At 46.8% G+C, this 119,985-nt stretch overlaps 2 protein-coding genes and 1 long non-coding RNA gene across 7 annotated transcripts; 2 read left to right on the plus strand and 1 right to left on the minus strand.

Moving 5' to 3' along the window:
* Window positions 1–5,503: 5,503 nt before the first annotated feature.
* Window positions 5,504–45,767, plus strand: GARS1 (glycyl-tRNA synthetase 1). Of its 2 annotated transcripts, none has more exons than XM_071094994.1 (17): window positions 5,504–5,774; window positions 9,431–9,532; window positions 10,574–10,676; window positions 11,705–11,846; window positions 13,380–13,468; window positions 13,843–13,919; window positions 20,269–20,414; window positions 23,087–23,236; window positions 26,584–26,746; window positions 28,131–28,295; window positions 32,545–32,657; window positions 33,479–33,619; window positions 37,732–37,817; window positions 40,326–40,435; window positions 43,258–43,351; window positions 44,057–44,247; window positions 45,548–45,767. In XM_071094994.1, the coding sequence occupies exons 1-17, from the start codon at window positions 5,556–5,558 to the stop codon at window positions 45,671–45,673; spliced, it is 2,217 nt and encodes a 738-aa protein (XP_070951095.1). In that variant the 5' UTR covers window positions 5,504–5,555; the 3' UTR covers window positions 45,674–45,767. The 2 variants fall into 2 exon arrangements, with proteins under 2 accessions (XP_070951095.1, XP_070951096.1); XM_071094995.1 differs by lacking the exon at window positions 5,504–5,774 and adding an exon at window positions 6,552–6,572.
* A 12,064-nt stretch (window positions 45,768–57,831) lies between these two features.
* Window positions 57,832–106,910, minus strand: LOC105475813 (corticotropin releasing hormone receptor 2). Of its 4 annotated transcripts, none has more exons than XM_024790913.2 (13): window positions 106,690–106,910; window positions 96,049–96,127; window positions 88,711–88,836; window positions 73,301–73,386; window positions 71,610–71,716; window positions 71,150–71,267; window positions 68,775–68,928; window positions 68,240–68,300; window positions 66,635–66,707; window positions 61,788–61,873; window positions 61,438–61,573; window positions 60,914–60,955; window positions 57,839–59,505 (listed from the first exon to the last, which is right to left on the minus strand). In XM_024790913.2, the coding sequence occupies exons 1-13, from the start codon at window positions 106,771–106,773 to the stop codon at window positions 59,365–59,367; spliced, it is 1,293 nt and encodes a 430-aa protein (XP_024646681.1). In that variant the 5' UTR covers window positions 106,774–106,910; the 3' UTR covers window positions 57,839–59,364. The 4 variants fall into 4 exon arrangements, with proteins under 4 accessions (XP_011729631.2, XP_011729630.2, XP_024646681.1 ...); XM_024790912.2 differs by having other exon boundaries at window positions 71,610–71,719; window positions 106,690–106,909; XM_011731329.2 differs by lacking the exons at window positions 96,049–96,127; window positions 106,690–106,910 and adding an exon at window positions 88,976–89,254 and having other exon boundaries at window positions 57,832–59,505.
* On the plus strand, window positions 95,759–100,915 carry LOC139362838 (uncharacterized). The gene is made up of 3 exons (XR_011622278.1): window positions 95,759–96,055; window positions 99,631–99,685; window positions 100,036–100,915. It is a non-coding gene; the product is annotated as an uncharacterized lncRNA (long non-coding RNA).
* Window positions 106,911–119,985: the final 13,075 nt, after the last annotated feature.

Consider the following 119,985-nt stretch of genomic DNA (forward strand, 5'->3'; position numbering starts at 1 on the left):
TCTTACAAAGACTGAAATTTCAGAAAATAGAAGAGAAAGAAACTCTTATTTTATAAAGCCAGGCCAAGACCTGACAAAGATACAAGAAAAGAAAATGATAAGCTGATATTTTTCATGAACATACAGGCAAAAATCTTTATCAAGATGTTAGTAAATAAAATCCAGCAGAATATAAGAAAGACAAAATCAAGTTGAATTTGTTAACATTACACTAAATAGAGAAACATTGAACACTTTTCCCTCTGAGATCAGGAACAAGGCAAGATGTTCATTCACTGCTTCTATTCAATACTGTGCAAGATGACCCAGGCTATGCAACCATGCAAGTAAAAGAAAAAGGCATAAATATTGGAAAGAAAGAAGTAAAACTGATTCTATTTACAAAAGATATGCATATTAATATAGAAAATCCTAAGGAATCTACAACCCTTGCCCCTACAAAACAAATAATAGCACTAATAAGTGAAAGTTTCAACATCACTATACAAAATCAATTTTATTTCTCTACATTAACAGCAAACCAATGTAAAATAAAATAACATTTACAAGACTCAAAGAATAAAATACTTAGGAATACATTTATTTGCCAAAACGCATTCAGTCCTTTAAACTATGAATTCTCCCCGAATTAACCTACAGGTTCACAATACCAGCAGGTATTTTTAAAAAGTTGGCAAGTCAATTCTAAAATTTGTATAGAAATAGAAAGAACCTGGAATAGAAAAACAATTTTGAAAAAGAAGAAAGGATAGACAATATACATTATTTGACTTCAAGAATTATCCTCAAGCAACAGTCATCAAGGAAGTGTGATACTAGCATAAAAATTATTGATAGATAAATGGATCATTAGAACACAATAGAGACCCCAGATATAGACCCACCTTATATGGTCAACTTATTTTTGACAAAGGCACTACAGCTGATCAATGGCAATAATTTTTTGTAAGCCCTTCTTTTTTCCAACAAATGGTGCTGTAGCAACTGGATATCTATATGGGAAGTGTCAGGCCTCTGAGCCCAAGCTAAGCCATCCTATCCCCAGTGACCTGCACGTATACATCCAGATGGCCTGAAGCAACTGAAGATCCACAAAAGTGAAAATAGCCTTAACTGATGACATTCCATCATTGTGATTTGCTTCTGCCCCACCCTAACTAATCAATGTACTTTGTAATCTCCCCCACCCTTAAGAAGATTCTTTATAATCTCCCCCACATTTAAGAAGGTTCTTTGTCATTCTCCCCACTCTTGAGAATGTACTTTGTGAGATCCGCCCCCAGCCCCAAAACATTGCTCTTAACTCCACCACCTATCCCAAAACCTATAAGAACTAATGATAATCCCACCACCCTTTGCTGACTCTCTTTTCGGACTCAGCCCGCCCACACCCAGGTGAAATAAACAGCCATGTTGCTCACACAAAGGCTGTTTGGTGGTCTCTTCACACGGACACGTGAAATGGGAAGAATGAGCTTTGACCCTTACCTAAAACTATACACAAAAATTAATTCAAGATGCATCATAGACCTAAACACAAAACAATTAACATTTTGGACAAAAATATGGGTGAATATCTGAGTGTAGGCAAAGATTTTTTAGAACCCAGAAAAAAAAAAAAAAATTGATAAATTAGACTTTATCAAAATTAAAAATTTCTGCTTATCGAAATCATCATTAACAAATAGGCACGCCACAGACTGGAAGAAAATATTCATGAAACATGTACCTAGCAAAAGACTGTATCCAGCATATCTAAAATTCCTATAATTCAATATTAAAGAGCAAAGACAAAAAATGTGGATGTTTCACAAAAGAAGAGGTACAAATGACCACTAAGCACATGAAAACACAACCAACTCTATTAATCACCAGGAAAATGCATAAAAGTCACAAAGAGATACAGCTGTTAGAATAGCTAAAATCTGGAAGGCCAGCAACATCAAATGTTAACAAGGATGTGGAGCAACTAGAACTCTTACATATAGCTCATAAGAACATAACATAATACAACCACATTGGAAAAACTTGTGACAATCTAATAAAATTAAATATGCATCTATCGTTTGACTCAGCAATTCTGCACCTAGATATTTACCCAAGATAAATTAAAACATATATCTACAAAAAAAGATGTATGAGAATGTTCACAGTAGCATTATTCTTAATGGTCTAGAATATGAAACAACCCAAATGTCTATCAACTAGTGAATAAATTAATAAATTATAGTATACTCACACAATGGGATACTACAGAGCAAAAAAGGGCAAATTTCTGATATGTGAAACAATATGGATTAATCTCTCACACATTATGGCCAATTAAAGACATCAGACACAGAGTACATATTACATGATTTCTGTTTGGGTGAGGGAGAAAGGACAAGATGGAGGAAGGTGAACAAGAAGGCATAATCCATGTTGCTTCCGGGTTCTTCCTCACCAACTTTCCCGTGCGCGCAAAAATGCAGCCCGCCCCGGGAAGATGCAGATCAACCGAGCATGCGCCAGGTGATGTCAATCTGAAGAGATCGAAACTTACCCGGCCACGCCTACGGAGATGCCCCTATCACACCCTTACCCCGCCCACTGCCCTCCCCCTTCCAGTACCAATGCATAAAAGTCTGCCACTGGCAGGAGCCAGTGTGACTTCTTTGGCCCCCGTAGTCGTGGACCAGGGAACCTCACCCAAGAGCGCCAGCCCCTTCCCTGGCCCCCCCAAACCTGAGGACCAGAGAACCTCGCCCGGGAGTGTGCGCATATTTGCAATAAAAGACTGCCGCTTTCTTATGTACTTTGGCCTCATGTTTAATTATTTAGTTCTCCTAAATTAAATTAAATTTAACAAAACAATTTCATTTATACAACAGTCTAGATCTAAGAGGAAAATAAAATAGTGATTGCCTGGTTGTGGAGGGTGGGACGACCAGGATGACATGCAAGGGAATTTGTGGGGTCAGGGAAAAATGTTCTTTATCTTGCTTGGTGTTGGGGTTACAAGAGGGTATTGCTTTGTGGAAACCCGTTGAACTATACATTTTTGTTCATTTTAATGTATGCAAAATGTATTTCCCTCAAAGAAAGAAAAATATATGATCATACATACACAATACTAGGGCCTCTTGCAGGGCACTTAAAGAGCCCAACCAAGAAAGGGGCTAAACTCACTTGAAGCTTCATTAGCTATGTAGAAAATCTGCCTCTGCCCCCAGCTCACATTCTGGCCCAACATTCACTCAGTTGTGTGACCATGGACAAGTTGTTTGATACCTCAGTCCCTTGAATCCCACATGTGAAAACTGGGAATAATTATAGAACCTATCTCACTAAATTGGTGAATAAATTCCATGAGATAAATTAGAATGAAATGGTACATAGTGAGTCCTCAACAAATGTAAACTATTATCATTATTGTGCAGACACAGTTTTCAAAGGAAAACTGTTTGGGAAATTCTGCCAAGGGCCATGAAGGACCTACTGAAGTGTCTTGAGAAGAGAAGGGACACAGTCAGATTTGCCTTTCACAAATAATGACTGGGCCGAGCGCAGTGGCTCACACCTATAATCCCAGCACTTTGGGAGGCCGAGGCGGGTGGATCACGAGGTCAGGAGTTCGAGACCAGCCTGACCAAAATGGTGAAACCCTGTCTCTACTAGAAATTAAAAAATTAGCTTGGCGTGGTAGCACGTGCCTGTAATCCCAGCTACTCAGGAGGCTGAGGCAGGAGAATCGCTTGAACCCGGGAGGCAGAGGTTGAAATGAGCCAAGATCATGCCACTGCACTCCACCCTGGGTGAAAGAGTGATAGTCTGTCTGAAAAGAAGAAAGAAAGAAAGAGAGAGAGAGAGAGAGAGAGATAAAGAAAAGAAAGAAAGAAAGAAAAAGAAAGAAAGAAAGAAAGAAAGAAAGAAAGAAAGAAAGAAAGAAAGAAAGAAAGAAAGAAAGACGGACGGAGGGAGGGAGGGAGGGAGGGAAGGAAGGAAGGAAAGAAAGAAAGAAAGACTGAAACAGCAGTGGGGAGGATGAATTGGTGGGGGAGGAGGGAAGAACAGATTTGGAGTCCTTTCAGGACTGTTCTAACATGAAAATGGATGAGACATTATTGATCTAAGGAATTCTTTAGAAATAAAATACAGTTTTATTCAAAGGATATAGAATTTCAACATTTTAATAAAAATCTAAATAAAAATAAAAGTAATACTTAAAATGATTTTCACATTTAAAAATATTAAAATAAATTCAAAATTACCTAGTAAAATAAAAGCCAAATGAATTATAATTGATATCAAATCTTGAAATAAAAGTGTTTAAAAATATAACTGTTCAATATTGCAGAAGGTTCTTAAGCAACCCACCCTGCTCATGTTGAATTGGAAGAACTTCTCCAGAACTGCACACTGGAATGGGAAGAGAACTAACATGGACTTTTGTACTATTAGGAAAGGAGACTTCATTATAGTGAGCCCGTCTACTCCTGCACACTCCTGGGTGGGATTGTGGGTGACAGGAGATGTGTGTGCTCCGCTTCAGTGGATACTGCCGAAGAGCTCCCAAGTGGCTGGCTGCACCAGTTGACACTCCCCTGAGCAGTGTAGGAGAGTCTCAGAGGGTCACTTGGCATTTTCCATCATTTTCATTTTAGCCATTTTTGCAGGTGTGCGCAATGCTCTTTTTATAACCAACACATTATTTTTCTCTTCTTTTTCTGGAGAGGGAACCCAGCTTTTCTAGGCCCTCCACCCTTTGGGCAGGAGGAACCGGGTGTGGGGCAGGCGGAAGCCATCTCTGGGTGCTTGGTCTGCTGGGGCCTAACCACAGGAGGCAGATAGATTGACGCTATGCCAAGCAGAAGGACTTATCAGGCACCTTTTGCCTTTCCTCATCTCTGCTGGTTCAAATCCTGCTCGCCCCGCAAGGGCAGATTGGAATTTACCTTCTCCAGAAAGCCTGGGGTGACCCTTTCCCCTCACTCCTCCGCCTTTCGCCAGCGTTTGTCTTGACATTGGCGGACCAGGAATGTATGACACTGGGAAAATCATTAACCTCTCTGGGCCTATTTCCTCATCTGGGGAACATCTGCACTTGAGCAACATAAGTCTAAGGTCCCTATCTGATTTGATGTTTTGCGACCCTTCTAAGGCGCAGAGCGCGAAAGAACAGAAACAGAAGTGTGCGTTCAAGTAGGTGCGCCGGGGTGTCACTCGTGTAAAAACCTATGCTTTGAAGGTTCTCGTGTGCCTCGGCCTGCAGGTCTCGCTCAGAGCTGTGTCTTTGAACATCCACCCCACGATGCTGGGGTGGCTTGACGCACTTCTGTGCAAATCTGTTCACTCGCAGCCCTACCCCTCGCCCGAGCCGGAGAAAACCCTAGGATGTGTCCTTCCGGGTTTTGTGTCGAATCTGCGGCGGCGACCCGGCGCCGCGTCGTGGGGTGGGGAATGTGCGGCAGCACGCGCGCCGCGGCGTTTACGCGGCGATTTCATCATGCTCCGGGCCTGGCCGCGCGCGCCGCTTCCGTCGCCACCCTCTCTAGACCGCCCAGGGCCGCCGGCTCATGCCCTCTCCGCGTCCAGCGCTGCTTAGAGGTGCTCGCGCCGCTCTACTGCTGCTGCTGCCGCCCCGGCTCTTAGCCCGGCCCTCGCTCCCGCCCCGCCGACCCCTCAGCGCGCCCTCCTGCGCCCCGATCTCCTTCCCCGCCGCCTCCCGGAGCAGCATGGACGGCGCGGGGGCTGAGGAGGTGCTGGCACCTCTCAGGCTAGCAGTGCGCCAGCAGGTACCGGTGTTTTGCGCCCTCTGCTAAGCCTTCGGCTCTTCTTCCAGGGCCCTCTTCTGGCTATCCTTCCCTCCTCCCCGAGGAACTGTCCTCCTCTTCGGTTACCCCTTTCTTTCCATTCATCCTCTGGCGTCTTCTTCGCCTCCCCCACTTTGGTCCCAAGTCCCCCGTTCGTCAGCCACCTCATCTCCTGCGGACCTCCGTCCTCCTCTCTGTTTGGATGACTCCCTGGAACCCCTCCGACTTCCTGCGTCCCTCTCCTCAGGCTCTGTTCTCCCTTCCCCATTCTGTCACAGCCCGCGTCTCCTCTGTTTCCAGTGGGGCTGGGATCTGTGACCCTTTGGTTCTCCTCGCCTCCTAACTGAATAACCTTCAGTTTTCCAGGCTCTGCTGTACTCTTTGTGCACCTTGGGTGGAAAGCTTCCTAATACTTTCCGTGGTCAATGATGAGCCGAAAAACTGCCGGTTCTTTCATCTTACGGCCAGGCCCTTTAATCTTCAGGACGCTTTGAATAGTGTTTCCTCCTTAACATCTTCCTTCATTCAGTGCTTAGTTTAGCCGAATGATTGGCTGAGAAAACAGAGTTGAAACGTGGATGTGGGGAGGTGTCGAACTTCTTCTATTAATGCTGTGAACTCATCATCCTTTGCTCGTGTCATCTTTTCTGGCTTCTGAACAGGCCATTTGGAACCAGTGAGCTCTCAGATCGTAAACCTGGGAAACTAAATGTTGCGGAGTTACTTGGTGAAGTCAGCCATCCTTAGTATGGAATATTTTGAAATTTGATTTTCCCGAAGGTGAGGGAAGGTTTCATGGGCTGGAGGGCTTGGTGATTTAATGTAGACCTCCTTTACCTAGGGCACTGCCATAGAGATTAGAATTTAGAGATGGCGAGGAAAAGATTATTTCAGATGATTCCCATATCCAATTAGGGAGAGCCAGAAGCTTGCAGTAGGACCCCGGAGATCGATGACCTAGTAGTAAACACCAAACGGGTTTCTCCTGCATGGGCGCCTGATGCAATAATTTGCCTTAGCTACAGAGGGTGGAACCCTCTCTCGGAAATAATTCATTGGGGCATAGCTGCCGCAAATTCAGCCACTTTGCCATCTGTCCTCTTCACTGGTTTGAGCCTGACTGATTTTAATAAATAGCCTTTCATTTTGAAATATCACCACGGGCTTAACTTTTTTCTTCATGATTGGTGTCAGAACACAGATTGTATATTCTCTGTCTCCCTCCACCCACCTTCCACTCCACAAATAAAATTAGGTGTGGTTCCTTTGTCTTTTCTTAACTTGCCTTTTTTTTTTTTTTTTAAATATCCTTCCCTTTAGAAGGGCGCATACAACTAATTTGGGGGAAAAAAAACCACACCCAAACCCCTCCCTCTGCCACGTTAGCCTGGAACTGCAGTGAAAATCATCCATTGGTAGTTAAGACTGGATCAAGTTAACTAAAGTAAACTTTGATCGCGGCAGCTTTCCGATGCTGTTACTGCCTTGTGTACTGTTTATATTGTCTTGATTATTAATTGTTTTGTACTTTAAGATATTTTCCGAATATGTGAGTTAGTTGATTTAAGTTAGTTTGGATATTTTTTCTAATTTTCCAGGAACATACATATATCAGTTAGTTAATTGTGTGAATTATTGAGTCCGATGTCAGCTGAAAGATAATTTAAAGAGGATCTAATTTTACCCATTTTTTGTTTATGGGGAAGTGAGACACACTGTCACCCCTATCCATTTTGGATAATTCCATTGTGAAGTGCAATTGAAAACCTTTCCGGAGTGGGATTTTTACTTAACGACTGGTCTTGTTAGTAGCACATTTCATAGAAATTTGTTAATCTGGAAAATGAATGAGTGAGTTTGGTCACTTTAAGAAAACAGTGGTTACTATTTGTGGCCAATAATAACCTTTGGGGAAATTTTAGAATCTGAGAAAACGCGTATCTTTTGCTGTGAGCTTGGCAGCTTCACAGTCCTTAAAGATATTTGTGATGAGATGAGTGGTGATATTAACAAACGTGGATTTTTTTTTTTTTGGATAGTAGTTGGATAATCTGCATAACTCAGTGAACCAATATTTTTCCAGGTGACCAGTGCATGATATGAAATCAGGTATTGGTGAAAGAGCCATTCAAAGCTTAAGATACATTAATAGATTTATTCTAACAGTACAAAAAATTCATTGCTATAGTTTCTGAGTTAGAAATAACCTTGAAGAAAGTAACACTTGTCAGAGTTTTGAGGTAGTATCAAAGAATATCCACAATTATGCGAAACGGCTTTTAAAATTATTTTTCCTTTTCCACCTGTGTATGTCTTTCTTCATATACTTTAACCAGAACGTCATATTGCAAAAGAAGCAGACTTTCCACATTGGTCTTCTAGGTTATTTCACAGATTACGGTTACCAAAATAATAAGTGCTAAACTCGAAATTTAAAAACCCACAAGGAAACGAGCCACCTTGAGTGACACTCAGGGGAAATGATAATAGAATTAGATTCTCCAAAAGTATTAGAATAATCACATACTTTTAAAATGCTTAAGATAATTTTTTAAAATAGAAGGAGGACTCAAAAACATGAGCAAAGAACAAGAGACTACCAAAAACAATCATGCAGTGTGAAAATGAACCACATATTGTATGGAAATGGATCACTGAAATTAAAAACTCTGTTGGGTGCCCAAGGGCTCTATCAATTTAACAACTTTAATTACTCAGCTGAAAGTTTTTCATCCTATATAGGTAATATTTTGTTTGTTTTCTCAGATGATCTAGTTCACCATATTACTATAAATATGGAATTAGTATAGGTTGTTGGAAGTTAATAAAATAATTCAGAAATATTAGCAAGGAAAAAATTCCAACTATAAAGAGAAAGGCAAAGGAAGATGAGCCAGCAGTGACTGAGAAGAATGATCAGAGAAGTGGGAGGAAAACTGAATAATATTTTTTTGTTTTTTGTAAGCGAGAGGAGAGAGATTTAAGAGGGTGGTCAATTTATTGGTTCTTCTGTGTTCTCAGTACAGATCTTGCTCTTTCTTACTTTTTAATCAATGCTTTTCTCCCCTCCTTTTTCTCCCCTCTATACCCAAAGGAAAAAATTCACCCTGTGAGCAGTTATTTGTTAACTTGCCTGTATGTTCTTCTAGATTATAAATGAAGAGGGCAGAGACCTTCATTCATAATGACCACTCGCATAATAAACATTTGAATTGCATAATTCTTTTTTTTTTTTTTTTCATTTTGAGACGGAGTCTCACTTTGTCGCCCAGGCTGGAGTGCAGTGAAGTACGTGATCTTAGCTCACTGCAACCTGTGCCTTCCGGGTTCAAGTGATTCTCCTGCCTCAGCCTCCCGAGTGGCTGGGATTACAGGCGCCCACCACCACGGCTGGCTGATTTGTGTATGTTTAGTAGTGATGGGGTATCACCATGTTGGCCAGAATGATCTGAAACTCCTGACCTCAGGTGGTGAAGAGGGCCTTCCAAAGTGCTGGCATTACAGGCGTGAGCCACCACACTTGACCTGAATTGTATCATTCTTACATAGACTTTTTAAAAGGCATGCTTAAAAACACATTTCTAACATTTCTTGACTTCTGAAACCAATCCTGAATATAAATTCTTTTTTTTGGCTAGGGAGATCTTGTGCGAAAACTCAAAGAAGATAAAGCACCCCAAGTAGATGTAGACAAAGCAGTGGCTGAGCTCAAAGCCCGCAAGAGGGTTCTGGAAGCAAAGGTGAGTCCTGGGATGCTAAAATAGGAACGTAAGTAGGTATAGGATTGTTCATCTTTAATTTCTTTGGATGGGAGAGACCTAGAAAAGTTTCTGAACAAGTATCATTTGGTTTATCTGTTTATCCATAATGCCTTCTTCTCCTTTCCCTCTACCTGGTAGACTCCTCATCCTTTCAAAATGCAACTCAAAATGTCAACTTTTTAATAACGCCTTCCTGACCCTGCAAATTCTGGACTCAATACGCTGCATGAATTTCCATGGAAAGGACTGTGCTCTTCTTTACGACTTCTCTTATGTCTGGAAATAATGATTTTTGTTTGTTTGTTTTAAGGAAAAAGTCTGTTTATTTGATACCTGCTCCCAGACCTTTCAAACAATAGATCTCCCATCACCAAACTTAAGTTGTTTGGGGTTTTAAATTAATCATTTTGTTGTAGCAATCCACTAACAATTCAAATATTGCTTATATTGCTTATCAGTATCTACATCGAAGTAAACTTAGTCTTTTTTTTTTTTTGAGACGGAGTCTCACTCTGTTGCCCAGGCTGGAGTGCAATGGTGCGATCTCAGCTCACTGCAACCTCTGCCTCCCAGGTTCAAGTGGTTCTCCTGCCTCAGCCTCCCAAATAGCTGGGATTACAGGTGCCCGCCACCACACCCAGCTAATTTTTGTATTTTAGTAGAGACAGTGTTTTGCCATGTTGGCCAGGCTGGACTTGAACTCCTGACATCAGGTGATCCACCACTTCAGCCTCCCAAAGTACTGGAATTACAGGCATGAGCCACCGCACCTGGCCAAGCTTAGTCTTGTAATCTTGGAAATGATCATATATTTTCCTAAATGATGAAGTAAAGGTATCTTTTATATTACTCAAAGGGAAAAAAAGACCTGTGGCTTCTATTGTTTTTAACCTGTCAAAATCTTGTCTGTTTGATAAATTTTATATTTAATTCTGGTGAGGAATAAACTAAATTCAGATACATAAGTTCAGATTCCCACCCACCCCTCCAATCACTCACTTTTTATTTAATGTCTAACAGGAGCTGGCATTACAGCCCAAAGATGATATTGTAGACCGAGCAAAAATGGAAGATACCCTGAAGAGGAGGTTTTTCTATGATCAAGCTTTTGCTATTTATGGAGGTAAGGGATTAACGACAAAAAGAACTGTTGTGTTGTTAGTGGCTCTAATATTATACTTAAATCGAGAACATGGCTTGCCTGTTGGTGTCTGCTTGTATCAGGCCACAAAGCAGGGGATAGATGTTTTGCTTTTGTTTGCTTGGAGTCACCATTTGGTGTAATACCTGTTATTTTTCCCCACTGTATTTATTCTTGGAGAGCACTATTTTCCATTAGGATGTAGGGAATTGTTGGAGGCCCATGTATGCATTTGATGTGTCTGTGTACTCATGTACTCTTTTTAAAATGCAGTGTGACTGAGGAGCGACAGAGGGCCATTATAGTACTGGCTAACTATACTGTGACCCTTCACACAGGGGCGGTGATAAAACAGTCCTTAGTTTATTCTTTATGGTCATCTGCCAGGAGAAAGCATTCGTCCCAGGGATGTAGATCAATCACTCTGAATGCCGTATGAAGGTATATAGGCAAATGCAATTCACTGATGAAATGTAAAACTGTATTTTTCATAGTCAGTAGATTATTACAACAACGTTAGACATATAGTACTTTGCCACTGAAAGTTGACTTGAGTTTGGCTAAGCAGATCTGTAAATGTTTACCCTTTTGAGGTTAAATAGTGCCTCAAATACCCAGGAATAAAGTAGAGAATTGGATGCTAAAATTATAGCTCATTGTTATCAGATGTTGTGAGAAATTATTTTCTAATTTTTATGGCAGAAAACTATAATCTGTTTTTTCATTCTGTTTCTTGTATAAGGGGAACTTTTGTTGTAGATTTTGGGCTAGTCCTGCTTGAAATTAGGGAATAAATAGGAAATTAGTAAATGGTGTAAGAGCTTTTTTATTTTACTTCCATCAGCTAGCTGAAAGTAAGGCTCTTCAGTATTGAGGGATTTGCATTGTTGACTTGAATACACTTTTAGGGAGTATGTGAAGTCTTGTAGGTATCAGTTTCTCATGTCTCCTTGCCTTCATTTGTTCAGAGTAACAAAGTAAAGTACATGTTTTCGTCTCATATTCTATAGGTGTTAGTGGTCTGTATGACTTTGGGCCAGTTGGCTGTGCTTTGAAGAACAATATTATTCAGACCTGGAGGCAGCACTTTATCCAAGAGGAACAGATCCTGGAGATCGATTGCACCATGCTCACCCCTGAGCCAGTTTTAAAGTGAGATCCTACTTTGGAGTGGGGGGAATCCTACTTTAAATAAAACAACTTATTAAATTATTTAATATGCTTATCTAAATAACTTCCTGATTATAAAGAACTACTCATGTTCATGTAGAAAATCTGGAAAATATGGAAAAGCAAACATATACCTTCTGCTCACAGATAGCCATGTTAAGATGATTGTGTTTGTCCTTCCAATCTGTTTTTTCTGTATGTCCCTATGTATTTCAGTGTTAGCAGTACACTGCTTATTTTCATGTAATATAGATTAATACATACTCATGTCATTAACTATTCATCTAAAGCATTTTTAATGACAGCATAGTATTGTTTTATGGAAGTACCATAATATGTTAGTTTGTGCCATATTGAAAGCATTAAGGTGTTTCTCATTTTTGACTGCACTGAATATCTTGATAGATGGATTTTTGGGTGTATCCTTGATTATTTCCTTAATACAAGTTTTTAGAAGTTCTGAGCAAAGGTATATTTGTAGAGATTTTCAGTTAAATACTATTTGTATTGAAATTTCAATGCAGAAACTTAGATTATTCCTACCAACATTATTGAAAGTAGGGCAGAATTTTTTTTTTTTTTTGAGACGGAGTCTCGCTCTGTCGCCCAGGCTGGAGTGCAGTGGCTTGATCTCGGCTCACTGCAAGCTCCACCTGCCGGGTTCACGCCATTCTCCTGCCTCAGCCTCCCAAGTAGTTGGGACTACAGGCATCCGCCACCACGTCTGGCCAATTTTTTTTGTATTTTTATTAGAGACGGGGTTTTACTGTGTTAGCCGGGGTGGTCTTGATCTCCTGACCTAGTGATCCGCCCGCCTTGGCCTCCCAAAGTAGGGCAGAATTTCAGAATGTGAAACTCAAAGAGGAATTCTTGTCATTTTGTAACTCGTCATTATTCATTTAAGGTTGCCTGGTGGAGAGCTGATTTTTACTATTGGCATTCGTTAGGTTCTCTTAATAATTTCAGCCAGTTAAGATGAGGAATTCTGGCTGATGGCTCTATAAGATCAAGACTACCTATCCTTTTAGCTACTTGTTCCACCAATAGGAACTTTGTAGAGATAATACCAATGTCAGTACAGGTTTCAGTGGCAGGAACCACTTTCTTAAGGTTCAATGTCTATACTGAACTGCCATGAATTTTTAACTAGTCAAATTCCCAATGATTTTGACCTTTGTTTAGATCACTAATAATAATGGCATAGGCATGGGTTAATTGATCCTGAAGAATAGTACAGACTTTATGACAACTTGTAGAAAAGAATTGTCTTTTTATTGTGTAGTTAATGTGTTTTTTCTTATGGGAAGGAAGAATGTGGGAGAGGGTGAAAAATAGATTTGAGGAAGAATTTTCTCTGGCATGCATTACCATCTGTCATGGATACATCATTACTATAGATGTGGGAGCTTCCATCTTTGAGATACACAGATATAAACACTGATGGGGAATTATAAGGTAATATCTAGGTGTAATTTGTATGAGAATGACGAATTGAGTTGGCGTTTGTTAATTTAGGACCTCTGGCCATGTAGACAAATTTGCTGACTTCATGGTGAAAGATGTAAAAAATGGAGAATGTTTTCGGGCTGACCATCTATTAAAAGGTGAGGTTCTTCATCTCCTTCAGGTAGGATTGATCAAAATAAAAGGTTTAAACTTTCTCTCAGATGTTCTCCATTAAATGTTTTATTGAGGCATAACATTCAAAGAGTAAAGTGCACAGATCTTAAGTATATAAATCAAGTCCCTTATTTTTTAAAAAAGTTTTGTGTAGATTAATTAGTTACATACAGATGATTTTTCTAATTAGCAAATGAATCAAGACAATACCATGACTACTGCTGTAAAATCAACCATGGGATTCATGTAAATTAAGAACTTTATCCATGGATTTACTTTTTAATTGTCCAGCATTGAAACTGAAAAGTGCATTGTCCTTTTTCCCGTTGATTATCATATGTCAACACTGTTCTTACAGCTCATTTACAGAAATTGATGTCTGATAAGAAGTGTTCTGTCGAAAAGAAATCAGAGATGGAAAGTGTTTTGGCCCAGGTGAGTACTCTAGAGATGTTATCAGAGTAACCTAGGTGGTCGCTGTCCTTCTTCCAGTGTTTAATGATTGTTGCATTTCCCATTATGCTGACCCTGGCCACACTGTAAAGAAGCAGAGGTTAATTCTGTCCTTTATAGCATCTCTTTTTTTGCAGTTTTATTTTCTTCTCTCTTTTGTGACTAACCCTTTATTTCAGCCAAAACTAACAAGTTAGTGTAAATAGGCATTAAATTTGTCTGTCCTTGGAAACTGCTTTTCTGGATTTAATAGCTAAAACCACAGGAGTGACTGATGATGGGTAGTGTTCAGCACTGGTGTGGAGATTTCAGGGCAGATAACTTGATGAGCACTTTCTCACTAGCTGTTTGATCTGCCTCTGCTTGGACCCTGATTTTGTGCTGTTATTCTTAGAACCTCATCAGCAGGTCCCTACTTTTCTGTCCTTGCTTTTCTCAGTTTGCCTGTAGTTCTAAAGTTTTATAATTTGTATATTTAAGCTGACAAATTTTAGATAAGACAACAAAGAGACCACAGAGATAATTTATTCTGACCTTTTGCCAATTGCAGGAATACTTTCTATATTAGAAGTAGTTCTTATCCTTTATTTGAGTCACAGACCACCCTAAGAATATGATCAAAACTGCACGTCTCCCTGGGAAGATGCATGTGCTCAGGTATATATGTTGCTAGTGTCTCACCTCATCTATCGGCTGTTCCATTTAGGCAAAGTACGTTTCTCCAACACCATGTTTACTCATGAGGTCTACTGAGGCTCACTTCTTAAATTTTATTTACTTCCTTGGGTGAAAAACAAACAAAAAACCAGTACAGTGATTAAACCTATTTTCTTTACACAGATCTCTGTCTCTCTCTGTGTCTGAATATAGAACTCCCTAATTTGTTGTGTTTTTCTCATGGGAATTACTGGATACTTTTCCACTGTTCTAATTTTTTTTTTAGCATGCTTATTTTTCTCTGTGATAGTTAACTTTCCAACATAGCTAAAATAATTTCTTCTTCATTTACATTGAAAACTCTCTTAATTTGGCTGTTGAATCATCTGCTGATTTATTTTGATCCTTGTGGAGTATAATTTTATCCCTTGCTTGAAGCTCATTGTTTTAGTACAGTTATTGATGGTTTAGAAAATTATTTCTTATATTTTGATGCTGTTGAAGCCACCTGTTCATCTCATTTTCTTTTCCAAAGGCATGCCCTTTATTAGAAAAAATGGAAAGTGCCTCTAAGTATCCCTAAAATTTTCCATTCAGAATTTTAGATTTACTGAGGTTTTGTGTATATATATGTTTTTGACCTTAACAGTATCATTCATTTCCAAGTACGTTGTCAGAGTTGGGAAGTAACTAGTTGATTTGACAAGTCAATTTATTGTTTGAGCATTGGCCTTCTCTTTTATTTCAGATCCGTGTTCTAGGAGAGCAATTTGTTTTTTGATTTGCCATATCAGATACATGTACAGCTGTCAATATAATCTTCAATGAAAAGTTAGGGACCCATGGGAAATGGTGTAGCACTCAGAAATGGCCCTGGTGGATTCACTGGCTGAAAGCCCATCTGTTGCTTAAGCACAGAATAGCGTTTTCTGCACCTTAGTGTCTGACTCCTTTTCAGCTTTATGAAGCACGATTGTTTCTTTAAAGGTCCTGATTCACCTTCTGTGGTAGGAAGACCTCTACTCCTATTATGTGGATTTAACAGCTCAGAACGAATTCTTTTGTTTCTCGTCTCTGTTTTTGCTGGCCCATCTCTGGATGTTCCAGTTTTAAAAATCATTTTTAACTTGTTTATGAAAAATTCAAAACATACGAAATTTTATATGTTAAATAAAAACGTAATAAACAATTACGTACCTATCCCCGTGCTTCACTGTTAAATTTTTTTGTATCTATTCCCCTCTCACTTTACTGACTTCTTTCCCCTAATTTTTTGTGTGTGGTAGGGTGGGGACAGAGTCCCACTCTGTAGCACAGGCTGGAGTGCAGGGGCATGAACGTGGCTCACTGCAGCCACGACCTCCTGAGCTCAAGCGATCCTCCTGTCTGGACCTCCCAAAGGGCTAGGTTTACAGATGTGAGCCATGGTGCCCAGCCTGAATTTTTTTGAAGCAGATCTCAAACATTATTTTATTATACCTGTAAATTTTTCATTATCTATCTCTAAAAGAGAAAAATCCTTTAAAAATAAAGGCTTTTTAAATGATTTAAAAATCTTTTTCAATCCTCTTACCTTGGGAAATGTTAATAATTTAGTATCAAATATTTAATCAGTGTTCATGTTTTCTAGGCTGTCTTAAATATTTCCAGTTTTTAAAATTTGAATTGGGATCCAGATAAAGTCTGTACTTTGTGATTGGTTGATATGTTTCTTAAATCTCTTCCAATCTATATGGCCTTCCCTCATTCCCTTTTTTCCCAGCATTTTCATTAAAATTTTTTTCAAGAAGCTGAGTCATTTGTTCCTTATTGTTTTCTACTGGAATTTGGTCTGGATTTGGCTAATTATGTTATTGTAGTGAGGTTACACATGTTCATCTTTTTCTGTATTAGATTTAGAGGCTTGACCAGGTATTTTTGGCAAGACATTTGATTAAGTGGTGTTATGGCCTCCTGTCCAGAGGTACATAGTACCTGGTCAGCTCTTCTGTGGGCTGTGGCCATTGATGTCCATTGTTTAGGTGCATTAACTGATGAGGGGGTTTCAAAATGGTGATTTTTGTCATTCTGTTATATATATATTTTTTAGCTAGACTATTTCTGTATGGAAAAACTTTTTCTATCAACTATTTGATTTCTCTGAGACACCATTTATAAAGAAAAGTGAGAAAAAGTGCTTAATCCATTCTCCCACCCATTGTCTTTTTTAACCTGTTTTCCATTAGTTGGTTCCCTAACATCCTTCAGAAATTCACGAGTTCCTGCCTGCCTTTTCCTTTTTTCCTCCTGCTGTTGTGAACTTTAGATTCAAATATTTGATATTCAGTCAGTTGCATTTATCTTATTGATGGTGAAATTGTCCAGTCTTTGGTGACTAGGAGTTCTCTGCTGAGTCCTTTTGACACAGCCCTAGTAGTCTCTGAAAACTTCCTTTAATATGACAAGATATTGCCATCTCATCTTGTACATTTCCTGTCCCAGACTTGGAATCAGACATTTCTCCAAAGAGCCCTGGTACTTACTAGTGGGGATGGTATTGATCACTAATTATAGACCTTGTCAGTGATCTGAGCTAGGAAATTGGTATTTTTTAAAAGATAAAATTTTCGTGAGTTAATGTAGATACTTAATAGTTTACTTAAAGTTAGGTTTATGGGGTTTTTACTATGTTAATCTTAAATCTCTCTCCTTCATGTAAACCTCACCAATAATCCCACTTCTCAGTAACAAAACATAACTATTGACATGCCTTATCGCCCACTGTATATGTTAACAGTCTCAGAATGACAGTACCCACACCACCATCGGCAATATAAATGTTGAAAACAGTTAAAAACATTTTTATTCTTTTCTTTAGGGATATGCCAGCAGTGTGTAGTCTTACAGTCTGATAACTGTATTTAAAGTCACTTGGAGTCATTCTCTCTCTGTGGTTATGTCATCAGCTAGATATGCAGTTAGTGCATGTATTTCATTTTATTTTCAGTATTCAGGGTTTCATTTTTAAAAAGTTGTATTATAATCATATAGCACAATAGCAAAGACTTGGAACCAATCCAAATGTCCATCAGTGATAGACTAGATTAAGAAAATATGGCACATATATACCATGGAATACTATGCAGCCATAAAAAGGATGAATTCACGTCCTTTGCAGGGATATGGATGAAGCTGGAAGCCATCATTCTCAGCAAACTATCACAAGGACAGAAAACCAAACACTGCATGTTCTCACGCATAGGTGGGAATTGAACAATGAGAACACTTGGACACAGGGTGGGGGACATCACACACCTGTCAGGGGGTGGGGTGGTGGGGGAGGGATAGCATTTGGAGAAATACCTAATGTGAATGACGAGTTGATGGGTGCAGCAAACCAACATGGCGCATGTATACCTATGTATCAAACCTGCACGTTGTGCACATGTACCCTAGAACTTAAAGTATAATTTAAAAAAATTAAAATTTGTTTTATAATCATATAAAGCATTTTTTATACCTCTAAAGGCAAATCTAAAAAACAAGGTATATTTAAGTAGTCTACTATCTCTCTTCCCTTCACCTTCCCTGCTTCCTGAGGAGTTTTTAACTTGAAACAACTGCCTTTTTAAAAAAAAATAGAATATAAACAAAGACATAGATACTTGTATGCCCCCCTTTCTAAATAAATGGTTGCATTCCATATACACTTTTCTCCATGGTGGTTTTCTTCACATAACAAAATATTTCAGAGATTGGTCCCTCATAGTATATAGAGATTGCCTCCTTCCATTTTATAGCTACATAATTCTGCATTGTGTGGATATATTTTATATAACCAGTTGTCCACTGCTGGACATTTGGGTTATTTCCCATCTTTAACGTTACAGATAGTGCTGCATCGAATAATCTTGTGCTTATATATTTTCATGTTTTTGCTATTGTGTTTTTGGGATAGATGCCTGGAAATGGGATTGCTGGGTCAAAGGATACATACAAATGTAATTTTGTCAGATATTGCCAGATTCCCTTTCCCAGGGGTTTTGATTTCTATCTATATTGGCGGAATCTTTTTCCTCCTGATTTCTTTTTAAATTATGCCTTTTATTGGAAAACACTATATATTCTTGAATTACCTGGGAAATAGATGTTCCTCAGGCTCTTTGACTTTCTGCTGTAGTAGGACCAGCTTATATTTACGGTACCCGTGTCTTGAAGGTCACTGGAACAGTTTCCTCATTGATCCAGCCTCTTGGGTAATTGTATAATGTTATCTTGTGGATTCCCCCTAGAAATTCTGTAGAAATAGAGTCTAGAAGGCTTAGTGTTTTAAATCGCGTGTTCAAACCTGGAACATGTGGTTAGTGTGAGTGAGTTGCCTTTTTATGGAGTGGAAATACCATTGGATTTATGAGGGGAGCAAACATAATTGCTCTTTATCGAGTAGGTATTATATACCAGGTCCTGCCTGTGCTAAGTACTTTACATGTTTTTAATCTTCATAATAGTCTTACATAGTGAGGTAGATGCTGTTCTCCCCTGTTCTTAGAGAGGTTACGTAAGACTTAATCTGTAGTCACACAACCCATAAGTGGCATAGAGTTGGAAGATACACCCAGGTCTTTCTGAACTCAAAGCTTCAGTTCTTATGGCCATTAATTGATTTATTGAATTACTTTGTTTCTATTAGGAGACTTTTAAGTTTTAAATATTGCTTACTATTAGATGGTTTGTCATAGCCACTTGAAATTCTTGAATTGGAGGTCATACATCATTTTACAGGATTTGGCATTGATGATCAATGTATAGAATGTGCAATACACTGGAAAATGCTGAGGTTAATAAGATACAGCTTCTATCTTCTAGGAGCTTAATATCTTAGCTCCTAAGGGAAAGTTCAGTGCACATTTAATTACTCAATTGAGGAGAGGGTGGTGGCTATTAATAGTATATTTGCTTGACTGGATCTTTAAAATACAGAGAAATGCAGAAATGCACCTTAAGTGTGTTCAGAGTAGTAAAATTCAGCTTTGTAAACTTATTTATGTAATTTCAGATTCTTGCCAACTAATAACTGTTATAATTGAATAAGAGGTATTTTGCTTTATCTTTCATTTTGAAACAGTGACTATATGAGTTTTAGGTCCCAGAAAGATATTTTGTTTCTCTCTTGATAAATGGAAAGTGTGTAAATTGGTTATGGGCTTTTTATTTTTATTTTTATTTATTTATTTTTTTTGAGACGGAGTCTCAGTTGCCCAGGCTGGAGTGCAGTGGCGCGATCTCGGCTCACTGCAAGCTCCACCTCCTGGGTTCACCCCATTCTCCTGCCTCAGCCTCCCAAGTAGCTGGGACTACAGGTGCCCGCCACCACGCCTGGCTAATTTTTTTTTTTTTTTTTTTTTTTGTATTTTTAGTAGGGATGGGATTTCACTGTGTTAGCCAGGATGGTCTTGATCTCCTGACCTCATGATCCACCCGTCTCGGCCTCCCAAAGTGCTAGGATTACAGCTGTGAGCCACAGCACCCGGCTGGTTATGGTTTTAATGTGGGTGTTCTGAAGGTTAGGTTAATTGTGATGTTCCTGAATTTTGTGTGAGTTGTAACAGTGGATTGCTAGGGTTTTATATAATACTTTATATCTTATGCCTTGTTTTCTTTGTCTTTTACACTAATTTCTTTATATGTCCTTTAGCTTGATAACTATGGACAGCAAGAACTTACGGATCTTTTTGTGAACTATAATGTAAAATCTCCCATTACTGGAAATGACCTATCCCCTCCAGTATCTTTTAACTTAATGTTCAAGACTTTCATTGGGCCTGGAGGAAACATGCCTGGGTGTGTATCACTTATTGTTTACCTGTTTATGTAATGAAGTTTTTAAAATTGCTTATAGTAAAAGGTAAATATCAATGTTATGAAGGAAAAACTTTTAAAAAGTGATATACAGAACTACAGATGAATATATTATGGAGAAATAATAGCAGAAATAAGTCTTACTTTAAAAAAGTTCTTTCTGAATATAATTTCTGTTTTGGTATATATGTTTTTTTTTTTTTTTTTTTTTTGAGACGGAGTCTCACGCTGTTGCCCAGGCTGGAGTGCAGTGGCGCGATCTCGGCTCACTGCAAGCTCCGCCTCCCGGGTTCCCGCCATTCTCCTGCCTCAGCCTCCTGAGTAGCTGGGACTACAGGCGCCCGCCACCGCGCCCGGCTAATTTTTTGTATTTTTAGTAGAGACGGGGTTTCACTGTGGTCTCGATCTCCTGACCTTGTGATCCGCCCGCCTCTGCCTCCCAAAGTGCTGGGATTACAGGCTTGAGCCACCGCGCCCGGCCTATATGTTTTTTTTTTGCCATAAAATAGATATAAAATCTCTGATTACTATATCTTCTAGTTATAGCTGCATAGGGCAGAAGGGACAGTTGAAGAATGGTTTTGAAAGCCATTGAACTTATTGCTGAAGGATACTTTAGAAACCATTTAGTTTAGCCTGACACTGTCCAATGGAACTTTCTGCAGTGACGGAAATGTTCTGTAATCTGTGTTGTCCAGTGTGATTAGCTACCAGCCACATTTGGCTCTTGAGCACTCGTAATGGGTCAAGTTCTTCTGAGGCACTGAATTTTAAAATTTATTTCATCTTAATTGAAATTTAAATAGACATGTGACTAGTGGCCTACCATATTGGACAGCATAGGTGTAGCCTGTTGATTTGAAAGATGTGCTTTTCACAGATAAAGAATATCTGGTTAGTTTACAGTATGATCCAGAATTGGAATCTTTATCTTCTGATTCCTTGTCCACTGTTTAACAGACTTAGCCAATGTTCCCTTTCATAGCTTTAGATATTTTTCTTATGTTACGGTAAGAGAGTAGGTTTTTGCTACATGAGCTAGATAGATCATGTTTCCCAGAGGAGGGACTGAAGAATAAGAAAAATTAATTGTGACAAAATGTGTCACAGTTAATTATTCTAATGAGACATCAGGTTGATTTGGAATATTTCATGGAAAGAGGCCGGTGGCAAGCCTTTCATTTTGGCCATATGTACAGAGAGTCATAAAACGAGACATAACCCGTGACCCAGACGTTCCATTTCTGGGAACTGATCTAAGGAAATAATTCAGAAGGAAAGGAAACTATACTTACAAGCAGTATGTAAACTAAAAGTAGAAATAACCTATTCAGTAATTTGAGAGTGGTTAAACAAATTATAGTAAAGTGGATTAGTTTAGTATAATATTCTGCCACTATTAATGTGAGAAATTTGTGCTATTATTTAGAAAGTGGAAAAGTATAAAATAAATAATACATAATTTTATACATAGTAACTGTAAATATGCACGTAAACTTTACTTACATTTGGATTAAATCTGGAAAGGGCCATAAAAATCAAAAGAGTTCGTCTGTTAAGTAAGAAGAGAGTACAATTTTAGGGTTTTTACCCCTTGGTTTTGAAGTTATTTTAGTAAAATACTTATTTTGAAGTAGGCCATTGGGAGCACTTCCTTAGTGGATGTTTTGCACAGGATATTTCCTAGGAAATTGAGAGGGCAGTGGCTTTAATAGTGTATTTGCTTGACTATATCTTTAAAATACAGAGAAATGTGCAAGCCTCTGGTTGAAAATATAAAATACTGCAGAGAATAAAATGATTTGAAAAACATTGAAAATTACCTGGCTTGGTGAGGTGATAGTTAGTGATAAGTGAGTGCTGATGTTAAATGTGAGCCCATACTGATTTCTTTTTAGCCCCTCAGTTAAGTTTTAATATGTGGGTTAACAGGGCTAAACATAGGCGTAGGTATTATTTTCCAGAGGATCTAAGATTGTCATCTGCCTTCATGTACATGATGACTTAGAAAACATCAGGTGGCACTATGGGAGAGGTGGTGTTTTTTGTTGTTTGTTTGTTTTTTGAGATGGAGTTTCACTCTTGTTGCCCAGGCTGGAGTGCAATGGTGTGATCTCGGCTAACTGCAGCCTCTGCCTCCCGGGTTCAAGCGATTCTCCTGCCTCAGCCTCCTGAGTAGCTGGGATTACAGGCATGTGCCACCACACCTGGCTGATTTTGTATTTTTAGTAGAGTCGGGGTTTCTCCATGTTGGTCAGGCTGATCTTGACTCCCAACCTCAGGTGATCCGCCCACCTCAGCCTTCCAAAGTGCTGGGATTACAGGTGTGAGCAGCTGCGCCTGGCCTGAGGTGGTGTTTTAAAATTATTTTTATTTCTGCTTTTTGAGAAATGGGGTTTTGACTCACTGATGTAATTAAATGAAATGGCATTGCCAACAGTAGTATTGCCACACTAATTAATACATATTCTAATACTTGCTGTGAAAATGTTTGATACTGAGGAAAATGTTTCTAAAACTTCATTTTAGGGCCTGTACAACTTTGTCGTGAAAATGATATATTTAGGACTTTTAGGATTTGTATCTAGAATTTCAGGATTGTTGGAAAACATAATTTCTTTCTTTGTAACAGACTGATTTACTTAAATTTATAGGTACTTGAGACCAGAAACTGCACAGGGAATTTTCTTGAATTTCAAACGACTTTTGGAATTCAACCAAGGAAAGTTGCCTTTTGCTGCTGCCCAGATTGGAAATTCTTTTAGAAATGAGATCTCCCCTCGATCTGGACTGATCAGAGTCAGGTACTGCTCAGGTTACTCTTACAAATTAGTGAATGACCTTGGCATTGCATTGAAAATGAAAGCTTGCTATATTGAAACAATTCTGCTTCATAATCCTGATTATGAATTTATTTTTGTCTTCTCCAAAAATCATGTTTTACATTTGGAATCCTCTAAATGTAATCTCCAGGATGATAGGCAGTTTTGAGTGACAAAAGTGAACTTGAAGGGAAAGGAAGGAGAATGGAGAATATCTTAAATCTCACCTGCTCCAAAATTACCTTTTTCCTTGTTCATCGTATATTTAGAGGATGGTAGTATCTTGATTGTCTAAACCAAGGCATTCCTGGCAATGGTGATGTGTATGAAAGTGTGGAGTGGGGATAGGGTGAAAGTTATGACAGGAGGATTGTTCTAGGTGTCTAGGGCAGACAACATTGGTAAAGTTGGGGTGAGGATGTATCAGTAACCCACTGGTGTTCTGGACACAACCTCCGTCCAGGTATTTGGGGGCCTGTATGACAGAAAGGCCAGGAAGCAAGCTTACCCTCATGACTTCTATTCACTCACTTGCCTCTATTCAATTAGCCTACTTTTGTCTGATCTATCCAGGGTTGTGTGGGAAGGCATATTGGAGCTGGTGATTTCCACATTTCTTTAGAAATTTATTATGACTTAGCTGTTTTTATGACTTAAGCTTTTTGTGATTTCTATACATGTTATTCCTGGTACCATCTCTCAGTGTAATACATTCCATATAAAATATGAGGTGTAGCTCAACATAACTTTCTAAGGCCCCAAAGTGTTTTCCCAGCCCCAGCACCCACCCATTTCCTGTCTCCTCTTCTTACTCACTGTAATTACAGACTTGGGTCATAACATAGCCCAGGCACTGACTCTGAATCAAAGCATCCACAGCACCTGCCTCATCTTGTGAGTTCCCATGATGCCACCTGGGAGAAGATGCCTACGTTCTGTGCAAGTTGTATCTCTAGGCCCTTCAGGCTTATAGTTTAGGAAGGAGGGACTTACAGAGGAAAGAATGTGCACAACTTAGAGGAAGTGGGGGGAAGGACCCCTCTGGGCTTTTATGTAAAAAGAGGAGGTCATCAGAAACTTTAGCCAGGTATGATAGCAATGAAAAATTTGTCAGATTTGAGTCTTTGTTTTATTTCCCAGTGTCTGAGTGTTTTTTTGTTTGTTTGTTTGTTTTTGACCGTTTCAATATCTAGCAAGCATGCCTTCCCAAACTGAGGAAGCTGTGTAAGACTGACCTTGTCTAAAGCCAGTGTTATGAAGAGGGTTTACACAGAGTAGCTATGGGAAGATTATTGAGAAGGACTGAGAAGTAAGGCAGTGTCTGGGGCCTGTGCAGTAAAAAAGTGGTGGGTAGGGAAACCAGCTTGGAACTTGGGAGTGATCCCAGGGGTTAACTGGTGGAAAGGCTCTGGGGTTTCTCAACAGTATATTCTTTGGTCATTTTCACTTCAAAGTGTTGTGTCTGAATTCTGGCTAGTTTTGTTATGTCCCTTGCAAGTTCCTGACCAGAAGTCCACTAATTTTTTCATGAGTCAGCATCCTCCTGGCTTTTGTTCCATGGTAGGACATGTAGTGTTCTGATTCTTCTTGATGGCAGAGTTCTCTGGTGATTAATCTTTGCATAGCTGTATTTCCTTTTGTTAGTTTAGGGGTATTAGATTGTTCATATGAAGACTTTCTAAAATTTAATTTTATTTTGATTGACTTGTCTGTCTTCCTAGCCTGTGTATATTTTAGTTCTCTACAGTTTCAGGTACAGTCTCTGAACTCTCAGATACAGTTACTCAGAATTCTGATGATTCCTGCCTCCTATCTATGAGCTGAGATTATTGATGAGTAAATTTTGTATGATTTGTATGATTTCAAGTCACACAGTGTGGTGCTTTGATATGCTTAAACATTGTGAAATGATTACCACAGTCAAGCTAATTAACATAATTATCACCTCACATAGTAACTTTTTTTTTTTTTTTTTAGTGGTGAGATCTACTTAAGATCTACTCTTTGAGCAGATTTCAGGTATACAGTGAATCATTAACTATAGACACTGTGCTGAGATTTGTGACGGAACAGATGGAAAGACTTTGGCAGCAGCCTTTTGGAGATTCTAAACAGGGCTCTTAATTTATCCTGTCCCGCATTGTAGATGTTCAGTTGCTGTCAGCCCATTTACAAGCTATGTGAGAACAAACATCATGTTTGTTTCTCTCACATTTATATGGGCGCAGAAGATGTTTCCTAGTTGTTGAAAGACAGCTAAAACATAGGTGCTGCAGGACCAAATAAGAGACACTATTAAAAAATAAAATTAAAAAATTAAACCTCTTTTGCAGTATATTTCATGTATTTTTAGGATCCATTTAAGCAATTTTACATTACTTGTAAAACATCTGAGATAATCATGGAAGTACACCAGAAAATGTGATTTTTCTTGAAAGAAGAGAGATTGATTTTGACTCATAAAATTAACTTGAAACACTTTCCCCCCAAATAGCTACTAAATTGCATTCAGAGAAATCTCTTTGGGAAACCATTACAGTGTGCACTTCATCGTTAGGTAATTAGCTTGATGTTAGCTTGTTCAATTCATGCCTTATGTCCTTTGCCTTGAATAACACTTTATTTAAGAAACTCTTACTCCAAAGAAACCAGCTGTATGATGCCATTATCAGTCATTTACTTTTTTGTAGCAGTAAAGAAGAAGAAATCAAACTGCTGTGAAAACTAAAGAACCATTTCATTTCGCTTTTAATTTCCCATTCTTTGAATGGGATGAAGAACTTCATTTAGTGTATACTTATAAAGACTTGCTAATGCGTTAAGGAAAACCATTTTATCTGGATGTCACTATTCAATATCTTATTTCTTATTTTGCATGTGCTATTTGCGTATGTTTTCCTAATTTAAAAAACTGTATTAATCTGCCTTTAACAAGTTATTTTCAGTTAAAACTAATAATCTTTTTGAATGTAGCTGGAGGGAAGGAATTAATACTTCAGAGAAGTTAGATCATGTTTATTTTAAATAGTGAGTAATACAATTTTCATTAATGTGTTTAAAAATAACAACCTTCACATGTACCCCATACATTTGTAGAAATATAATACATCAAAAAAATAAAAATAACAACTACCCAGACAAATTTAATTCAGAATTTTTTTAGCCATTCCCTTAGGAAACCAACTTTCTGTTTAGTAAAAAAGATGACTGTGGTATGGAGCCTTTATCACTAGAATGCAGTTGAAAATAGGGGCCTTATTTACTGTTTGTTTTATTATTATTTTTTGTAGTTAAATATGCAGATATATTACTTACGTTTTTGCTTTCAGAGAATTCACAATGGCAGAAATTGAGCACTTTGTCGATCCCAGTGAGAAAGACCACCCCAAGTTCCAAAATGTGGCAGACCTTCACCTTTATTTGTATTCAGCAAAAGCCCAGGTCAGCGGACAGTCCGCTCGGAAAATGCGCCTGGGAGATGCTGTTGAACAGGTAGGATTCTGGAGGTAACTTAACTTAGATTGTGCCTGTTCAGGGTTTGCAGTAATTAGCAAATTCTATGTGTTCTGGGTGACAAAGTATTTTATTTTGGCGGTCATTTGCTTTTTATACAGTACTTGGTTTTGTAAAGAATTTATTATACAGTATTATTATAGTAAGAGAAAAATCACCTGAACATCTCAATTTGTGGGCCTTGGGGCTAGCATGAAAAACAAATGTTTAGCAGAGCACTTGGAAAATAGATCTTGGTTTGATTGTGCCTCACCAATCTGACTCTCAACAGTATGTACTACTTTAGGGGAGACAGAATTGGACCCACAGAGAGCAAGCCCCCTGGGTTTCAGACTCTTCTGTATTCATAGCAGTGGAATAAGGCCTTGCATATAAGCACTTTGTAAATATTTGCCTGGAGAAGTGAGTGCATGAAAACTTGCCAACAGTAGCTGCTGTCCACTAGTGGAATGAGTTGCCTCGCGGAGCAGTGAGCTTCCTGGCCCTGAAAATATTCCTGGCAAGATTGGTCGATAGCTTGTCAGCCACTTTGCGGAGAAGACCTCTGTAGTGTATGGAGATGGGGCTAGATGTTTTCTAAGGTCCTTCCAAACACTAAAATGATTATGTGTACTCTATGGGGTTCACAAATTTCAGTGGGTAAGGATACATTAAAATCCCCTCAACATGTCTCATTACTTTGGTTAATTCAGAAGGGAATGTCTTTGCCATTCTTTTTTATTTTTTTTTATTTTTTTTTATTTTTTTTGAGACGGAGTCTCGCTCTGTGGCCCAGGCTGGAGTGCAGTGGCTGGATCTCAGCTCACTGCAAACTCTGTCTCCCGGGTTTACGCCATTTTCCTGCCTCAGCCTCCCGAGTAGCTGGGACTACAGGTGCCCGCCGCCTCGCCTGGCTAGTTTTTTGTATTTTTTAGTAGAGACAGGGTTTCACCGTGTTAGCCAGGATGGTCTCGATCTCCTGACCTCGTGATCTGCCCGTCTCGGCCTCCCAAAGTGCTGGGATTATAGGCTTGAGCCACCGCGCCCGGCCGTCTTTGCCATTCTTTAGTGTCATTATGAATATTGTTTTTAGTACTGTAGATTTAGAAGGTATGAGGTACTGGGCTGAATTTTTGCTGACCCACTAAGTATGTTGGACAGATTTTGAATAACTCCATTATCATCATCTTGACATTAACCCATTAAAAAATAACCAAGATCTCATTCTGAGTATTTGAAATTGTTTTGAAAGCAAGATAAAATAGTTTGCGTTGGGTTTCAAATATTTTTCAGTAGGAGTCAATGGAAAATGGTATCTTGGCTTTCAAATTAATGTGTGTTTTCTTTTCTTCCTCCATGCTTGCTTTCTTACTGGTTGATTTAGGGTGTGATTAATAACACAGTATTAGGCTATTTCATTGGCCGCATCTACCTCTACCTCACGAAGGTTGGAATATCTCCAGATAAACTCCGCTTCCGGCAGCACATGGAGAATGAGATGGCCCATTACGCCTGTGACTGTTGGGATGCAGAATCCAAAACATCCTACGTAAGTGGAGTGCTGTTTACCATGTGGTTTTCACATTGTTAACTTAGGAGCCCAAAAATGGATTTTTGTGCACTTTATGCCACAGAGGAACAAAGGGAAAAGAAAAGAGATCTTTTCCTGAGCAAAATGGAAAAAGCAGTTGCCTCCTGCCTTTTTATGTGTCCTAAGGAGCCCGTTGTAGTCTTAGACAGCTGAGAGAGAGAGTTAGTTGATGATGGGACAGTGCTGATGTGTACACTAGCTGTACAGTGTATTGGCAGCATTACTGGCAATATCCTGGAGTGGATCTAAGACACATTGGCCTCTCCTTCCTGGCAAGAATCCCAGCAAACATTGGAAATGGTGGAGAGGTTGAGTAAAGAAAGTCATAGTGCTCTTAGCTCAATGAGCTATGTGGTAGCTTTGGGGAATATACTAGTTGATTCTGATCTCTTGCTTAAGTATTACCTTTCTCAAATGTTATGTATTTAACTCACAATTCACAGATGATCTCGAGGTACCCTGCTGCCCCTGTGCCCTGTCACCCCTCCAGCCTCCACCACCAAACATGAACATCAGTACTGAAGCTGAGGGACGAAAGGCATTTGCGTATAGGAGATGCTGTCTATACTGGTGGCAGGAGGAAATGTGGCATCTAAAACAAGGCTGAGAGTCTTTTGGCATTTCCCTTGTTAGAGAGACTTCCTCACCTGCATAGAAAGAGACTTTATTCTAGTCCAGGGTCATTTGTTCCACTGCACCCTTGGTTCAGTTTTCACTCTTTATTTATTTATTCATTTATTTATTTATTTATTTTTGAGACAGAGTCTTGCTCTGTCGCCCAGGCTGGAGTACAGTGGCCAGATCTCAGCTCACTGCAAGCTCCGCCTCCCGGGCCTACGCCTTTCTCCTGCCTCAGCCTCCCGAGTAGCTGGGACCACAGGCGCAGTTTTTACTTTTTAAAATGGCTTTCTTTTTATGGATTTTTGAAAATTAAAAATCAAAATCAGTCATATTTTAAAAAGTAATGACTACTTTTTTTAAAACAAAAAGGAAAAAATAATTCTGAAGAATATTATGTAGAAAATGAAACTTCCAGTTATGTGCCTCTCCCCAGGTGTTTTATGTCTCTTCTTTGTATTGAGCAGACATTTTCTATAAAGGACCAGATGGTAAATATTTTTAGCTTTATGAGTCTCTGTCACGTAACTTTGTTGTTTTTTTTTATAGCTTTTAAGACATGTCCAAACTGGCTGGGTGTGGTGACTCATGCTTGTAATCCCAGGACTTTGGGAGGCCGAGGTGGGAGGATTGCTTGAGCTCAGAAATTTGAGACCAGCCTGGGCAACATAGCAAGATCCTGTCTCTACAAAAAGTACAAAAATTAGCCAGGTGTGATAGCACGCCCCTGTAGTTTCAGCTACTCGGGAAGCTGAGGTGGGCAGATCACATGAACCCAGGAGGTTGAGGCTGTAGTGAGCCATGATTGCACCACTGAACTCAAGCCTGGGTGACAGAGTGAGGCCCTGTCTCAAACAAACAAAAAAAGATCATGCTTAGCTCCATGGTCTTGGGTATGTCTGCCTTCTCTAGATGATTTTTCTATGTGTTCTAACACACACATGCATAAATGCATAATAATCTGCATATGTTTATAAATGGCTATTAATGATGTTGTTTTTAATATATTCTTTTTCCCTTGTGGAATGAGGAAAGAATTACTGTAATCTGTTAGGATTTTCTTAGCAAGCTTGCTTGACATATGTCAAAATGATAATAGTAATTATTCTTAGCATTATGGGTGATCACTAATTTCTTTACACTTTTTAGATTTTCTGGGACGACTTTTTATTTTCAGATCAAACCAATAAAATGTTTTTCCTTTTTTATGAGAAAAGATTATTTCTTTTCTTTTGGTTTCATACCCAGCTCCTTCTCTTAGTTTGCTCTGACTCTAATTTCAGATTAAACCAGATGTTGTTCTTGCTGTCTCCATTAAGTAATTTGCTTAAGTTTCACAGCCAGTGCATGGTGAGGCTGGGATATAAACCTGGCTGTCTGACGCCAGGCCCATGCTCTTTAACAGTCATGCTGTACTGCTTTATAAACCCACTGTATGCCTGCTAGTCCTTATCTGAGAACTACTGTGAGGCTGGGGATCAGAAAATGGAAAGTCACTGGAAAACAGGGCTAAATGAAACAAGAAGCTCCAGAGTCCCAGATGCTCTTAATGAGAGGGGAGAACTCCCTTAGAGAGTTTAATACTTTTGTGTGCTTTATATTTTTTTTTTAATAAAAAAAGTTACCATTGTAGTTAATGCCACACCAATCCTCTTTCCCTCCAGAGAAGTAATCACTATCCCAACATTGTTATTCTCAGGCACGTTTTTATAATTTTACCTTTTAGTACATAAATGTTAGTTGACATCTTTGGTAAATTATAACCACCAAACTGTATGTTTAAGAACATAAGTATATTTACCAGTCGACATATAGGGAATGTCAGATTGCCAGATTGCATGTTTTTAGGCTTTGTTCTTTAATTCCTTTTGTTGTTTCGTGTTGGAGTTTCTGAGCTCATATGAGTTTTATATTTGCTTGCTTTATTACAAACACCCCATGCGATAACATGTGCTTGGAAAGCTGAGTAGTTTTGCCTTTTTTTTTTTTTTTTTTTTTGAGACAGAGCCTTGCTCTGTCACCCAGGCTGGAATGCAGTGGTGCATTCTCCGCTCACTGCAGCCTCCGCCTCCTGGGTTCAAGCGATTCTCCTGCCTCAGCCTCCCGAGTAGCTGGGATTACAGATGCATGGCACTGCACCTGGCTAATTTTTGTATTTTTTGTAAAGACGGAGTTTCTCTATGTTAGCCAGGCTGGTCTTGAACTTCTGACCTCAGGTCATCTGCCCGCCCCAGCCTCCCAAAGTGCTGGGATTACAGACATGAGCCACTGTGTCTGGCCAAGCTTAGTAGTTTTGATGGTTTAATTTCCCCAAACTCTTTGGATCAAGGACAAAAAAAAAAAACGACGAATCTTCGTGAGAAGGACTAACTAGATATCTACCAAAATAAGCTCTTTACAAACTCTTTTTCTTATTGAAATAACAGATTCTTAAGAGTTTGTCATAGTTGGGGTTGCTATAAGAAAGTACTATATACGGAGTGGCTTATAAACAACGGACATTGATTTCTCACTGTTCTGGAGGCTGAAAGTCAGAGATCAGGGTGCCAGCATGGTCTGATTCTTGTGAGGGCCCCATTCTCAGTTGCATACTGCCAACTTCTTGTTGTATCCTCACATGGTGAAAGAGGGCAAGAGAGCTCTCTGGGGTCCCAGATTCCAGTGATTAGGGCTCCATCCTCATGACCTAATCACCTCCCAAAGGCACCTCCTCCTAATTCCATCATGTTGGGAGTTAGGATTTCAGTATACGAATTTTGCCAAGGACACAAGCATTCAATTCATTGCAGGTTCTTTGAAAATAATTTAAATTTTGCTTTTTAACAGTATCTTATGTATGTATTTATAAGACAGAGAACCTGGCATCAGTGTGATCATAATGCTCTTATATAATTTTATTGTGTGACCTAAACTTTATCCACTCTTATACTGAGTTGTCTTTTGTTCAGTAAAGAAAGTGAATTGAATCCAAATGCCCACATTTATGGCAAGCTGAAGTAGGTGTTTAGTCAGCCATCTGATATCAAGTTGTGAGAACAGTAGGTACTTCATCCAAAGAATTATGGTTTCTGCCAAATTCATTTTGATTCCTGTTCACAAATTTGAACCAAATTTACAGGCTTTGTCTAGGTTCACATTTAATTTCCGTAATTAAATTCCCGAATATATTAGTTTACACCACAGACTCAGTATGACAATATAAATCCATCCGGAAAGGAAGACTATTTTGTGTACAGTGTGAATTATATATTTTTTCTTTCTTTTTTTTTTTTAAGATGGGGTTTCACTATGTTGCCCAGATTGGTCTCAAACTCCTGGCCTCAAGTGATCCTTCCACTTCAACTTCCCAAGTACCTGGGATTACAGGCGTGAGCCATCACACCCAGATCCGTGTGAATTATATTTTATAGGTTTATTAGCTGCCTGATATATGAGGCTATTCCCATTTCAAATATTTATAAAATTTGAATGAAGATTGTATAATCGAATTATCCTTGAATATATGAAAGGGTTATAATCTGCATGCATTTGTGAATGAACACAATGTAAGTATAAGTAAGTAATGTTTTTATTGATTATATCTTTTTAGGGTTGGATTGAGATTGTTGGATGTGCTGATCGTTCCTGTTATGACCTCTCCTGTCATGCACGAGCCACCAAAGTCCCACTTGTAGCTGAGAAACCTCTGAAAGAACCCATATCCTTTCTGTTCACTCCAAAAACTCAGGATTCACATGTGAACATCTTGCTAATGACTAAGTCCAAGTCTTTACCGTGTTCTATGGATAAATGGAGATGTTTTTGATACCGTAGTAATACTTGTTTAAACCTATTATTTTACCTATCTCTTTGTTCCTTTCCTATTCTCTGCACTTGTAGTCTGATGTGTGCCCACTCAATGTTTGGCCTTTAAAAGAAGCATATTTAGAAAAATGCTCTGAATATCTTTCAGAGCGTTAATAGTTTTTTTCTCAGCTGTTTCCAAAATGCGCTTCACACCTGCACCTACCTACATGCTCTTTAAATAAAGGGTACCTGGTGAAAGCTTTTTCCATTAAAAGATGAGTGTCATTTGATAGTAGATGAAATAATAATTTAACTCACTTGGTCTGAAAATCAGCAAAATAGAAATTTTCTTTCTTTACTAGGCAGTGAAGTTATGAGCTGATTTCTTAGGGGTAGGTCAGTGACAGGAAATAGATCTTGTTTTGGGCATTTTAGAAATAGATTCTTATCAGAAGTTCTTATGCCATGGGTTGGTCATTACTGATTAGATAATATCTCTTTTTTCTCACTGTAACTGGAAAAGTTTCTATTGATGGTATTAATTTTGGGTGAGATTTGCTTGAATGATTTTGTGGACAGGTGTTTCATCTTGTCTTAAAATCAACATAAACAGGATCTGGAGTACTGATAGAGAGCTGGGGTGGTTTTAAGTTGATGACTGATTGTTCTCAGGCTCGTTTTCTGAAATACTGAGTTAGTGCTGTAGTTTTGGATTCCTTGACTACTTCATACAAAACAGTCAGTGTTGTTCAGTTTGAACCCAATAAGGGAGCAATTGGTAAGGCGTATAAGAAGGATGCAAAACTGGTGATGGAGTATCTTGCCATTTGTGATGAGTGCTACATTACAGAAATGGAGATGCTGCTGAATGAGAAAGGGTAAGATTTCAGATGTTTAGTCTTCCACGGGCTCCAGTCAGTTGTGTCTTCGGCCAGGTTCTGAAAGTTAGGGTGTGATTAATTTCTTAAGATTTTTTGCAGGTAAGATTTTTAAGATTTTTTGTTGGCTGCATTTGAAGGACTGTCTTTGCTGAGATTTTGGCATTATAGCCTGGAAAAATATTTGAAGTAGAATATAAAGACTTTTTTTTTTTTTTCCCTATTAACTTTCTTAAAGCGACTTACCCAGCTAGGAAGGGTTAGAAACTACATCTACCTCTCAGGTCACTTCTCCTTTTTGGAGGTTTAGAATACTCTCTGTAATTGTTTAAGCATGAATATAAACAATAGAGAAGGCGGGGCATGTTGGCTCACGCCTGTAATCCCAGCACTTTGGGAGGCCGAGGCAGGCAGATCACGAGGTCAGGAGACCATCCTGGCTAACACGGTGAAACCCCATCTGTACTAAAAATACAAAAAATTAGCCAGGCATGGCGGTGGGTGCCTGTAGTCCCAGCTACTCAGAGGCTAAGGCAGGGGAATGGCGTGAACCTGGGAGGCGGAGCTTGCAGTGAGCCGTGATCTTGCCACTGCACTCCAGCCTGGGCAACAGAGTGAGACTCTGTCTCAAAAAAAAAAAGAAAAAATAGAGAAAAGCCTTTAAAGGAATACAACAAAATCCAGCCCTGAACAATGTAAAATTTACAATATCCAGCAAACGATAAAAATTACTCTCTCTATATATATGAAATAGCAGGAAAATGAGGAGTAAAGTCAGTTGAAAGAAACACCTAGAAAAAAAAAATGATGCGGTAAATACATAAGGATGTTAAAGCACTTATTATAAATATACTTAATGTACTCAAGGGTATAAAGGAAAACATGAACATGTGAGGTGAGAAAGGGAAAAATATATGTGTAATATGGATATAAACACATGTTTTTATATATATAGACAACATGAAACATTTAGAGGCAGTATCTCAAATGAAAATGTCACTGGATGGGATTAACAGTAGATTAAACATACAGAAGAAAGATCATTGAACTCAAAGACATAGCAACAAAAACTATCCAAAATGAAGCATAGAAAAAACAAGACTGGGAAAAAACTGTCCAGTGGGACAATATCAGACCATCTAATGCATGTGTAATTGAGAGTCCTAGAGAGGGCGTATAGAAAAAATATTATACAATAGCTGGAAATTTTCCAAATTTGATGAAAACGATAAAACTACAGATTGAAGAAGCTTATCCCCAAGCAGGATAAACACAAAGATGACCATATGAAGACACATGAAAATCAAATAGCTAAAAACCAGGGATGAAGAGAAGAACCTTTAAAGCAGCTAGAGGGGAAAAAGACTCATTACGTAAAAACAAATGAAGATAAGAATGATTAGAATTCGTATCAAAAACTATGCAGATCACCATATAATGGAATGAAATCTTTTAAAGTGTTTTAAAATTCCTACACCCAGCAAAAATATCTTTCAAAAATGAAGAGGAAATACTTTTAAGACCAAGCTTGCCCAACCTGCGGCCTGCAGGCTGTATGTAGCCCAGGATGGCTTTTGATGCTGCCCAACACAAATTCGTAAACTTTCGAAAAACATCATGAGTTTTTTTTGCAGTTTTTTTTTTTTCTTTGCTCATCAGCTATGGCTAGTGTTAGTGTATTTTACGTGCAGTCCAAGACAGTTCTTCTAGTGTGGCCCAGGGAAGCCAAAAGATTGAACACCTCTGTTTTAGACAATCCAGGGCTCTGAAACTGCACTACCAACAGACCTCCACTATGAGAATTGTTAAGGGAACTTCTCCAGGCAGAAGTATGAAAGTTTAGATCTACCCAGAAGACTTAAGAGATCTAGAAATGACAAATATGTGGGTAAATAGAAATGGCATTTTCTTTCTCATCTCTTAATTTCTTCAAAAGATAATGGAGTATTTAAAGTAAAAATAATAATACAGGCCGGGCACGGTGGCTCAAGCCTGTAATCCCTGCACTTTGGGAGGCCGAGACGGGTGGATCACGAGGTCAGGAGATCGAGACCATCCTGGCTAACACGGTGAAACCCCGTCTCTACTAAAAAATACAAAAAACTAGCTGGGGGCGGTGGCGGGCGCCTGTAGTCCCGGCTACTCGGGAGGCTGAGGCAGGAGAATGGCGTAAACCCGGGAGGCAGAGCTTGCGGTGAGCTGAGATCTGGCCACTGCACTCCAGCCTGGGCGACAGAGCGAGACTCCGTCTCAAAAAAAATAAATAAATAAAAATAAATAAATAAATAAAATAAAATTAATAATAATACAGAATTTATAACACGTGGAAGTAAAATGTATGCTATCAATAGCACAAAGGGTGGGAGCAAAGAATTAGGAATATACTCTTGTGAGGTGTATATATTATATATGAAATGGTGTAATATTACTTGAAGATAAACTGTGATAAGTTAAAAAATGCGTAGAGTGAACTCTAGAGCAATCACCTGGAAAAAAAAAACAAAAAAAACCAAGGGGTGTAACTAATAAACCAATGGTGGAGATAAAGTAGAATAAGAAAAAATATTCCACAAGAAGATGGGAGAGGAGGAAAAGGAACAAAGAACGGATGGGACAAAGATGAACTCTTGCAAGTTGAAGATACCTGTTTCAGAAAAATTTTAAAACATTTCTGGTCTTCTAGAATTAACATCTATTTATACTAAAACAATATCAAATCCCATTAAAATGGACTAAGTTATATTACTAATTCAATATCATTATCCATAAACACAGTTTGCTTTATTACTTATTCTCAAGTAATGGCTGTCTCCTTGCCAATTGCAACTCTTTTTTTTTTTGAGATGGAGTCTCACTGTCACCCAGGCTGGGGTGCAGTGGTGCAATCTCAGCTCACTGCAACCTCTGCTTCCCAGTTTCAAGCAATTCTCCCACCTTAGCCTCCTGAGTAGCTGGGACTACAGGTGTGCACCACCACGCCTAGCTAATTTTTTGTATTTTTAGTGGAGATGGGGTTTCACCATGTTGACCAGGCTGGTCTCGAACTCCTGACCTCAGGTGATCCGCCTGCCTTGGCCTCCCAAAGTGCTGGGATTACAGGCGTGAGCCACCATGCCTGACCCAATTGCAACTCTTTTATAGCTGTTCACTATGATACACTTAGACTGTGCTCACAGAGAGGGTGAATATAACACCGTGTATGTAATGGAACCTTTAATGCACGCACACACAGACTTCAGACAGAATAGTAAAAATGGAAGAATTCAGTGAACACCAGTCAGATGAGGCATGAGATTATCACAGGTGGAAACAAGCAAAATGCAGTTGTTATGTATGCCAAGTATCCAGCTTCCGAGACAACCACATGAGGGCTCTCTATCCTAGCACTGAATTGCTTGGGAGGCAAGAGAAATCCAAATTGATACTCAAAATGTGAGGAAACACCTCCTAAGCTGAAATACAGGTATTACATGAAACTCCTTATAAGAGTGAATTATTATAACCTGAAACTGAATGGGCATATCTCAGGACACAAATACATGGCAGCCAGTGATTTTGGGGGGGATAATATTTTATATTGCCGTATGAAACAGAAACATTAAACTTCTTTTAAACTGATCTTCATCAACACAAATGTCAAAATTTATTTTGAAAATAGTGTGGGCATTGGACTGTAAAATTACTTTTGTAAGATGGCATGCTGGTTCATTTGTACATTTGTTGGGACAGTAATGAGAACCCTTGTGTTTTTACCAGCAGGCTTATTTCTGACAAAGTTGTTATTATTCTAAAACTGAAATTTCAAAAAGTTGTTTTTGGTTTTACCTTGATCTCAAAACCAAAGGCATTAGTCATTAAGTCACTTGTGGAATTTTATGAAACTAGTCAGAATTTGGTGTATCTCCTCAGAGTACTTTTTGGTGCCATTGTTAGAATAATACTTAATTTGGTGTTTCTTATGAAATAATTTAAATTTGACATCACTTATTATATCTGGAGAGTTGATCAAGTTATAAAAATAAAAAACAATTTAGCAATCTACAAAATTCCTTTAAATTAAGGCATGGGGTGCCTGTTTGAACTAATACAAAATGTATTTTGTTTCTTTGTAGGGAATTTACAATTGAAACTGAAGGGAAAACATTTCAGTTAACAAAAGACATGGTCAATGTGAAGAGATTCCAGAAAACACTATATGGTAAATTTGTAAAAATGATAAACAAAAAGTCACTGCTCCTTAAAGCTTTTGCTGTTGTTTGAGACAGGGTCTCGCTCTGTCACCCAGGCTGGAGTGCAGTGGCACAACCTCTGCCTCCTGGGCTGAAGCATTCCTCCTCCTGTCTCAGCCTCCCAATTAGCTGGGACTACAGGAGCACGGTACCATACCCAACGAATTTTTGTATTTTTTGTAGAGATGAGGTTTTTGCCACGTTGCCCAGGTTGGTCTTGAACTCCTAGGCTCAAGCAGTCCACCCGACTCGGCCTCCCAAAGTGCTGGGATTACAGGCATGAGCGGCCACGCCTAGCCCTCATTCCCTGTCTTTTTTGGCAAAATAACTTATTAAAAAGTCCTTTAGGGGCCAGATGCGGTGGCTCACGCCTGTAATTCCAACACTTTGGGAGGCCGAGAGCGGGTAGATCACGAGGTCAGGAGTTTGAGACCAGCCTGGCCAACATGGTGAAACCCCATCTCTACTAAAAATGCAAAAATTTTGCCGGGTGCAGTGGCTCACGCCTGTAATCCCAGCATTTTGGGAGGCTGAGGTGGGTGGATCATGAGGTCAGGAGATCGAGACCATCCTGGCTTACATGGTGAAACCCCATCTCTACTAAAAATACAAAAAAAATTAGCTGGGTGTGGCGCCGGGCACCTGTAATCCCAGCTACTCAGGAGGCTGAGGCAGGAGAACGGTGTGAACCTGGAAGGCGGAGCTTGTAGTGAGCTGAGATCATGCCACTGCACTCCAGCCTGGGCGACTGAGCAAGACGCCGTCTCAAAAACAAACAAACAAAAAATACAAAAATTAGCTGGGCGTGGAGGTGCGTGCCTGTAATCCCAGCTACTCGGGAGGTTGAGGCAGGTGAATCCCTTCAACCCGGGAGGCTTACAGTAAGCCGAGTTTGCGCCATTGTACTCCAGCCTGGGTGAACAGGCGAGACTGTCTCCAAAAAAAAAAAAAAAAGCCATTTAGACCAGTGATGTTTCATGCTTTTTTAAAAGTTAAGAAGATGATTGTTTTTTTGTAGAACAAATTATGTGAATCAGGCAATGAGTAATTTGGAGCATATATGGAGGATGCTGAAGTTTATTTGTGGCTGAATTGAAATTCTTGGAAACAGAATAGTAGTGGGTGTTTGAGAAGCTACTGCCAGTGGAGAGAGTGAGCCTTTGTTCTTGGCCTGTCTTGTAGCCAGGCTTCTGTGAGCAGTGGTAGGAGTAAGCAGGGGCTTCTCCATCACGCTCTGGGGCTTTATAGCCACGATCCTGGCAGCTAGTTCAGAGCTGCACATCACCATTACTCAGATACCACAGAAGGATGGGGGAGGGGAATGCCTTGATCATGTTTCTAAAATATTACCCTTTATCGTAGACAAACAGGATCTCTTTTCCTCTACATGTGTGAGTTTTTGGTTCCAATGATCTCATTTCCCAAACAATATAAACTCTCCAAGGTTATGGCCAGTTATCTTAGACCTGGGCAGTGCTTAGCAGTGCTTCTTCCTTTCCACATAATAAGTAATAATTATCAATGTATTTCCTGTGTATACCACGGGTGTTGTCTTACCCACAGGAAGAGCTGTAGGCCACTGTAAGATGTCTTTGATGGACTGCTGTTCTTTGAGCAAACTCTTCCCTAAGGGTGTCCTGACCCCAGAACATTGGTAATACAATGCCAGTAATGGGGTTCTGAACAAGTTCTCATCAAGATAACAAGCTAAAAAGTTAAAGAAACACAAACCGTGTAATACTTTCTGCGTGTAGGAATTGTTTTTGTGAATTTTGCCAGCTGTGTTAGATTTTAAATTCTAGCAAATTCTTATTAAAAGCCTTAGATTTTTTGTGCTTTCCGGGTAGCCAAAGCAGGTGATAGAGACAAAGTGTAGCTGCTGCTATTCGTAGTTTGCCAACTGGTGAAGAAACATTCTGGTAACTCAGGTTTCGTTTTTACACAGTATAAACAGAATTTGGTGAAAGATTTTTTCACTCCAACTTTCTCTTCGAAGGCGTGTTTCCTATTAGCAAATAGTTTTTAGGTATCTTCTGGTTTCTTTGTTCTGATATACAGAGATAAAAAATCCATCTAGAATAGAGATATTTTTAGTGCTAAGAATTTTTTTTTTTTTTTTTGAGACCAAGTCTCGCCCTTGTTTTCCAGGTTGGAGTGCAGTGGCACGATCTTGGCTTACTGCAACCTCCGCCTCCGGGGTTCAAGCGATTCTGCTGCCTCAGCCTCCCGAGTAGCTGGAATTACAGGCACCTGCCACCACACCCGGCTAATTTTTGTATTTTTAGTAGAGACGGGGTTTCACCACGTTGGCCAGGCTGGTCTCGAACTCCTGACCTCAGATGATCCACCCACCTCGGCCTCCCAAAATGCTGGGATTACAGGTGTGAGCACCGTGCCCAGTGAATTGTTTAGAGAGAATCTGAAATGCATTATGTGGTATTTGAGAGAATGTTATTGAATTTCTCTCTCTCTCGCAGTGGAAGAAGTTGTTCCGAATGTAATTGAACCCTCCTTCGGCCTGGGAAGGATCATGTATACGGTATTTGAACATACATTCCATGTACGAGAAGGAGATGAACAGAGAACAGTAAGTTATCATGTAGTGTGCTGTTATAGTGTCAGATAATAAAAATGTTCTGAATTACATTGTGAAGTACATTAATAAGACTCTAGAATGATCAATTAGTTATTACTATTGTCTACTAGTGCTGTTAACATTCATCTTTGCTTAAGTTTTTATAGACAAACCACTTTCCTGTGTTATCTTATTTGAGCTTTAGGTTATTCTAGAAGCTATTGTTTTAGTTGCCTGGTGCTCTCTATTCTGAGACTGAACCAATTACTTTGGGGAGCAATCTACATTATGTCAGTGGAAGGAATGGCACTTTCTGGATATGCTGTGTTTTCAGAAATTTGGGAAGGATGAGATGACTCATAGAATTTAGCCAGACCACTAAGCTGTATCTATAGTCTGGTAAAGTATCAAAGGGAACCTCCTCAAACTGCATAAAATTGTCTGGGGTACTTTTGGGGTAAAGATGTGAATTCCTAGGTTCTACTCTGGAGATGCTGATTCACTAGGTCTAAGACCCAGGGATGTGGGTGTTTTTTTAATAATAAGAACCCTGGGTGATTTCACTGTGAAAGCTTGACAGATCATAAATGGGATAATAGTTATCTGGGGTATAGCCTTTCCTAGCATTCAAGTATTGCTGAAGATAGAAGATTGTAAGAAGTCTTCATCAGCTCCCACGAATTTTCTTTTGGTTCTGATGCTTCTGAATCACTGCTCCTTGCCTTCTTCCTCTCTATCTCCTTGCCTTCTTCCTCTCTATCTCCTTGCCTTACTTCACCATTTTTACCTCGCCTCTGCCTGCAGAAGTTACACTCCTGGTCAGATTGCTAGGAAAGCCAACCAGAAGAATGGCTAAAAAGGAGCGGTTGTATATGTTAGGTTAATTGAAAGAAACAGCGTCATCCACTTGGCCATTCTAAAGCTTGAGTGTATGTAATGTTAGACATCAACCCTGTGGTTCTTTCTGGGACATTTAACCTTGAAGGATGAACTAGTACATTCTCGTCAGCAGTACTTCAGTCTGACACACTATTGTAATACATAGCTAATAAAGTTAGTAGTGTACTCTCTGCCCTAAAGTTGCAGCTTCATTTCCCAACCTTGAAGAAGCAGCCCTATTCATTCAACAGATTGTAAGAACCTGGGCTAGGCTCCAGGTACGCAAACATAAGGCTTGGTTCTTTTTGAGAAATGATGACAAACATAACTGCGTGTGTTCTTTTTAGATGTCAAGTCTGCTTCAAGCTTTTTCTGCTTATTTTTCTAATAAAAAGGTTTTAGAAAATCTTTTAGCTGTTCCTTTGAATCTAACAATATTAATATAACTACAGCTTTAATAGAAATTTCGTAAGGGCTAAACAAGAATAAATTAGTCACAGTGTTTTATGAATTGCGTGAATTCCCATGATGAAGAGAAATTTGATTAGGCTGTGGGAAGCCAAAAATGCTTCTAAATTGTTAGCACCTAGTTCCTCAATCTATTTACCTATAAATTTAGTTGAAAAACATTGCTAGTGAAATTCTAAAAATTATTTTTCTATAAAGTCAGGTCCCTATTACTGTCTCATATTAAATAGAAATATCACAAGATGGAGGAAGGGAATATAATTCTGAACCTTCTGTGATGTGAGCAGCAATGTTGGTGGAATACAGGCCTTACTTAGAGTGGGATATTCATTGCTTGGCATTAAAGGTTAATTGAACTTTGGGTAAGAGGCTAAACTGGAATCTGTGTCATTCATTATTTTTATGGGACAAATTTATTCTGTGTTTTTGCCTTCAAGTGAACCTTTTGTACAAGTATTAAGAACTGCCTTCAGTTCCCATTTCCAACCCAAAGTGGTAGATTGGTTTGCCTTCCACAGAATATTTTTTGTTTTTTTTGTTGTTGTTTTTTTTTTTTTTTTTTTTGGTCTCGCTTTGTTGCTCAGCTGGAGTGCAGTGGCATGATCTCAGCTGACTACAGCCTCAAACTTCTGGGCTCAAGCAATCCTCCTGCTTCAGCCTCCCGAGTAGCTGGGACCACAGGTGCGCCTCACAATGCCTAGCTAATTTTTTAGTTTTTGTAGAGATGGGGTCTTGCCATGTTGCCCTGGCTGGTCTTGAATTCCTGGGCTCAAGCATTTCTTCTGCCTCAGCTTCCCAAAGTGCTGGGGTTACAGGCAGGAGCCACTGTGCCCAGCCTTATTTTTGCTTTCTTTGATTTCTGAGTTACTCAGAAACTATTTCAGGGCAGTTTAAGAAGGCTGTATGTACTTTTTAGTGTAGGTATATGGAGCATCTTTTTTGTTTTGTACTATTTCTTTTGGACCTATGTTTGTGAGCTAATTAAACTTTTCTGTTTCACTGGGTCACTAAGGCTCATAGGTTCTTTTCTTAAAAGACAGAATAGGCTTTTGGTTTGGGGCACTGCCACTTGTTTGATGATTTAGGTAGTCTCCACAGAAAAACTGTCTTTTATGTGGGACTAAAAATTACCGTCTTTTATATGTAGTAGCTTTCAGAATGCTTTCACATCATTTGACTTTTTTAGTAACAGGCTTGTGAAGCAAGCAGAGCAGGTGGTGGAGACCTGCTTTTTAGATGGAGAAACTAAGGTTTAGAAAGAGAGCTCATGAGTTGGCCCAAATCTGGAGCTGAAACCAGGTGTTTCTGATGCTGGTTCTCCTGCTTCTCTTTTGCCACACTGCTTTTCGTGTCATGTTTTCTGGCATTTGGGTAATGATGTTATGCTTGAACACTTGCTGAATATTAACCTCTTTTGGTTTGGGGTATTAGCATTTAGATATTTACAAATTAACATATTTGGATTTTTTTCTTTTTAAATCATCCAGTTCTTCAGTTTCCCGGCTGTAGTCGCTCCATTCAAATGTTCCGTCCTCCCACTGAGCCAAAACCAGGAGTTCATGCCATTTGTCAAGGAATTATGTAAGCAAATTCAATTGGGTAAACTCCATGGGAACACCATCAGGAGACTGAATCTTAGGAAATGTATCATTTATTTCAATAAAAATAGAGATTGAATAAAGAATATAAATGATTTTATAAAGAGTACATGATTTTAGCCTGTACTCTTATTTCTAAGAGAGAGGGTATGCTTGCTCAGATGTTTTATTCTGGCATTTGAGTGAGTCAAGGTAGGACCCAAGAGTCAGATTTAAAAATTATTTCCTTCTCATACTGACGTTGGTGCTCAGTTCATCGAGGGAACCCAAGTGGAGGGTAGCAACCCTAGTGGATCTACAGCTACAGAATCCACTGCCCTGAAAGGAATCCTAGTGGTCATCTGGCACATCCCACTTATTTCAGAGTTGGGAAGTGGGGAGAGTCCATTGACCTGCTCAGAGCCATAAAAATGGAGGTGGTGGAGTCAGGACTCACCTTCTGGCCTTGGCTCTTGGTCCTATATTTGTTCCCCCTATAGCTGTATCAGATGGAGGTATGCGTGAAGATTTGGATTCTCGCAAGGGATTTATTAAACTTTAGGGATGTTTCTTTGTGTTGCAACTCAACTTGTTGCTGTCTTGTCTTGGTCCCTTTTATAAGTCTGAGCTTGTAAGAAGACAGTAGTTAGATAACATTGGGCTTAACTCCATTGTTCTATTTTTAATTTACTTTGTTTATTTTGGATAGCGGAAGCCCTCACCAGGCACGGAGTGTCTCACAAGGTAGACGATTCCTCTGGGTCAATTGGAAGGCGCTACGCCAGGACTGATGAGATTGGCGTGGCTTTTGGTGTCACCATTGACTTTGACACAGTGAACAAGACCCCCCACACAGCAACTCTGAGGGACCGTGACTCAATGCGGCAGATAAGAGCAGAGGTATCTGGCCTTCTCTTTGGCATTTTTAGCCTTAGAAATGTGTACTGCTTCTTACTGATTTGTATTGGATTTTGATGTGTATATGCTCCCTTTCCTTTTTTTTTTCTTTTTAATTTTAATGAACGGCTTCTATCAGACAGAGCCCAGATTCTCAAGTCCCCCTGGTTTAATTATGAAAATATCCATTAGCACTTCTCTAATATTTTATAACCATTTGTATTGCTCTGGGCTCATTCTCCAGCAGTTTGCTTTTATACTTGTTTGTTTATTGGGCAAGAGAAATATGATCCCAATAATTTGTTGCCATAGTTTTATTGGTAGGCTTTTGAGGGGTTAGACATTTAAATTTTTTATTTTTACAGACACGTATACATGTGTATGTATAAACTTTTCCGTGTTCAGATATTCAAAACAGTGAATGATGTTTCAGTAATTTTGGTCAATAGGAAGGCAGTAATGGAGATGGTAGAAGCACAGAAGCGGAAGGATGGGTGGTAAGGGAAAGGAAAGAGTAGCTGCTCTAATTGACGTCTGCCTGCCTAATTTATCAACTTTGAGCACATATTTCAAGTGCCTGTTCCGTACTTAGCTTGATACAGATACTAATAGGGGAAACAGAAGCAAAAGACTGCTTTTTTTTTTCTGAAGGAGTTTATAGTCTAATCCAGAAGTCGTGAATTTCTAACTTGACTTTTTAGAGACCATCTGGCTACTCTGGACTTGTGTACCCATCTGGGTGTGGTTCTCAAAAGTGTAGTCCCTAGACCAGCAGCATCAGTGTCACCTGGAAATGTGTGAGATAAGCAAAACCTCCCCAGACCTACTACATCATAAACTGGGGATGGAGAGGCAGAGGGGGCAGGCAAAACTTTTTTAGTTTTAACGAGACCTCCAGATGATTCTGACGTGCACTTGAGTTTGAGAACCATTGCTATGTGGCAGCCAGTGTTTGATTTTGGCTGAGGAACAGTGGCCTCCTTTGTCAGAGCTCTCCAGTTTGCCAGTCTTATGTAACTCCCTCACACGAGTTACTTGACTGACTCCTGTTTGTTCTAATAGTTAAATTTAATACACATGAAGTAAAGGACATGGAGATTTAGAAAAGTTAGGAAAGGCTTTGTGGCAGAATTGAGTTGTCTGAGGGAACTGGTGGGCATTGTGGGCTAGAAGAAGAACATGAACCCATGCCCAGCATGACATTGTTTGGCTCTGTGTAAGGTTTCCTGAGTTCAGGATAAATCTTCTTCTTAAAAATCTGAACAAGTTGGTTGATACTTGGCTTCTCTCTCCTTGTCTCTAGGTCTCTGAGCTGCCCAGCATAGTCCGAGACCTAGCCAATGGCAGCATCACATGGGCCGATGTGGAGGCCAGGTATCCTCTGTTTGAAGGGCAAGAGACTGGTAAAAAAGAGACAATCGAGGAATGAAGACAATTTTGACAACTTTTGACCACTTGCGCTGAAAAACAAAACAAAACAAAACAAAAAACTCTTTATCATGTCCACTTTACAAAAGAAAACAGCATTGTGATTACTCCCAGGGACTGTATTTTATCTTCAGTGGCTGCCTGATTTTACCCCCACAATTAAAGTTGAAGGAATCCTGAACAAACTTGTGATCTATTTGCTCGTGTTTTTACATTTTCAGCAAGGCTGTTTCTCCCACGTTTGGGTAGACATTCTCATGGCTTAATGTTAAACACAGTTAACACTTTTAAAAAAATTAACAGCTTTATTGGGATATCATTTACATACCATAAAAATAACCTATTTTAAGTGTAGAGTTCAGCGATGTTTAGTATATTTACAGAGTTGTGCAACCACCACCACAAACCAATTTTAGAACATTTCCATCACTCCAAAAGAAGTCTCATGCTCATTTACCTCACTCCCATTCTAACCTCAGCCCAGGCAACCACTCCTCTACTTTCTGTCTATTGATTTACCTTTTCTATTCTTTATCTTTTTCTGAGAAAATGATGCATCGTGCAGATACTGTGACAACAGTCTCCAAGCAGATGAAATGACTTCTGGGAAAGACTGAGGCGAGGATGGGGTGGCAGGGGTGGTGCAATGGAGGAGGCAGAGTGCTGGGGTGGAGCTTTAGGACTGCTAACCCCACTGCAGATTCTCCAGGAGGGGAGGGCCTTGACAGATTTGCCTTCTATCTTAAGGCATGCTTGTACTCAGCTCCACTGGTAACCTGAAATCATTAAGCTCCTGATGCTAGGGGAACCCATCTGTCTCGTCTGATTTAGCAATTCCTGACTATCACACTGTCTTGATTCTAGGCTAGTAGTTTTTGGCTCAGGTTTTAAGGTGCTTTACTTCTTTTATGTTTTTGTATAGAAAACTCAGAAGACTATGCTTATTTGTAAGGGAAAAATTCAAGGTTGTGTGAACTTGAGCAGCTGTTTATTTCCAGAGCTACTACCGTGTCTAGTGTCCCCACTTCCTCCCCCGCAGTAATGGATAGAGGAGTGGTGGTCTCCAGTGTGCCCTTTTGTCTCTGGTGTGAAGAACAATTGAAGTTGTGATTTCTTAGATGTAAAGTAGGAATCTCCCAGGGATTTCCCTCATTTGTATCTGATCTCCAGTGGTGCCTACTGCAGTGCTGTACATAGTAGGTCTTCAATAAATAGTCTTTGGATGAGTCTTGAATTTTTGAACAGACTTCTTTTTTGAACAAACCTCTTTGGAAGGAAAGCTTTACACTGAAGCTTATTTCTCTTCTGTCTCATACTTTTATGAGCTTTCATTATTAAATTAGAAGGAGCCAGATTTTAAATGAACTGAGTTTTCATTTTCTAGAAAATGAAATCCCATTTTCTAGGGATTTCTCTCACTTCAAATTCCATAAAATATAGCTTGTAACTGGGCATATGTTCTAGCAGCTTTACATTGGCAGGGGGCTGCCCTAACTTTGCATTTATTTACTTCCTTTTACAGCAGGTACCTCCATAGTCAAACAGTCACCACAGCCTCAGACATTGGTTTAAGCTCATTAATAGGGAAAGATACATTAAATACACAGTGAGATTTGCCTATCAGATTGGTGCCAAAGTAGTTGCAGTTTTTGCCATTAAAAATAATGACAGGCAGGGCGCGTTGGCTCACGCCTGTAATCCCAGCGCTTTGGGAGGCCAAGGAGGGTGTATCATCTGAGGTCAGGAGTTCGAGACTATCCTGGCCAACACGGTGAAAACCCTCTACTAAAAATGTAAAAATCAGCTGGGGGTGGTGGCACATTCCTGTACTCCCAACTACAAGGGAAGCTGAGGCAGGAGAATCACTTGAACCCGGGAGGCGGAGGTTGCAGTCTGCCAAGATCATGCCACTGCACTCCAGTCTGGGCCCAGAGTGAGACTCCATCTAAAATAAATAAATAAATAAATAAAAATAGTGACAAAACCTGCAATTACTTTTGTGCCAACCTAATACTTTGGATCATAAAGGAATTGGAACCAAACCTCTCTTCCTTTTTCATTGACGAATACATTTGTCGTGAGGTAGAGGCTGGATATTGAATCTGCAAGCCCTCTTTTGTTCCTTCCCCTGGGTAGCAGTGTGTGATTTCTCCTGGAACACCTGCTCTAAAGCGGGTCTCTCAAGTGACTGATACCTGAGTGAGGGAGACGGGCCAGCAGCAGAGCTCTCTGGTTCTGTCTGTACCATATTTGCTTGACTTTAAGCACAAGAGGTTGAAGTGCTGTTTTCTAAATTGAGAGACTCTTTACACACGAGTTTGCGTATGCATATGCACACACTTCTGTTCAAGCCCAATGTGTATTTAAAGCATGGGTCTTTCTGGCTTAATGCTCTCTGAGGCCTTTTAATTTATTTATATACCTGTATTTACCAGACTGTGGGCTAAACAAGAGCGAGATAAATAGCATTGTATCTCGGAGAAGTTACTCCTGTTTATTACCTCTCCCAAAAATAGTGATGGGGGAAGGTCAGATTCTAGCTAATTTCCATGGACTGTTATGTAAGAACACAGGAATTAGGTTTTTAATACTTAGGTTGGAATTCGGGGCATTCAGTCAAATGCAACGTGGAGTTACTTCTAGAGAGGCTGTCAGTGCCTGGCTTCTGCAGGAGTCCACCACCTTAATGTTGCTCAACAGCTCATAACAGCAAAATAGTGACTATAGATGGTGTTCTAGAAAAGAAATTCATCACCAAGTCTAAAGAACATGGAAATGATCTTACTGTTTTCACGAGCTGGTACTAGAGATGTCAGACATCTCAAGTTCTTTGTGATAAGAACTTGCAAAATCATTGTTTTCATTATAAGTCACATGAAATACATTCATTCTAGACCTTTATTTACTACTGCCTTAACCAGTGTAATTGCAGGGTAATAGCAGCAACTGTCTTAGTCAGTGGAGTCTATTCCTTGAGAGGGCTGGATGCCCTAGAGGTAAACCCAAATTATCTCTGGTTATAGTTGCCCTGAAATGAACCTTCTTTCCCAAAGAAAAACGATTACCTGTATCTCTTGGGCTGGGCTAGGATGGAGAGGCTTTGAGAGCATTGCTTGCACCGGCATCTTTGCTGATAGTCTGACAATGTTTAAGGCAGGTGTTTGTGGCATTTGGCCAACACCAAAGTGAAATTTAGTTGAAGATTCAGTAAGTAAGTGGATGACTAATTTTGCTGTGCCTCAACGTTCACGTGTTGTTGCCTGTTGAATAATTCTTGGTTATTGAGCTGCCTCTAAGCAGTAATTGTGTTAAGGCCGTGTGGATGTCTGGAGGAATGTCTCCTCTAGAAATTGGGATGTGATTTGGGAGTATCACCACGGGTTGCCTGAGAGGCACAGCCTGCAGCTTCACGCTCCTGGCTAAGAGCCACTTCACTCTTGCTGCTGACATGCACCCCTCTTGCTGGATGGGCTGTCTTCCTTGCATGTTGAAGGACACACCTTTGAAAATCTGTTGCCTCAGTAGAAGATGTTGGGGCAGTAGTTCTCAACCCTGGCTGCACATTAAAGTCACTTGAGCTTTAAATACTCATGTCTGGGCTCCTCCTTAAACCAATTTAATGAGTTGAGGGTAGACATCGGTATGTTAAGTCCCTTAGGAGAAACACCACGACCACTGTTGGCACCTTGTGAACTTTCTAACCGTGTAAGAGGCTGGACCCGTTGCTCTCTCAAAAGGGGTTTCCTCTGAGAATATAAATTTGTGGGACATTGTTTCCAGTGAGACAATTAGAGGAGTAGATGTGAGGGTAGGAAAGTGAGCAGTAGGATTTCTGTTTTCCCGGGGAATTTTAGGGAACCTTATTCTTGCTGGATGAGGTTGGTGGTGCCAAAGAGCAGAGGGCTGCTGTGAGCTCTGGGCCGGAAATAAAGTAAGCTGGCTTCTTGTCCTGACTCTTCTAGTGTCTGACTCTTCTAGTGTCTGACTCTTCTAGTGTCTGACTCTTCTAGTGTCTGAACCTAATGGTAGTTTCAGGAGCTTGATGCTGGGAAGAGAGAGCCCTTCTCTCTTTGGGAGCCAAAGCTCTCTGCCCTCCTTTTTTTAATGTGCAAGACTTAGTGCAAAGTGAGCCTGCATAGAATTTGCCAGCCTATGCCTGCATTGGTTGGATCTTAAAACTCAATCACCAATAATTAGCACAAAAGCAGTTATGCTAACTGAAACAATTTAGGCAAGTTAAAACCTTTTTTGGCTCCTCAAAACTCACTGTTCTGCATCTAAGCGTGAACTAATTGACAGTGAGATTAAGTACAATGAAATTGTGGGAAAGAAAAAAACCCACTGGCAAGCTTTAGAAAGTCTTTATTAATTTTTTTTTTTAATTTGAGCCCAGATTTTCCATTTTTTTGTCCAGCCTGTCAACTCCACCTCCACCAGAATTGGGCCACTTCTCACCACCTTCATGGCCACCAGCTTGGGGCAAGCCGCCATCATCACCCATCTGGTTTATTGAAAAAGACTTGTCTGAACTCCCTGCTCGTGCCCTTGCCCCTTCATCAGCAGTTTTCCACCTGGCACCAGAATGATTGCATTGGTCCTCAGAACTCAGTGGCCTTTCTTGCCTTTCTTTCTTTCTCTTTCTTTCCTTTCCTTTCCCTTCCCTTCCTTCCTTCCTTCCTCTTCTTTCTTTCTCTTTCCTTTTCTTTTCTTTCTCCTTTCTTTCTCCTTTTCTTTCTCTCTTTCTTTCCTTTTCTTTCTTTTACCCTTCCTTCCTTCCTTCTTTCCTTTTCCGTTCTTTTTCGTTCGTTCGTTCTTTTTTTTTTTTTTTTTTTTTTTGAGACGGAGTCTTGCTCTGTCGCCCAGGCTGGAGTGCAGTGGCCGGATCTCAGCTCACTGCAACTCCGCCTCCCGGGTTTACGCCATTCTCCTGGCTCAGCCTCCCGAGTAGCTGGGACTACAGGCGCCCGCCACCTTGCCCGGCTAGTTTTTTGTATTTTTTTTTTTTAGTAAGACGGGGTTTCACCGTGTTAGCCAGGATGGTCTCCATCTCCTGATCTTGTGATCCGCCCGTCTTGGCCTCCCAAAGTGCTGGGATTACACGCTTGAGCCACCGCGCCCGGCCTGTTCTTTCTTTCCTTTTCTTTCTTTCAGATGGAGTCTTGCTCTGTTGCCCAGGCTGGAGCTCAGTGGCGCAATTTCAGCTCACTGCAACCTCCGCCTCCCTGGTTCAAGCAATTCTCCTGCCTCAACCTCCCGAGTAGCTAGGATTACAGGTGCCTGCCACTGCCCCCGGCTAATTTTTGTGTTTTTAGTAGAGATGGGGTTTCACCATGTTGGCCAGGCTGGTCTTGAACTCCTGACCTCAGGTGATCCACCCACCTCAGCCTCCCAAAGTGCTGTGATTACAGGTATGAGCCACCTTGCCAGTCCAGCTTTTCTTGTCCTGCAAGAATAACATGTGGATCTACACCCATTCCCCTGCCAACCACCCCCCATGCTGGCCCTTTTCCAGTGACCCCAGCATGCCCAGGACAGGACCTTAGTACTCAGTGATATTCTGCCTGCCCGCAGTGCTTCCTCCAAAGATGAGGTTCCCACAACCACTCCCTCATCTCTGGATGTCATTCAGTAGTCGCTTCAGGCCTTCCTCAGCTGCTTCATCTGAAGTTTCAACATGCTCTGCATCCCCCCCACAACCCCCACATTCAGACACATCCCTTTCATAATCACCTTCCTTGTTTTCTTTTTCCTCTTGAGCACTAAACACTTTAAAAGTATTTTACTTTTTTATTTTGTTTAATTTTTGGTCTCCCCATTAGAATGAAAGTTCCACGAGGACAAGGATTTGGGTCTGTTTCGTTCTTGGCTGTATCCTCAGTGCCTGGGGAAGTGCCTAGCACTTAGTAAGTCCTCAGTAAATATATGAATGACTTAATGAACGAATGAATCTTTCCCTGCAGGGCAGCTCTACATTCCGTATTTTGGTATAAAAATTGGCTTACTTAGAAATGGCTACTCTCACACTCAACTCACCCCTTGGCTCAAGCCCCAGGTCTGTACTCTGCAAAAGGCCTGCAGCCACTGAATGCTCGGGCACGAAGGCAGGTTTCCAAACTTAGTAGAAGTGGTGCCCTTTTTAAAGGAAACAAGACCTCCAAAGCCTCTGTAGTACACCAGGAGTCCCCATTTTGAGAAATTTTAGCTAATGTTGTATACTTACTGTAAGACCATCTTCCATTTGACACTGCAAGAGAGGTAACTGGTAAGCATTTTTAAAGATTATCACTAAAATAAAAGTAAATTTAAAAATCTTTATAACACTGGTGGACTCTGAGAAGAGGTTCCATGCAGAGAAACTGTGAGACTTTAAGGTCTTTTAGAGACAAGAGTTCCTGGGCTGGTTGAGGCATCCTGAAAGGAACAGTAACACTGGGTAACTGGTATTGGCAATTCGGGGTTGGACCAGATGTGGCCCTGCCTTCGAACCCTTCACGACCTGACGGTGAGGTCTAACCTCACATACGGCGAGAGTGGCCACTGAGGAGGCTTGGCCCTGGGCCCCGAAAGGTGACGTCGCCCCATGCAGTGGGGAGGTGGGTCCCGTGGGAGTCACGGCGAGCGCAGGGCCCTGTGAGCACTCCTGCAGCCTGCTCACATGTGGGTCCATGCCTCCCAACATGTGTTTCAGGGGGCCTGGGGTGGGGCATCTAAAACACAGCCAGGCCTGAGCACCACCAACTTAGGGAATTCTTGCTAGCCAAATTAGAGTGTTTTAATTTTATCTTGATGTTAGGGGCTTATAAACTTGGGTCTGTAGTTCCTTCAAGGATTTCTGTAGAGATGTCATGCTCTATTTATACCCATCTGTGTTTTTCTAGGGGAATGGATCTATCCCGTCTCCAGGGGGTCAGCTGCCCAAATGAAGTCCAGGTCTGATTGCAGGTCCTGGGGGCCTCTTTCCAGATGGAGCTCCTTTATGGGGAACCCCACCAGCATTGGCACCTCATTTCTTCAGATGCAAAGATCTTCACATTCAAGTCTGCAATGAAGGGGGGTGGGTGGCCCAGAATCTTTCAAACTGAAGGATGAGATGGATCTGGAGACACCAGGCTGGGGTGTTAATTTGTTTAGGAATTGGGGGCCTCCATGGAGCACATGTGGAAAGTCCCTGAATGGCCAGAGGGAGTATGGATTCCCTTGTAATTGCAGGTACAGCATTTGGGCCAAGCAGGAAGCACAGGGAAAAGAGGTGGCTGCACGATGGCTCATGGGCCCCCCACTGGCCTTCGCCAGAGAACACCAGACTAGAACTGGGATTGAAGGAAGAAATAATGAGTTTTAGGATTTCTCCACCTTCCTGGGTGGAAGGGCCTCTGTGGGGTTCGTGATGCTTTATTGTTTATTTTGATTGGGCCTTAGAGAGCTAGAGGGGGCCTTATGTGGTGCTCTACAGAGCTAATTAAGAAGCACAATTAATTACTTTGTCGTATTCACAGCAGAAGCTGAAGGACAGTTTTTTTCTGAAACTGGAATCATTAGCTCCTACTTGCCCCTGCTCAATCACTTGTCCACCAAGCAGACACTGAGACGGAACTCAGGACGTCACCTCGGAAAATCCCTTCTACTCAGGTTCTCCTTTCCAAAGCGCAGTAGCTAACGTTCAGAATTTCCTATGGATCTGGCTTTCATCATTCATTTATCCAAGCAGCGTCTGTGGACCCTGCTGTGTACACAGACAAATGTGGGGTTTAAGTAGAGTGATCATATAATTTATTGTCCAGACTAGGACTCATGAGAGTGAAAGGTATGCTATTAATTACACCAGGTCACAGGAATCATCCTGGACTAACGGGGGCAAACCATGTCTCATCCCAGCTTAGGGAACTGCGGAACTGCTGAAGGGCAGCCTGCGTCCTCTGCCAGTGGGAAGTCGAGAGCCATTGAGGCCTGGGGCCCCTTGGGGTGAGGTTAATCTGGAGACAACTGCAGGAGAGTCTGCAGGGTGTGACGGAGGCCCTCCCGCTCCCATCTGCTGTCACTCATGTGCAGTAGAGAAGAGGTGATGCCCTCTGTCTGGGACTGGCCTCTGGGCTCTAGTAAGGTTAGGGTATGGAGCCACAGACAGATTTCTCCCACTGTGCAAAGCCAACAGATCTCTGGGACTTCTTTGTGCCTTTGGTCATTCTTGTAGGTTAACCAGCTCTGGGTGGAACAAATAGGAAAGGCTGGTTTATTTAATGAATGTTTCTAGGGTTTCTCTTGAGTGCAGAACTCTTGCTGCGGGCCTAAGAAACAGCACATGCCCCCTGGAATGACCAGCCCAGCAGTGGAGTCTGCGGAGACTGCTGAAGGAGCCCCCAGAGGGGACACTTCCGACTAATGCATAGGATTTGCAGGGTGATGGTTCTGTGACGAGGGAGGCCTGCTACAGCGCTGTGTGGGAGAGCCTCGAGGCCTAAACAAACAAATCCCTAAGAGGAAAATCTGGCAGAAACTCAGTCAACACAGGGCAGTGATGCCCTCTGCCCATTCCTCCTGCTAATTAACATGTCTAAGTGGCACAGCCCCCTCAGGAAAATTAGTGGTACCTTCAAGGCAGAGCCTGGAAGCCATCCTGGGCATATTGATGAGTAGATTCACATGTTTTCTTTCTTTCTTTTCCTTTTTTTTTTTTTTTTTGAGACCGAACCCCACTCTGTCCCCTAGGCTGGAGTGCAGTGGTGTGATCTCAGCTCACTGCAACCTCCGCCTCCCGGGTTCAAGCGATTCTCTTGCCTCAGCCTCCCAAATACCTGGGATTACAGACACGTGCCACCACACCTGGCTAATTTTTGTATTTGTAGTAGATATGGGGGTTTTACCATGTTGATCAGGCTGGTCTCGAACTCCTGACCTCAGGTGATCTGCCCACCACGGCCTCCCAAAGTGCTGGGATTACAGGCATGAGCCACCGCGCCCGGCGTCGCTGTCACTTTCTATAGCACATGTGTGTGTGTTGGAAAGAAGAAACAAGGGATGTGTCTTTTTTTGCTGGCCCACACCCCTGCTGTAAGAATCACCCGGGGGCTTGTGAAGCGTGTGGATTCCTAGACCCCACCAAGCACGACTCCTGAAGCCTGCTGTGCAACATGCCACCTGGTTGCTTCCAGGTGTGCTCTCAGAACAGCGGGCCGGGCTCCCTGGCTGAAGGGGTCCCCCTGCTTCAAGTCCCTCCTACGCTCTCGGCCACCCCCACCACTGGTTCCACCTGAGGGACAGCTGTTTACCGCCAAGCCCTCCCCGACCCTGGCTGAAATGTCACTCTAGGAAAGAACTCCCCTTGGGCCTCCCATCCCCAGGCCTGCCCCCATGTCCCATGACATGTGCGGGGGATACTTTGTTCTCCTGAGCGTGCCATTTTCTAGTCTTCACCTTTCCCTCGTAGGACAGCCCCCTTCCCATCCAGCTGCATCAGCACACATCCCCCACCTGCCCAGGCCCTCTGAAGATGCTGGGGAAAGCACAAGCGGCACAGCTGGGCTTTCTTTCCCTATTCTGTTTCTGGGGCATCCGGAAGTCCGGGCCTGCATGGGGGTGAAGGGGAAAGAAGTGGGGAGGGCAGCTGAGGTCCTCATGCCTAGAAGCCAGCTGGCTTGGGGCCACTGTGGGCGTGGGCTAGGAGATGGACAGGGCAGGGGGCTGAGGACAGGCGCAGGCTGCGGGAGCCAATGTGTCTTTTGCCTGCCTTTTCCTTGTGCTGTTCTCAACCAGATTTTGAGTTTCTTGAAACAGGAACTTTGTCTTTCTGTTACTTCCATACCTGGCACATCCTGGTATTCTGTGAATGGGGAATGATGGAGGAAGGTGCGTGTGCCTCCCTCTCTGGGTCTCTGTGTGTGTTCCTATAAGTCTCTCTGTGTTCCTGCCCCTGTGTCATTTCCATCTGGGCCTCCCTCTCTGTGGCCACGGGACTGTTGGCCTCCGTCTCTAGGAAAGTCTGTACGTTGGAGGGACTTTCTGTGAGTGCCATCCCCCGCAGGTCTTGAGGCTTCAGGCCCTCGGGTAGCACCTCCACCATGGGTCCTCCCAGCAGGGGACCCGGGAGAGAAATGCCATCCCTGCCATTCACCTCCTGCCCCACAGATGCTCCACCACCCACCACTCCTGCTGCCGTGTGTCATTTACCAGCTTCTACCTCAGCAGGTACTTTCCAGCCTCACTTTGATGATGACCCAGGGACTTGGAGCTGTGCTGGGGTCAGGACAGAGCCTGTTCCTCTCTCTTGGAGTGGGGCCAAGAGGCTTGTGTGAGGACCTGCAGCTGGCTCAGGTCTTCCCCAGTTGTGTAAATCAGGGTGGGTGAAAGGGTTAAACAGGGGCCCTAAGAGCCCCCAGGATCTGGGTGCTGGAACTTCCCTGCTTTGGAGAAGGAGAGTCTGCTAATGAGGCCACTTTCCAGGAAGGCCGGCTCCACGAGGTGCTGCCAGCGCCGGAGCAGATGCTAATGAGGACTGGCTTGGCTTGAGGAACAGGTGCCTAACGAGCTTAACAAGTAGGGACCCAGAGAGATGGCCTAATGGCTCTGTTGGCATTTTAAGGGCAGAGCTCAGTGGGAGCCATAACCAGGAGACTGAGTAATGAGGGATTCAGGGCTGGGGTGGGACCAAGGAGGAGCCTCCTCTGAACTGGAGAGAGAGCTTATCGAAGTGCCTGCTGAACAAAGGTTAGCAACTTTGATGCTTTTCTCGGTGTTGGCCTTGGCAGACTTGGACTCCCAGCAGGGATCACAGGCCCTTGGTCCCTCCAGGGAGCAAAGGACAATTGGCATAATGAGCCGGGGGCTGTATTAAGAAGCAGTGATGAATACCTGGGACTTGGTGCCAGGTTCTGCAGTGTCTGCTCCGATAAGCACCTGCTCACAGCCTCATCTGGCCACAGAAATCTCCAAGTGGCCTCTTGGGGGCCAAGCCATTTGCAGCTCCTTGCTCTACAAGAGCCCCGATGATGCTAACGGATGCGGCCATCAAGCTGCCGCTGGGTATGCAGTAAGACTTTCTAAGATACCCTGAGTTCTGAGTTCTGTCACTTGAGAAAATAAAATCAGGGCGCCCCAACCTCCCTGCCCTCTTGACAAGAGAAGCAGGGCTCACACTTAACCTGCAGTGCACTCCCGCACAGCTGGTGGTGAGAAACGGAATGAGCTGATGACATGGGTACCCAAAGCCTACTGCAAGTCAGATAATGTTCAGTTCATCTTTTCCAGCCAAATTGAAAGGACACTTAATTAAACAGCCAGCTGATAGGTCATTTTGGTGGTAGACCACTGTGCAGTTTTGACTGTACATCTCAGCAGGAGGATAGAGAACTGACTGGCAGTGCCAGATCATCTCCTGAATTGAAAAGGCTTCTCAGCACAGCCCACTATAAACGGTTAAAAAGGAAAATAATTGATGCTGAGTCCCGATTTATTCTAGCAATAAATATTCACCTAGAGATTCATGAGCCATTAACTTCCTATCCATTTCATTAAGCTGTGTTTTCAATACATTTTCCTCTTTAGGTTTAACTAGTTACTTATAAAAACTTTAGGTATCTATGTTGTTTTAATCAGCGGTTTACTATATTTTATATCAAAAAATAATTGTAATAATTCAACCCAGAAGATTATTGTAAAAACCCTTGAACCTTTGGTCATAGAAAATGAAATATCTTAATTTTAATTCATACATATATTGTGTGGCAGAGAAGTATGACAAAGTGAGCAATAAAACACTTTGAGCCATAAAAGTAATGCATTAGTGTAAAATTCTATAGGGCCATGGAATGAAGCTACACATTAAAGAGGAAGGAAACAAAGTCACATTTCCTACAATTAAATCTGAGCTGGCCAGCCTCAGCAACATGATGAGACCCTGTCTCTACCAAAAAAATACAAAAATTAGCCCAGCATGGTGGTGCATGCCTATAGTCCCAGCTATTCGGGAGGCTGAGTTGGGAAGATCACCTGAGCCCGGGAAGCGGAGGTTGCAGTGAGCTGAGATCTTGCCACTGCACCCTAGCCTGGGTGACAGAGTGAGACCCTGTCTCAAAAAAAAAAGGAAGAAGAAGAGCTGGGTCAGGTGTTTTTAAAATAGATGAGGGTGGGTGTTAAATCACTGTGGTGTTCAGAATTCATTTGATATATTTTAAAGTGTTGCAGCAGTTTTATTTAAAGATGTAAATATTTACAAAATGATAGAAATCACACCTTTGAAGGTTTTAAAGCTTAAGTAAAAAATACTACATGTCAACTTAAAAATGTGCAAGATGGAATACATGATTTTTCAAAATTTATTTTTGTAGGGGTACCTAGAGCATTGGTTCCTTTTAGAAGCAATGGCCTGATGCTTCTCCCTCCCTGACTCCTGTGGCTCCGCTGCAGGGACATAGGGACGGAAGCCAAGCCCGGAAGCTGCCCCGGTGGTCGACTGAGGGGCCTTGTCTACCCTTCCCACCAAATTCCAGAGCCTTGGCCTTTGGGACAGGCCCTGGCTTGCTGGATGAGCTGCACACCTCCTCCAGGCTGAACCAAACTGCCCTTGTTTGGGGGCTGGGGCCAGGTATCAGCCTGGTTGGAGTGATAAGGGACAGACCTGCCTGCAGGTGCTTTGACTATAAAGACTCCAAACCTACCAGAGGTCAGAGAGAGACAGAACTGGCCTGAGGCCAGGGCCCGAGTCCACTAAGGAAGATGGATGTGGCCCCTCAGACCCAGCCACAATCCTTGGCCCACACCACTCTTTGGATGCCTGGGTGACTTGACCTGAGGGGAGGCCATTTCCAAGAGGCATGGTTTATTTCACAGAGAGCAGAGATGTTTCTGAAGGGGAGGCTGGAGGGTGAAGGGCAATGGGGTGTGAGTTTCAATCACCGAAGACATAGTTGGTTTCCGCTATTCCCATCCCATGCCTCCATCCTCCACGCCTCTGCTCCTCGTTTTGCCCTGCACGATGCAACTGGTTGACCTAAGAATGTGGCTGCCCTGATGGCGTCTTCCTCGATTCCCTCATCTGTGGAATAGGCAGAGAAGGGGTCTCCCAAGAGAGGAAGCCAGGCCTGGAAGCCCGCATCCTTCATGGAGCCCCTGAGGCGGGAGGATGGCTGGGGAGGGGACAGAGGAACAAAGGTGGGGCACAAGTGAGCCTCTCTAGGTGACAGCGCCTGGGATAAGGCAGCCAAACTGATCCTTTGCTCCAGTTGGCATACCCCACCCAGCTGCAGGGGCACCACCGAGTGTGGAGGCCAAGGGCTGGCGCAGGGCCACACCGTCACCTGACTGCTGGCACCGTAAGTAGAGCAGGGGAGCCCCGTGTCTGCCACTATAAATAGCTGTGTGTGTTGGACAGGCCCTTCTCTGCTCTGGGCCTCAGTTCCCTCTCTACAGTGAGGCTCTGGCCAGAGAGGCTGGGATGGGCAAATGCCTGCAGACATTTGACCGGCTCTTCTCAGGGGGTCCTGTGAATTCCCTCTGCTCCCTCTCGCACTGAACCTGGCGGCCCCCACTGGTCCCTGTCCCTTGGAGTCCCCCTTGGCTGCCGCACCCCTTCTTTCCTGCCAAGCTGGAGAGCTGGTCTCTCCCCTCCCATTTCCTGCCCCACCAGAGCCTGCCCAGTAAGGAGAACCCAGAGGAAGAAAGTGAAGGACGGGGGAACTGCGTAGGTGGGCGACCGAGGGGTCACACGGCGGCCGTCTGCTTGATGCTGTGGAAGCTGATCCGTGTGGGTGATGTAGGGATGGACATGGCCCGGGCCACGGGGACTCGAAGGGAGTGATGGTCCTGCCAGCGGTGCCACCTCTTCCTCACAGCCGAGCGCACCTGTGGAGAAGGCAGAGGCTCAGCCGGCTCCCAGGGACCAACCCTGGGCTTCTGGGACAGTTTCCTTCCATGCTCTCTGCTCTCATGGGTCGACTGCCACCCTCATGCCAAGGAATTGTCTGCTTCCAAAACCGAGGTCCTTCTCTGACCCTGTTGCCTCTCTCCAGGGGCCCCTTCCTTATCCTTCTCCTGGAGAGGCCTGACGCCACACCTCCTTTAATCCACACTGTCCTCCCAGATCATCCAGTTTCCTCTGGACACACTGCCTTCCCTTCCCTGACTCACTCTTCCACCTCAAAATTAGCATCTTGGGACCAGAGAGCGCAGCTTGGAGACTTGGCCCCCTCAGCCTTCTTGGGCCCCTGCTCCTGCAGGGCATTGGTGGTGTGCGTCCAGCTCACACCTGGAGCGCCTCTTCCTCCCTCCCGGAGACCGTCCCCTCTGCAGCCCTCACCTTCTCTAGCTCCTGCTAGACTCCCCTGCCTGACTAACCATGGTGTTTAATGCCTGAAAAGGAAAGCTCTCTGTCCTGGTCATTTCTAAACTTGGCTGTACCCAGGGCCATTTAAGCTTCATTTGTTTGGCAATTGAAGAATTTTTCTAGAAATTGGATGGTGTCCCTCACATCCTAGCTTGTACATGGTTCGAACAGAATAAATGCTCCATAAACATCCTTTGTTTGTTTGCCTTACTGGCCCCCTCTCTTCTTCTCATCCAGATCACAGGACCCGCCTCTACTGATGGACTTTGCAAGTGGAATGTGCTTTCATCCACAGAGACACAGGTCTGCAGAGACACCTTGCCAGTGCCCTGCGCCAAGACAGGCAAGTGCATTCCTCTGGAGTGTTCAGAAGCTCCCGGGCCCCGGGGGCTGTGTTTCGTCTTTGCTGTATGTTCTCATTCACCCCAGCCCAGGTGCCAGTACGCTTCTCCCCTGCGTCAGCTGCACTGGGGCTCTGGGCCTCAAGGTTGGTGCCAAGCTTCACGGCCGCCTGACTCCCCAGAGCCTGCTCTCGCTGTGTGGGCTTTTCTGTGGCAGGTAGGGGGGAATGTGCTGGTCTCTCTTCTGCTCCCTGAGTCCATACAGACATGATTGCATGATACACATCTCTTTCTGGAAGCTTCCTCCTGTCACTGCCTTTGCTCTGGCTTCTCTCTTCCATGAGGCCCTGCGGCCTGGGATTCCCTGCTCATCCAGCTCTCTGAGTGCATGTGTGGAGCACTGGCATGTTATTTCGGGGCTGCATAGTTGACCTTCTAAACTGGCTCCAGCCCCTGCAAGGAGGATTCCTGTTCCCCTAAAGCCAGGTGGTATCTCAAGCCTTCCCCTCCCTGGGACTCCTGCAAGGCTGGAGTGGGATCTGAGGACCTGGATATCCCAGGCGCCCCCGCAGACCTGGCCTCATACCTCTCCATTGAAGAAGCAGTAGAAGACAGACACGAAGAAACCCTGGAGAGGAAGGAAAGAAGGGAGTGATCAGTGACCTGCCTGCAGAACTGCTCTGCCTGGAGGGGTGGCATTGGGGACAGGATGGTGGGGGGAAGGCTCTGACCCAGGAACCCCTGGAGTCTGAGCTGGGTGGGGTCCTAGCCTTCCACGGTCCGCTGTGAGTGAGCAGTGGTCACAGGCCTGGAGCCAGGCAGACTCCAGTCTCCTCAATATCATGTGACCTGTCCCAGGGCATTTGGCCGGGCTGCCTGCATCCTCAGAACAGGTGCTGGGACAGTAGGTGCAGGCTGGTAGGACCCAGATGTAGGCTGCGTGGGGATGACGGGCCAGGCTCAGGCTGAGCGTGTACAGGCTTCTAACTCTGTGGATGTAACTGAGCCACGGATGTGCCAGTCCCGTGGGACCATCTTAATGAGGGCATGGCTGCCAGAGCAGCCTCAGGAAAGCTCACTGTGGGGGCCCCATCTGGTCATGGGCCCCACCTGGAACGACTGCAGAAAGGAGTTGAAATAGATGAACACGATCTGCGACAGGTCGTCCTCCCCGGGATTGACAAAGAAGAGCATGTAGGTGATGCCCAGGAGGGGCAGGAGCACCAGGGTGGCCTTCACCGCCTTCCTGGGGGCAAGAGGTGGACACAGGTCTGAGCCCATGTGGCAGACAGGGCCTCACCCGGTGGGATGGCAGGAGACACTGTGGCTGTGTTTCTTCCGGGAGCTTGAGTGAGCTCCCTGGGTGAGGCCTGGAGCAGAGGGCTCTGCCATGAAGCAGGGGGACAGCCCGATGACCTCATCCTCTCCCCACTGCGGGGTCAAGGCACCCCCTCACATACCTGTACTGGATTGTCTCGGATGTGGTGGACGCGCGTAACTTTGTCATTAGGATCCTGACGATGTTGAACAGAAATATGAAATTGATCTGGAGGGAGGGCGGGCATGGGAAAGAGGGAAAAGCAAGGAGCACGTGTTTGAGATGAGCTGAGAGGCAGCCCCCTTCCCTGCAGCCCCCTGGAAACCCACGTCCCATGTACACACCTATCCTACCTGTCCCCCTAGCACCTGCCAGCATCCCAAGGCCTGTGCTCCTCCCTCACCAGGATGGGGAGACAGCCCATTTTCCAGGGCCTGCGTCTCCAGCTCGGGCTTGAGGAGGAAAGGCGGCAGCCTCTGTGGGTCGTGACCGAGAGCACGGGACGTGCCCTCTGAGGCTCAGAAAGCCCCAACCCTCTCCCCCGCATAGGGACCCTACGGAAGCCCCTTCCTGTCTCTGTTCCTACTTGTTGACTGAGGGGCTCTCCAAGTCCCTTGCACTGTCACTGGCTCTAGGTGGGCCTGAGGTCCTTCTGACTGAGCACAGCACTGCCCTGGTGGGGCAGACAAGGCCAGATGGAGGGATTAAGAACTCAGTTGCTGAATGAGTGATTAATCTGCCAGCATCCCCCTGTGCCCAGGAACTCCAGAGTCTTCGTAGGCACCCTAGACAGGGAAGATGGATGGGCTGCAGGGCTGGCTCTGAGGCCCCAGGAAGGGCCTCATTTATCTTCATTCTGAGTTTTCCCTTAGCACCAGAGCCTCCCCACCCAGCCCCTGGACCTGGAACTGGCCTGTGTGGCTCCCCAGTCGCTCCCTGCTGGGTGTGGGTCCCCGTGGGCCTGCGAGTGTCTGTTCATCTGTGTCAGCTGTGACTGTGACTGTGTTGTCCCCTGGGAGCTGCGATGTGGGTCTGTGGGTCTATCCTTTAAGCCCTTGTGCAAGTGGGTTTGCCTCACAGAGCGTGTGCATGCGTGAGCGTGGATCTGGGGCCCAGGCACATCTGTGTTTCTTTTCACCTGCCTCCGAGCGTAGGTAGGCAGGCAAGGGAGTGTGTGTCGGCCTGACACAGTGGAGCTGTTTCCTGACAAAGTGCTCATGGGCCAGAAGGAGACACATGTTAGTCCACGGGTGTCTGCTGGCTCGTGTGTGCACACCCACTCACACACACACACACCCCCCTCTGAGGATCTGTCTAGAAAATCCATTGGTTCTTAAGCTTGGGCTGGGCCCTTCTAACCCTCCCAAGTTCTGAATCCTGGCTGGGAGAGGAGGGACACAGGATCCAGGCAGATATCCTGAAACTGTCAACCCTGTAGCCTCTGGATGCTCCCCACAAGCTTTCGGGTAGCCCTAGGGGCAGGGAGAGCTCACACCCCACCTCAGCTACTGTCTGCTGCTCTCTTACCACATAGTGGTATGGCCTGGGGGGTCCAAGGGAAGGCTGGGGTGGAAAGCCTTCAGCAGGGCTGCCATGACCTGATACCCCCAGCTTTCTCCTAAGGCTCACCTAATTTCCAGCTCCTGGGTCTCCAGCATATTCCCCTGGATCATGAGACACAAGTCACCTTAACATATAAGTGAATCCTAATTTTCTCATACAAGTAATGCAAAGTATTTGACCTTTTCTGATTCTTCCTGACTTCCCTGAGAGTAGAAACTGTTGGAATCAAAACATACTCTCGTTTCTGCCACATTTTCTTGAATTTAGTATTAATCTTTGGACATCCATCAACCCACTAATCAGTTCAATTATCCACCCATTTTTATTCATCCATCCATCCATCCATCCACTTACCTACCAACCAATTCATTCAATTACCCACCTACTTTTATCCAACCATCCATCCATCCATCCGTCCGTCCATCCATCCGTCCGTCCATCCATCCATCCATCCATCCATCCATCCATCCATCCATCCATCCATCCATCCATCTATCCATCGTTCCTTCCTTCCTTCCTTCCATCCATCCACCTAGCCAACAACCAATTCATTCAATTATCCACCTACTCTTTTATCTATCCATCCACGCACCCATCCATCTTCCCATTCATCCACCTACCCAATAACCAATCCATTCAGTTATCCATCTACTGTTTTATCTGCCCATCCACTGGCCCATCCATCTATCCATCCATCTACCTAGCAACAAATTTATTCAATTGTCCAACCACTATTTTACCCATCTACCCATCCATCTATTCAGTAAACAAGTGGTTCTTGAGCACCTCTTGGCTATAGGGCCCTGTTTCTTGTGCTGAGGCAAGGTCAGGGACAGGGTCGAGTGTGGAGCATCTGGGAGACAAGGCCTTGTCCCCATCCTTACACTTGGCAGGCATTTAGTTATGTGGCCCCACTCATCTCAGCTTGGGTCTATGTAACCTGAAAATCCTTCTTTCCTTTGAGCCTGTTTCCCAGCCTCCCACTTCACACCACCACAGGCACCTTCCTCTCTCTCCAGGGAGCCTTCTGGTCACCTGCCCACACTGAGCTCTCCAACTTTCCATTCTTGAACTCCACCTCCCCCTAAAAACACACTCCAGTTCTTTAGTAAGAACTGTCTATTGTACCCTGCCCTTGTTCAGCCTGTTTCTGGTTTTATTTAATTGTTCATTCATTCAATGAATCAATGGACCACGTGTCAGCCTCTGAGCCAGGCATCAGCGATGGGGAAGTGGACAGGCAGTCGGAGCCCCTGCTTGCAGAGGGCTTGTGGCCTAGCTGGGGGCCTGGAGGGGTTGGGGTGGGGGAGATGACACCTTTCCTAAGGTGTCAGAAAGGCCTGGAGAAATGGAGGATGGGCTAAGAACTGAAGATAAGCTCCCCCCGCCCTGCCCACACATGAACTGAAGCACCAAGTCCTAGTCTCATGGCTCAAATTTTGACTGTTCCAGTTTGCAGTTGTGTGGCCTTGGGCAAGTTGCTTAACCTCATGAGTTCCTGCTGCCTTGTCTACCCACAAGGGGGCTAACCACAGAGCCTGCCTTAGAAGATTAGCACAATACTCACAGAGAGCACTAAGACCTCTGTCTGGCCTAGTGACTGCCAATCCTTTCCCATGACCCCAACAGTGATAACACCAGCAAGAAGTCAGGCTTCCTGCAAGCTCAACCACCTGATTCACTTCTCAGAACCAGAAATAAGTGAGTATCTCTTAGCAGCAGAAATGCAGCTGTGAACTGCTGGGGAGTGTAAGGATGGCAGGAACACCAAGCACGTGTCCAACCTTGAGGACAGCAGGCAGATGGTGGGGACAAAGCAGGAGACCTGTCTTTGAGCCTCAGCTGTGCTAGCTATTAGTGGTGACCTTGGGCAAGCCAATTCATCTCTCTCGGCTTCTTCATCTGTAAAATGGAGAGCATAACCCTACTTCTTTTAAGACTTGAGCGTGCAAGAGTTGGAAATAATGTAGAGCTTCTGGAAGGGCTCAGCTTGGAATCTGGAAGCCCCTGTTGATGCAAAGAGCTGGGCCCAAAGGAAAGAAGGAAAGGGCTTATGAGCACAGACGCCGGGGTGGAGCCAAAGAAGGGGTCTGGAAGGGAGCTGGGTCTTGACACTGAGCTCTTGCATTCCTCGCCTCCTTTTCTCTTGGCATTTCCTCACCACCTGTCCAACATCTTTACAGCTGGGGCTCACTCTCTGCCACCATTGGTCCCCCATCCAGGCCAGCCTTCCTTGGCTCCATCCTAAGCTCATCAAAAGCCTTATTCCTCCAGGATGGCCCTTGGCAGCTGGTTGGGAAGAAATGGATCTCATGGGGTTTCTGTTCACACTGAGGGGTGAGTGACTCACCGCAGCTGGGAGTCCAAGGACAATCCTACTAGCTGCTGACAAAACCTGGTTTCTGCCTCTGAAGTGAAACAAGCCCTGACAGTGGAATTTCCAGCAGTGGGTGAAAAAACTTCCTAGTCGTCATCAGTTCGCATATATCAAGGACACTCCAAAGATGGAGGTCAAATGAAACCCAAAGTCACAGAAAAAGGAGAGTAAGAAAATAAAAGAGATACATAATAATTGTCTCCAAGGTAGACAAAAGAAAGCCCCACCAGGCACCTTCTGTGTGCAGGAGGAGATGGCACTCTCGCTGAGTCTCCCAGAAGGAACTGTGGCCCTTTAAGGAAGCCGGTACATACAGGAGCCTGAAATTACTGAGCCTGAAATAAGTCTTACGTAAATGCCAATTTCTTACGGGGCTTTTATGTATGTCTTTCTTTCTTTCTTTCTTTCTCTCTCTCTCTCTTTTTTTTTTTTTTAAAGGTATGATATATAATGGGTTCCTTTTGCAGAATGCAGCCTCTACTTAAACTCTCCCTTAATTAAAGCTCTTTGTGGATTAAAGATGTGTGGCAATTATACCTTAGATGCAAATACATTTGGCAAAGGGCGGGGAGCTGGACAAGGAACAATTGCTCATTATGCTTCATCCCAGTATTCTCCACTCCAGGCTGGGGGCGGTGGGCTGGACCCAGAGAGGGTCGCTGGGTGCCGAGGGGAACGTAGGTCTGGAATGAACAGAAGTCCGCACACTCTTCTGTTGTCACCAGCTGCCTGCTCACCTGGCTGTCTCAGCATTGTACGGTGTCAGACCAGGAGGGCACAGGAAGTCTACCCATTAGATCCTTTCTCCTCCCAGAGAAAGAGCCCTGAGGTCACCAGTGTGGTGCGGGGCTGCGCCAGGGCATCGAGCGTGAGGAAGGGAAGGCTGGGTGGTGCTGGGGCATAGGGTGGCACAGACAGGGTATGGGGTGGCATATAGAGTTGGTGCGCAGGGCTACCCATGCCACATCTTTGCCACTGTCTCTGCCTGGGTGGACCCTCCGCTGTCCTCCTGTCACCCAGCCCCATCCCAGCCACCACTGAGGACCTACCAGGAGCACGAGAATGATAGGGCCTTGGTAGATGTAGTCCACCAGGTCACCGGGCTCCTTGCCAAACCAGCACCTGTGAAGATGGGGTGGCTTTAGGGGGCCTGCTGAGCTGGAACTGAGGGAATCCCCCAGACTTGGGCCCAGGGTCCTCCAGCTTTACCCTTCCTGAGACCTAGCCTCCAGGACTGACCCTTCCCAGAAAGCCCTGGTGGAAATACCAGCTCCACTGACCACCCTCACCCACCCAGGCTGTCTTTTGCTCTACACGGTGGGTCTAATCTCCCCAGCCAGACTGAGGACAGGCCATGGGTCTCTTGCTCCTCCTCTCTCGCCTGCCCCATTGCAGCCTGCTAGGCACAGGACTGGGCATGCAGGAGGCACAGGGAGAGCTGGGCTCCCCCTTGCTGGTCCACGGCCAATTGCGTTAGGCCACCTGTTCCCATATTGCTTGAAACCCGCTGTTCTGTGTGCCAGGCACTCACTCGGCCACACAAAGCAGCAGATGTGGAAGTGGAGTCTTCCTACCTCCAGCCTGGGATTTTGTGTGTTTGCGCCAACACTTGTTCACCCAGTGAAGGGAGCTGCTGTCTGCTGGCCTCACTGGCTGCCAGAGGCTTAGTTCATTCTCTGGGGATGCTGGTCAGGAGAAAGGCTTTAGGGTCTGGGTCGGCCAGCAACTACTGGACCACAGGGAGGGGCCATCAACTTTGGGGAATTCAGCCCTCTGAAATCTTGGAGGTCATCCAGTGCAGACCTGCCGCAGATAGGATTCTCCCTGTCTTCCACAGTTTCTGGTCTCTGCTTGGGCCCCTCCTTTGACAGGAAGCTCACCACCTACCAAGGCGGCCCTCTTCTTCTTGGGCAGCTTTTACTCTTACAAGCTCTTCCTAATGTTGAGTTCCTGGAACTCTGCCCCATTCTTGTCCCCACTCTGAGGACAGATCCCCTCTGCTCTCTCTAGGCTCTGAGACAGACCCCTCAGAGATTTGCATACAGGGTGATGTTCCCCAGTCCCCACTGCTCTCAGCTGGTGACACTCGACTTCCTGGCTGCTCCCTGGCTGACCCATGGCCAGAGTTGCTGTCATTTGGGCTGTGGCTCAGCATATCACAACCTGTGGCATAGGGAGAACCTCAGGATGGGACACTGCACCCAGGCACAGACTGGGACTTCAGGGAAAAAAAAAAAAAATCTCTGTTAAATGCTCATGGACTCGTTAAATGCTCATGGACAGCTCTGGATGTCATGTGCGGCCTTGGCCCCTTCCACATACCCCGGGCCAGAGCTGCCACATCCAAGTCTGAGGAGGTCTTACAAAGACCAAAGGGGGCGTGCGTGGCACGGAGGTGGGGTGCGGGGAGGGGCCGGGGAGACACTGCAAGGAACCATGATTCCTAACTTAATTCAGCAAAGTTCCTTGAGCCCTACTACGTGAGTACCTCTGAGTGCAGGGCTATTTTTTTCAATTTAGGGACAACAGGACAGTGAATCTGTCTAAGTGTGGCTACAACTCCTGCTCCACGGCTTGGCCAGAGCCCAAGGCTGACCTTTCCTAACACCCCACACCCTTCCCCATGAGCCCCCATGGCTGGCCCATTCACTTACTGTTCATTCTCATAGTAGAGCTTGCTGATGGCCCAGGCGATGATGATGGGACAGGGGATGCCTGAGAGAAGGACAGACTTGGGCTGCAGGGGACCGATGGACAGGAACCTTCTTGTAGGACATATCATGGTGGACCACAATGGGGCTGGGACCATGTTTTTACTCTTCCAACAGCAGGTTACCCAGAACCCCAGGGGTGCCCTGTCCCTCGACCCCTGGCCCATGCCCCCGCCCCTCTCTCCAAGCAGGGATGCGTGACTTTGTGATAGAGTAGAGCCAGCCAGTTTCTGAGCCAGAGACAAAGGCCTTGGACAGGTCCTTCCTGGCAGGGGGAGAAGAGCTATTTGAGGAATATCCTTTGGAGGGATCCTTTGCTTGTTCCTCACCAGCATGGAGGGAAGTAGCTGCATCCGCGGGACTGGGCTGGGGGTGGAGGGCAGGGCCGGGCTCTGGTCCTTGGACCCAAGACGAAGGGAAATGGCCTGGTGAGAAGTCCTCCCCCCCAACTAGGCCCTGCTGCCCCCGGGACCCTCACACCATCCGATGAAGAGGAAGAGCCACTTGCGCAGGCGCTCGGTGGAGTAGGTCATGACGATGGCCGTGTGCAGGTAGCAGCCTTCCACAAACATCCAGAAGAAGTTGGTCACCACGAAGTAGTTGAAGATGGTGGTGATGCAGCGGCACCAGACCTGTGTGCAGGGCACAGGCTGTCAGGAGGTTGCTCAGGGCCCAGGCAGGACATACACATCCCCAGGCAGGGCAACAAGACACAGGGCTTCCCAAAGGGGGTTTGTGAATATGCCATCAAATACCAGTGAACCTCACTCTGAAAAGCCTCATCCTTCTCCAGTGCTCTTTCACTCTTTCAGATTAAGTTAAGGTGCCATTCTCCACTGGGGCCAGTGTGCTTTTTTAACATCTCTCTAACTCTAATTTTTCTTTCTAGTAAAGAGAGGGAGAGTCTGGCTCTGAGCTTTCTGTAGACAGAGGCTGGAATTCAACCACCTTGTTGTATTTTCATTTTAGTTTTTTTGAGTCATTTTCAATCCATAGCAAGTCAGATCTGCTTCCTTTTAGGGATGGGATATGGAATTTCATTTAGAAAAAAATGAAAAAAAAAGTGAGTAAAGTGAGTCAAGGGTGTATGAAGTGGGGCTGCGGCCAAGGAGGGGATACTCCAAAGACTCTGGGTTTGGGAACTTCTGGACTTGGCACAATCATTACTGGCTCTGGAGGGAAACTTGCAAAGTACACGGCTCCTGGCAAGTCACTGCACCTCTCTGAACCTCAAAAAGTAACACTGCCTTCCAGGGTGGTTGAAGGAGACAGAGGATAACAAAGACAGGCACGAGGGTAGCTGTGTTGTGGCTGTGGTTGTGCCTGCTGTGGTTCCGTGCCTTCCCAGCAGAGGGGAATTTGTCCCTGTCCCTCTGAGCAAGGCTACCTTCCCCAAGCACAAAGGTTACCTTCCCAAAGGAAATAGGGAGGGGAAGCCCCCGCCCCTCTAGAGCCACACAGTGGGCCACAGCAGGGCCAGGATCTAGGCCTTGGGCTTCCACGCCAGAGCTCCTCTCAACAGACCCCCACCTGGTCATCTTCCCCACATGCTCATTCCCAGGGCACCCTGAGAGCCAAGGCTGGGACATGGGGAATGATGGAGCCAGCTCAAGGTCCGGGGACCTGTGTGTCAGGGGCTCTGCTTCTGGCTCTGACAGCCTCAGTTCTTAGATAACCCTCCTGTCCTGAGCTGCTGGCTGCTTCTGGGCTTCCCTGCCCAGTCCCCGTGGCTGTCTTCTGGGCTTCCCTGCACAGCCTCCTGTGGAGGTCTGTCTCCTTTTTTCCTGAGAAAGTCCTGCTGAGGTGGGAAGCTACTGAGCCCCTCCTCCCAACCCTACTTTTCCTCCATGGTTGATGATGTTCTATTAGCATAAGCCCACGTGGGAGCTAGAAGGCGCCCTCAACTTGAGTGAGCCTATTTGGTTCTGAGGCAAGGTTCTTTGTGGGACCATGTTAAGGATCACACCAGGCTGGTGTCTGCTAAGGCACAGGCCACCCAAAGGAAATGTACTGAGAAGTCTCTAATGGTGTACCACAGGGCTCTGCGATGGCCCAAAACTAGTCTATACTTTTACAATGGCTTGGATACAGTACACAGCAATGGACAGAAATCCAGGGTGGACAGTTAGCATGTGGGATAGCCCCTTATGTAGAGGTATCATCACTGCATGTGACCTTGGCTAGTCACTCAACCTCTGTGAGTCTCAGTTTCCATGTCTATGTAATGGGGAAAATGATCCCTGCTAGTCTCATTGGGATTCAGAGAAAGCTCAACAGAGGTTAGTTCTAGCCTCTTTTTCTCAAAGAGGTCTTTGAGGACATCTGAATCCACAAGATAAGAAGTGGACTAGGATAAATGTGTCTGGAGTCAGCTTTGTGAAGCTTCCAGCCTGGCAGCTTCCTGCTCCTCCCAGCCCAGCTCTGGTGGGACAATGGCTAGGGTGGAGGCGAGCTCAGGTATGGTTTTGCACCTGAGCCACAGCCCAGATGACAGCATTCTGGCCATGGGTCAGCCAAGGAGCAGCCAGAAAGTCAGGTGTCACCAGCTGAGAGTAGGGGGGACTGGTGAACATCAGTCTCTGTGTGCAAATCTCCAAGGGGTCTGTCTCAGAGCCTGGAGAGAGTACAGAGGATCTGTTCTCAGAGTGGGAGCAAGAATGGGGTAGAGTTGCAGAAGCTCAACATTAGGAAGAGCTTGTAAGAGTAAAAGCTGCCCAAGAAGAAGAGGGCTGCTTTGATAGGTAGTGAGTTTCCTGTCAAAGGAGGGGTCTAAGCAGACAGCAGACAGAGAGATGGGTGTCCCCAGAGCCCAGAGTCCCCCAGGTCTAGCCCCGAGTCTCCCCGAGCAGTGACCTCATTGCTCTCATGCACTTCATGGTCGATGAGCTGCAGCAGGAACCACATGACATTTCGCAGGATAAAGGTGGTGATGAGGTTCCAGTGAATCACATTCCGCAGACAGCGGATGCTCCTGTGGGAGGTGCAGGTCAGGGGTCAGCCGGGGTCAGGGGTCAACTGGGACTGGGTTCGCCCTGAGGCCAGGTAGAGACTCAGCCTAGGATGAGGGCAGGGCTGCACTAGGAGCCACTTCCCACCCACGGTGGCCACAGTGAGGCCTCTGAGTCCAGCTCCCACTCTGCACCCCACATGCCTGCTGGTGATCTATGCCCTGGCACCCCGCCCAAACCCCCCTTTCTCCACTGGCCCTTTTATCTCCTGGACCCCAGAATGGAGGTGAGAATGTCTGGGAGAGGTGAAGGGGGTACTGTAGGAGGAGGGAGAAGGAGAAAGCAAGGCGGAAGGGTGGACTCACCGCAGGGCCAGGAAAAGCAGGAAGGCAGCCACCAGGGCTGCCACAGATACGCAGTGGCCCAGGTAGTTGAGGACAAGGGCGACGCGGTAGTGCAGGTCGTACTTCCTCTGCTGGACAGACAGACATGGACAGGGCAGATGGGGGCATGGGCACGTGAGGGTGGGGCTGGGTACTCCAGCCATGGCCACCTCTGTGTCCTAACCTTGGGGGCAGAAGTGCTCCAGCTGTCGTTGCCATGCCTGGCTCTTAGAGTTCATTCCTGTTGGCCCTGGGTGGCTCTTGTTGTGATAAGTGGCTGTGGTCAGGCCTTCCAACATGCATTTATTTTAATTTTTTTAGAGATGGGGTATCAGTCTGTTGCTCAGGCTGGGATCCAGTGGCTATTCACAGGTGTAATCATAGTGCACTGCAGCCTTGATCTGCAAGCCTGAAGCAATCCTCCCACTTCAGCCGCTCAAGTAGCTGGGACTACAGACATATGCCACTGTGCCGGGCACCAACATGCATTTTTGGGGGCACATTTTGAGAGGTATGGGTACAGATTCTTTTTAAAAATTCTAGACTCTAGAATGCTTCTCCTGAGTTTAGTCTCAGCCCAGATCCCAGCTGGCTGAGTGACTGAGGGTGGGTTGATTTTTATCTCGGGACCTCAGTTTTGATGTCTGTACAATGGGGCCAACCTGCCATCCTACCTCAGAAGCAATGACCTATGGGAGGCCTGGGGTGGGGTGCATTGAGATTACTCTGCCCTGGAGACCACACGAGAGGGTGCACTGTCTATAGAGAATTTAGAAATTTTATTCAAACTGAATAAAAGTCAGTTGACTTTTAATTATCACCAAGTGTTGGCAATTTGAAACAAAGTCAGTGATGAAATACTCCTTCCTGCCAGGGAGAGCCACCCCTCCACCCTACCCACCCCCTGTGTTGATTCTCCACTGCTGGAGGGGCAGAAAGAGTGGAGGTGAGAACTGAGGGCTGGAGGCCTCCCTGCCCGTTGAGTGGCCTCCCTGCAGAACCTCTGTGGCTCACATTTTGCAGAATGACTTTCTCAGGGCGGGTGAATGTTTTTCCCTCTCAATTTGGACTTCATTTGGGGAAAAGTCCCAGCCCCACTGAGGACTGTGCTGGGTAATGAGGAGGGGACAGAGCTGAGATGTATCCTTTTAGGTCAGGAATGAGGCGTAGCCTCAAGGAGAGGAGTTCGGTGCCTCAGCAGCACCGAATTGAATTCCAGAGCAAGAGCTGGAGCAGGAGAGGCAGAGCAGGACCCAGCTTCCCATGGGGACAGCCCTTGTGGGGCTGCATTTGTTTCCATGGGGAGTCACAGAATCAGAATGTCAGATTGGGAAACTGAGGCCCAGAGGGAGAGGAAGGTGTGCAGCCACACAGCGTCTAAGATGTTGGGAGCATTGATTACACGGTCATTCCCTTTTTGTGTCACATGCCACCTTGGCTGTATCCTCTAGCAGCCCAAGCTCTCTTGAAGGTAGGACTCCATGTCCCCCTTCTCTACTCCTCTACAGTGTCACTGAGCACAGGGCAGGACACTGGGGGCAGTGGCAGGAGGTACAGAAGGGAGTGGCTGGGTGACACAAGGATTGGTCTGCCCCCCTTGGGATCCTCTGTGTTCAACCTGAGTCCTAATACGTGTGTGAGGCCTGGGGTCACAGCAGGTGAGGGCCACTCACCTTGTCATCCAAAATGGGCTCACACTGTGAGTAGTTGATCTTTGAGGCCCACGTCCCATTCTCCAAGCATTCTCGATAGGCATTCCCTACAAAAAAATGCCAACTGCCAAGAGTCAGGTCACTCCCCTCCTCAAGAGCCCTCCCTGGCTCCCTAGTGCCCACAGGATAAGGTAAACACACCTCAGCTCTCCTAGGGCAGGAAATACAATGTGCATCTGAAAGTTTACATGTAAGCCACTTATGTGAAAATAGCACAAAAGACTCATCTTACAAGATTGCTAAAGGCATGCTAAAACCCATTTTAGATACAATCTTTGACTAGCACTTTGTACACTTCCATTTTGTTCATTTGCTTCAAAACTGAATCCAATTGTGAGCAGTGGGTTGTGCCTGAAGATTCACTGCTTTCAGCATGCCACATAATTTACATCCTCACCTCAATTGTTTTATATTTGAGATCCATACTTCACCAATATCAGCATTTCCATTTTAATAATAGCTACCATTTACATAGCATGTGTTTCCCATGTGCCAGGTCCTCTTCTAACTGCTATGGATACACATGTCCATTCAATCTCCACAACCACCCCATGAAGTAGGCATTAATATGAACCCATTTCAAAGAGGAGGAAACTGAGGCACAAAGAGATTAAGCTGCTGGCCAAGGATACAAAGATGACAAGAGGATTCAAACCCAGAAGTTCTGGCTTCAGGTCTTCTGTTCTTAACCTTTAGGCCATATCAAGTAGTGGCAAACAGGAATGAGTGAATGCTGGGCACTCAGGGCTGGGCCGCTGCTCTTGGGCCGCTGCTGCCTGGGAGGCCACCATGTGATGTCTCTCAATGTTCAAGAACCAGCCTCTGTATTCAAGTTGGAATACGATGTGTGAAAAGACGTTTCAAGGAGCATTGTCCTGTGCACACAAGTGCAGGTTTTGTCAAGGGGGATGGTAGGAAAGTTGAAAAATGCTCATATTTGCCTTTCTCTCTATCTCAGCTCCAACTGTCAAGGTCTGGCTCCTGAGACACCCCCTCCATACGCCAGCTCCAATCAGGAGGAAGCCCTCCCACCGGAGAAGGCCCGGAGCTCTCCAAGTCTGCCTCTGCTCTGCCTTCCTCACTAGTGTGTTTCTGACCTCCCGGGTGGGTTACAAATGCTGAATGTTCCATTGTTTGGGGGTGATTTTTACCAGGGTTCATCTCTCTGACTAATGGGCAGTTGTCTGTGAATTTTTCTTTTTAGCATATGTTAGATATACAATGTAAAGCTAATTAAAATAAATAGCTCGCAGATCACAGAGTTGCAGAGCTGGAGGGGGAACTTTAGGTTGTTTTTGGAAGCAGTGTGTTCTGAAATAATTAAGTTTACTTAAAAACCCACTTCCGTTGAGCCCGATGAGTTTGAAGCAATGGAATTGGGAAAGAGCACTTGCCGAAGAGCAAAATCAATGGGGAAGATTCTATTAGCTTAATTGTTTTTTAGTTTGGTGCCTGGAGCTCATCCATTCTTCAAACCCAGGGTCATGACTGGCCTATTCCTTCCTCCTGGGCCAAGGCCCATCCCTGGCAGGGCCCTGCCCTCCCCCTGCCAAGTGAGTCAGGGAATGCCCTGGTCTGATGCTGATTCTGACTCCCAGGAAGAGGAAGCCTGCTCCCCACCCCCAGCCATGGTGCCCAACTCCCCAGGTGGGCTCTGAATTTGATACCTAGGACCATCTTTTCTTACCAACATTCATGCTCATGAAAGGGAGAGGCTACCTCAACTTGTGAGGGTCAGTGATGGTGATGTCACCGAACTAAAAAAGTAATTGTGTAAGGAGGGTAAGTTCTTTTGTGAAATGAACAGTCCCTCCCTGATGCGGGTTTACAGTGTCTCTGAACAGTCTATGTGAGGTGAGGCAGACCAGAATCCTGTCTGTGTTTCAAAGGGCAGAAAAATTTATCTTCTATGTGTTCATAAATACTATCTAGCTTTCCTGAAGCTCAATGCTAGGCCCCTTCCTTCAGGAAGACCTTGATTGCTTTCACTCTATAGCTCTCTCTCCCGAGCACCTCCAGTCCTGACCGCCTGAGTCCCACACTCCAAACCTTGCCCGATGACCAGCCCTGAGCTGTCCAGGTGAGTGAGTCTGGTCACTCTGATCAGTGTGGGGGCTCCCTGAGGATGGGGCCTCGGAACACTTGTTTCCCAAATATGATATCCTGTGGTGGCACTGATAGTGGGGTGGACTTGCAGGTGGGAGGGGGTCAGGATAGAAATGCTGCAAATCAGAGACCTTTCCTCTCCCTCACACCAATGTCCATGGGGTCCCAAGTTCCATGGATTCTTTCTCCTCCTTTTCTTTTTCCAGAGTTCACTCCCCTCCTGCCCATCCCTCCATCTGCTCTCTAGTCTTCTTGCCTGGACTGCCACAACGGCCTCCTCTCTCACTTCCCTGCTTCTTCTCTTGCCACCTTGACCATGTTGATTCCTGCTTAAAAGCCATCAGTGGCTGTTTATTGCTCTCAAGAATAAAGTCTAATTTCTTAGCATGATAGTCAAGGCCCTTGATACACAGGCCCCAGCCTAGCTGCCCTGACCCATCTCCAGCATTCTGCATGGCCACTGGCATTGGCACAAACAGGCTTGGCACATACCCTCTTTGTGTGGATCCACCTCTTAAAGCACCTCCTCCTTCTTACCCACTGCTCACGGATGAACTCCTACCCATCTTTAACCCACTCTCAAATGCCACCTCCTGCATGGAGCCATCCCCAACACCCCTAGGTCTGAAGCAATCCTTTCTTTGTTTCCCCCTCTATCCCTTCCTTTGTAATGTAGTTTTTCCACTTTATTGCCCTTGAACCACAATAACACATACATTTTATATTATAATCCAGTACACACACACACACACACACGCACACACACACACACACACACAGAATCCAGTTTCAAAAAGCAAGATTTAGCTTGAGCACAACTGTACTATTTTCCTATCCAGCCTATTCTAATGCCTTCTATTCATTTCACACACAAACGCTGATCATGACCCACTAAATTGACTTCACAGTCCACTCTTGCATCACAATCCATAGTTTGAAAAACACAAATTCTGTTTTAGTGCATTTGCCATAATTCACTATGAATTTCACATCTTTGGACCTAATCATTCTTTTCTTTGGTACTGGACTTGAGCTCCTTGGGAACAGACAAGTAAGTAGAAGCCATATTGGAGCCACCAGATCTCCCTCAGGACAGAGCCACTGAGGAAATGTGGGCTGAACAGAATTGACTCAGATCTGCTGACCCCTGGGAAAGCAGGTAGGATGCAGTAGTGGGAGGGGACTTCCCTCTCTGGCAGCCCAGCCCTGCCTGCAGATAAGCTTCTGGCTATAGACACTGGGTATCAAAGGACTGGAGGACAGATGTGCCCCACTCTTCGGAGGAGCTGTCTGCTGTAGCTAATGAGGGCACTGGGCCCTCAGGCACAGCCTTGGACAGGAGAGAGTAAGACGGAAAGAATCCCCTCCACCCCCTGGAAACCATAGATGGATGGGCACACACTCTGAGGGCAGATGGCAAGGCTAAAATTGTGGAGCTGGATGCAGAGAGGTGGGTGCCCATTACCATAGCAACACAAGTGCCCCTGCTGAGGATCAATGCTGATGATGTGGAGTGTGGGCTTCCAGGGGCATTAGGGTCTGAATGATGCAGGCAGGGTCTTCTCTTGCAGGACTCTGTAGTCTGGGAGGCCTGGTTTCCATGCTCAGAGTGGCCGAGGCCTGCCAAAAACCTCCATTACAATGGGCTCTCCCCGTTTCAGATGCTGACACTTTGCAAAGAGTTCCCAGTTCAGGCTGTTACCTGGGGTGGTCCTGAAGCCTGGCTAGGACATGAGAGCCTGTATTCTAGCTGTAGTTTTGTCTCTGGATAGCTAGGTGACCATGACTAAGTCCCTTCCCTCTTAGTCTCAGTTTTGCCTCTTAGAAAAACTACAGTAAATCGATTCTCTATGATGTTTGGCATCTCAGGTGTATCAATTATATGTTATGTGAGACTCCCCAGTCTACTAAATGCCAGTTAGCATCCCCAAGCTATTGTGACAACTCCAAGCACCCTGACATCACCTTCAAATGGTTGGCACTTCTATCTCTGATACCGTCTGGAGAGACATGGACCATAGGAGACAAGGACCATGAGGGGCTATTTTTGGTGGTAGTTTTGGGGGAAGGAGTACAAGGGACAGGGGTAGGCATGGGGAAAAGAGTGAATGGGACTGTGGTGAGGCACAGCAATGGGGTCATTGGCTATTTGGAAAGAAAAGTACAGCAAGTGAGGGAAAGGCTGGATATGGTGGCTCATGCCTGTAATCCCAACATTTTGGGAGACCAAGGTGGGTGAATTGCTTGAGCCTGGGAGTTTGAAACCAGTCTGAGCAACATGATGAAACTCCATCTCTCTCTCTCTCTAAAAAAAAAAAAAAAAAAAAAAAAAACAGGCGTGGTGGTGTGTGCCTATAGTCCCAGCTACTCAGAAGGCTGAAGTGAGAGGATTGCTTGAGCCTGGGAGGCAGAGGTTGCAGTGAGCTGAGATTGTGCCACTGCACTCCAGCCTGGGTGATAGAGTGAGACCCTGTGATGATGATTATAGAAGAAGAAGGAGGATGAAGAGGAGGAGGAGGAGAAAAAGAAGAGGTAGTACTAGTAGTAGTAGTGGTGAGGGAGAGAAAGTGATGACATTGAGGTGGGGAGGGCCAGAAGCAATATTTACAGAAGGAATGAAGTCACTACATGGGATCGGAACTTTCAGCACCGCGGACAGCGTAATGCCATTCTTCATCCCTGCCTATCTCTAAGGTTGGGGACCTCGGAGAGCTCCTAAGAACCAGCCTTCCCACCTGATATTCAGATCTTGGCCCTGGGCCCGGCCCAATGAGGTCACGCCCATTCATGCCCCTTTTCAAGGCCCAGCTCCAGCCCCAGCTCCTCCAGGTAGCTTCCATGACTGTTCCAGCTCCCCAAGGGTCCGGCTGCTTGTGTCTGCCTGGCTCACGCTAGGCTGGGATTGTTCTTTCACTGACCCCTGTAAAGGTGTTGTACTTTCCTAACCAGCCCAGGTTCTCTGGAGCAGAAGTTTGCCTTATTTTGTACAAGGCTGAGAACCCCTAAAGGCATGGCCTGGTTTGCTGTCATTTCTGGCCCTTTCTTAAGTACTGCACAAAGCTGAGCACACAAGATCTTAGGATGGACCAAGGCTGATGCTGTTTCCTAGGTTACTTGGGAACTCATCGAAGGTAGGAGGCTCAGAGTGGGCCAGGAAGACAGTCTGCCACCTTGTATGCCCATGCTCCACCAAGATGCATGGCAAATACAAAACAGTCACACACGCAGGAGGAAGCCAGATCACACGACAAGACACCACGGGTAGGCTGACCCAGCTGCCAAACTGCAGACATTGCAGTCCAACCCCACATGGGGGAGGGGTGTCAGTCTCAAACAGCAAACTTGTGGGCACCATCCTCCAGGTTCCTGGCATGAAAGCTTTGACTGTTCCAAGGGAAGCAAGTTGGAAACTGAGTCATCAGGGATCTCCTTGGGAATTAGGAAGGAAGGCAACTTCTGCATCTGGTCTGGTGGGACCTGAAGAGAGAAACTGACACGTCTGGGGTCACTCAACCATGAAGAGGCAGAAGATCTCTCTCCTCTGGGACACACTTCCTCACAGGAGACCCTGGAGTTGGTGTACCTAGGAGAGAGGCTCTCCCTATGACCCTGTGTTTCAGCAGGTGCCGCCAGTTATGCCACCTCTTCAGTGTCATTGCCACTTAGTGTCCAGATCCCCAGAAGATAATACCTTAGGGGCCAGATATCCCACTCTCAATTCATTTTACTGCCTGTAGTTAGGCCACTCCAGATCCAGCCATCTTCTTGTCTGGCTTGGGGCCTGGTGAGGAAATCTTTGACCTTGACTTTGAGTCACCTTTCTTACCTACATTTTTTGAGATGGGGTCTCACTCTGTCACCCAGGTTGGAGGGCAGTGGTGTGATCTTAGCTCACTGCAGCCTTGAACTCCTGTACTCAAGTGATCCTCCTGCCTCAGCCTCCTGAGTAATGGGACTGTAGGCATGTGCCACCATGCCATGATAATTTGCTAATTTTTTTTTGTAGAAATGGGGTCTCACTATGTGGCTTTGGCTGGTCTCAAACTCCTGGCCACAAGTGATCCTCCTGCCTCAGCCTCCCAAAATGTTGGGATTTCAGGCATGAGTCACCATGCCTGGCCATCTTTCTTGCTTTTTGTGGGAAAAACCTCTCAGCCAATGTCTCCTCCCAGCTTGGCCTTCACTTCCTGGACTGGATTGCTTTTCATCCCCAGTTAAGAGACTGTGTTCATCCCCAGTTAAGAGACTGTGTTCATCCCCAGTTAAGAGACTGTGTTCATCCCCAGTTAAGAGACTGTGTGCTTTTCATCCCCAGTTAAGGGGAAGTGTGGCCAGAGCTGGGGTGGTCAGATGTATAGTCCTGGTGCTAACAGCATGGTTTTCCTGAGCTTCCCAAATGAGGTGCATCTCCTTGAGTCAGTACCCTGCATTGCCTGGAGGCCACTGCAGGCTAAGGAGGACTGACCAACGTTGAGGCCCACCTTGCATATTTCTGTCTTGATCCAATCACAGCAAATTGGTGGTCAGAGAGGAACAGGCAGCTGGTGATGTTCACCCAAGCTCAGACCCAGACTGACATAGAAGTGCTAGGTTGAGTTTGGGAGTCTACTATTGCCAACCCCAGCCAATGGGTGGGAAAGGCATCCCCAGGGCCCTTTGTTGGTGATGTCTGAGATTCAGGCCAGGGAGCTTGGATTCCATTTCTTAATGTTGTATGGACACAGCTCTCTGAACTTCAACTGCCTGTTCTGGACCTCCAGAGAGCCTCAGCTCCCTATTTTCACAGGACTTTTCACTCACGGTGCCCTGCCATCCTTAAGCAGGATCTGTAAGCATACTTACAGGAGACAGTGGGGAAACTGAGTCATAGAGGCATTGAGCAGTTTAATGAAGACCATACTGAGTCTATGAAAAAGGGAAGGGGGAGCAGAACCCAGCTCACTGTGTAAGCTCTGCCCTCCCCAGAGAAGGGGCAGTGGGAGGAGGCCCCTACCTCATGTTCCTGCCTCTACTGTACAGGGCTCCCTCCTTCCAGCCATCCTAGCAATGCTCAGTGGGCTCGTCGCCATGACGCCGGCCTGTGGAGGAAGGTGGGGAGAGGACGAATAGAGGACCCCTGTGGCAGAAGTTGCCTTGGAACTGAGAAACATCACTAGAACTCATCAAGTCCTCCACCCACCTGGTGCAGATAAACTGAGGTCTGAAGAGGGGAGACAACCTGCCCAAAGTGAGAAAAGCAGTCAGTAGGATGGTCAGAATTAGAACTGGCTTTCAGTTCATGGTTCCTGTGAAGTAATGCAGGGAGAAGACAGCTGGCTGGCAGAATGCCAGCAGCATCCCTCCAGGGGGGCAAGTGGCTGCCTATCTCTACAGGCTCTTAGGCACCAGACCTTCTCAGTCTAGATAGACAGACTTCCCCCTCCCAGAAACCACAGAGTTCTGGGGGCCCTCAGAGACAGCAGGAGAGCACCACCCCAGAATGAGGATAGCCATTCTTGGTGTGGGTGGGACTCTCCCCTCCCCAAGGACATGATGGCCTCTCCTTCCGGGCCCCAGGCCACCTTAAACTCCCCTCCCCTTGCTGACAATGTCCTAGCTGTCCACAGGGAGCCCCAAGCAGCATCATCTCCCCTGTGTGCCATGGCCCCACGAGGTCAGCACGTTTGCTGTCCCCTTCAAACAGATAAGAAAACCGAGACTTGGACAAGGAGGGTCTACCAGTCCCTCAGTGAGTCATGACAAACCCAGGACTTAGATCCAGCCCTGCTGAATCTGAGCCCAGGTTCCTTCCACTCTCCCTTGCCCCAGCGGCTCTCCTGGCAGGTGCTGTGTGTGAAAGGGACTGCCTGCCTGACTCTGGAGCACCTGGTGGGGGTGGGCAGTCAGGGGGGCCCAGATGCCTGCACCTGGGGCCCTGACAAGAAGCCCTGTGGGGAGCTCCCTGAGGGTTACTGAGATGGGGCTCCTCCTTTAGTCCTTTCTCAGGGATCCAAGCTGCGCTGTGGCATTGGTGGTAGGGAGTGCACAGGGAAGGATGCTCGGACCTCTGAATTAATAAGCAGGAGGTAGGAGAGGAAATGGCCAGAGTATTCTGGTCCTGCACCATAGGGCTACGGACAAACAGCTGCTGTCTCTAAAGCCAGCAGAATCAAGGCCCATGCCCTGGTCCAACATGTGAGGCCTCCATTATCTGGCTTCTGCTCCCCTCCTCCCTTCCATCTGACACATCATTAGCTCAATTTTTCAAGGTACTGTTCAACAAGACTTTCTCCATGAAGTCTTCCAAACTTACTCTCCCTTCCTCTTGGAATAATTCCCTTCCATGTGCTCCGACTGTCTTCACTGCGCTATTTTACTTGAGAGCATATATTAGAAAGTTCTCTTTGAGAGTCTGCCTGTCACTGTTTCTAGAACAGGAGCTCCTGGAAGGCAGGCTCAGGTCTTATGCATCTTTGAAAACCTTGTCTCTAGGCTCCTCAATGCTTTCTGGGGGAAAGGGTGAAATACAACCTCAATAAGGGGTGAGCCTGAGCAAGATGATTAGGTGGCTGGAGGATTCCTGGGGAGAGTAGGAGACAGGAAAGATCAAGATGCATGCAGAGGTGGGTAGAAGCTAGAGCAGAAGCCAGGAGTTTCCGGAGCCAGCAGAGGCCCATCAGGGCCCAGACTTGCTGTAGGACTCTGGGCAGCTGTATTTCCCTCTCCTCATTTCGTACCCTTAAGTGGGGAGGGGAGGGCTGGACTCAATGTATAGAGGGCTCTGCAGCCGGGCAGCTCTGGAGTGTAGGGTGGCCACAAGGGCATCCACTTCTGCTTTATTTCTCTTCCTTCCTTCTTCTCTTAGCTAAACCTCTGTGATGGTTGTGCCCGTCCCGCCTTCCCTCTCTCCCAGCAGGGAAGCTGTTCTCACACATGGAGTAACTGATGGGCCTTGGAGAATGGAATAAAGTCAGGGCGGGATCAGGTCTCACCGGTGTCTGAGAATGCAGACCTAAGTTTCCGGATTTACAGCTTCTACTTCTTCAACCCAGAGGGCAGGGTCTATCTGGGGTCCTCCTGAGGCTTGTACTCCTGTACTGTGCCTGTCCTCAACAAACATGGCATCCCAACTGCTCCAAGACCTTTAAAGTTTACCCCCACTCCCTCCAGAAAGCCTCCCAGGAATGTCCCAGTGTCCACCAAACCCCTCTTCCTGATCTCTGACTGTTGATTTGCACAAGCCTGGTAGATAAGCAGCCTGGGGCTTCCTGAGGGCAGATTTCAGCCTTTCTTATCACCTCTGGCCCTGAGGACTGAAGAAGGGATTAAGCAGGCAGACCCAATGGGAGAGACCCCTCTGGCTGGAGACCACTCAGCTTATGTGTTTCCATTGTAACACAACCAGTGTTTCAGCATGTCTCTAGAATGGGGTTCTGGGAAGTGAGGACCCCTAACCTCCCCATGTGGCTAGGTTAGATGGGATGCCCCTTCTTCCCCTGTCCTGGCAGATGCTTCAGTACAGATGACCCCAGCCGTTCCCAGTAGGACATTGTGGAGCCTGAGGTCAAGGAGGCCGAGGCTGAGCCAAGCTGCACTTAGTGGTTCCACAGAAGGAAAATGGACCATGGCCAGGAGGGAGGTGGCAGGACCCTCCTTTGCAGCCAAAAGGACCACAGGGACAGGCAAGATGAGGTGCAGGAGAAGGGCAGATAGAGTGAGGGATGTGAGCTGGGAGATGGTGGGTTTGGAGATGGAGCTGGGGGACGGAGAAGGCAGTAAGGAGAGATGGAGAAGGAGAAAGACAGAGAAAGAGAGAGAGAGGTAGAAAAAAAAAAGAGAAACTGAAAAGGACATAGAAACATACACACAGACACAGAATCACACATAGAGAAAAACAGAAACAGGGAGACAACGAGAGAGACACAGAGACAGAGATGTGCACAGAGATGGGCTCAGAGAAGTCCATGTGGAACGGGGAGAGGTGAGAGGAAAATGGGATATAAGTGCCCCACTTCTGGCCAAACCACTTCCATGCTAATCCACCTCCTTTCTGAATACAGATAGGGAGACTGAGGCCCACAAAAGGGATAAGACTTGCCCCGATTAAATTGAATATGGACATTTAGGATTGTTTCTAGCCACCCAGGATTTGAACCTGGGCTCGGGGAATCCTGGGGGAAGACCGAGGCTACCTCCCCACCTAGAGCTAAAATGCCAGATCCTTACTTCCCAGGCTCCCTTGTAGCCAGAGCTTTGGCATGGGACCTGGGGCTCCACATACTCCCCCAACGATCAGATGCACCTACCTGAGGGAATTAGTGAACTGGGGGCCCCCAGATGGAGACAGGGAGAAAGCCTCTCCAGAGATAACTGCAGGAAGCTTAAGACTCCAGGTTGGGCCGGGCGCGGTGGCTCAAGCCTGTAATCCCAGCACTTTGGGAGGCCGAGACGGGCGGATCACGAGGTCAGGAGATCGAGACCATCCTGGCTAACACGGTGAAACCCCGTCTCTACTAAAAAAATACAAAAAACTAGCCGGGCGAGGCGGCGGGCGCCTGTAGTCCCAGCTACTCAGGAGGCTGAGGCAGGAGAATGGCGTAAACCCGAGAGGCGGAGCTTGCAGTGAGTTGAGATCCAGCCACTGCACTCCAGCCTGGGTGAAAGAGCGAGACTCTGTCTCCAAAAAAAAAAAAAAAAAAAAAAAAGACTCCAGGTTGGCCAGGTGCAGCGGCTCACGCCTATTCTCCCAGCACTTTGGGAGCCAGAGACAGGAGGATCGCTTGAGTCCAGGAGTTGAAGACCAGCTCTGGCAAAATGGCAAGATCCACCTCTACAAAAAATTTAAAAATTAGCCAGGTGTGGTGGCATGTGCCTGTAGTCTCAGCTACTTGGGAGGCTGAGGCAGGAGGATCACCTGGGCACAGGAGTTTGAGATTGCAGTGATCCTTGATCATGCCACTGGACTCCAGCCTGGGTAGTAGATTGAGACCTTGTCTCAAAAAAAAAAAAAAAAAAAAGACTCTAGAGTAGTGGTGGTAGTGGTGGCAGTGGTGGTAGCAGGGCTGTGTCCCACCTAGTGGCCAGGGCTGGTGGTGTTGGCAGGGCCTTTCAGGGAGAGGGAGGTCCCCTCACTGGGCTAGCTCTGCCCTGTGTTCTTGGCTTGGGGCCCCAAATCTGGTTCTCTAGCCCACTCTGGATTCCATAAGCTCCCCGATATATATATATATATATATTTTTTTTTTTTTTTTTGAGACGGAGTCTTGCTCTGTCGCCCAGGCTGGAGTGCAGTGGCGCGATCTCGGCTCACTGCAAGCTCCGCCTCCCGGGTTCACGCCATTCTCCTGCCTCAGCCTCCCGAGTAGCTGGGACTACAGGCACCCACAACTGCGCCCGGCTAATGTTTTGTATTTTTTTTTTTTTAGTAGAGACGGGGTTTCACCGTGGTCTCGATCTCCTGACCTTGTGATCCGCCCGCCTCGGCCTCCCAAAGTGCTGGGATTACAGGCGTGAGCCACCGCGCCCGGCCTCCCCGATATATTTTTTAAAAATTTCTTCTCTGCTTAACCTAGCAGAGTTGCTTTTTGAGAGGCAGCAGAACCTGGGTTTGAATCCTTGTTCTGTTATAAGTGACTTAATTGCTCCACACCTCATTTTTCCCATGTGTAAAATGAGGATAATGCTATGTCTCTGTCACTGGATGGTGCAAGGATTAAATGAGTTAAACCACAGTACAAACACGTGGAAGCTCAGCCACTGAACCGCCAGCACAGGTTGTGTAGAGAACACCCGAGGAGACTCTTGTGCTTAACTTGGCTCTGCCACTGACTAGCATGTGTGGCCATGCACTAGTCCCTTCCCTTCCCTTGGCCCTGCTGCATCTGGAAATAGCTCTGGGTAAGATGGCTCAAGGCTCTGACCCAGCCTCCCAAACTCACACACTGTAGCTATTTGCTAACCCCACATCCTAAGGACTTCTAAATGCCTTATCTCCACTCTTGGCGCTCTCTTGAGCTTTTCCCAACCCAGCCGGCTGCTTTCTGGACATCTCTGCTCAGGTGTCCCTCCAGCTCCTCAAAGCCAACACATCCCCAGCTGTGCTCAGCTGTTTCTTGTGTGCCCAACGCTTTACCTTGCTGTTTCTCACCATATCTTGTCAATTTCAAATGCCCAAGATTGCTGGCGTCTTCATCCTCATTTGCTCCCACAACCTGTAGTCTACCTGGCTCTGTGCAGAAGTCCCCTTACCTCTCCTTTCCCTCCAGAGGACAGTGTGCTCCCAAAGCTGAGCTCCCCTGCTCACAAGCTCACCCAGGCTCCCTCTCCAGATGGTGAAGCCCTATAGAATGGCCTGCATCACGTGACCTCCATGCTCCTCCCCAGCCTCATTGTTTCTCCTACTCCCTGTTCTCCATACAACACTCACTCCCCTCAAGGCACAAAGCCCGGCCTCTTTCCATGCTTTGCCTAGTCCCCTCAGCCTAGAGGGCCTCTCCTGTGCCTATTACACACTCACCTGCTAAAACCCAACCTGTCCCCAGAAGTCCAGCTCAGAGGGCTAAGTCCTCCCTGATCCTCCAGGCCGGAGGTATAAGTCTTCTTTCCAAATCTCTAAGCTCTTCTCACAAACTGAATGCCTCTTATGGAGGCAATACTGCTCCATGGTTAATAGTGAGGGCTGTGGATTCACCTGCCTGCACTGGTGCACAGGAGCTGATTAGGACTTTGAACAAGTTACTTCATGTGTCTGAGACTCAGTGTTCTTGTCTGCCATATGGGCATAAAAGCAGTGTATATCTCAGAGGGAGTGTGGGTGAGTGGGATTATGGATGCCTGAGATATGGATACAAAGCTCTCTCAGTAGTAGCTGGCACCTGGAAAATGATCAACACTTGATAGCTTTGTGGCAGATTCTGTGTGCTCAGTTGAGTTGAAAAATTGCGGAGACTAATATCTAAACTGCTATCCCCACCCGGGCGATTCCTGCTCGCTAAGGAATGAGGCTTCAGTGGGGGTTTGGCTATAGCATAACAAAATTGGGGCAGGAAGTAGAGCCTGAACGCTCCTGTTCTTCCCCTAGGTTTCTCATGGAGTTTTCTCCCTCTGTCATTCTTTTTAAAGGAAGGATCCCGTGGAAAAGGCAAACAGAGAAGAAGGAAGCAGCACTGATGTGAAGAATGGGGAGGACGGAAATCAATCATGCATTTCCACAGCCATTAGCAGCCTTTGCTCTTCCCACCTAGGCTGACCTCATAGGTGCTGGTTAATGGTAAGTGCTCCCCACCCTCCACCAGCTCCTCTCATTCTCCAGCAGTTGCAGTGCCGGGAGCACTTTGGTCTAAATGAAGAAAATTGTTCATTAGATACCAGGGGCTAACTGGCCCTACTTTTACCAGCCTGGGTGGTGCGCCAACATTTTATCAGCTTCTCATTAGACTTAATTGATATGAATGGCCTGATATGTGCTGTCTGCAGCACCTTTGGGAAGTCTTCCTTATCACCCACCCCCACCCCAATTCCATAGACCTTGTGCTTCCCCCCAATCAGCGCATTCATCATTCTGTTCTTTTTGTCTGTTGCAATTGTGAGTGAGAGTCTCAATACAGTGCCCGTGCAGTGGCTGGCACATAGTGGGTGTTCCACAAATTGACTGAATATTACTGTACTCAGTTCGGCTATGAAGAAGAGACCCAGGCCCTGCCCTGGGAAAGGGGGGCCTCCAGGCTGGTTGGGGAGAACAAGGCATAGCCCAGGCTGGGGTAAGAACCAAAGCAGAGCTCCCTGAGGTTCACAGGCTGTGGGCTGAGATGCTCCATCACCCCACTTTACCCTGGATGGCCCTGAATCTCCGGGCCCAGTCTGAATCAGGCACGCTGATCTCCATTGCCCCACCCCACACAGCTCATGGAATCCTAAAAATACAGTTTTATAAGGTCAGGAATAGGAAGGTACAGGGAAATCATTCCTTCTGCTTGCACACTTCCTAGCTTGAGGACCTTACTTCCTTCCAGGGAGATCTGTTTTAATCATGGATGGGAAGCATGTGCTCCCTGGGCCCACCAGAGCCCTCAGCTGGTGCAGCCAGGGGAATGCAGCTTGGCATCAGGTGCAGGTGCATCTCTCTTGCTTTCTAACCATCCCTCATGGCAAAGCCCTCAGCCTCAGCTTCTGAAAGCTTGTGTGTGTATGTGTGTGTGTATGGGTGGTGGAGGTGGAGCTGGGCCACCACTCAGACACAGACACTCTGAGATGGCTTCTAAGGATGGTTCCAGGATGAGAGGCTTCAGACAAACAATCCAGATAGGGTCTCAGCGTGCTTGACAACTGGGGTCCGGCTAGAGATGTGAGGGGGGTTCTAGGTGGGGCAGTGATTTCTGCCCCCACAGCCTCCTGCAGACCACACGCCTGGCTCCCGTCCCATTGTTCCACAGGGCACAGACAGGCACCTACACACATGCACACACCCAGAACCCACACTGAACGACCCCACCTGGAGGCTGTGTAACTCCAGCAACCTCTGCTGCCCTTTCCCCCAGAGCCTCAAGCCAGTCCGTGACTTGCCAGGAGGAAGGCAGGCACAGGTTGTTCTCCTTGAGAGGTGGTGTTGGGGGTGGGGGGTAGGGGTGGGGGCTGATTCAGACACCAGTCATCGTGGGGGCGCAGGAATAATGCTGCCCACAGCCCCTGACTCAGCCCAGCAGGTCAGTCCTGAGACCTCGGATTAGGGAAGATGCAACACCCGCACCCTCTGGCTTAGCATAACCTACGCCTGCATGTCCTTCCCACAAAATATGCGCTCGCCCCAGCCCTCCTGCCTCCTGCCCTCCTCCTCTCCACTCTGGTAGTAAGGTCTGGTCACTGCACTCACTCTGGGGGATTTGGGACTTAGCATATCCGCCCTCCTGGGACAGGTCCCCCTCCTGGGCAGGGGAAGCATTATCTAAACAATGAAGCCCTAATGGGGAACTTCAGGCAACGGGAACCTACAATGAGGGAGGGAGGTTTACACTTAAAGAGGAGGAAGTATTTCCTTCTCCCCTTTTTGGGCTGTCACCGCATGGAGCACGGGAATTGTGGGCAAATCACTGGCTTACTGAGGTTAGACGCTGTATTGGGGGTAGAAGCAGAAGGCGCGCCCCCAACATTGTAAGGGGTCCTTAACGCCAGCGGTCTGCGGTACCACGGCCCTCAGCTGCTTTGTGCCACTGGGTCCGGAATCCTCTTTACTCCCTAAACCGCCTTCCCTGGAGGCCGGTATAGAGCAGGCAGCGAGAGCCGGGGGCACTCACGGGTCGTGTTGTACTTGACGCCGTTGAAGTACTCGGGGCACGGCCTCTCCACGAGGGCTCCGGCAGCGCTGCGGGGCCAGCACGTTCCGATCTGGTCCAAGGTCGTGTTGCAGTAGGAGTAGGGACCTGGCGGCGCGAGAGAGCGCAGTAGGGCTCAGAGGGGCGCCCCAAGGGATGCCTGGCTCTCGGAGCGCGGGGTCAGGGGCGCACTAAGCGCGCAAGAGAAGGAGCCCGGGCAGCCTCCGACCTCTCGCCTCCCGCCTACCCTCGGGGTCCAGGGGTGCCCCCCAGCCGTCCAAGAGCAGCTCTTCGGCCAGCGCCAGGCTGCAGTTAACCTCCAGCAGGCTGTGGAGCAGTGCCGCGTCCATCGCGCCCCGCAGCCGCGCGCGGAGAGGGAGTGGGAGTGCGCGCTCGGCGTGGCTGCGAGGGAGCGGCCGCGAGAGTGAGCGGCCGAGAGGGCGCGGGGACCTGGCCCCCGCCAGCCCAGCTCCGGTCTCCCGGGCAGCCTCTGGGCGCCGCCTCCGATCGCCCAGAGCTGTCAAGTGGGGACCTTCCCGGAGAGGAGCTGCGGAGCGCACCGAGCTGCGGGTACAGCCGCTCCGCCGCGGCCAATGGCGGCGCCGGGGGGCGGGGCCGGGCGGCTCCTCTCGGAGGGGCTCGGACTCCAGCCCCCGGGCCCCCCACCCTGCCCAGAGTACGGCTTCTCAGTTCCCGGCTGTCTTCCACTCGCGGCGTCCAGAGGAGGGCTGTGGGCTGGAGAGCGTGGGCCTGGGGTGACGGAATGCCCCGTGCGGGGATCGCAGGCCCCAGAGCTGCAGGGGGCAGCAAAGCGCTCCCACCTGCCCCCCTGCCGGAGGAGAACACTGCAGCTCTCCTAACCGAGGGACAGCCGCGACCCAAAGTTCGAAAGCTCTCCGCCTGAGCTTCCCCTCCGTGAGAGAGGACACTGGAGGCAGGCAGGGACCGAGAGCCCATGGGCAGATCTGCACCCTCCAAAAGCCTCTATAGCCTCCTGGAAGGAAATGGATTGGGGAGGCCTGGAGGGAAACGGGGAGACACCCAAGAGTCTAATGAGATCAAGTGGCCTGAGTGGGTTGAAGACCTTGGATCAGGCCGTAGAAGCTGGAATGGAGAGAGATTTCCGAGGGGCAGCCAGACCTGGTGAGGAGGAACTGGAGTGGGTGGCTGGTTTTAAGCAGGAGCCCGGAAGCAGGGATAACATCGGGTCTCCCGCTTGAGTGACCGGGTGGCCATTTAATCAGATGGAGTAAGTCTAGGGGAGAAATTGGCTGAAATTATCTGGAAGGCTTTATACACTCAGGTGTTGGTGCCCTGGGCACCAGAAAGAAAGTGAGAATGTGTCTCTCTTCCTCCAGGCTTGGGCAGGGCCTCACCTGACCCTGGTTTCCACACCAGGAACGGGCAGGGGCCGGGAGAATTAGGCCCCACAGCAAGTGTGGAGGAGCTGGAAACTTTCCCAGGGAACTTGCTCACGTCACCCAACCCCAGACTGCCTCCTTGGGGTTCTGCTGTGGCTGCACCCTCAGAGTGCCCAGGGCAGGCCTGCTGTGTCTGCCTGCTGAGTGGGGCATCTGGCTGGGGCAGCAGGGCCTGGAGTAAGGCATGCTTCCACTCAGGCTGCGTTTTGGTCCAGCTTCTAACTCTGCTCTCTCTGCCATGGTACCCCAGGCAGGACTCTTGCCCTCTCTTCTGGGGCTTTCTCCATCAGTGAAATCTTCCCCGAGGCCCCTCTCAGCTCTGAGACTCTCTGGTTCTGAGTTATGAGATGGAGAGACTGGGGAATACATACATGTGTGTTGTGTGTTTCTATCTTTAGAGGGCAGGGAGAGCTGGGACCCAGTCTCAGGAATGAGTCCTGTTCCCCTGCCACGCTCCACATAAACCTAAGCTGCTAGGAGAGGCTGAATCCACCATGAACCAGCACCATGCCCTGGGCAAAGAGAGGCGAAGCGGCAGGCAGGCTGCTTTTGTGTGCTCTGCTCTCACCAGCCTCCATATTAATGGTTCTGTCACTGCCCAGGCAGAGCGAGCGAGGCCACACTAAGACCAGGGCTGAGCCCTGGAATCTCTCCAGGGCCTGCTGACTGGCAGGTACAAGGTGCTGAGCAGTCAGCCAGGTCTATCCTCTGCCTCCTGAATGGACAGTGAGAGCTCATGCTCAGCTCTGGGCAGCTGCAGAGGTAGAATTTCCTTGGTCTTCATATTATCCAGTGCCAGGAGCAGGGGAGGACCTCGGCAGAGTCCTACCCTCCATTCCTAGACTGAGCCCTGTTACCCAGGATCCCACACAGGCCAGAGTATGGCTGGCCAGGTGAGCCCATGTATTCACAGGGAAATAGTGTCCCTCATATACAGGGGACGGCCCTTTACACAGCACAGTGCAGCACAGAGGAAGGGAGAAATCCTAAGCCAAGCTTAAGTTGTTAACCTTGTTTGTTACTGGAGCCACCGCCTGGGTGGTGCCTAAAGTGCACCACCTCCTGAGATGCAGCTATGTCCACAGGTGGTGTGCTCCCAATGACCAGAGGCCAGGGACTTCTCATCTCATGTGGATTTCTGCAGAAAGGAGGGTTGGCCTGGGTGAACTGGATCGCTCTTAACTGGGAAAGCTCATAACAGATGGTTGGCCTGGGTGAACGGGATCGCTCTTAACTGGGAGATCTCACATACCAAAGATTCCTCTGGGAAGTAACCATTTCAGCGGCAGAGTCAAAGGCTGTTCTGCATCCTGAATGAGCAGTTGGGGTCTGAGCACAGACCCACAGACCCAAGGTCCCCTGGATGTGGGGCCATTACTTCATGGATATTATTATAGGCACAGTTGTCATTCTAGATGTGACACAGGAAAAACTAGAAAAGGTAGCAGTTTGGGAACAAATTGATTTTACAGCTCACTTTAGTGTCTGCAAATAGGTAAATGAGGAGGAAATTGGGAAAAGCCCCAAACTTCCCTCAATTTTACTAAATCCAAGTACAAACAAACAAAGACAGGGGCCTTTTTGCTAACTAAAGAAGCAGAGGTAGATTAGAGGCTTTGGGATAGTGATGGGTTCCCCGGGCTGCAGGCCAGCCCCGTCCCAGCTGGAGGCCAGGCATTAGGGGATAAGTATTTGGAACAGTTTGTGTCTCCCCAAGCTACTGGGGACATGTTGGCAAATAGGTTCAGGGAAGTGTGACAGGTGCTCGGGAAGACCCTTGTGTACCATAAGCAGCAGGGTAAGGCAGGTGCCTCTGGTGCCCTGTATCCCATCCCATGACCCACCTCTGATGTCAGCTGTAGCGGCAGTGGACAGTTCCAGGCCAGCTCAGACACACTTGCAAAGCCTACTACGTGGTGTCAAACAGGCATGTAGGCACAACAGAATCGCACACAGAACCACAGTTATGCATCTTCACCATAAACACACATTCTCTCTCTCATTCATCCCCTACCACTCAAATGTCAGCTGGAAAACAGGATTTAAAGGCACAGGATGCATCTTTGCCTCTGTAAGGGACTGTCCTTGATTAGACTGCATAGACAGGGAGTCTATTCAGGCACAGCTGGAAGAGTCGTGGTGTTTCCTGGGAATTACGATGGGGTTGCTGAGGGCCCAGAGGTTCCAGAGGGGCCTGAAGGTGCCTCACTCTTGCCCTGTAGCACTGGAGACAGGGGTCCCAGGCCAGGCACCCCCTCCTCACCCTATCCTACTCCACTGCAGGACAGAGGAAGTGGCCTGGTGTCTTCATGTCAAACCATGGGACTAAGCTGTGGGGACAGAAAGAACCCTCAGTGACATCCAGTCCCACATTCTTGTTTTACAAATGGACAATAGGATTCCCAGACAAGGAAAAGAGGTTTCCCTCCCCTGCTTCTCCCAGGTCATCCTCATCTCTGCAGCAGCCCAAATGGGCTCCCTGTCTCCTCATGGCAGATGAAACGATGTTTTATAATTATGATCCTGTCACTCTGCCTCATAGGAGTGCCCCCACCCCATTGCCCTTGAGATGGAGACCACCTCTTTGGTATTGCAAAGAAGGTCCTTCATGATCATCTATCCCTCATCCTCACCCTCCTGCTCGATTTGAAAGGCCCTCCAGAACAATGTGTCATTCCTAGGAACCATCTTTGGTATTGCAAAGAAGGTTCTTCATGATCATTGTTCCCCATCCTCACCCTCCTACTTCATTTGAAAGACCCTCCAGAACAATATGTCACTACCAGGAACCATTCGCTATCTGTTCCTTGTTTGTGTTCCTGTACTGGAAATGGCCTTACAGCTCCACACTCATCCTTCAGACATGCAGCTCTTTGGTGACCCCATCTGCTGGGTGCTGGGCCTATGTCACATCCAGGTTGCTTTTTATTCATTATCTCATCTACCAGCCCATGCCTCCCCAAGGGCAGGGCTGGTCCTGTTCACTAACCCATCCGCAGCACCCATTGGAATGCTCTAGGCTTCAGCCCAGTGAATCACTAAGAAAGAACAGATACCTTGGCAGAAGAGCTGAGGAAAGCCCAGGACCCTGTCTTCAGGCCACGGCTCTCTTCCCATTTGACCAACCCTTGTATATGTGTGTGTGTTGCATTGAGGAATTATTTCAAGGTATCTTTGAATCCATTCAGATTCTTGGCCAAGTGCGGTGGCTCACACTTATAATCTCAGCACTTGGGGAAGCCAAGGAAGGGAGATTGCTTGAGTCTAGGAATTCAAGACCAGCCTGGGCAACACAGTGAGACCCCCATCTCTACAAAAAATAATAAATAAATAAATAGTCCATTTGGATTTTTGTATTGTCTACGGATGGGATAAATAATATGCCTCATAATATATGCCCTAATATTTTTCAAATATATGTAGATGCCTCTGTGATGAATAAAATAGAAATAATCTATTTAAAGCCTGCCTGAAGTCATAATCGCTCTTGTGATTATGCATGTGTTTCCTTTTTCAGGGGCATACAATTGAATTGATCATAGTTTCATGACCCTTTGTCATTATTAGCCCGTGCATTAGCCCATGCATGGCTTAACTTTATTTTTTAGTCTTTATTTTATTTAATCTTTTTATTGTATGTAGTAGACAATATAATAAACCTACCACCCAATTGGAAACTACATCATTACTAGTCACTTATGTATTTATTTCTATTCTCCTTCCCCAGAGGAAACATTCCCTTGACTATTGCATTTGTCATTCTCTGGCTCATATTTTTTTTTTTTTTCAGTTTTCTCACAGGTATGTACATCTAAAAGACATAGTGTTTGGTTTTACTTGGTTTTGAACTCTGTGTTAGTCATGATATATTTCCTCAAAGAGTGGACACTGAAAAGAAGGTCATTATCATGTGGGGACTTGAGAAATGATTCCTGAAGCTCGAGGGGCTCCCTAACAGCCTCTACATCCACCATCCAGTCATGGTTCATACGGGGTAATGCATCCCCAGAGTGGCTGCTAGGCAGCGTCACCAGCGATGAAGTGGTTGAATATTTAATGACATGGGGAAATGTTCACTCTGAGTTATAAGAGGAAAAAGCAGGTGACGAAACTATGGACACACTATTATCCCATTTAAAAAAAAAAAAGAAAAGAAAAAGAAAATGAAGAAAACAGTTGAACATGAGGCTCTACGGATGCATAAATTCTTGAGAGATATGAGGCATTATAAAAATTCCTGGGTTGCGGGAGAACAAGTACTTATTGTCTTCTTCTTAGAGTTACATTTTTTTGTGCCCAATTTTATAGAAATCATGTGGATCCCTTTTGCAAATGGATGAATGCTACTAGAAGCTGAACAGGCAAGGCTGTATGTTTGGAGAAGCTGGGACCCTATCCACTGCACTCAGAGGGGGGACCATCCCCCAAGGGAGACAGGGAAGGGTCTGTGCCACCTGCTGGAGGGAGGGCAGGGGAAGGCAGGGAGAAGGCTGTGGGTCTGCTGACAAACCCGCACTGCCTCTGAGGGTGAGGGAAGGCTGGGCCTTCCTGAAGGGAGGGGCCTCCATTTCCTGTCTGATGCTGGCATGGCCTGTGCTAGGTGTCCATGTGGGCTCTCATTCAGCCTTCACTGGGAGCCTCTGAGGTGGACTTAGACCCATTGCTAAATAGATGAGGAAACTAGCTTCAGATGGTGTTACAGGCTGAACTGTGTTGCTCCAAAATTCATATGTTGAAGTCCTAACTCCCAATACCTCAGAATGTGGCCTTGTTTGGATTTAGGGTCTTCAATGAGGTGATCAAAGTAAAGTAAGGTAAGTGGGCTTTAATCCGATAGTACTGGTGTTCTTAGAAGAAGAGGAGATTGGGACACAGACATGCAGAGGAGACAGCATGTGAAGACAGAGGGAGAAGAAGACCGTCTGCAAGCCAAGGGGAGAGGCCTCAGGAGGAACCAGCCCTGCCCACAGCTTGATCTTGGTCTTCCAGTCTCCAGAATGGTGAGGAAATCAGCTTCTGCTCAAGACCCCAGTCTGCGGTGCTTTGTTCCAGTGACCCCAGGACACTAGGACACTAACACAGATGAGTTAGGTGAGTTTCCAGGGTCTGGGTGAGGCCGCTGGGTGGAAGAGCTAGGATCCAGACTTAGGTCTACCTGATCCCAACACCTGAGCTCTTGACCGCCCCAGTGGAAGGAGAACAGGCAGCAAGACTTTCTCTTTGATGCCTGGCTTGGGCAGCGCCTGGAGGCTGGGTCTGGGTGTTGGCCAGTACCCTTGTCTCCTCATGCCCTGGCGGTGGCCCCAGGCCCGAGCGAGGGTCACCCCCACTCCCATCCTGTGGATGCAGACCTGGGAAGGCCAGGATACAGGGTGGGACACTGGAGACACCTCTCTGGAACCCAGCAGAATCCAGGGCTCTGTGTAGCTCTGCAGTGGCTGGCCCTGACCCTGTGAATCAGCCACTGGAAACCTCTGAGGGGCCAGAACTCAGGGCCGGGCTGCTGCTTTGCAAGTCCTTACCAGGAAGTGACACCTGTAGCCACGGCAACCAGAGAATGTTTAGCACCTTCTGCCAGTCTCCCCGGAGTTGGAAAGCAGAGGGGTCATCCCCTCCTTGAACTCCTGAATGCCAGCCAACTGACTTACCTCGAGGGAGCTGGGAATGGGGAGGGGCCTCCCAGTCAAGCCCTTCATTATCAGGGGCAGGCCTGAGCCTAGAATGGGGAAGGCGCCTGCCTAAGAGCCCCCAGCCAGGCAGAAATCAAACCAGGACTGGAAGCCAGCACCCCACCCACTACCCGGCTGAGCCTGGGCTGGCCTCAGGAAAGCCTCTTCCTCCCCTAGGATCCACCCACATCTCCGGAAGCTGCTGAAGGGTGGTGGCGGAGGGTGCCTACCTGAGAGGTTGGTGAGGCTCGTGATGGTGTGGCAGTACTGCTCCAGAAGTGCCCACGGGCTCTGGCTCTGCCCAGCTGCCTAGGGGAGAGCAGGGAGGAGGGTCAGAGATCAGGCCCAGGCTAGCCATTGACAGTGCCTGTCTGCCCCCATCCTATCCTATCACTCATCCCTTACTCCTGTTAGTACAGAGAGGGAGAACGACGAGGAGGGAGATGCCCACGGCCACATGGAGTAGCAGCAGCCTGGCCTGGGTTAGACCCAAGAAAGGCCTCAGAAGTGGCCCAGTGCAGCATTGTCTCCTGGGCAAGGGTCTGCTCTGTCCATCCCTCAGCTCCCGAGGCTGTCTCCTCCTCAGGCTGGGATGTGTCCCTGTGATGGGGCTCATGTCCTTCTGTCAGCAAAGCCAGGTGAAGGGTGGGTTCCATTAGTTGTTCATTCAACCGACAAATATTTGCAGAACACCTACTGTGTGTCAGGCCCTTGCTGGTGGGACTTGATGGGTGTCCTTCAGGTAGTCCCAGGCCAGGTAGGGATCCTCTAGACTTAGAGAGTGCAGAAGGAAGAGGAGGCAAATGCATGATTTAACTTTGTTTCCCTGTCACACAGGTAAGCAGGTACTTGCAACAAACGGCATTAGGTTAATACACAACAGAGGTGCCTAACTTGGATTCAGGAAGACAGGGAAGGCTTACTGAAAGAGGTAGCGTTTTGGGGCAACCAGAAAGATGAGTAGGGACAAAAGAAGGGACCATAGGGCCAACTTAGGCACTCACTAGGGAAGAGATGTGATTGTTGCAATAATGGCAATTCCATCCAAAAGACAGAGAAGCACCCAGGATCCCATCTCCTAAAAAATAATCAGAATGGGTGCTAGATGTGCATGGATAAAGTAGATGTGGGCATGTGCACCGGTGAAGGGACCATCTTCCGGTGGGAAAGATGGATAGGATGTACAGCTTTACAGCATGTATGATTTACTGAGGAGGGCAGGGGTAGTATCACAGAAGAGGTCATGCTAATGTGGGTTTTGAAGGGTGAGTAGGAGCTTGCCAAGCTGATCAGGCCAGGAAGGGCATTCTAGGTAGAGAGCACAGCATGTGCAAAGGCAGAGAGGCTGGAAAATGCATGGTGTATGACTGAATGAGAGCAATGCACTCTAAAATTCTAACCCTTGGCCCTATTCCTCCCAAGACCACTCCTTTCTTGCTCTGTGGTCAGCGTGTGTGTGTGTGCATGCACACGTGTGTGTGACTTTTGTGCCCCTCCCAACCCTGACATTCCTGATTCTGGGATTCCAGAAGGCACTGCTCCATCAGTGGGCAGCCCCTTCTCTTCCTGCTGCCTGTCAGATGTGCTCCTCTTGGCAGCTGGGTCAATGTTTGCCCCAGGATGTCCCCAGGGGCCAGAGCCCAAAAGCCTTCAAACATCACATTCTCCACACTGGGCTCAGTCTGTTTCCTGTGCTGGGCCTGGAAGCTGCACGCTCAACCTCACCACGTCAGCCTGGAGCTTCTAATGAATGATCCCACCTGCGCAGACAGGAGAGTGCTGCCCCCTGCACCCCTCCCGGAAGCCTAGGGTGAGGCAGACACCATTTAGAGGCACTCACTGCACCTGTGTTCCGCTAAACTCCCACCCACAATGTGAGGTACTGAGGGAAATGCACAGGAGCAGGCGTGTGTGTTGTGTGTGTGTCTTGGCACTGTGGGGGCCTCCTGAGCTGTCAGCCAGGAGTTCTGGCCTCTTGGCCTGCAGGACAAACCCTGGGGGCCATGGTCTTGCTGTCTGCATATCAAAGGAGCTGCTGAGAGTTCCTCAGCTCCAGCTTCTCTGGCATCAGGAAGACCTTGCTGACCCACTGCCAGGGGTCAGGGGCGTGGGGAAGGGAGGGAACACTCCAGACACTGAGACCTTCCAGGAAGAATTCTCAGGCCCTGCTTTCGGTTGGGTCTGGGGAGAGTGAGGGTTCTAGGCCTGACCCATCACCTTCTTTACGGCCCCCATCCTCCTTGTTTGAGAACCCTCCCTGGGAGGGTTCCCAGTGAATCCCAGCCTCTGGAGGTCAGGGTATGGGCAACCCAGAAGCATGCAGTGTCCATGGTGCGCCCTTAGGCAGACACAGCCATTCCATCTCAGATGTTAGTGCCTTCTCTCAAAGTCCCTGAGCTGTGACATTTGTAGCCCCATCACTGAGGTGATCTCCTGTTTGACTTTACTGGGGGTTCTGACGCCTGCTTTGAACCCATGATGGGGTCAGGGCATCCTCCCCCAGGACTCAGGCAATGTGGGGTTGTCCTTGCCTTGGATTCGGTGGTCTCAGGCTGTGGCCATCTTCTGGCTGAGCAAGCACTTTGTGGGGAGTGGGCACAGGGTTACCATATTCTGCAACTGATGCTTGCTCTTTGGGTCTGAGCAAAATTTAGGGCAGGCATATCAGAAGTAATTTTTGGAATAACCCCAGATCCTGGCTTCATCTCCTATAACTTCTCTGCTGGCCCCGAAAGCTGGCACAGCCAAAGATACTCATTCTCTTCAAGGGGCTTGTTTGGGTGGATTTGACTCAGTTCCAAGTTGTAATATACCCTGCAGTTGTCAATTCTGGGCAGAGCCCCTGGTGGTGGTGGTGATGGTTGGGCAGGGAGGAGGAGGAAAGGGAGGCTGCTGTCCTCAGAAAACACATGGTCCAGGAAAGTCACGGACAGACACATCTTGGATAATCCCATTCCAAGAACTTGAGAAGAGCTCTCAGAGCGGGTAGAGTGCACTCATCTCTGTGTGCAGGGTTCTGGGGATGCTGGGCTTAGCTGTGTGGCTTTGGCAAGCCACTTAAGTTCTCTAAGCCTTGATCTCCTCATCTTTAAAATGGGGATGATACAAATCCTATACGATTTTGTGTGCATTCAACAAATGACTGTAGGTCAAGAGCCTGGCACGTAGACTGCACATGCTGAATGGTGACTCTTGGCGAGGACTTTAGGAGGGGGCTAGTTCGAGAGCTCAGTGATGAGAGGTCGAGTCCCCTCGTGAGGACTCCCAAGGCCCAGCTCAAGCTCTTCCTGCCCAGAAAAGCTTCCTGGAAACCTTGTGCCCCTCTTCCCCAGCTCTCTAGTCAGTGTGGGACTCCGTTTGCCCTCAGCAGCCTTCCCTCGGACAATGGGCCCCTGAAGGCACACCCTCCACCTCCCACGCTGAGCTCACTCCTCAGCAGCGCTCAGTGAATGCTCATTGAGGAAACCGAAGGCCCTTAGGAGAACTGGGCACTGGAGCAGAATCTAAAAGGATGGAAGGACTTGGGCCATAAGTAGGGCAGGCAGCAAGAAGAGGAGAAAGGGACACAGGCAGGAGCTGAGAGAGCAAAGCCTCAGAGGCAGGCAAGTCCAAGGCCCACACAGAAAACTGCAGAATCTGGTTTGGGGGTGCCAAGAGAAGGAGAGGGGAGACAGGCAGGAAGAGGAGGCTTCTTTCATGCAAAGTCAGCACTGACTCTAGCGCTAGACCTGCCTCTAAATGCCCTACAGAAGACAGCGGATTTAATCCTCACAACAGTCTCTGAGGTAGCTGCAAATAACCCCATTTCACAGATGAGGCTGCTGAGGCCCAGGGAAGCAAAGTCACCTGCCAAAGGTCCCACTTCAGGTAAGGGGCAGAGGCAGGATTCAAGCCCAGACAGTCAGCAGGTTGTGGCTTGGTCAGGTACCCATGGGAAGAGCTGGTCCTGGGTGAGGAAGTGAAGACCTGTGGGTCACGGATGCTGAGAGGACCCCAGCCCCAGAATAGGGTTGCTGTGGGGCTCAGGAGGCCGCTCAAGTGAGAAGCCCCTCTCTTGCCTCAGAGGAGCAGAGGCCTTGGAGGCAGAGAGCTGGGTCACGGGAGGCAGACCCAGCCAGTGGGCAGGACCTTGCACAAGAGAGATGAGGAATTATAAATATTAGGTCTTAGCCCCTGGTTCCTGACACAGAATCCCTAAAACCTTTGGAATTTCCTAGGTGACAGGAGTGTTGTTTGTTCTAATGAGGTGACTCTTGGTGAGCTACCAAATGGAGCTGGTTACCAGAGAGACCACGCCATGGTTAGAAGGTTGGAGCTTTCAGCACCTTCCTATGCCTTGAGGAAGGGAGAGGGGCTGGAGATTGGGTTAATATGCCTCAGTAATGGAGCCTCCATGAAACCCCTCAAAGGTGGGATTGGGGGCTTCTGGTTGGTGACCACTTGGTGGTGCTGGGAGGGTGGCATCCAGCGAGGGCATGGTGCTCTGTGCCCTCCCCACAGCTTGCCCTGTGTGCCTCTCCACCTGGCTCTTCAGCTGTATCCTTTGTGATAGACTTTAAAATAAACTGGAAATAGAAATGTTTCCTTGAGTTTTGCAAAATGTTATAGCACATTATTGAACCCAAAGAGAGGGTTATGAGAACTCTTGATTTACATAGCCTGTCTGTCGAGAGAATGGGAAGCCCTGTCTTGTAATTGGCATCTGAATTGGGGGCAGTCTTGTGGGACTGAGCCTTTACCTGTGGGGGCTGATGCTGACTCCAGGAAGATAGCATCAGAATTGAATTGAATTGGGGGACACCCAGTTGGGGTCCCCAGAGAAGTGCAGAATTGCTTGGGGCAGAAAATCCACACTTTTGGTGTCAGAGGTGTGTAAGAGTGTAGAGAAGAAATAGACTGTTTTCCTGTTTCCATGATTCTCTCTTCTGAGGGAAACATGTTGGGCATGTGTGCTAATTAGCTCTTGGCTGTCCTAGGACAGAGAGCTCCCCACCATCCACCCCAGCCCGTGAGACCGACTGTAGGCTGTGGGAGCCCAGGGTCCACATCTGTGTTCCCAGTCCCTAGTTCACAGCCTGGCACATAGCAGGTGCTAAATAAATGTTTGTCGACTGACTAACTGCTTGCATGGATTAATGAAACCATGGCCCCCTCAGCCAGGTAGAGCTACATCCCCACCCCTAATTTTGGGAGCCCAGGTTCTGGGCTTTTCCTGCTTGCTATATTTCCTTCTCTCTGAACTTTGCTCTGAGCCTAGCCTGTGTGAGGGCTCAGGTCCTGGTTCCCACCTCTCAGTGCCTGGCATGGGAGGCCCTCACCTTAGAAGAGGCAAAGGAGAGGCCCTGGCTGGGGAAGAACACAGGAGTGAGAGCCAGTACTCCAGCTGCTCTTCTTCCACCTTGGATCCTATCCAAACAGAACCTGTGCCCGGGGCCCAGACAGGCCTCAAAGGTGTCGCCTCCCTGGAGCCTGGGGATCTGGCCCAGTCTAGTGTTCCCTCCAGGACCTGGCGACAAAGCTTCTGTCTATATTTAGCCCTTGGTCTAAGCTGGGGAGATTTACAGGACCACACGTCCTGGGCCCAGGCTGCCAGGGACCAGAGGGGAATGGGGTGAGCTCCCTCCCTCTGCTTCCCAAGGTCAGAGAAGGACTCAGCTGGGAGGGGCAGGATTCCATCCCATGTTTGCTTTCATTCAGTGGATTTCATTGAGCCTGAGCTCAGGCCCTGCCCCTTAGGGAGCACAGAGTTAGAGGAAAGAGCAAGAGGAGAGGAAGAGAAGAAGGAGGAGGCTTGGAGGGGAAGACTGGAAAAGAGGGAAGGAAGAGTGCAGAGGAGGAGGGAGAGGGAAGGGAGGAAAGGAGGAAGGAGGAGCGGGGAGGAGAGGGGATGGTGATGAGGAGAGAAGAACAGGTAGGAAAAGGGAGAGGGGGAGAATGAGGAGGAGAGAAAGAAGGAAGGGGAGGAAGAGGAGTATGGGGGAAGGAGGTGGAGGAGACTGGGAAGAGAAAGGGGAGGAGGTGGGGGGGGAAGGAAGGATGCAGGAACAGGGAGGAGGGGGAAGAAGGGAGGAAGGTGGCCATGAACAAGGAGGGGGAGGAGGAGGCAGTCAGGCCCTGCATAGACATAGGGGGCAGTAATGGGAGCTGAGACTGGCTGAGGGTGGAGAGTCAGATGAGGGAAGTGGGTCATTATTTCCTGGCATGTCCAGGCAGGCTCCTTGGAAGAGGAGACTTTAGATACTCAGTTCTAATTTGTAGGGTGTTGGATGTTGAGTGAGGACCCCCACCCCCGCCCCAGGCAGCTCCCAGGGGCTTTCTCGTCCCTGAGTCTGTGCTCAGCCAAGTTCGTCTTCCTACATTCCTAGTTCCCCTCCAGCTCCCCCGGGAGGCTTTAGGCCTCTCCTCATTCTGCTGTTCTCTCTTCTCTCCAAACGCCCGTGAATGCTTCTCCCCTCAGCCCTGCTTGCCTCCCCTGTGCTGAGCCCTGGGCCCTGAACACTGATGGGGAAGGAGGGGGACGGGGATGGGAGGGAGAGGTGACTTGGCCCAACATAGGGGCAGGAACTGGCCAGCAGGAGGTCCTGTAACAGGCCACTTGGCCTAAAGTTATCTCCTTAATTATCAACACATCTAATGTCCAGTTTGCCTAAAAGTCACATCTCTTCTGATTTGTTTTGGCATCTGTCTGAATGTCCTAAAAATAATTCGATATTAAAATTAAATAACGTTAAAATTAAACTTTTGTTAAAGGAAGGGAATCTGGAGTCAGGCTGTGGGTTGGAATCCTGGCCCTGCCACGTACCAGCTGAGCGGCCCTGGGCACATGAGCTCACCTTACTTTCTCATCTGTAAAATGGGGATAGGATGGTTTTAACTCGTGGGGTTGATGTGAAACTAAACATAGGTGAGGTGAGTCAGTGCCCATGATAGGCCCTGTAGGGCTGCTAGGTAAAATAAAATAAGCTTATTGAATCATCTGTTCCCCACGGGTTTGCAATCATTAAAAATTAGCATTTTGAGAAAGACAAACATCGCATGTTATCGCTTATTTGTGGGATTTAAAATTCAAAACAATTGAATTCATGGATATAGAGAGTAGAAGAATGGTTACCAGAGGCTGGGAAGGGTGTTAGGGGATGGGCTAACAGGTACCAAAAAAAAAAAAAAAAGACTGAATAAGATGTAGTATTTCACAGTACAACAGGGTGACTGTACTCAATACTTTAACTGTACATTTAAAAATAACTAAAAGTACAATTGGATTATCTGTAACACTAAGGATAAATTCTTGAGGGGATGGATGCCCCGTTTTACATGATGTGTTTTTTACACATTGTATGCCTGTATAAAAATATCTCATGTACCCCATAAATATATACACCTACTATGTACCCACAAAAATTAAAAATAAAAATTAAGGCCAGGCATGGTGGCTCACGCCTGTAATCTCAGCACTTTGGGAGGCTGAGGTGAGTGGATCACGAGGTCAGGAGATCAAGACCATCCTGGCCAACATGGTGAAACCCCATCTCTACCAAAAGTACAAAAAAAAATTAGCTGGGTGTGGTGGTGGGTGCCTGTAGTCCTAGCTACTCAGGAGGCTGAGGCAGGAGAATCGCTTGAACCCAGGAGGCAGAGGTTGCAGTGAGCCGAGATTGTGCCACTGCACTCCAGCCTGGGCAACAGAGCGAGACTCCATCTAAAACAAAACAAAATAAAATAAAATAATTATAATTATAATTAACATTTAAAAAGTTAGAATGTTGGAAGAAGTGACTGTAGATAAACTGGCTGAGGAATGCTTAAAATGGTTTAAATTAAATGAAGTAGAATATGACAGCTAAGAAGATAAAGAGTAGTCCCATAATTCTTAGAGGCTGCAAATTTGAGACTTAGGAGGAATACAAAATTAAGTAGGCATTGCCCTCAGACAGAATTTTTTTTTTTAATACCGAAACACCAACAAAATGGCAAAAACAGAGACTAAACGAGCTAGATAGGCTAGAAAACGCTCCGAAGGGAGTTGAATTTTTGGGAAGAGTCATTCAATGCATTAGCTGCTGGCAAATGGCCCTGGAGCCCCAGCCCTGCCGACTCTCAGTGTGTGCGTCTTAGGGCACACGGTGGACTTGGTCTTTGGTGTGAGCCGGACAAGTCAGGGATGGTCCAGGGACTGCCAGAGACTTCTCCGTGTTCTTTTCTCTTTGCTGAGCCTTCTTGGGGCAGATGGGCCCACCAGAAGCCAGGACCTGGGCAAGAGGTCATAGAGGCACCATCGTGAGACGCTATGGGGGTGTCTCGCTGTCCAAAGCTCCAAGGAGCTGAACTCAGTCAGCAGGGGCTGAGAAGCTCCTGGGATCTTCACAGAGTGAGAGGCAAGTGGCATTGCTGAGCCTCTTTAAATCTGTTTCCTGTCTGTGAATAAGTGGCCCCACCTTCCCGGTGTTTGAGTAAGGTGCCTAACACCACGTAAAAGCTGCCAGATTACTGCCTGCCTCCAGAGCAGCTTCCCAAAGTCCTCCTTGGGGAATAGGGAGCACTGGGGTCAAGGCTGGGTGGGTTCCTCCAGGCCTTCAGTGTGTCCTGGGCCAGGGCATCCTCTTCACTCAAAAACAGCAGCTGGAACCCCTACAATTGCAGATCAGACCAGTCCTCTCCCCTGCTCAGAGAGCGCCCCATGTCCTCAGATCCCACAGATGTCTTTTCAGGGTATGTCCTCAGATCCATACAGCTCTGCAGTCTCGCACAGATGTCTTTTCTGGGTTGGGGCCCTGGGGCCTTACCCCCTACCTTCTCCCCCATCCCTTCCCTTGAACTACCCATCTCCATTCCTGCTGTGCTGCCCACCTCCTACCAGGCTCCCCCAATCCTGTCAAGGGCCCTCACACCTACACATACTTCTTCTGAGCCCATTTACTGGAACTTGTAAATACAGACTCCTTTCTTTCCTGCCACGCCCCCTTCTGGGCGATAAACTCCACAAGAACAGGAACCAGATTAGCGTTCAGACCCTGGATCCTCCCCATGGACAGTCCTCCTTAAACACTGGATGAATAACTGAGAAGCCTCCGAGGCCAGGCTGGACTCTCCTGGGCTGCCTTCTCTCTCTACTTCCTGCTCCAGGTCTCATTGTCTCAGGACCCAGGAAGAAGTCCCATTGCCATGAAGGCCCAGCGAGAGGAAGGCTGGGCTTTGGCGTCAGAAAGGCTGGGGTTTAAGTGCTCTCCAGCTGCTTACATGCTGAATGGCTGTGGGCAAGTAACTGGTCTCTATCCCAGTCTGGGATCCCCGGGAGAGCTGGGGACAGGGCCTGGGATGACCCCAAGGGAAGCTGAGCCCACAGTGTTGCTCTGAGAATCCTAGGGCACCTCTGGAGCCGCCAGCAGAAGCTTCCTCCGTCTAACTAGCTTGGGTGGCTGGCGGCATGACGCCCAGAGGGACGGGCTGGGGGCCACCGTTGCCCCAATACTTGGATCTCCTGGAAGGCACTTATCTGGAGAACAAGTGGGAGAGGGCAAGAGAACTCAAAGCCCAGGATGTCTTTGGGGGCAGAGGGGTGGATGGTGAACCCCCTGCACAACTTTCACCCATCCCAATTGCAGTCTGCAATGTCACTCAAAGGACTCAGCCGGTCTGGGGGCCATCTCCCTATGGGACACTGACCACAGCTCAGCATGGTACCTGCCTCCCACCTCTCTCCTCCACCTGGCCAGGCCCCTAGGAAGGCAGGGACCCTCTGTGGTGCTGTATCTGTGGTGCCTGGCACAAAAGCGTAGCTGGCATTCACTGCGTGCTCACACCACACCAAGCATGATGCTGCGTGCTTTACTTGTATTACCTCAGTGTTCCCCACAACAAGCCTGTTCAGTAAGCACCGTTGTCATCCTCATTTGACTGATGAGGAAACTGAGGATTTGAGTAACCTGTCCGAGGTCACACATTAAGCAGCAAAGCAGGGATTTGGATTGGTTTTGTTGGCAAATATCTGTTGAATTACTGTTGAATGAATTATCCTCCTTATACATATAGGGACACTAAGCCCCAGAAAATGGTCCCCAAGGCTGGTCTGTGGGGGGAGTCTTGGACAGGGACAGGCCTCTTAGCTTCCACTCTGGCACCACTCCCCAGATTGTGAGGCCTAGGACAGGTCCCCCTCCCACTCTGAGCCTCAGTTTCCCCATCTGTAAAATGGTGGACCACTCCCACCAGCCTCTCCCCTACTTCTTCAGCTCTCTTTTGATGGCTGCTCTGTGTCCCTTCACCCCACCTTCCATCGGCGGCCCCTAACTCTGGACAAAGGCACGGGGTGTGGCTGGACAAAGCTCAGAGTCTCGAGAAACCCTTGGAGAGGCTGGTTCTCCCAGAGCCCATTCTGTCCCCATCGCTCATCTGGTACTGGGGGCCGCCTGATTTCAGGCACTGAAAGGAAGAGTGGAGACAAGGCAACAGGGGCAGGAGGTGGCTCTGAGGGTCCCTGCGGGTAAGGGTCAGAACTAGGAATGGGCTGGGGAAAGAAGTCAAGGATCCTGCAGGAGAGATGGAGGGGGGATGATGGGGGTGGGGAGAGAATGGACAGGAGACAGGGAACCTTGGGCCCTGAGGTAGGCAAGTTCTGGACACTAGGGTGTCACCCCAGAACCCTCTGCTTATCCACAGGGGACTCCCAGTCTCATCCTGGCCGGCCTCACAGTTTCATCTTCCCTTCCCCTGCCCCCTCACCCAGGCACGGAATCTCCAATTCATCATCAAGACTCAGGGATCCCCGATCCAGCCCAGTCACCATGCCCTGAGACCCCCGCCCCTAGTCATGAGAGCTGGGAGTTCTGCGCTCCTGGTGCCCCACCTCGTGGACTCCCACTCCCTGCACTTACTTGGAGCAGCGGTAGAAGGAGGCAGAGCAGGCAGAGGAGGTGTGGGATGTAGAGGAGGCCTAGGGGCCCTGAGGGACCCCTCATGCCAGTAGTGGATGGCGGTTAGGGCCCCGAGAGTGCTGCCCAGCACAGTGGCCACACCCCGGCCAGCCCCACCCAACCTGGCCCTGGAGGGGAGGCCCGAGGTAAGGCCCTGGGCACGAGGGGGTATTCTCCACCCACCTCTTCCACAGGGCAGCAGTGGCCCCGCCCCACAGCCCACAGCCTCCAGGTTATTTATAGCTGGTGCAGGACAGCTGCTGCTACCCAGCCAGCCAAGGGGCTATGCTCTCCCTCCAGCCTGCAGAGAAGGGGTTAATGCCTTCTATCTGCTTCCAGCATTGCCGGGGCTGTAGCTCCCCAGGTGGGAGAGAGGAATTGAGAAAAGGAGGAGGGGGCCTAGGCTGTGGTCCCTGCTTGAGCACAGGATTGGGCTGCCCTGGGTCTCAGCTGAGCCAGCACTGCCTAACACCTATCCGGGGAGTTTTAACAGGTGCTAATGCCTACTGGGATGACTGAGATGGGAGGGTGGATGCTGGGTAAATAGTAGTACTGTATCAATGCTACATCTGCCGATTCTGATACTGTACTGTGGGTAGGTGAGAGAATGTTTTCATTCTTGGAAAATACACATTTAGGATTAAAGAGGCACCATGTTTCTAACGTACTTTCAAATCATTCAGAAATACACTCACATAGATAGATATATAGATAGAACAAGAGAGGAGATGAAGCAAAATGTAAATTGTTGGTAAATCTGGAAAAGGGGTATATGGATATGCTTTGGATCATTCTTTCAACTTTTCTGTACGTTTGAAATTCTATCAAAATGAAATGCTTAAAAAAAAAAAAAAAAAAAAAACCCAACTGACAGCAAACACAGCCATGGCAGGGCTCACCCAGAGATTCCAATGACGTAGCTTGGGATGGGGCCCGGGTGTCTGTATGTTTCAGGAAATGGCTAGGGATCCTGATGTCAGGTGGATCTTGCGGAGCAGTGCTGTTCTTGTGGGGACAGGTTCAACCTGGGGCTGGGTCATGGCTCATGAGGTGAGGTCTGTTCTTCTGGAGCCTCGGAAGCCTCCTTGGGAGCTGTTCCTGACAGATGGGCCTGTTGCAGGGGGTTTAAAAGCTTAAGCCGCAGTTGCACCTTGCTTGTTGTTAGGATCTGAGGGGAAAGCATGTGAGGAATGTGATTAGTGGGGCACCAAGCTTTCTCCTAGAGGTGCAGGCAGGGCCAAGAGAGACCTTGGAAAACTCAGTCCCAATTTAAGTAACTCAGACACTCTGTGCTCCTTCTGGTCTCCCTATCTGAGACATGGGACACTTTTCTGTCCTTGAGTGCCTCCTCCCTACCCTCAGCCCCTTCCTCCAGGCAGCCTTCCTGGTTGCTCCAGCTCCCACCTCCCTCTCCTGTGAAATCTCGCAGATATGAGTCTGAAGCCTCGCCTCACTGTTGTGAACTGTTCTCTAAGCTCTGCAAGGATAAGGATGAATGTGAATGTGCCCATACCTTCCTCTCCTCGTTTTTCCTTCTCCCTTCCCTCCTCTTTTCTACAGAGCTTAGTCTCAGTGGTACAGGGAAATCTTTACAGGAAAAGTGGAGGAAGAATTGACCAGATTCCTCATTTATTAGAAGGTGGCAGAGTGAAAACCCTATCCCAAGTCCTGGGGCAGGATTTGGCTTTCCCGGACCCAGCCAGATGGGCTTGGTGAGAGAGGGCTCCTTGTAGAAGATGGATACCTCCTGTAAAACATCATAAGCTGGCAGGACTTTGAGGGCTGGAAAGACTCTGAAAGATGGCTGGGACAGTTCCCTTCAGCAGCTTTCAGCTGGAGGTCTCCAGGGGCCAGCCTTATAGCAGGCACTAAGAGCAGAGGCCAGCCTCAGAGTGTGCAGGGACATGGGAAGGAGAGGCATAGGGAACCCATGAGACCTGGGCATCCATAACTGATGGGAGGTGGGACATGGCACAGGTGCTGGGCCGGCTCAGGGGAGTGAGAGGGCACTTCCTAGGAAGGTACTGCAGGAGCACGTTGAAGGGTTTAAACAGATGGAGGAAGGGGAGACCCTTACTGCAAATAGGGAAGTCTCCTGAGCAGAAGCAGGGAGCAAGGTAAGTCTCATGCAGCTGGGAGCCTGGCTGGGTGAGGTAGGCTGGAGGGAAGCCAGATTCTCTGCAGCTTTAGAAGGGTCCAGGTAGCAGTAGGCGCTGTGGGGCTTAGCCCCGTTTCCTCTCTGGGTGGGGTGTTCTCGGTGCCTGTCTTAGCTTGGGCTGCTGTAGCAGAGTACCATACTCTGGGTGGCCTTAACAACAGACATTGATTTCTCTCTATTCTGGAGGCTGTGACACCCAAGATCAGGGTGCCAGCATGGTCAGGCTCTGATGAGGGCTCTCTTTTGGGTTTGTAGGTGGCTGCCTTCTTGCTGTTTCCTTACATGGCAGAGAGATTGGACTCTTGTCTCTTCCTCTTCTTCTAAAGGCACTAATTCCATTATGGGGGTTCCACCCTCATGACCTCACCTAACCCTAAACCTTAATTACCTCCCAAATAGCATCACATTAGGGGTTAAAGCTTCAACTCGGGAATCTGGGGGGACACACACATTCAATGCTGGCAGTGCCAGTCCCCTGGCTGTCCTTGTGATTCTAAATAGGTCCCCTTTCACAACCTAGAACTTTCTTAGAACTCCTCTGGGGCAATGAGAACCACTTTTTGCACAAAGTACCCAGGAGTTTACATTCTCCCAACCCCCTAAGGGCATCCTTAGCATTGACTGATTGGTGTTCCTTTGCCTGGAGGTGGAAGGAACTCTGAAGTGTAATGGGCATTCTAGAACTCCTTATGGAGCCAGGCAGAGGCCAGGACTCTGCCTGGGGTCTTTTCCATTCTCTGTCCTGCCTTGCCTCGTCTCTTACCAGTCACTCCTGGGAGCACTTTCTTTACGCATCTCTGCACAGGAATCTTCACCTTTGGGGAACCCCATCTAAGGGAGCCTAAATGGTCAAAGAAGTCTGGACTTGATCCCTCTAAATGGAAGGTGTTAACAACAAACAACAATAAAAAAACAAAAACCGTGAGCCTGTGGGGTTTCCTCTAGACAGGCTTTCACTTTCTGAGGCTGCTGGTGGTAGAAGAAACCCTGCCTAGCAATGTGATCTGAGCAAGTTAATAACAACATTGTCATTTATAGGCTTTATGTGAGTAAGGGTAGATTCAGGGTGGAAAGGAGGCTTTATGTTTTTGAAAATGCCTTCTTGGGCCTTTTTGGTGATGAAAGACAAACTCAGCGTGATCTAAAAGAGAAGGGGGTGGAAAGAGACCTAACTAGCTTTGTAAAGCAAAGCTATTGAAATGACTAGATTGAGCATGGCATCCCAAGATGGAGAAGGTGTAGGAGGGCTAGGAGCCAGGCTCTAGAAAGAAGGAGGAAAAAGAAGAGGAGACAGGGACTGCGGGCACTGGCCGGGTCCTAGCATGGATGAACTGGGAGCTTCCCTATGGCGGTGAATTGTCAATGAATGTTATGCTTCATCTTCAGAAAAGTCTACAATACACAACAGCCTGTGCCAGCAGTGAAAGGGGAGGTGCTGGGTTATGTTGGATACAGGGTTAAGAGAGGCCAGAGGTTGTGGGAAGCGGGAGCTAAACAGGAAATTTCTTTGTTTTGTCCCAAGATGGTACTGTTCTTCTGAGAAATGCTCCATCCTCTACTCCAACCATGCTCAGCCTTTTTTTTTTTTATCCCCGTTATTATTTACAAGAAGGCTTTTTAGATATTTATTTTCCTGATTGCCCTCCCTCCTACCATGAAATTTTAATACCACAAACAAACTGTGTATCTGTCATGTACTTGCCTCTTTGGAGGGCCATGGACCATTCTCATATCAGATGATTCTGCCTCCTAAGAACCGATTTTGTTCCCTTGGGAGCAAAGAACAGGCATGCTGTTCTCCAGCCATGTGATCTGGCTAGCAGCCAGCCACTGTGGATTGGCCAAATGCTATTGACCAAGCTGGACAATGAGAGTGTCTTACCCCGCTGACCATAGTTGTTTGGTACAGGAATGGACAGCTGATCTGAAATTACCCAATCATAGCCCTTCTCTGGGATTTTTATTTTTATTTTTTGAGACAGGGTCTTATGCTGTCACCTAGGCTGGAGTATAGTGGCATGATCACGGCTCACTATAGCCTTTGCCTTCCAGGACCAAGTGATCATCACACCTCAGCCTCCTGAGTAGCTGGAACTACAGGTGTGGGCCACCATGCCCAGCTAATTTTTAAAACTTTTTTTGTAGAGACAGAGTCTCACTATGTTACTAGGCTGGTCTCAAACACCTGGGCTCGTGTGATCCTCCCATCTTGACCTCCCAAAGTGCTGGGATTACAGGTATGAGCCACCTTACTCAGGTGGGATTTTTAAACTTTGCTCCACAGAAAGAGGTTATTCCTTTCTCGTGAAGAACCAGAGTTGCCAAATATAGTGGCTTCATCGAGAACCAAGCCAAGAGCATGGGCAGAGAAGAGAGGAGGAGAGAAGGGCCTGGTAGCCTTTGAGGCTTTAGTTCCAATTGGACCTGAAGCCAGCCTTGCCCCTGCCTCCAGTAAGGGAGCTTTCCAATAAACCTTCCCTTATGTTTAAAGTTTGTTTCTGTTGCTCACTACCCATGGAATTCTGACCAATACAGAAGTGTTCAGGAATTGAACAGGAGTAGACTTTAGCGTAAAAAGTGACCAGGAAAATGTAAGACACCCCACCCACTTGCCTGGGAGCCAGCACTGTTGCAGGGAGCCTAGACCCTCCGTAAATCTAATGGGATGGGTGGCTGGGTCATTGTATGTGATTGTGAAAGGAAACGGTGACTTTGATGGGCTGGAGGGCTTAGGGACACATGTGTCCCTGGGCAGGGGAGGGTCTGCATTCTAGAAGGTTTGCTCAGGCAGCAGGGTAGTCTTGGGTTGGAGGTGGCAAGTCTGGAGTTAAGAAGTCAGTGTGGGCGAATGCAGCAGCCCAGGCAGGAAGGGATGAGCTGGTCCTCGCAGTCCAGGGAGGAGTCTAAGGAAAGGCAGCACCTGTCGAGAAAGGGACCTCTACCCTGCATTCGGGGCCACCGCATGGACCCCATCTCTGCCTGTGACTAAGACTGCTCAGTCCCAGTGCCATAGAAGATGAGGTGCCTTGGGTCCTGCAGAGGGAGCTCCCGGCCTGACCTTGTGGCCAGGTGACATTCCCTAGGTTTCCGATGCTATCTCCTTAATTTAGCTAGAGTCACACCAATTTAGCCTCAGGCTGCAGACTCTGCTCTTGCTATGCAATTTCAGAGCACAATTTTACAGCATTGTTGAAAGAACAGACATTGATTTGCTCAGTTTTAATTTTCATTTTTACCCCATGGCTTCCATGGGATGTTAATTTGATTCCACTCTCTTTTTTTTGCCTCCCAAACCCTGGTTCAGGAAGGCCAGAGCAGAGCAGGAGTGACGATGCAGTTCTGTTGTCACTGGTCTCTGAAGAAAAACAGGTCATGTTTGATTAATAGAGATTAAGTCAGCTCTGGTGGAGCTTCTACCTGCTCATGAACGAGCCCTGAACTTTGTGCCTGAGAACAGCTGTGGAGCCCATGTTTTCCGGAATAGTCCAGGCTCCAGTGCCCAGTGGCATCAGGCCTGGCTCTGTTTGTCCCGTCTGTGGTTTCACAGCTGCGCCCTGTCCCATGTGCAGGCTCCTCCCAGGAGCAGGCGCTGTGAGCTGTCCTGGGCAGAAACCCATGGAGGGGATCTCAAGTGGCGCAGGGCAGGCTGAGACTGCCCTGGAGGGCTTGGCCTGTGCCAGGGTCTGGGCTCCACCCCGCGGGGCCTGTTCCTGCCCCTGCTCCATTGTCTTTTGTGGTCCACGAGATGCCTAGCTTGCTCCCTCCACTCTTTCCCCTGTCATCGGTGGCCATGGTGAGGACCAAGTGAGGACCTGTGTGGACAAACTCTGCCTAGAAATGTGAGAGGTTGCCATTATTGTTATTTTGATTCAAAGTCAACAAACACTGAAGGCCTACTATGTGCAAGACCCCGTGCAAGGCCTGGCCATGGGTGCTTGGAACAAAGGTTCTTAGATGTCAAGTGAACGAATGGACAGGGAGGACCCCGGGAGCCTCACGGCAAGGGGCGAGGAGTGGTCAAGGGCAGGGTCGCACAGTGGGCAGGCTCTGGATGCCATTACTATGCCTGCCTTTCCTGGACCCCTACAAGAATACTGGACGGAAGGCAGGAGACAGTGTTTGGTTTGAACTTAACATAATTTTATTTAATGAGCAACTATTAAGTGCAGGAGACACGGAGAGAAGACACAGTGGTTGCCCCAGCTTGGTGGAGGAGACAATAAGTAAACAGGCAAGGCCTATGGGGGGAGGAGTGAGCGTCACCAACACATGCACCCCGCCAGTGGGGCCAGGGAAGGCGGCTTAAGGAATGAGGGGAGCTCAGCTGGGTGAGGCTAGAGGTGTCAACAGCAAACGAGCGAGAACAAGGCAGGCCCACGCACCAGCAGGTGGTTTGTATGGGCGGCATCTGTCACAGATGGGTGCCTGAGGGGATGTTTTAGCCAGTTTGGGCTGCAGAACAATATCATAGACTCGGGGGCTTATAAACAATAGGACTTTATTTCTCACAGTTCTGGAGGCTGGGAAACGCAAGATCAAGGAGCTGGCAGGTGGTGTCTGGTGTGGAACTACTTCCTGGCCTGCAGATGGCCATCTTCTCCTCATAGCCTCCCAGGGCGGAGACAGAGCAAGCTCTCCCGTCCCTTTATATAGGGACAAGAACCTCATCATGAAGGGTCTGCCCTCCTGACTAGTCACCTCCCAGAGGCCACATTTCCTAAGACCGTCACAATGGGGGTTAGGATTTCAGCATTTGGCTTTGGGGTGGGGAGTGGGACGCAAACATTCAGTCCATAACAGGGGGACTACTAGGGAGAGGCAGGGCCGTGGGCAGAGCTCAGGCCTGGGGCATGTGGGCAGGGTAAGGCAGCCTTTGGAAGTTTCCACTGTGGCAGTGACAAGGGCTGGAACGTGGGAAGAATAGGGTGGAGGATGGCGTGGCTGGGACATGCCCAGGGGCAGGGAGACCAGGCAGGGGACTCTGTAGGGAAGTGGTGGTGGCCTGAGTCCTGGTCCTGATGCTGCTACCCAGAGAACATTGGAGCCAGAAGGGACCTTGACAGTCACTCAATTCATGCTTCCATCTAACTGGTGGAGAAACCAAGGCCCCATGAGGCCTGGGACCTGGCATTTTCAGGAAGGCCACCCCCGGGAAGGCTTCTTCCCCAGCCACTTAGCTGGCCCTCTCCCCAACCTCTTTCTACCTGCGCAGTGAGACAGATCAATGACACATGTCTCTTCCTGTTGTTCTGGGCCACGCTGCCTCTACTGCAGGGTGACGTTGTAGGGCCTTCAGCCTGGGGCTCCCCAGAGGGCAAGAGCCTGAGACAGCAGGTCAGTAAAAGGTGAGTGGTCCATGGGATTGGCAGATCCTGGACTTAGCCCTTCACTGGGCAAATGTCAGGCCCAGTGGTTGGGCAGCTTGGGGGCATTTTCACCTGAATATGGGGACAGGGCCACCGGCCAGTGGTATCAGACTGGCAAGGTGAGGAGGTGGCCTTTTGTCATGGAGTCACCTGTGTCCAGAACAGCTGCCCTCCCCTTGGGCCATGGGAGGACAAAGGAGTGAGCCAGAGGAAACCAGAGCCGAATGCCACTTTGACTCAGAGTGCTCTCCTGGTGGCTGGCGGGGCTGGGTGGGGTAGTGTGAGAGTGAGGCCAGCGGCCTGCAAGGTTTGTCCTCTGCCTAGTTCACTTGGCCTGGAGCCTGGACTGGGAGGGAGGATTCCAGTCCGGCTGTATGACTCACTGGCTGTGAGCCCTTGGAGAAAAGGGATTCATCGTCTGGACCTCAAGTTTCTCATCTGTGAAATGGAATCGTCTCCATGGTTGAGCTGCCTTACATTGCCCCTGGGTCATGTTTACATTCTGAGGGGTCTGGCCTCCCTTCCAGGGGTTCCCTGGGTCTCTGCTTGGCTACTCCCTGGGCTGGGGCTGATGGCCTCTCAGGCAGCAGACACTCTGATCATCATCATAGCCTGCCGGTGAGTGGCCTGAGCTAGCCTGTCAGTAAAGAGGGGTGGGATCCACTTCCTTCCACTCTGATCTCTTCTCCACAGCCCTCAGTTGTTCCTGGAATTAGACAAAGCCCTGAAAAAATGCGAAGTAGGGGACGTGGAAGTATGACAGCTGCAAGTAGCACCTCCTGGTTCACCTCTCCCACTTTCCCAAGATACACCGAAGTTTTCAATAATGCTGAAGGCTAGAAATAAGCCAGAAACAAGGGGAGATGTTTAACTAATTGAAGCTCAAAGAAAGAAGTGAAACAGAACAACACTGAAGCCACTGTTTGTTCCGCCTTCCGCCTGGGGAAAGGAGGAAAGCCGCGTTCCTACTGTGTGAGGGCTGCATTCTCCTTGGCCTCCCTCATCCATATCTCTCACCATGTGGTGACAGCTGTCCTTTGAGATTTAACTCAAGTTGCTGTGAGCACGCTATCCTGCCTCCCTGAGGGGGTTCAGTGACCTCCACAGGCACGTATGTGCTCCAGGGAGCTCATGTTCTCATGGCCCCCTCCAGTCAGAGTCCCAGCTTCTTTTTTTTTTTTTTGAGATAGGGTCTTGCTCTTGTGCCCAGGCTGAAGTGCGGTGGCACAATCATAGATCACTGCAGCCTCCACTTCCCAGGATCAAGCGATTCTCCCACCTCAGCCTCCCAAGTAGCTGGGATCACAGGTGCATGCCACCATGCCCAGTTTTTTTTTTTTTTTTTTGGTAGATATGGGGTCTCACTATGTTGCCCAAGCTGGTCTCAAACTCCTGGGCTCTGATTTTTCCTGTGGGCCCAGCTCTGTGCCAGCTCTGCTCAGGAAATATGGGAAGAGGAGACCCAGGCCCCTGCATGAAGATGAGCAGGGGAGGAAGAGAAGCAGAGGAAAAATCCAGTCTCATTCTTGGGAGGCTGACTTACCCACAGTCATGGAATATTCTAGGCTGGTTGTGAGCTGGAGGCTGTGAGAGTGTGCAGGAAGGATGGGAGGTCACATGGGCTGGAACCATCCCCGGGGAATCAAAGGATGAAAACGATTGGGTGGTGGAAAAAAGGGAAAGAAATTCATTCCCATTGCTTTACACTCTGGGAAGGCCATCACAGTTCTATTCTTAGAAGGAAACATATTTAACGGGAAAGTTAAATCCCACACCCACCTAAACTCTTGACTTCTGCATTTCCAAATACAGGGCTTGGTGAGTTACCTGAAACTCCTAATAACAGCTAATGCATACTTAGCCTTGGTCCCTGGTAGGCATAATTCTAATCCTTTCAGGTATACCCTATAAATGTATATAATCCCCATATAAAACCATATTGTTATCTGTGTTTTAGAGATGAAGAAACTGAAGCACTGAGAGCTGAGGTCATGGGCCCAAGGTCACAGCACTAATAATAAGCAGTGGATCTAGGAGTTGACCAGCAGTCTGGGTCAGGAGTCCATGCTCTTAACTGCCGTGCTATGGTGCCCTTCTGTGGGAAGGGCCACCCAGTGCCTGCAGGCCCTTATAAATACCTCTCTTGTTTTCCCAGGGCTTGCTATGACATGAGAGTATCACTCTTCCATCCCCCGTCCCTAGTCCTCCTGCTGAATTTCAGAGCCCATCTAGCCATCAACTACCCGCCCCTTCCGCTGCTCTTACCGGGGGGCTGTTTGTGAAGGGAGAACTAGAATTTTTGAGTAACATTTTCTTTCTCTTTCTCTTTCTTTAAGAAATATGGTTCTCTCACACTGAGCACCAGAGTTATTGATTCAGCAATAATAGAAAGTATTTGTGCGGAGAACCACGCCTCCTTGCACAATCTGCTAATGTTCTCGTTGGCAGGTATATAGAATATTGACAAAGGAAATTCAAGTTGTCCTGAATTTCCCCCAGCTTCTCAGGAAGAAGGGGAAATTAGTTTTTGAACATGGCATAAACACCATCACAGGTGTCCCCAAATATTGATTCTTTGCCGTGTCTTTTATTATATGCACATAGTAGGAGCTCAATGGGAATTGACTAAAGCCAGATTGCCTGGTGAGAATTCTGTCTGCTGTGCTCTAGCTGTGTGACCTTGGATGAGTGACTTCCATTCTCTAGGTCACAATTCCCTTTGTAAAGTGGAGCTGATAATAGTACCTTTCATGGTACCTACCTCTTTGGATCATAGGGAACTACATGTATGAATCAAGGCCCAGTGGTTAAATCAGCGCCTGGCCCATCGTACACCCTCAGTCAAAGACTAGCTGCTACTGTGACAGGCTTCAAGTGGAAAAGTGAGTGCAAAATATGGGTGGGATAGAAGAGGTCACCCTGGCCACCCTGCTCCTGATGATTGGCACCAGAAGTGACTTTGATCTTTTACAAATATTTGCACTGTTGATGAAAATCTAGCAAGAGTTGGCAAATTAATACTGTATACAAAATTAGAGAATTTTGCAAGTAACTTTAGAGAACATCTAGTTTAATTCCCCTCATTTGAGATGTTCAAAGTGAGGCCCAGAGAGGGGAAGGGCTGCTCAGGCTTCTATAGTTGGTCCCTGTCAGAGCTAGGACTTAAGTCCCTCTAGGGAAGAGGCTACGCTGCTTCTCCAGGTTCATTTCTTTATCCATGGCTGTGACCAAATAAAAGATTCAAAGGTCAGAGAGTCAACATACTGCCTTTGGAAAAAGAAATCACAGCTCAAATTGGCACGCTTGGCGCTGAGGTACCAGCATACACTGCTAGGGAGGGACAGCAGCCATCAGTTTAATAACCAGTCCTCCAAGCCATGTGACTAGTTAACCAGGAAATTCTTTTTTTTTTTTTAATTATTATTTTTTTGAGATGGAGTTTCACTCTTATTGCCCAGGCTGGAGTGCAACAGCGCAATCTCGGCTCACCGCAGCCTCTGCCTCCCTGGTTCAAGCGATTTTCCTGCCTCAGCCTCCTGAGTGGGACTACAGGCATGTGCACCACACCTGGCTAATTTAGTATTTTTAGTAGAGATGGGTTTCTCTCCATGTTAGTCAGGCTGATCTCAAACTCCCGACCTCTGGTGATCTGCCCGCCTCGGCCTCCCAAAGTGCTGGGATTATAGGCATGAGCCACCACACCCAGCCAACCAGGTGATTCTTTCTGAGAAGTTCTCACCATGATTTTCATCCTGGTCATTGATGACTGAGCCCATGGGTAATATGTGTTTCTAATCATTAGAACCATGGTGATGACACTGCAGGAACCAGAGATGCTTTTCTACCCATTTCTCAGGGAGGGTGCGTGACACCCAGAGAAATACTGGTATCTTAGCTAGCTAGTGGTAGATTTAAAACCAGAACCCAGAACTGCTAACTTCCCAACTAGGAATCTAGCTGCAACAAAAGAGTACCTCTCTAAGCAAGCCTTTTGCCAGTGATTTTCCGCATTGCAGTGTTTTTATTTTTTATTTTTTGAGGCAGAATCTTACTCGTCACTCAGGCTGGAGTACAGTGATGCGATCTTGGCTCACTGCAACCTCCGTCTCACAGGTTCAAGCAATTCTCATGCCTCAGGCACTCAAATAGCTGGGACTAGAGGCATGCACCACCATGCCTGACTAATTTTTGTATTTTTAGTAGAGACAGGGTTTTACCATGTTGGCCAGGCTGGTCTTGATCTCCTGGCTTCAAGTGATCCACCTACCTCAGCCTCCCAAAGTGCTGGGATTACAGGCGTGAGCTACTGCGTCTGGCCAGTGTTTTCAAAGATATTTCAGAAAATCCCCCAACTCTGGCCCTTATAAAGACTAACCCCATAGACACAGGGAAGAGGTTTTGATGCCCATCTAGATTTGAGGCTGTAGATATGTAGAGAGAGGCAAGAGATTACTCCCCTGGAGAAAGTTAGGTTAAGCTGTTGGTCATCTTTGTCTGACTTGTGACTGGCTCTGAGATTACAGAAGGTCTAAACGAGGACTACTCAAAAGAGGATATTCCTACATGCTGCCAGCTTGTGAAATTTTGGCCACTAGCCTTAAAGAAGTACAGAAATTGAGAGTAAGTGTTTAGAAAGTTTTATGGCAAGTGATAGAGTAGTTTTATGCTTGCTGAATCTAATAAGAAAAATGTGAACATATATTTTGTAGATCTTTATGGTTTATTTCATTCTTTTTTCTAAAAATCTGTTTTTGTTGTATTTCTCAGAAATATTGATCCACCATTGATTGACAATAATGAAAGAAAATTCTGGCCCTTCACCTTAGGTGAGGTTTGAGAAGCTCTGCTGTCTAGGTCTCTTCTCCAGATATTCTGAGGCAGTTGGTCCAGGATGCAGGCTGAGTACCTGCTGGTGTCAGGGCTACCCAGGTGATTCCACTGTGCAGCCAGGACTGAGAAACTGCCGTCCCAGATCAGCAGCAGCGGCATCACCCGGGAACATGTTAGAAACGCAAACTGTAGGGCCCACCTCAGAGTCACTGAATCAGAAGTTCTGGGGTGGGGGAGCAGCATTCTGTGTTTTAAAAGTCCTCAAGGTTATTCTAATGCAAGCTGGCATTTGAGAACTATTGCCCTAGACTAAGTTCCTCTCTCCCAGCATTGTTCTGGGTCTGACCTGACAGGCACAGATGTGCACATACTGATCCAGTGAACATTTAGAACTGAAGCACAAACATGCCCTCCAGCTGCCCAGAACCTTTCGCCTCCCCATACAGGTGCACCACCCAAGATTCAGCCTGAAGAGCAGGGCAGAAATCTCTTTATATCCCTGAAGACGATCTCTTTCTTCTTTCTTCTCTCTGATGAGAAATCCAGCATTACCTACTTTTTACTGATTCATAACTCACTCATTCATTTACTGAATCATTTGTTGAACCAAAGATTTTTGAGTTCTCTGCATGCAGGTGTGATGTGGGTCTGGGATACAGAGTTGAAGGAAAGATGTAGGTAGATGGGATAGGTGTAGGGAGTAAGGGGATTTGCTTGGCACCTGACTAGTCCTGGTTCTGGCCCTGCTTCCTATGAGTAAGTCACGGTCCTGTTCTTATCTATAAAATGGGTGAAGTTTGGACTAGATGAACCCTTCGGGTCCTTCCATCTGTAGTGACCTGGGCCTCCAAAGGAGGGCTAGTGACTGAGGCACAGCACTAGGCCCATAGCGAGTTCTCAATC

The sequence above is a fragment of the Macaca nemestrina genome, chromosome 4, assembly GCF_043159975.1.
Source record: "Macaca nemestrina isolate mMacNem1 chromosome 4, mMacNem.hap1, whole genome shotgun sequence".
Lineage (NCBI taxonomy): Eukaryota > Metazoa > Chordata > Mammalia > Primates > Cercopithecidae > Macaca > Macaca nemestrina.

Excerpts from the sequence above, each read along its gene's own strand:
- GARS1 (XM_071094994.1), top strand. The coding sequence starts at position 5,556 with ATGCCCTCTCCGCGTCCAGCGCTGCTTAGAGGTGCTCGCGCCGCTCTA. Across the intron at positions 5,775-9,430 it reads GGCTAGCAGTGCGCCAGCAG|GGAGATCTTGTGCGAAAACT; the intron begins GTACCGGTGTTT and ends TTTTTTGGCTAG. Across the intron at positions 32,658-33,478 it reads CCTCTGAAAGAACCCATATC|AGTCAGTGTTGTTCAGTTTG; the intron begins CTTTCTGTTCAC and ends TTCATACAAAAC.
- LOC105475813 (XM_024790912.2), bottom strand. The coding sequence starts at position 106,773 with ATGAGGGGTCCCTCAGGGCCCCTAGGCCTCCTCTACATCCCACACCTC. Across the intron at positions 71,720-73,300 it reads AGCCCATTTTGGATGACAAG|CAGAGGAAGTACGACCTGCA; the intron begins GTGAGTGGCCCT and ends CTGTCTGTCCAG. Across the intron at positions 68,301-68,774 it reads CTTCCTCTTCATCGGATGGT|GCATCCCCTGTCCCATCATC; the intron begins GTGAGGGTCCCG and ends TCCTTCTCTCAG.